This window comes from Alligator mississippiensis, chromosome 1 (genome assembly GCF_030867095.1).
Source record: "Alligator mississippiensis isolate rAllMis1 chromosome 1, rAllMis1, whole genome shotgun sequence".
Lineage (NCBI taxonomy): Eukaryota > Metazoa > Chordata > Crocodylia > Alligatoridae > Alligator > Alligator mississippiensis.
The window spans coordinates 480,387,846-480,528,163 of record NC_081824.1 but is presented as its reverse complement, the minus strand read 5'-3'; the positions used below and the strand labels follow the sequence as shown (position 1 = coordinate 480,528,163).

The window sequence follows — 140,318 nt, the reverse complement described above, 5'->3', positions numbered from 1 at the left end:
GCGGTTGAACAAAGAAAACTTTACTTACACTGTAGGTGGTCGCAGTGCAGGCAGAAAGACTTGCTTGCGTTGCAGTTACAGACAAACACACGTGGAGTTTGCTAGGCTCCACCGAAGACACACACACAGAGTTTGCTAGGCTCCGCAAAACGAACCGGGCAGAGCTCTGGATAATGAAATGAGAGTCCGAAATATGACTCTTGACGAGCACGCAGGGTAGGGATATGTCGGGATCGTTCGGTGACGGGGAGAGATTCTTGGTAGCTGATCAGACCACCAGTCAGTCCGAGATTTATGTAGAAGTCCACGAAGTAATCATGGAATTCTCTCCAGAATTCTCTCGGATTTCTCCCGGAATTCTCGGAATCGGGGTCCCGGGGTCCTCCCGAGACTCTCGGAGATCTCTGGCTTGGGCGGAAACTGCTCAAGCCTCTTATACGGCTAGCAAGCCAATCGCTAGCCGCCACGTGGGAATAATTTAGAAACAGCCAATAGGGGGCACATATTTGCATACGCCTGGCGGGAACTCTTTGCACCGGGGTTTTCTCTCTGCAGCTGAGAATTGCACCGTGCAAAAAAAGCTCCATGTGGCGGGAAATAATTCTGCAGTGCCGAAGCGCACACACAGTCATTGGTTCATGACATCCTCAAGATTGTCCCTACCTCTGGATCATTCCCTTTCACTCAGTGTCAGACCAATCACCACATTTTGGGTCAGGAAGGGATTTTCCCTCAAGATCAGATGGGCAATGACTGGGTGGTGGTGGTGCTTTTCTCAGTAGTGGGGACACAGCCTCTACCTGTTGTCTCTTGAGCATATTTTACCAACCTTTTATAGAAACAGAGCGTTGGATGTCATGGCTGCCCAGTCTTGCCTTGGCAGGTTCGAATGCAATATCTCCTGTTGCATCAGGGGTGACTGTGTGGTTTGACTAAGAGGTTAGATTATGGATTGTACAGGATGGTTTGGATAGGGATGATTCAGCGTCAGGAAGGGGTTGGAATAGATTTTACCTCTGGACATCCCTTCCAGGCCAGCTGCTCTCTCAGTGACCCACTATGACTCTGTGGCTCCACCTCACTCGCTATAAGTTAAACTTCCTGCATCTCCAGTGCACACAGCAGGATTGTGGGGTGGGGGGTGTTCTAGGCCAGGATGTCCCATTTGAATGTGCAGGGCTGCTGCTCTAAGGTTTAACTGGTGCTGAGAGTGAGACTGGTGACCAGTGAGACTACTCAGGTCATCACTCACAAACGTTATTGAGATGTACAACAGCAAAGATTTATTTGTGTTAATAAAGGTAACACTTAGGTAGCGTTGGATTCAAGGGTAGACAGGGCCCGTAGCTCTTTTCCCTTGGGGAAGCTTGCTGATTTGGATCCTCTGATCCTTTTGGTTGAGCTTCAGAGGAGTTCAGAGTTGCAGGACTTAACCACAATTATAGACTTAACACAGAGTTTTCATATTTGGTTATGCTTTGGAGCTACACCAACCCTTTTCCATTTCCTGGTATTCTGTTAGTGCACCGTATCATGGTCTACAGCACATGCTCAGTTTAGGTCTTCAACTGGCTACTAGTATCAAGGATAAGAAAAAGTCCTTTTTTTAGATATGTGGGGAGCTGGAGGAAAAGCAAGGACAACATTGGACCCCTGTAAACTAGATGGGACAACTGATGACTGATGCCCAGGAAAAAGCCAGCCTACTAAATGAGTACTTTGCATCAGTCTTTCACCAGTCCCATGGGACACCTCTGCCCATCACGGGACAGGGAGGCCTGAGTGAGGGAGTGTAACAGGTATCCGTTCTTGGCCAATCTAAACGTGGCCTGCCCACCTGTTCCTGGGGCAACCACCCACCTTCTCTTCTGCCACGCCTTGCTGCTAATTGATTAATTGATGTTAATTAGTAGGAGGCTGCCCTTGTACTGCCCTGCTGCCAAGGGGGCACTATCTGCAGCTCCATTTCCTCCCTTACACTGCAGTCCACACCACGCCAATGGAATGAATGTTGTGTCCCAGCCTTATTATGATCTGGCCCTTTCTTGTCCTCTCTGGGTCTTCCTTTCTTTGATACGCGTCCTCTTCGGTGCTAGGGCTCTCCCCGGCCCTATCTCACTATGTGCCCTCTTCCCTGGGGCCACCCCAACAGAGCTGCCCCCTCTCCGAGGCCTTCTCAGTGATGCTACCCTCTCTGGGGCCTCCTCAGTAATGCTGCCACCTCTCCAGGGCTTTCTCAGTAATGCTGCGCCTTCTCTGGGCTCACCGCGCCCACGCTGGGGATTCTCAGTAATGATGCCCTCTCTCAAGGCTCACCAAGCTTTCATTAGGGCTCCTCAGTAATGCCCCCTCTCCGGGGCCTTCTCAATAATGCTGCCCTTTCTTTGGGCTCACAATGCCCACACTGGGGCTTCTCAATAATGCTGCCCCCTCTCTGGGGCTCACCATGCCTGCAATGGGGCTTCTCAATAATGCTGCCCTCTCTCAGGGATCACCGCACCCGCACTGGGGCTCTCGATAATGCTGCCCCCTCTCTGGGGCTCTTTGTGCATGCACTGGGGCCTCTCAACTGCCCCTCTCTGGGGCTAGGGTCTGTGCACCCCGAACGCTGCGCCCTCACTGGTGCTGGGGTCCCCACACCACTGTAAGTCCCTTATGAGGCCTCCTCCAACCCCTAATAGCCTCACCCAAACCACCGGTTACAAACAACAACACAAACATAAGACACTTGGGTATAACATAAATGGAAGCCACCTGGCCATAACAACAGTCCAGCCTACCAGGGAATACTCATCCCTCAGCAGTGTCAGGCGCTGCTCCTACACTCAGGCTTTTCCTCTCTTTCATGGCAGAGAGCTCCTTCCTCCTTGTCTGCTGGCAGTGAACTGCCTCTGGCCCCAGCCCCTAGGGTTTATAGGGGAGCCAGGCCCTGCCCCTTCTGGTCAGCTGACCTTCTCTGGTTGCCCTGGCAACCCACAGCTGGACTCCTTATTCCCTGCTAGGGCTTCCTCCCTAGCAGTTTTCCCCTCTTTAGGAGCAGGGCACCTCAGTGCTCTGCCACTGGGAGATTCCTTGCCCTCCATCAATGCTGACCTTATGGAGGAACAGCTTGAGAGGCTGGACACCTTCAAGTCAGCCAGCCCTGACAATCTACACCCCAGGGTACTCAAGGAGCTGGCTAGCATTATAGCTCAGCCCCTGGCATGGGTCTTCAAGAACTCCTGGTGCTCTGGTGAAGTGCCCAAAGATTGGAAGAAGGCCAATGTGGTGCCTATCTTCAAGAAAGGGCATTCATATTGTTCAATATTTTCTTTAATGATGTGGACATTGGAATCAGAAGCAGACTGGCCAAATACGCCAATGATACCAAACTTTGGGGTAAAACATCCACATCTGAGGACAGGAGGGAGATCCAGGCTGACCTTGACAGGCTCATGAAACAGGCAGGTGAGAACCTGATGGTGTTTAACACTGAAAAATGCAAGGTTCTCCACCTTGGGAGGAAAAACTTGCAGCATGCTTATAGGCTGTTCTATATATGTATATAGAACATTGGCTACATATATATGGCGGAGGCCCAGGATGTATGTGATGTGTGCAGAGTGATAATGCACATCTACCTGCTTTGAAATGCACTTCACATGAAAGGGACTTGGGAGTTATAATTGACCACAAGATGAACATGAACCTTCAATGTGATGCTGCGGCTAGTACAACAGGCAAAATGATGTTTTGCATCCATAGATGATTCTCAAGCAAATCCCAGGATGTCATTCTCCCCCTGTACTCAGCCTCGGTGAGGCTCAGCTGGAGTACTGCATCCAGTTTTGGGCTCCTCAGTTCAAAAAGGATGTGGAGAAGCTTGAGAGAGTCCAGAAAAGAGCCATGCACATGTTCAGAAGTCAGGAAAACAGACCTTACAATGATAGGCTGAGAGCCATGGGGCTCTTTAGCCTGGAAAAGTGCAGGCTCAGCGGTGATCTGGTGGCCACCGATAAGTTTCTCAGGGGTGTCCACCTGGATCTTGGGGAACGTTTGTTCACCAGAGCGCCCCAAGGAATGACAAGGTGTAACTGTTATAAACTCCTGCAAGACCATTTCAGGCTGGACATAAGGAAGAATTTCTTTACTGTCCGAGGCCCCAAGGTCTGGAATAGCCTGCCATTGGAGGTGGTTCAAGCATCTATTTTGAACACCTTCAAGAGAAATTTGGATGTTTATCTTGCTGGGATCCTACTACCTCAGCTGACTTCCTGCCCTGGGGCAGGGGGCTGGACTTCATGATCTTCCGAGGTCTGTTCCAGCCCTAATGTCTATGAAATCTATGAAATCTATGAAGACAGAGGAGGGGTGTGGGTAGAGGAACAAGGGAAGGTAGTACAGGAAATTACAGTTTTACACAGTATAATATGAAGCAAAACAGACATATAAGAAGGAAATGAAAAGTTTTGTGGGAAAGTTGGAGGTGGAGGTGGAAGAAGGAGATAGAGCCACCCTGGAAAGAGATATCACAGAGCAGGAAATAAAAGAAACCTTACAATGAATGAAGAAAAATAAAACACCAGGGCTGCATGGGATACCAGTCAAATTTTATGGAAAGTTTTGGGCATAGGTGGGGAAAGATTTGGTGGAAGCACTGTATATATGGAAACGGGACTAGTAGGGAAGATTTTGCAGCGGGAGGGGTGGTACTGATTTATAAGAAATGGGGGAGGGAAGCTCTTAAGAACTGGAGACTTATTACACTGTTTGAAAGTTAATTACAAATATTTGCAAAAGTGTTAGCGCACAGGATGGGAGGGGTGTTGTCACAGGTGGGGGGTGGGGGGACCAGACATGTATGGTACCACAGAGAAGAATCATGGAAACACAGCGGGTCTTGAGCAGTGGTCAAATACCAATTGATCGTGACTGACTAGTCTATCCTGGAGCCAGGATCTGGAGTGGTAGGATGCACATGGCTGCACTGAGCCACGCCCCCTAACACCTGGGCCGGTCTGGGTGAATGAGTTTAGAGCCCCAGTGGCTTGTCTGGGAGTCAGGAAGGCGCAGGGTGGGGCCAGCGGGGACAGGGCAGGGGTTGGGCGGAGTGATAGATCCTGGGGTGTCAAAAAGTGATCTCCACCATAAAAAGGTTGGAGACCACTGGTCTTGAGGGATGTACTAAAGTGTGGAGGTGACAGGAGGTGGACGATGGTGGTGGAGAGCAGTGATATGGAGAAAACATATGCTAATATTTCGCACAGTTTGTTTTCATTGCTAGGGAAGATGAGCTTGCCAGGGAAATTTATAGGATGGATAAAGGCATTATACATGGGGTGGAAAGCAAAGTACATGTGATAGGGTGTTTGAGAGAAGGGTTTCTTATTGGGCAGGGGTTAGGCAAGGGTGCCCACTGTTGCCAGGATTTTTTGTCTGTGCAATTGGGCCAGTGGCACAGCACATTTGGAAGAATGAAGCAATTTTAGGGGTGATGGTACCGAGGGGAAGGAACATGAAGTGCTTATTGTATATGAATGATGTCATAGTGGTAGTAAGAAATGAGAGATCACTTGAGTGAGTATTGAGGTTGTGGAAATAAGTTTAACCAGGCCTCTTACTTGACTAAGAGGAGGGACAAAGAGAGAGAAAGAGAAGAGAAAAAGATGCTGATGCTGATGTTATGTGTTTCAAAATGTTCTAAGATAAGGGAAACCTTCATGCCTTGTTTTGTCTGTGTGCAGATGTTACCTTCCTCCTTTCCTCCAAACCAGAAGCTGATAACTGTTCCCAAAACACAGTGTTTTGTTTTGTTTTTCTGAGTAAGTAAACTGCTTACGTGTGACAAACGAATGATCAACTTCTTCCTGTTTCTTTCAAGGGTGCTTTGTCTGAACCCTGCATCTTTTCTCACTGTCTAAAGTATAAATGCACTTGTAAACTTGTAGAGGTCAGAGTTCCTTTGAGAACCCTCCTTGTGATCACTTGTATAGCTTTAAATAAACCTAGATGGCTCGGCCAGTTCTGATACAACCACAACGTGAAGTTTGATTTCTTTCACAAGGAACATTATAGGATATAGGGACACAGCGGGAGCATGGAGTACCAAAGGGAAACGTATGCTTTTGGTGGTGGGGGACTGGGGAGAGTTGAAGACACATGGTTACGGGTGATTCAGGATGGTTGGAAAGTATTGGGGGTTGTGATGGACATGAAAGGAAAAGGGGAAATAGCAAGGGAGAAACTGATGGCACGGGTCAAACAGGTGTTGGGGTTGTGGAGCACTAGGGGCCTTTCTTTCAGGGGGAAGGTTTGTCTTGTAAAGCAGGTTCTGTTGCCTATGATTTCATTTATGGGTGTGGTATACCCACAGTGCTGGCTACAAGCCAGGAAAATACAAAGGGAAGTGTCCCAGGGACACCGGGGCTATGGGGAAAGCCTGGGCCAAAACCAAAGGGGAAGAAATCCCATACTTACCCTTTGCAGGAGCCAGAGGTAAGAAAGGAGCGCACACTGGGAAACCACCCTCGCGATTCTTTAGCCGCGCTCATATGCAGCTGCGGCCGTGTGACATCAGCGGGAGACGCCACCCAGCCGGAATAAAGTTCAGCCCCGGGGGCACAGGCAGGGGGCAGAAGACCCAGAAGCCTGTGGGGAAACCTGAAGTCGTGAGTCTGCACCCATGGGCCTGTCTGCCCAAAGTGATGAGAGTTGCTGCTGCTGCAGAAGCGGCGAGAGCCGCAAATACAGAGGAGCCGACAGAGAAGCCGGGGAAAACGCCAGCAGAGAAGCCGGTGAAAGAACTGGCAGCTGAACCTGCATAAGAAGCCATGCCAGCAGAGAAGCCGGTGAGGAAGCTGGCTGCAGAACCGGCGGGAGAGCTGGCAGCGAAGCCAGTAAAGAAGCCAGCAGAGAAGCCGGTGAGAAAGCCGACAGAGAAGCCAGTAAGGAAGCTGGCAAAGGAACTGGTGAAAGAGTCAGTGAAGGAACCGGCAGAGGAGCCGGGGAGAAAGCCAGTGAGAGAGCCGGCAAAGGAGCTGCCAGAGGTACCGGTGGGGGAACACTGACAAAGGAGCTGCCGGAGGAGCCAGCCAGGGCTACAGGACTTCAGGGGGGCTCTGAGGCACTGGGTAGTCTCAGGGCTCCTTGAGCTAGGGTGCTACTTCCCTCAGGCTTTCTTGCCTGAGGGGCTATACCTCCCTGGCAGGCACAGTGGTGGGGTTTCATTTTTTACCCGAGGTGGCACCATGGGTGTCCAAATAGGATAGGGTCAGCAGGTTTCAAGGGCCTCTTCACCCTCATACCGGAGCCTAGCCTAAGCCGCCAGGTCCCGTTGAGCTGGGTCTACAGGAAGTCCAAGGGAAGGGAAGAGACGAGGAGGGGCCAATAGGAAAGAAGACTGGGAGACCCACAGCAGAAGGTGGCATCTGGCCAGGGTGTAGGGGAGTTCGGAGCCCCGTGAGTGCCCGCCGAAGGTGTGACGACCCTGAAGGCTGCTTCAAAGGGGACCAACACCACTGAAGATCCATTCAAAGTCATGGCAGACAAGTTTAGGGGGTCTTCCAATGTCATCCGAGGCATCCTCTGGGGTCTTCTTCAAGGACCGGGGCCAACCTGGTCAACTGCCCGGGTGAAAGCGGCTCGAGAACGCCTAGTGGAGCAGAGGCGGGCACAGGAAGTTTGCTTATTTTGTGGGGAGGGAAGACAGAGTGGATGGCAGGGAGGGAGTTATATAAAGAGGATCAATTAGGGGGATGGGGATTGCCAGAGATAGAGGTTTTTGGTTTTGTGCATTTTTGGAAATTACTGGTGAGAGACGGAAGGGGTGGGGAAAGTAGCAAGTGTTGGTAAACACTGGGCAGGGAGATTTTTATAACAACTGGGATTATATGGAAATCAGTGGACGGGATTGTGGGCATGGAAAGCAGCATTATGGACTGACAAACTGGGAGGGGGAGGGGTGGGTGGGTTACCAGATGAGAGTAAGGTGCTCAAGGCTGTTAGGGGAAGGGATAAAAAGATGGATAGAGGGGAATTATCTTGAGCAAAGGTGAGATGGGGATGGAAGGGGTTAGTGGGGAAACACTGGAAAGGGAAGCCCAAAGATTTATCATGGAGGGTCGATATTGCTGGTGAGGAAAACTCAGCGTAGATGGGTCTTAATTAGATCAGTGAAATGTCCAAGGGAGTGATGTCAGCAGGAGAAAATAGTGTAGCATGTTTTATGGGAATGCATGTTCACACGTAAGGTATGGGGATGGGTGGGCAGTTTTCTTAGGGTGATGGGATGGGCACAGGATATCAGTTTTGAAGATGTAATGTATGGGTTGGTAGAAGAAGGGGAAAGGGAATGGGAAGTGAAGGTGATGTTAGGGTGTGTTAAAACAGCGATCTGGAAAGTGTGGTGTCTACTTGCTACGGAGGGGTTATGTTTTTCTGTGGAGGACTGTCTGCAACTCGCACGCTCAGAACTACGGTTCGATACAAAGGAAGGGAGCACAGGCACTGGTGCGGGGAAGGCAATGAGTATATGAGCACAAATACATTGGAATCTGTTTTTTTTAACCTGATGGTTTTGGATGAAAGAGACGAAGGTAGAAAAATGGAGGAAGGACGAAGGATAAAAAGGAAATGTAAATGTACTGATGCAAAAGATGAGTATCTAGTATGGAGTGACAAATAAGGAACAGATGAAATATGTTAGGTTTTTGTGAAAGATTTGGAAATCTGGATTGTATTATAGATGGAATCCAATGTGAAAGATGTAATATATTTTGGTTGTACATAGAGTTTCAAAATGCTGTATTTAAGGTGTATATATGTATGACCTATATAGAAAAGGGTAAATAAGAAGTAATGTCATTGCTGGGGGGTGATATCAATTTGATGCATGTTATCAAAAGAAAAATATGTACTCCTAATGCTTATGCAGATGTATGATCTGTGTTTATTTTAAACTTAATAAAAAAAGAAAGAACCCTGCCCAGGGGAGCCCAGGATGCTGGGTTAATGAAGGTTTATACTCTCGCAGGGGTGGAAGGCTGCTACATGCTGGTATTTATGTTATAGCCCAGGGGCTTGTACTTACGTTGTGATTACTGGTGATTTGGAGATGAGGCTATAGGGGAGGTGGAGACCTTGTTAGTGTTCAGGGGGGCACTTGACTGCCTTGAGCACTTAGGGAGGCATAGAGGGGCCAGGGGCCTGGCACCAGCAAGGGCACAGCCACAGAGTGGCTAGGGGCCTGGCATGTAGAAGTCAGGAGCTCAGTGACTAAAAGGGACAAAGGAAGCTAGTGCCTCGAAGCCAGGTCTTATCCGATGTGCCCAGGCTAGTAGGCCTAGCTAAATTAAAGGGGCAAAATCCAAGGATCCCGAGACCCCAAAAGAGGGACAATATACCGATAACACCCGTGAGTCATGTGGTATGGTAAAAGGACAGTTCGGAGCTATGCAATTAGCCCATAAGGCTTTGAGTGCCCTGCTGGGCACAGTTGATTGCAAAGGTCCAGATGGGTCATAGAGTATAGAGACCTAGACAGGGCCCTGGGGCCAGTACAACTGGAGTCAAGCAACAGTCCATGGGCAACCTCCCTTTATATTCATTTATAACCTATCAAGGCATGGCAGGCGAGATAGGGGGAGCACCCTAGGGGCAGAGCAAGGCACAGCCACAGAACCACCAGGCGCCATCATGGCCAACCCTGCGCCCCAACCTGTTACAGACTGAGAGAACTGTAAGTGCAATATCACGGTTACAGATTCACTTGACCACGGGCAGTTACATCACAGTGTGAATGATAAGGATCAGAAGGATTTCACAGCTTCACAGTCCTTTAATGCAGTTATTAAATGACACATGAGATTAGAAGAAGTGATTTATTCAGCTTCCCTATGGCCTTGCTTTTGCCCTGTGGAGCAGGTTCCACCTAAAGTGAGCAAGCCTCTCATTGTGGTGTCATTAAGAGCAGCACGCAATCACACTGGTGCGGCAGCTATCAGTCACACGACCCCACATCCCCTTGGAGCACGGAGATGGAAGCAGAGGAGAGGAGGTGCGTGCCTCGTGAATGCTTTCAGCAAAACTTGCTTTAAGGAGGAAGGGAAGGGTCTGAACACTTAGGAAGCAGCAAACACTTAGAAAGTAGCAAACAGCTTGAGAGCAGCAGCATTGACCTGGAGAATGGATCCTCCAAACAGCGCGGGGCTCATCTGGAGGAGGAAGGTGATGCCTTGGCCCAAAGCTGTGAATCAGAGAGAAGTGTGTCAGGTAGTGGTTGGAAATCATTTCATACTGACAACTGTCCCTGATACTGAGCACACAAATCCTTCCCAGATCCCAAGGGAGGTGTTTGTGCCCTAAAGGGAAGTAGAATCCAGGAGACTCGGACTTGGGTTTGATCAGGGTCACTCACTGCTTTGTGCAGACATTTCACTTGCATTTGTCCTTCCTCAGGCTGCTTGTCCCTGTGTTTGTCCTTCCTCAGGCTGCTTGTCCCTGTGTTTGTCCTTCCTCAGGCTGACCCATTAATAATGTATGTAGAGCTCCCTCTAGCCCTGTGTCCTTTCCCTGACTAACATCAATCTCAAATTTCCCCAGGGAGTAATTTTGGAATAACCTGCCAAAAGGGAGTTTCTTTCTCATTTCTAAGTACAACCCCTACCTCAGTGCGATAAGATGGGGAATGGCAGGGACAGGGAAGGGAATCTAGTCATGGGAACAGGAGATGGGAGATGGGCAGCTAGTCTAGGTCATGGGGACATGCATTTAGGGTGAGATCAAGGCAGAACTGGGCATCTGAGTCTTTAGTGCTTGTGGGGGATAATTCCCTTACAGACTTCTTCACTGAAACCAGAAGCAAGTAGAGGTCCTGCAGACACGGAGGAATTGAGATGCTACAGGGATGAGGGGCACAAGAATCCCTGGATCCCGCCACAGAACCGACACTGAACCCCACTTGTTTTGCTGCGCGTGGCAGGTCTGCCTGGTCAGGGTGGTCTCAGCCTTGTGGAAAAGGGACAGCCATTTTTGTATGAAGAAAAACAAACCCATTCCTACCAGCCTTGTATTCACAGCTCTTTTTCTTCTCATCTGAAAAGGAAGCAGAGGATATCAATGAATAGCAGCGGGTTCAGCCAGGGCTGTCAACATCAGTCTGGTCTCTCTATTATGGGTTGGATCTACTACAGCCCTGAACAGGCCAAGAAGAGCCCCATGGGTGATTTTGTGTCTTGCTCCCATCACCTCATGGTGGGGTCTGAGTGCCAACTGCATCTTCAGGGACCAAAGGCTCCTCAGGCTCCCTAGTTTGGGGCCCCCTCAAGCAGCAGGAGTCTCAGCTTGTCTTTACCCATCCTAGTGACAAGTCCCATATCATAGTCCCCATCAACACCTGACCATGTTCAGCCCAGTACTCACTCCCCAGGTAGGCACAATTAAATTGGCTGCAGGTCTGGTTGGTGCTTCGGAGGACATAGCTGTTGTCCCCAACATCTCCTGGGAACACCTGGAATATCTCATGGATAGGGATTAGCACTTCTTCTTCTTCAAAATAGGAGAATTTCCCAATATCAACTCCAAAACAGGTGTGGATGGTGAAGAAGGTGTCAACACCAAATTCTTCAGCTTTAATTTTGTTGAAAGATGAAGAGGCAAAATATCCAAACCTCATGATATCAGATCCGCTTTGCTGATACCTAACTTCTTCGATTCCCCTGTACACTGGTGTTTTGTACGTCACATTGCAGCTCTTTCTTAGGAGCTGTAAAGCTCTTGTCAGGTAGTAATGAAAGGCTTTGAAATGGAAACTGCTGTTGTAGGTAGCGCGGGAGCTCCCAGACTGCCGTACTGCATCATTCAGTTCTCGATTCAATAAACCACTACAGTAGCCTATAATCGCTCTTCCATATTCTTCCTTAAAGACCTTGGGGAGATCCTTGGCAACAGATTCCTTCACGCTATTCCATTTTTCTTTTGCTTTGTTCCACTCCTCACGCAATGCTTTGTGAACTTTCATCTCAACTTCCATCAGTCTGGGGGCAGCTTCTTCCATTGCCTCAGTACACCCAATATACTGGTCATCAAAGACATCAGGCATCAAGGTCATGTTTGCAACTGGGGGAATAAAACCAAGACAGATTCATGATGTAGTGTTTTTCTCTAGCACTCAGCGGGCCCCGCCAGGGTCACTGCTGCACACCCAGGGCACACGTGTGGGAAAAGGTGGCTCCTGCCCTCAAGGGAGAGCGCAGGTGAAGTATGTGGGACAAGCAAAGGGTGAATGAGAGGAAAGGAAACTATTGTTTGTTACTGGCGTGACCCCGTCTGACCTCAGCACCTGACCGACATTCGGGGGGCTCATAAGGTATTGGCAAATTATGGCCCACGTTCCAGACATGGTCTGCCGAGGGATTTTATCGGGTGCATGGTAGCTTCCTTGGTCTCACCCAGCCCAGGCGCAGGGGAGAGCCTAGGCTGAGATGCGGACAGCCGGTCTCACCACCCCAGGCTGGGCTGCAACCCCGGGGAGTGGACTAGAAGAGGCACAGACTGCAGCAGGTGGGATGGCAGCCCAAGGGCAGGGGGTCGGTGAGGGAACAGCACAGTACTTCACAGAATTAAAGGGAACAACTTTACCTTCTTGACTTTTGGCTACATGTGCTGTCCAGAAACTCAGGCAGAAGAGGATCCCTCGAGTCCACGCCATTTGCACTGCTAATGAGGGGCCGGAGGGAAATCCCGCAGGAGCAATAATGGGCCTGGGCAAAGCAAGCACAAATCCCCTTGCTGTTGCTTCCCTTGACTGGCTCTGTCAGCCCCAGGAACCAGAATGTCCCCTGCAGAAACGTCTCGTTGCTTCGTTGGTGTCTGGGTCGTGACTTGTATCTCACGACTTGAAGAACACCAGCGTGTGGCTGGTGCATGCCAGCTCGTCTGCCCTTTCCCAGCCAAACACTCCCTGCTTCTTCCACCACTGCCCCCTCCACTGGCAGGTCTCTTCCTCCCTGGTCATGCACCTGTTATAACGCATGAATCTTAACACTGAACTGCCCCATGGATAGAGAGCTGGGCTGGAAGGGACCTCCAGGGCTCAGCCAGTCCAACCTCTGCCTGAGGCAGAATCAGCCTTGTCCAAATCAGGCCAAAAAGCCAGAACTTGTGAATCCTCCTAAAAGTACCATCACCCCTGCCAGTCTGGACCCAGCTCCAGCACCAGGGTCAGCAGCAGTGGGTGAGCGACAGGAAGCACAGTGGTCAGTGTGGCTGTTGCTTGCCCTTTGCTGACGGCCCATGTCCCCAGCGAGGCTCTGTAGTCTGGTATTTGGTGGTGGGCCCTGACCCCCCTCCCCTCCGTGGATGGCTGTAACTGCAACCAACAGACAGGGAGGGCCCGCAGCTGCTGGGCCCTACTTGCAAGCCGGCTCCCTGGGGAAAAAGCTGAATCAGGAATGGGGTAAGATCCCAGGTCTGCTGCAAAGTTAGAAATTGGAAAATCCACCTGATTGCAGTCCAGTGCCCATGTTTGGGACCCTGCTGCCTGCCAGTTGCATCGGTGTTGAACAGATATGATGTGGAAGGATTTCTTTCCTGCTCAACCCCTTGCCAAGAAAAAAAATGCAAGAGAAATGTCACAGCCCGTGCTAAACAGTTCAAAGCGCCGCTGGACCAGACTCTTGGTGCCTGAGTTGCCCTGGGGGCTGCTGAGCGGAGGAAGGGCTGCTGCCGGTTGCATACAACACCGAAAACAGGAAACAGCCAGAAGTTTGTAATGATCTTCACTGCTGACTTTCACCGTCAGGACGTCCGGGAAAGGTGAGCAATAAGAGCATGATGACACCATGGGGGGAATAGTAGATACGGTGGAGGGCAGAGCCACAACTGGAGTCCTGTGTCCAGATTTGGGCCCTCCACTACAGAAAGGATGTGGATACATTGGAGAGGGTTCAGAGGAGGGCAAGGAAAATGGTTTGAGGGCTGGGGGACATGCTTTAGTCTGCAGAAGAGAAGATTGAGAGGGGATTGATTGCAGCCTTCACCTCCCTGCAGGAAAGTTGATGGGGAGGAAGTGGAGGGAAATATGAAAGCCGTGGGGACTCCAACACTGACCTTGCAGCTCCCTGCAGCCCTTCCCTCGGGGAGCAGAGATGCCCCTGGCAGCGCTCGTGGGGCTCAGAGGATCTCTGGGGCAAGAGGCACCTGCAGGACGGCTCCTCACTCAGTGCTTCTGCTTGGCCCCTCCGGCTGTATCTGCCCAGCAGGTCTGTCCTGCTCCCAGGTCAGGCTGGGGACTGGACCTGGCTCTTTCCCTGCTGCCAGGTGTTCAGCGTGTGCAGCACCGCACGCCTGTAATGACCCAGCTTTCGACTGTGTCTGGGATGCTGCCTTGCTGAGACGGTGCTGGGCCGGGAGGGGCAGAGGGAGGAACGCTTTGCCCTTCCTGGACGTCCCACTGCCAGCTCACAGTGGCTGTTGCTAAACCACAAAACTTTCCTTAAAACAACTTGACTGACAAAATTGCAGGGCAAGAAATGAGGCAGAGGCTGAGCTGTGGTGAGCACGGTTTCAGCAGGGGCGAGGGATTCCTCCCCCGTCACCTGGATGAGCCTTAACAACTCCTGGTCTCACTGGGGAGCTGCTCCGCCTGTTCAGCCCCCTCCCCACCGTGCCCCCTCCCTCTGCCCTTGGTATTGCCATTGCTTTCTATGGAGACCCCCTGCTCTCTGCCAGTCTGCGTGCAGCATTGTGTGGAGCAGGCCTATGAAAGGTCGTGCCACCCTGAACCCATCACTCTCTAAGATGCCACCTGAGATTGCAGCCCTGGCTTTGCTGCGTCTGTGTGCCATGCAGGCTATGTGAGAGGATGCAGGGGAGCACGTGCCCATCACAATGACCCTGTAGGGAGCTCTGTCGGCAGAGGAGTTTGCTTTGAGATGTGATGACATGAGACTTTTATATTTCCCTCCACTTCCTCCCCATCAACTTTCCTTGCTGCAGCTTGAGCCCATTGCTCCTTGTCCTGTCATCTGCCCCCACTGAGAACAGTCCAGCTCCATCCTCTTTGCAACCCCCTGCAGGGAGTTGAAGGCTGCTATCAAATCCCCCCTCAGTCTTCTCTTCTGCAGGATAAATCAGCCCATTTCCCTCAGCCTCTCCGCACAAGTCCTGTCCCCCAACACTCAAGCCATTTTTGTTGCCCTCCACTGGACTCTCTCCAATGTGTCCACATCCTTTCTGTCATGGGGGCAGGGGGCAAAACTGAACACAGGACTCCAGACATGGCCTCCCCCGTGCTGAATAGAGGGGAAGAATCACATCCCTTGATCTGCTGACAGCGCTCCTCCCAATGCAGCCCAGGATGCCGTTAGCCTTCTTGGCAACGAGGGCACACTGCTGGCTCCTGGTCAGCTTCTTGTCCACATATCATGTGCACCATCACATAGAAATCAGCATCTATTTTTCACAAGTTTAAAAGAAACTAGAAGCGTTACTAATATGCGAGGGGCCTGGGCCTGGATGATTGAAGCAAAAACCTACAGGACTTCATTGGAATGAGTGAAAACCAGTCTGCAGGGCTGTGAAATAGGAGCCCCCTGGCCAGGAGCAGCAAACAGACACAGCATGGCAGAACTGAGGCTAGCTTGAGTGCTGGAGTATCAAAGCCATTCAAAATGGAGAGAGGAGGGTTGATCCCTCTTAGGGGTGGGGACATGTTTTCAGACCAGAGGCAGCTGTTATGTTGGTGACTCTCACCCAGAAAGGAGCTTTGTAGCCTCCAGCTGCTCGATGTGGAAGCAAAGTCGGCCGTAGCACACACCAGCAAACATGTGCTGGCCTGGACACTGTCCTGGGCAATGGCGGTATAGAGTCAAAGGCCAGAGGTTCGCTGCTGCTGGAGAAGATGTCACCTCCTTCCATTGCTTCCAGCATGTGTGTCAGAGGGATGGTGGGGGGATCCAGGGGGTGCACAGGTGCACTTGCTTTTACAGCTGTGGTTTTCTCCTAAAGTGGCGGGCGTTTTATGCCACACATCTTTTTCTTGGCTTGCACCAAGGGTTTTTTCCTGTTGGAGTACGCTTTTTTTCCCCTAGCTTTTTGTTAATGAAGAATAACTCACATGGAGGTGGGAGCTAAAGGTTTTAAGGCACTTTATATTTGCTTTTGCCTATTGCTTAGGGTGGTTATTACGCAGCATTTGGCAGAGCTTACCTTGCTACAGGTAGCTTTACTAACCTGACTACACCTAGGAGGGTGGCAGGTTCAGGTCATGCCTAGGATTAAACTTTTCACTCTCCTGCTCGGGTTTTCTTTACTCATGGACACAGTCTCTGACTTGTGGGCTTTTTGGCCCCCCTCGGGTCAGTTGAGATTGCAGGCTCTTGGCTCTGGCAGCTGTAACAGTGATCTTTTCTGTGCCCCTTTTCTGGACTGCTAGATTACTTGGTCTTTTAGGGTTGTGCAGACTTTTTATTAGATTTTTCTCTTTTTCTCTCCCTACCAACTTTCTAGAATCCTAACATTTTTTTCTGGGTTTCACTTGACTTTTAGGGTTTTTTTTTTCCTTAACAGATCTTAACCATAACTTCTTTGGGGCTACCGTTTTACAATTCATTCTTATCAGTGGCCCCTTCTTGCCTTGCTTTTTGCAAACAAATTTAGTCATCAAATGTTTCTCTCTTACAGCTGTACAACCCAGCAAGCTTTACTTTAGGACTAAGAAAGTTCCCCCGAAAGACCATGGGTGACTAATTACACACTACATACAATCCCTTCAAGAAAACTCTTCCTACCCTAAAAAGAAACTTTTAAACTATGCCTCTGGAAAAAAGCAAAACAAAACATGCCTTTGATAAGCTTACTCCTTTTCCCTGCTCAGAGTAACTCAAATTAGTTCTGGGCCCTGGTCTCTATTTTCACAGCTGTTCACAGTCTTTACCTCTTCTAGGCTCTTCACTGTTCCTGGAGAGGCATGGCGGGTTGGGGGTGGGAACCAAGTCTCTCCTCTCACTTCTAATCACAAATTCTCTGCTACTGCGTGAACAGATGTCTAGTAACATACCTTCTTTCTTTCTGTGCTACTTTGCTTCTTTTTGTGATACACATGAGATTTGAGTCTCTCTCTTCCATGTCTCCAACTGTTTTTGATTTCTCTGAAGCTATACTGCATGTATAACACTTTCTCTTACTATGACCTGCACCACTAACTTACACTTTATAAACTCCACAGCAAACACACACCCGCTTTTGTCTTTTTGCTGCACAGAAAGCTGTAATTATTTTTTCCCAGGCATTTTAGAGTTCAGGAACCCTGTTCATTCACACAGCCTTTCTAGCAGAGAGATGACTCTCTTTGCTTTCCAGCTTCCTATTGTAAACACGACAGGAGGTTCTGACTTAAGTCTAAGCGGACTACAGCACGTACTCATGGCCACTACTCTGCCTGGCCTGGACAAACAAAGTCTCCTGGCCAACGGTAACAAACAACACCTCCTGCACAATACTGACAACTTCAGTTACTTCCTATATAACTTTACTTTACTACAAGCTTCATCTAACCCCTCTAAAACAAATCACTCTGCATCAACACATTCTCTGATTAGTTCGATTACTACTCTCCTGTCTTGGTGCAGTTGCCAAGTGTTGGACTGGATTTGGACCCAGCACCTGTACCTTTGTTCTGGATGGACACAGCCCTCAGACTGACCACAATACCTGCTAGTCAATAATAGGTGAATTTATTGATACAGAGCAAGGACAAAACAGCAACTCTACAGACAATTAAACAATTCTATATCTACTAAGTTCAGGGCTATCATCAGGGTTAAGGTACAGATGGCCAGAGTGCACACTTCACTCTGAGGCGCTCTCTCCTAGATGTTAGCAGCCTGAAGATGAAATTTTGAACACTGCAAGCTAAAGTCTGAAGGGCAGTTGCTTTACTTAAAGTTCCCTTGACCCAACCCCAGGCCGCAATACAAGCCAAGCTAGACAAACTGTCCTGGGGCCCCTGCAGCGGACCCCCATTCCGTTTCACCCAAGTCACAAAAAAACCACTGAGGTCACCCTGACCCCACACACAAAGAAGAAAAGCCTCTGAACCTGCTGCCATGTTCCTGGGGAAAGGTAAAAGATGGGGTACGATAGCTGAGCCAGCCCAAGAGAACCTAGTACATGCGAGGCGACCCAGGCCCAAGACAACCCAGTATGCCGGCTAGGCCTTACCCTGGTAGGATTGGGATGATCAGTCCCCTCCAAATGTGTGTCAAATCCTGCCAACTACATCAAGATGTTAGACCCTGACTCCATGCAGTGTGATTAGGGAAACGACAGTCTAATTACCCAAGGATCCTGTGACTCATTAGCCAGAGCAGAGCAGGGAGCAAACACTAGCACACATTGCTCACAACAGCTTAATTCAGGATAGAGACAGCTTTGGGCGAGCTCCCACACCGACAGAATATGGGGAGCAGCAACGAACAATAGTTTTTTCTACATTTATACACTTTGGTTCATGTTTATTAACATTTATTGTACCCTCGCCCCTCCTATGCTCCACCCATTTCTCCTCCCATGTCAAGCTCCACTTCTGTTTACTGTTTGCTTCATTAGCATGGAATTGCCTATGCATGTTCTTCATTTACATGTCTTCTCACGATGAGCGTATGTCTAAGACCTTGTCTCCTGCTCTTCAGTCAATAGGCAGACTTTGACCAAAACCTGGAAGCTTCTGGAGGCTTCTTCACCAATCACCATTCACCTTGTTGCATATGTTCATTTTGGATTCTGTTACCAATTGTTTTCCACATTCCAGTCTGTTTTTCTGTTTCATGTTGTACCATCTTCCACCTCTTTTGGCCCCTGTATCTTATCTCATTCCTTACTGTAGCTGGTTCACAGCACACAGACTCACACAGATTCTCTTGCAGCTTTTTTTTTCTCAGAAAATGGTTGACATAGTTAAAATGGTTACTTAGCATATGCAAATGGCTGGTTTAGCAATCATTCTGCCTTGTGGTCAGCAGCTTTGCTAGGCCACAGGTCATGCCTTTTATTCAGCTGCAAATCCAGTGCTCGCTAATAAACCAAATTATTGTCACCCTAACAGGATGCTATTGGGTCTTGTCTTTGGGCAGGGTGTCTGTGTGTGTGTGGGTGGGTGTCTGTGTGTGTGGGTGTGGGTGTCTGCGCACACATGTGTGCATACAACAGCTCAAACTCAGAGGCAGAGAGATGCAGATTAAATTAGGGTTAGGCAGCTGGTCAATGAACAGTTCAAATATTGACAACTGACAAATCAATCTCCATATTTTTTACTGATCAAAGATTATAGCAATTTTACAGAAAATCTACATTTTTGTTTTCTTGACAGAAATGTCATGTTATGTTATGATTTTTTTTGAAACATTTCTTAATGGAAAAATGGTACTTTTCTGTGTATCGTGTGGACCTATTGGCAATGTTTTACACTTTTTGGCTGATATCTGACCGGTCAATTGGTTAAACTCTATTTGACTGGTCAAATTCCCAGACCTAGACTGAACACAAACTACACCAGTGTGTTAATGGGACTAGCCGAGAGAGCAGCTTTTGCCTTGGGTGGCCGGTGGTCCGAGCCTGAGGCTGTCTGTGTGTTGGGAAGCCATCAGTGCTTGCGCCATAGCACCCAACCCTGTCACTTGTTTCTTGTGAGAGCCTCCCAGACCCAGCCAGTCTCTGAGGGTGCTTGTACATGATGATGTTACCATGTACATGTGATGAAAATGTCCCTTTGTGTGGCTTAATAGAGTCATACTTTACACATCTATGAGTTTTGGGGTTTTTTTTCATAGATTTCATAGACATTAGGCCTGGTAGGGACCTCCTAAGATCATTGGATCCAGCTTCCCACCCCAAGGGCAGGAAGCCAGCTAGGGTCAAAGGATCCCAGTGAGATAAGCATCCAAATGTTTCATAAAAGTGTCAAGAATAGGTGCTTGCACCCCGCTCTGGGGGGAGTCTGTTCCAGGCCTTGGGGGCTCAGCCACTAAAGAAGTTTTTCCTTATGTCGAGCCTAAAATGGTCTTGCAGGAGTTTGTGACCACTGGACTTTGTTGTCCCCTGAAGCACTCTGGTGAACAGATGTTCTCCCAGATCCTGATGTACACCTCGTATATACTTATAGATTCATAGATTCATAGATGTTAGGGTCGGAAGGGACCTCAATAGATCATCGAGTCCGACCCCCTGCATAAGCAGGAAAGAGTGCTGGGTCTAGATGACCCCAGCTAGATACTCATCTAACCTCTTGAAGACCCCCAGGGTAGGGGAGAGCACCACCTCCCTTGGGAGCCCGTTCCAGACCTTGGCCACTCGAACTGTGAAGAAGTTCTTCCTAATGTCCAATCTAAATCTGCTCTCTGCTAGCTTGTTGCCATTGTTTCTTGTAACCCCTGGGGGTGCCTTGGTGAATAAAACCTCACCAATTCCCTTCTGTGCCCCCGTGATGAACTTATAGGCGGCCACAAGGTCGCCTCTCAACCTTCTCTTGCGGAGGCTGAAAAGATCCAGTTTCTCTAGTCTCTCCTCGTAGGGCTTGGTCTGCAGGCCCTTAACCGTACGAGTTGCCCTTCTCTGGACCCTCTCCAGGTTATCCGCATATAGGTTGCCACCAAGTCACCCCTGAGCCTGTGCTTCCTCAGGTTGTACAGTCCCATAGCTCACAGCCTCTCCTCATAAGGCCTGCTCTCTTGCCTTCTGATCATGTGTGTGGCTCTCTTCTGGACTCTCTCAAGCTTCTCCACATCCTTTTTTAAGTTGTGGAGCCCAGAATTGGACCCCGTACTCCAGCTGCGGCCTCATCAAGGCCAAGTACAGCAGGAGGAGACCATCCTGGGACTTTCTCAAGGTACATTGGTAGATGCAAACCACAGTTTTGTTTGCTTTGCCAGCTGTGGTTTTTTAAATGGTTTTGTATCATCACAAACTAAACCACATCCCAATGTAGTTTACTTTGCAATGTTGCAACTTAGAAGATTGCAGCCTTTAATTTGTCAGTTCACCCCACCAGCCATAGGAGAGGTGGGCACGCTCCACTAAAAAAGGATCAGGCCCCTCACCACTTCTGCCTTCAGCAGGCACCTGCAGCCCCCAGGACACCTGAGGACACCCAGGAAGTGGCTTGCCCCTGGGGCAGTGAGGGGAGGCAGCAGGAGGGCGACTGGGTCTGCTGACAGGTGGAGAAGGCAGTCAGGATGGGGTATGGGGTATGGAAGCCCAGCCGGGGCAGCCCCCAGCCCACTAGCAGCCCATCCATGTGACCCTGGGGGGTCCTGCGGCCATGGAGGGAAAGACTGGTTCCTCCCACATCTCAGGGACTGCTTTGCCTGATGGCAGATCACCCCCCAGTTACAGGATAGACAGGCACGCTTCACCAAATCAAAAAAAGATTGTCCCATTGCCCCTTCTGCCTTCAGCAGGTGCCTGTGGCCACCAGGACAATGGCCTGTATACAGTGACAGAAAATAAAACCCACCATTTGAATTAAAATTCACCATTTCAACTTAGGGGGCATAGAAAGGAATCCTGAAGGACTAAACCCCTGTCCCATGTACAAGCGCCCTAAGGTGCCACTTGCTCCCATCTGCTGCTTGGCTTCAGTACTATCCCATCAGTTACCTGAGTTATAAATTAAAAATTAGAATAGATAGCGGTGCACGTATACAAATTCTAATAGCATAAAAGTCTTGTCTGTGTCTGTCTGTCCTTAGCGCTCCGGGCCAACTGTGTATGTGCAGCCTGAGAGGGCCAGCATCAATTGGCTGCGCAGACCCAGCCTCCTCAGGCAAGGAGGCGGAGGTGGAGGCAGAGGCGGAGGGAGTCTTCAGGGTGTGATACTATATTTACAAGCTCCAAGCTCCTTGTCAAAGCTGACAGGAGAAGAGGGCAGCAGGACCCAGAGGGAGCCTCAGCAGGACTGATCAGCCCAGCCAGCTCACCCCAGGCCTTTTCCGTGCTTCCTGCCCCTGACTTGCTCCAGCACTACATGGCTACCAGCTACATCGCTGGACGGGGGAGCCAGGGGCCGAGCTGGTACGTGTGTGTGTGTGTGTGTGTGTGTGTGTGTGTGTGTAAGTGCACGCATGTGTAACCTTGATTTTAGGAGAAAACTCAAAGTACTTGGACATTGTTGGGTATTAATTTCTCTGAAGCATCTGGCATTGAAGCCAGAAACTCTAAAATGGGCTGCTCGTTCTCTGCGCCTGCTTTCAGTTGCACTTGTTTCTCAAATACCAAGTGTTATCTGCGAAAAATGTGATGAGGAACAAATCATAAAAAAATGATTCTCTATTTTCTTCATTTCCTACTGCAATTTTCTGAGCAGCAGGTTGGAGTCCTGACATGGGAGTCATTCAATAGCTAACTGTCTATTTTCATTGCAATTATTTTCACTTTCCCATGGGATGTCTAAACACCTGACAGCTGGCTGAGCATCCCAGCACCAGCCACGTAAAAAAACACCAGCTAATTCTTAATGTTATGGTAATTTGAGTAAAATATTAATAGACTGTTGAAGCAAAGATCTGGGGAAAAAAGAGTAGCAATAGGGTTGAAAACAGATCTTGTTAAGAAGCATTCTGACTTTTAAAAGGCCATCTAGTTCTTGAGAGCATAACTGTTTGAAAAGAGGACCTTTAATAGGATTTTTTTTAATTAATAAATATTTGATTGCCTTAAATAATAGATAAATACATGTTTTCATTATATACATTTGATCATCTCAGCAATGGAGGGTGTACAGCCATTCTGCAAACATTGTCTGGATGCACGTCTGTGCTTTTTCAATGTTTGGAGAAAAACCGGAACTGACAAACACAGGCTGGGGGCTGAAAACCTGATCCTGCCAATCCTTCCCCAACCCCAGGATCCCCCTGCAGATGCCACCTACCCATTATCCCTTTCGTGAATTGTGCCTACCCTCTCCACCCTCCCACAGATTGTGCCTACCCATCCCCCCACCATCCCCCCATGGATTGCACCTTCCCCCGCACCCTCAAGCAGATTGCACCAGACCCTCATTCCCCCAGGATTGCACCTGCTTCCTTTGCAGACCCCTCCACCCCCACCCCCCTGCAGACACCACCTGCCCCCTGCCCCTCTGCCGATGCCCCTCTATCAAGGGTTACCAGGGGGGAGTAGGGAGCTGTGGGTCAGGAATGAGGAGCACCAGGAGGGCTGGGGGGTGGGAAAGGGGCTGTGGGTCAGGAGTGAGGGGTGATGGCAAGGCTGGGGGAGGTCAGGAGTGAGGGGTGGGCAGAGTGCCATCTCTGAATGGTGAGTGAGTGCTGAATGTTGACTGCTGTGGGCTTGCTGCATGAGCCCGAGTCAGCCCAGGTGCAGAAGGGTATAAAAGGAGACTCCCCAGGTGACCAGGGAGCCTGTGACCAGGGACTGCCAACAGGGGAGCAGTTTGCAGGCAATTGCTTGAGCAAGAGGAGGGAGGAAGGAGGAGGAGAGAAGCCAGGCCAGGCACCAGATCCTGCCCAGGAAAGGTACGTGATCCAGCTGCCTGTACCTTTGGTTTAGCTGCCTGGCTGTTTGTTTGGTGGGGTGTGCGCTGAGAAGCTGGGAGTGAGCGCTGAGTGTGTGCTGAGTGTTGACTGCTGTGGGATTGCTGCCTGGGCCTGAGTCAGCCCAGGTGCAGAAGGCTATAAAAGGAGACTTCCCAGGTGACCAGGGAGCTTGTGACCAGGGAGCCACCGAACAGCGACTGCCAACAGGGGAGCGGTTCCAAGGCCAGTTCGTGGGCAGGAGTACACACCATGTAGGAGTGCGCAAGAGCTTCTGACAGAGACTTCAGGTAAGTGAACAAGGAGGGGTACTACTATAGGGTGGTGACCCTGAGCACAGCCAAGGTCCCTGCCCTGATGCTGCCTCCAACCCGGAGCTCCTGTGGGGCCTCCACCCAGAGAGGCCCCGTGGCTGGGTTGGCAGTGCCATGCCCCCCTGTCTCCCGGGGTTGCCTGGCAGGACCTCTGAGGCCTGGGGGTAGTGCGGGGGTGGGGGGTCCCTTGCCTGCCCCACATGTGCCCAGACTGAGGCCCTGGAGGGGCAGGTGAGGGAACTCCAGGCAGAGGTGAGGCTGTGGGGGATCAGGGCTGCAGAGGATGATTCATGGATACTTCCCTTGTCTGCAGGACCAGACACCTAGCACAGAGACATCACGGGAGAGTCCCAGGACAGCTGAAAGGAAGACGGTCACCTCCAGAGCTAGACAACATGAGGCTGTGACTACTTCCCCAATGCAACCAGGGAACAGATACAAGGTCCTGGCAGCACTGGAGGATCATGCAGCAGAGGAAGCCACATGGGAAGACACATTCACATGAACACCAGGCAGGCTCAGTGACAACCGAGCAGCTGGAGGAAGAGACACTTGGTCATTGTGGTGGGCGACTCCCTCCTGAGAGGCATGGAGGAACCTATCTATCGACCAGATCCCACAGCACGGGAGGTTTGCTGCCCACCCAGAGCCGGGATACTGGACATCACTGTGAGGATTCCCGATCTCATCCAGCCCTCTGATTACTATCCCATGGTCCTCATCCATATGGTTATGAATGATGTGGCCGGGAGTACTCCGGCCACATCATGAGTGACTACAGGGCTCTGGGGGACAGGCTTAGGAAGTTGGGGGCACAGGTAGTCTTCTTATCTATCCTTCCTGTCAGCAGTCACCATCCGCATCAGGAAAGTCAACCTTTGGCTCCAGAGTTGGTGCCATCGTGCCAGTTTCGGTTTCTACAACCATGAACCACACTTCCATGAGAGGCATCCTGGGATGAGATGGTCTTCATCTCTCTTTTAAAGGTAAGATTCTGTTCTCTTACAGCTTGGCTGATCTCCTCCAAAGGGCTTTAAACTAGGTTAATTGAGGGATGGGGAAACAGAGGATAAGGAGAACCTAGGATCAACGAGCCACAAGCAGTGCAGCCAAGGTAAGCACTAAAGGAAGCACTAAGGGGCCTGTTGCAGAGTACTCAGGTGCCCTGCTCCTAAGAAGGGTGAAAACTGCTAGGGAAAGAGCCCTAGCAGGGAGTAATGAGCACAGCTGCTGGTTGCCAGGGCAACTAGAGGAGGTCAGCTGACCAGAAGGGGCAGGGCCGGGCTCCCATATAAAGCCCAGGGGCTGAGGCCAGGCTGGCAGTTCCCTAACAGCAGCCAGGGAGAAAGGAGCTCTCCCTGAGCAAAGCTGAGAGGAGAGGCCTGACCACAGGTACAGCATGAGCCGGGTAAAGGATGGAGCATCCATGGGGTGTTTTGAGGAATGATGTTTTCGCCGGGCAGCTTTAATTTATGTTACAGCCCAGGGGTTTGCATTTTTGTTGCTGTTTTAAATACCGGTGGTTTGGGCGAGGCTATTAGGGGTTGGAGGAGACCTCATAGGGGGCACCCAGCTGTGTGGGGACCCCAGTGCCAGTGAGGGCACAGCATTTGGGGTACAATGACCCCAGTCCTAGTGGGGGCAGCATTTTGAGAAGCCCCAGGAATGGGGGCACCATTTTGAGAAGCCCCAAGAGATGGGGTGGCACTTTGGGAAGCCCCAGGAGAGGGGACAACACATTGGGAAGCCCCAGGAGAGGGGCCGCATGTTGAGAAGCCCCAGGAGAGGGTCACGCAGAGCCCAGAGAGGGAAAAAGGGGGCCAGATTATAACAAGGCCCAGACTGAACAGAGTCAATTCCATTGGCGAGGTGTGGGCTGCAGTGTTTGGGAGGAAACGGAGCCACAGATACCGCCCCCTGGCATCAGGGAAGTAAAAGGGCAGCCTCCTGCTAATTAACATCAATTTAACCAATTAACAGCAAGGCATGGCAGGCGAGAAGGTGGGCAGTTGGCCAAGGAACAAATGTGCAGGCCATGTTTAGATCAGCCCAGAGAGGATACCTGTTACAGGGTCCAATAGACAACAGGACAGGGGGGTACAAAAGACACCCATTGGGGGGCTTAAATGTTTCAACACGAATGCTAGGAGCATGGGAAACAAGCAGGAGGAACTTGTACTCCTGCTTGCAAGCAACAATTTTGGACCTGGTTTGACTAACAGAAATCTGGTGGGACCCTACTTAGAATTGGACAGTGGGCATTGAGGGCTACAGGTTGTACAGACAGGATAGAGAGAGGGGAAAAAGGGAGGGGGTGTTGCTCTCTATGTTAAGCAACTTTATACATCCTCTATAATCAAGATGGGATCAAAGCAGAGCCAGACCGAGGTAGTGTTTGTCAGGGTACAAGGGGGTCAGGGGCAAAAGGGAATGGTAGTGGGGGTCTACTACAGACCACCACACTAGAAGGATGAGCTAGACCTGGAATTGTGCAGACCTGGTGGGGAATCCACAGGTACAAGGTAGCCTAGGGTACAGTGACCATTGATTGATTGAATTCACAATTTGGCAAAGGGTGGGAAAACTAACCAGCAGGGCTGAAGTGCTAGACTTCAGAAAGGCTAACATCAGTGTGTTCAGGAGATTAGTTAGTGAGGCATTAAAGGTCAAGAGCATTGGTGAACTGGGGTCCAGGAAGGGTGGTCGTTCCTCAAGGGAGTGATCCTACAGACACAGAAGGAAACAATCCCGTTGTACATAAAAGGGGGCAAAGGGGCCAAGAAACCCTCTTGGCTGAAAAAAAGGAAATCCAGGAAAGCCTAAGGGCACAGAGAGAGGTATAAAGGCTGTGGAAACAAGGGGTAGCTGCCAAGGAGGAATTTACCTCCCTGGCTCACACTTGCAGTGAATCAGTTAGGAAGGACAAAGCAGAACGAGACCTTAGACTGGGGACAAATATTAAGGACAACAAAAAGTCCTTCAGGTACATAGGGAACAAAAGGAAGGCACATGGTAGCAAAGGACCCTTACAGGACAAACCAGGGCACTGGTGACAGAGAGGGGGGACAAAGCTAAGCTCTTCAATGAGTTCTTTGCATCTGCATTCCTAGATGCAGACCAAGACAAATCTACCAGTTGGATCATAGATACACTCAGGAGGGACACCAGCCCACCGACTGTTAGAGCAGCCTTAGTGAAGGGGCACTTGGAGGGGCTGGATGTGTTCAAATCAGCGGGCCCAGATGAACTTCATCCAAGGGTGCTGAAGGAACTGACTGGTGTCATAGCAGAGCCACTGACACGGCTGTTTGAGCACTCATGGTGCTCTGGTTGGGTCCCAGAGGATTGGAAAAGGGCCAATGTAGTCCCTATTTTCAAGACGGGGAGGAAGAAAGTTCCAGGTAAATACAGACCATTTAATGTCACCTTTATCCTTGGGAAAACCTTTGAAAAAATAGTAAAGGTCCCATTTGTGGGAGTCCAGCAGGAAAAATAAAGCTGAAGGGCAACAAGCAGAGATTCACTGCAGGCATATCCTGCCTGACTAACCTTGTTTCTTTTTATATGGGGCAAAGTTAACACACCAGAGAGTAGGGAACGGATCCAGGCAGATTTGGACAGGTTGGAAAAATGGGCAGAACAAAATAGGGTGCAGTTCAGCAAAGACAAATGGAAAGTGCTGGACCTCAGCAAAAAGAAACACCAACATCCTTAGAGGCTGGGGAACGATCTTCTCAGCAGCACAGCAGCTAAAAGTGATCTTAGAGTCATAGCTGACTCCAAGAACATGAGTCATCAATGTGAGGAAGTGATCAACAAGGCTAACCACATTTTATCATGCATTAGCAGACACATGACAAACAGGCCCAGGGAGGTGATGCTTCCCTCTATGCAGCACTGGTCAGACTGCAGAGTACTGCATCCAGTTTTGGGTGCCGCACTTTAAGAGGGATGTGGAGAAACTTGAGAGGTTTCAGAGGAGGCCACTCATCTGGTCAGAGGCCTGCAGGTAAAGCCCTACAAGGAGAGAGCGAGGGACCTGGATCTCTTCAGCCTTTGAAAATGAGGCTGAGAGGTGATCTTGTGGCTGCCTGTACGTTCATCAGGGGAGGGCAGCAGGGACTAGGAGATGCTGTATTTACTAGGGCACCCCCTGGAGTGACTTGGAACAATGGCCACACATTAATGGAGAGCAGATTCAGGATGGACATTAGAAAGAACTTCTTCACAGGAAGGTTTGCCAGAATCTGGAATGGGTTTCCAATGCTTTCCCCTGCCCTGGGGGTCTTCAAGAGGAGAATGGGCAAACATCTAGCTGGGTCGTGTGACCCCAGCACTCTTTCCTGCCCAGGGCAGGGGGTTGGACTCGATGATCTATTGAGGTCCCTTCCAACCCTAACATCTATGAATGACCCGGTCACTATGTGTGGTGGGCTAGTACGGGGTACTTCAGTGTTAAGCACCCACCTTGCTTTGCCCAACCCAGGCAGCTAGAGCAGCCTTCTGTGATCTGGGAGGAGGATTGGAAGGCCCCCCAAAGCCCCAGGAGGGCTGTGTGGCTCTGCTGACTCCTCCAAGGTGTGAAGGGGGCACCCAATCTGCCTGCTGGATAACAGGGGGATGTTCTACCACCTGGAATGGGCAGCAGCACACATCTTCCTGGTGCTGGGCTTTGGCTGTGCCCAGCCCTGGTCCCAGGTGGCAGCAGCAGCCTCCTCTGATCTAGTAGGTAGATTGGGGGCCTGCACTCCCAGGAGGGCTGCAGGGCTCTGCCAAACTGCTCCCAAGGGTGTGGGTGGGCCCTTCGATCTGCCTGTCAGATAAGAGGAGGCTGCTACTGCCGCCTGGGACTGATGCTGGGCACAGCTCACACCCAGTGCTGGAAAGTTGGGAAAGATGATAAATAAGAAGGGTTAACCCAGAGAAGGAATAACATGGCTAAAACAAACTTTACCCACGGGGGGAAATGCCTATCACCCAGACACTAAAGAGGGGTGGCAGGCCAAATGCAGACACGGTATCGAGTGGACCAAGGCCCGAACCTACAAGAGGAAAACAAGCCCAAGGTGAAGGGCCAAGGAAAAGTATGGTGAAACTGACTCTAGGTGAAATGCCAGAGAAAGTTAAACCAGATCAGAAGAGGAATCCTGTGGAAAAGCCACTCACCACCACAGATGAAAGGAGAACACAACCTCAACAGGAGTTACAGAAACAAGGTGAAGAGTTGGAGGTGTTCATGGGGAGAAAAGGCAGGGGCAGCCTGTTGAAGGCAACCCGGGGTGACATTGCCAAAGCATAACCAAGAAGAGAGGCCCCAGAGAAGGAGCAGATAACCCAGAAGTGGAGAATGAGGACCCCAAATGAGAAAGGACAATATCTCTTGCTGCCAGAAGACAAGTAGTGAGAGATGGGACAAAGACCTGGGAAGAGGCCTCAGATCTACATAAGCAACCTCCCTCGTTCCACTAAGTGGTGGACGGTTAGAAGACTGTTTGAAGATGAGGTGGGGAGAGTGACTTATGTGAAAGTGTATACGGGATTTGGAGAAAGACCTATTGGCCATGCTGAAGTTGAGTTTGTGAACCAAGACTATGCCCAAGAAGCCCTGAAAACTCAATGGAAACTGAGGGGAAAATGCCTGGAAATGAAGGGAAGTCTAGGGAAGTGGCAACCCCATGAAACCCATGAGAAGTGAAGGCGCTAGTGTGCAAGACCATTTGTTATAACCAGAAGAGAGGGCAGAGGAAGCTCACAATGCCAGATGAAGGGGTTTGGTGGATCCAGGTGGAAGAGGATTCCCTGAACACCAGACCTAAGACAAGAAGTAACAAGATGGAAGAAACCTTGACTGAACCTGGGCAAGGCTTAAATAGGCATTATACTGAGGCTGGTGAATATGGGCGGGGACTATCTGTGGCGGGGTAGCTCCTAGTGAATAGCATGTGGTGCCTCCTTGGGGAAAAAGTGAGCAGGAGGCACCTTAAAACCTCCCCTCCCATGACTTGTGGGTTATCATTGAAGCCAAGAGAAGCCTGGGAGCAAGGAACTATGGATGGAAAGAGTGAAGACCCACTCGGTGATTTAGGGCCTTAAAGGAGTAGGTGTGCAGCGGGGCACTAAGATGTCCCTGCTCCTTAAGGCTGAAGAAGCCTGGCCAGGGAGCTCCAGGCTAGGTAGAGCTCCCCAACTGTAGGTTGCCAGGGTAACAGCCTAAGGGAGCAATGGGCCACACCTGCTGACATCACCTGACCAGCAGGAGGCAGGGTTCTGGCATACAGAAGCCCAGGCTGTAGCTAGCAGACATATACTCTCTCTGGCAACGGGCAGGGAAGGAGCTCCTGCCTGCTGAAGCTACTTGAGACCTGGTGCTGCCTGCCTAGCTCCCCTTGCTACTGCCTGCTCTGCGATCTAGGTGCTACCGATCTACAGGGACTCTCCCAGGTACCTAGAAAAGGGGCATGCTACTCTGACTACAGGTTTGTCCCCTTAAAGAGGCATAGCATTGCTAGTATTTTAGTTATATCCTGGGGGGTTGTGTTTGTGTTGTTTCGCCAGAAGGATTCGGATGAACCTAGAAGGGGAAGTTTGGAGGCCTAATTAGTGCATGGAGAGAGAGGATATAAGAGCTGGTAGAGGCCAGTGTCAGGTGCAGGGAGCCCAGAGCACCAGAGGAATGCAGCCAGTGGGGTGCAGTGAGCCCAGAGCTCCAGAAGAAGACAGCTAAGGGGGAGCAGAACCAGGTGCCCAGGAGAGAGGCACTGAGGCAGGCATCCAAAAAGAAGATGCAAAAAGCCAGTCACCAGAGAACCCAGAGTTGCATGTTGCAGAGAGATGGGAGGCACAGGCTTCATTTCCAGGGATGTATAGAGTCGACGACAATAGTAACAGTTGCAAGGCACGGGACATGTGTAGGGTAGGTTGGAGTGTGTATGTACCACCCAGTCTCCGCGTAATAAACAACTTAATTATTTACTAACAAGGTGTGGCAGGCAAGATAGAGGGTGGACTGCCCAAGACAGGTGAGTAGGCCAATGTAGAGGTTAACCTCAGGACGGCTCCCTGTCACACCTGAGTGAGGTCCAGGAAGGGGGTTGGCCAGTTGCGAGGCACCCAGAGGTAGGCAGTCGGAGCATGGATGGTGGCTGGGCGCAGTGAGGCGGGAGCTCAACACAGGAGCATCCCCTACTGGCCTACCACACATGGTGGCACGGTGACTCATAGATTCATAGATGTTAGGGTTGGAAGGGACCTCAATAGATCATCGAGTCCGACCCCCTGCCCTGGGCAGGAAAGAGTGCTGGGGTCACACGACCCCAGCTACATGCTTGTCCAGTCTCCTCTTGAAGACCCCCAGGGCAGGGGAAAGCACCACCTCCCTTGGAAACCCATTCCAGATTCTGGCAACCCTTCCTGTGAAGAAGTTCTTCCTAATGTCCAATCTGAATCTGCTCTCCGTTAATGTGTGGCCATTGTTCCGAGTTACTCCAGGGGGTGCCCTAGAAAATAGAGCATCTCCTAGTCCCCACTGCCCTCCCTTGATGAATGTACAGGCAGCTATGAGATCACCTCTCAGCCTCGTTTTGCAAAGGCTGAAGAGATCCAGGTCCCTCAGTCTCTCCTTGTAGGGCTTTACCTGCAGGCCTCTGACCAGATGAGTGGCCTCCTCTGAACCCTCCCAAGATTCTCCACATCAGTCTTGAACTGTGGCACCCAAAACTGGATGCAGTACTCCAACTGGGGTCTGACCAGTGCTGCATAGAGGGGAAGCATCACCTCTCTGGACCCGTTTGTCACGTGCCTGCTAATGAAAGATAAAGTGCAGTTAGCTGTACAGATCATTTAATCATACTGATGACTCAAGTTCATCTGGAGGCAACTACGTCTCCAAGATCCTTTTCCACTCCTGTGTGGTGGGATTCAACAACCTGCTTTCTTGAAGCCATCATTTGGGGAAGGGAATAGAGTCACTGAAAACCCTCAGATGTCCATGGAACTATCCCCATTTGATTTAATATTTGGACATAAGCCAAGAGGCTTGCTGCAAGAAGTGAGGGAGGAATGGGAAACTACAGGAGGGAGGAAGTCAGAACTCAGTGACATAGGCAGGAGATGGGAGGCTCAGGCAAGCCAGGCAGTTAGCTCAGGAGAACTTGGCAGAGGCTCAGCAAAGGCAAAAACAAGCATACGAAAAATGAGCACGTCAGGGAATTCCACGTAGGGGACAAAGTTCTTGTGGTACTCCCTATGACCCCAGATGCATTGTTAACAAGATGGCAGGGGCCATTTGAGATTATAAAAGAGGCCAGCCCTATAGATTAGGAGGTGTAGCAACAAGTACATTGAAGAGAGGGACAGATATACCACGTTAACCTGTTGAAGGCCTGGCAAGAACCAGAGGGTTGGATGCTTAGTTTGGAGGACGCTCCTGAGGAGTTACAGCCTAAAGCAGACCATCAGGCAAGAGGGGAAAAAGCAGGGAAAGTAGAGCAGGGGCCAGAACTGACTGAGGATCAACAAACACAACTACAAGCTCTCATAGAAGGATTTAGTGATGTATTCAAGGAAAAACCTGGGAAGGCCAAGGATGTGAGACATGAGATGAACACCCTAAAGGGAACCATGGAACAAGAAAGGTGGAGGACCATTCTTCACCATTTACAAACTAATGTACACCAGGAGATACAGAAGTTGATGACCTAAGGGGTCATAATACCATTTCATAGCCCTTGGTGAAGCCCAATGGTAGTAATGCCTAACTCCTTGAGAATTTGCATAGACTTCCAAAGGGTGAATAAAATTGCAAGGTTTGATGCATTTCCCATGCCACATGTGGAGGAACTCCTAGAAAAGATAGGACAAGCCTGATACATATCCATGACCAATCTGCAAAAGGTATTGGCAGATACCCATGGCAGAGAGAGACCAGCCAAAAACTGCCTTTGGCACACTGTGGGGGTTGTTTGCATTTACATGGATGCCTTCTGGCCTGCATGGGGCAACTGCAACCTTCCAACGCATCATGGAGCATGTCCTCACACCTCACATGATGTACACACCTGCTTACATTGACAATATTGTTACCTACTCACAGTCATGGTTGCAATACCTGCACCATTTAAAAGCTTTACTGCGAGAAGTCCACCAGGTAGGGATGATCACGAACTCCAAAGATTGTTCATTGGCGACACGGGAAGCCAATTACTTGGGGTTTTTAGTTGGACAAGGGGTCATGTAGCCTTTGTTGAGCAAGGTAGCCACAATAGAAAATGACCTACCCCCTGAGACCAAGAAATACATGAGATCATTTCTAGGTCTGGCCAATTACTATAGAAGATTTATTCCACACCTTGCCAATAAAAGGGAAGGACCATGGATCCATACAGTGGACACCCCGAATAGAAGTGGCTTTCAGGGACATCAAAAGAGCTCTGTGCACTGACGTGGTAGTCTTAACACGATATTTTTCCAAAATGTTTGTCCTGAAGATAGATGCCAGAGACAGCCATAGGAGCTGTGTTCTACTAAGAACAGGAGGGCACAGAGTGACCAATAACTTTGCCAGCAAAAAGCTAAACACAGCTGAGAAAAGGTACTCCACCGTTGAAAAGGAGTGAGTCCCAGGGGAGCCGGGGTTACAGGAGGACCCCAGGCCAAAACGAAAGAAAGCCCCCACTTACCTCCTGCAGGGGCTGAAAGGCGTGGGGAAACACGTGCGGCAAAACTGCCCACGCAGTTCGTCAGCCGCGTCCATATCCAGCTGGGGCCAGGTGACGTCAGCAGGAGACGCCACCTGGCAGAGACAAAAGGCTGCCCTGAGGGCGCAGGAGAGGAACGGGGAAATGGAGGCTCTGCAGGGAAGCCCAGGACCTGAGGGGCACAACCACAGCATCCATCCGGCTGAGAAGGTGGAGGCAGAGACAGCACCGACAGGGAAGCTGGCAGCAGAACCGGCACCAGCGCCAGAGCCGGCAGCAGGGCCGGTGAAGGCTCCAGCAGGCAAGCTGGCAGCAGAGCCAGCGAAGACAACGACAGAGGCGCCATCGGGAGAGCCGGCGAAGGCACCAGCAGAGAGGTTGGCAGGGAAGTCGACTGGCTAGCCAGCTGGCGAGCTGATAGGGAAAGAAGCAGAAAAGCTATTGTAGGGAGGAGCCCCGAGTGGGACCAGTCGCTAGGTTCAGGGGATCTCCGGGCCCGCTGGTTCCCACTTTGCTCCAGCAGTCACAGTGATGGGGAGTGCACAGCTATCACGGTATGGGTAAGATAGGGAGCTGGGTTTAGGGATAGACAAGGCTAGGGCAGAGGGCCTCAATGCCTATGCATTTGGGCTGAGACCCCGGGCCACTGGCTGCTCATGGCCGGATAGCCAAGAGAGACCGGGGTAGAGCCTGATCAGAACCAGGGGCGCTTGAGGGCCAGAAGATCCATGTTCAAAGCTGGTGAATGGGCAGGGTGTAGGGAAGATTGGAGCCCCGTGAGTGCCCCCCACGCGGCGTGACAGCCCTGAAGACTACCTCAAGGGGGAACCCCTCCACTGAGGTTACATTCAAAGTTGTGGCAGGCGAGATAAGGGGAACCCCGAACACCAGCCGGGGTAGCCTTTGGGGTCCCACCCCAGGCCTGGGACAAAAAAGATCAGTAGTTCAGGCCAGGGCTGCAAGAGAGCGCCTAATAGAATAGAGGCGGGCACAGAGTGTTTGGTGATAAAATGGGTGGTCAATGACTTCTGCTATTATTTGATCGGGAGAGAGTTTAAGTTAGTAAACTGATCATGCTCCCCTGCAGTGGTAAAATAAGAACGATAATGCATGAATGACACAATGGGCTTTGTCCTTACAGCCCTTTCAATTCTCTGTTAGTTACAGGCCTGGAGTAACCAACAAGGTTGCAGACTTCTTGTCCAGACGTAAAAAAGCACATGTGACAATAGCAGGTCCACCAAGGACAGAACTGTCAATCAAGGTCATTGAGGACCAAGACAAAGACCCTCCTCTGCCACAAGGCAACCTAAGTAGGGGGATGTGTGGCAGGGGCACCACCATGAATAGAAACTTACCAGAGGAAGGGGAGCCTGGAGGGGCATGGAGCTGGTGGGATGCTGGGGGAGAGCTAGGGCCGGGACCGGCATGGACCTGCTTTATGGCAGTGTGCTGACCCCAATTTGCCTGCTGGACCCCTGAAGGGGGAATAAAACCCCCACCATACCATGATCTGGGAGGACCAGAAGTGAGTCCTCCACAAGACCAAGAGCAGCCTGAAGCTGGATGCAGCCCCACCAAAGGCATATGGTAGGAGCTCCAAGAGCAGGTATGCTAGGATAATATAAACCCAACAGGACTCAGGTACTTACCTGGGACAGAGCACTGGATCCCAGATACAGCCAGCAGGGAATGGGACAAAGATGAACCCAAGGAGAGAGAGGGAGAAGGAACCTGGGGCCGCTGCGGACCAGAACTAGAGAGAGAAAGGAGTGTACCAGGGAGCAAGGTAACCCAGGACGGGTAAAAGTACAGGCCAGTTAACATAAGGCCCAAACCAGGATGGTGCACTGTCTGAACTGGACTTTTCAAACCTAAAAAAAGCAAACAAAAAAATCCCTTTATCGTGATGAGTGGACTCTGTCTTAGTCGTGGTCTGGAATTAACATCTGTGGTTGGTGTAAGGTGGGGTGTAGGGGAGGCGGAGCCCTGAAATGGGAAGCCAGACGGAAATATTGAAGGAGAGCACCAGGGGAGGCAGGACTTAAAATCATCCTTTCAATAATAAAAGTATACCAACAAGACATGGCCGGAGAGAACACCTAGGGACATCCAGGATATCTGACAGGACAACAAGCTGTCCACAAGAAAGGAGATGGCAATGCCCAAAAAACCAGTGAGAACAAAATGCGCTAGCGAGTGACATGGGAGGTTACACCGAAGAGGCCAGGCTCAAGTGCGCACATGATCTCTCAGTACTCAGGATGCAATCAAATGCTGGAGGCATGGGCACTCAGCCAGCAGGGAGTAGGGAGCTGCAGGTTGGGAGTGAGGAGCACTAGTAGGGCTGGGGGGGGGGGCGGGAAAGGGCTGTGGGTTGGGAATGAGGGGCACCAGCAGGGCTGGGGGGGCAGGGGGAAGGGTATACACCGCTTCCTCCCCACAAGGTGTCTGCTTTATTGCAATCGCAAATATGGTAACCCTATCCCATCCCTCCCATGAATCACACCATTTTCCCCACTATCCCTCCCACCCCTTGTGCCTGCCCACCATCCTTCAAATGGACTGCACCTAACCCAACACCCCCCCACAAATGCCACCCCCATCCCTCCAGCTCAGTAACCCTGCCCCCTCATCCCCCATGGATAGTGCTTGTGCCCCATTTCTTCCCCATTCCTCCCGTGCTTGCTCCCATTCCCCATGAATTGTGTTCCCTCCTGTCCCTTCTGCTCCCCATTCCAACTTGACCCCATCCCACCCATTCCTGCACCCCAGACCCCCCACTGATTCCCCATCCCCTCCAGCCTGTGAATGTCCTATAAGTCAGTTCCTTGTCCTTTTCCAGCTGCCCCTCTTGCCTTTTCTGAACAGGCTAAATAGGCCCCTCTTGTTCTTTTGCAGGCCTGGGCCTGGGCGGATAATTGGCCACCGCCTTTCTCTTACGATGAAGTCCAATCTTCCTTGGCTGTTCATTCCATAATATACATTCGCCCCATCTGGGAAGACTAATGCTGCAGAAAGAGAAAAGAAAAGAAGGGTTGATTGATGTGCTGTGGATAGCAGCACTGGAAGCAAGCACAGGACATTGGTGAGCATTCAGAGGTACATTCTGGCTGGGCACGTGCCACTTTGAAGTCTAAATAATGTTCTTTAACATGGTGTTACTAGTTATGACATCTCCTTTGCCACCAGCAGAAGTATGAGAAGACATTGTTGTACCATCCAAAGTCATGCTTCTGGAAGTCTGATATCACCAAATGTAGCTGTGCACTAAATGAAACCGTGTTTTGGATCTGAGATCATTGATCAAAGACAGTAGCATGATTTATACACACAGGGGTGTAAATTGAGGTTGAAAGGCAATCACTTGACTTGCTTCTTTAATGCATCCTTTCCATGTGTGGTTTCAGACAGCTTGCATGTGTTGGGTTCTTTATTCAACAAATAGGTCAAGACAATTTTTTTTTACAGTCAGCTGAGACAACCCCTTTACCTCCCCATGCACCAAGAGCAAGGGCTGAACCTTGCCTTTTGGCAGCAGAGGAGATTGCTGCTCCCTGAGCGCACAGATACCTGTCTGGTAGCAATGGGAGACAGCTGTTTTCCAAAAAGGTGTGTGTATGGGGAAGAGGAAGAGAGGGGATTGGGTTGCTGGGTCCCAGAGGTGAGCAGAAGGAAGCCTGCTCAGCCTGGATTTCTCCCCTCCCTTTGTATCCTCTCTCACTTCAGTGGCTCTGAAAGAGGGCTGGTAAATCCAGGGCAGGGCCTGATACAGCTGCTGATTTGATGGTGATGATAGTTTGACTTGGCAATGGTCAGGGATTGATGGTAGACTCTCCTCCTGCCACTCAAGATACCCAGCAGGCTTAGGGCTTGCCAAACAGTGCAAGTACAATGCATACAATCAAGTAGCCCTCTGTGAAGGTGAAGCTATTCTGTGAGTAATGCTCGGTATTTATACAGTGCTTTCCCCAGTAGGGCTTTGACCATAAATATGGCTTTGGGCATGACAATAGTACTAACAAATAGTAAAATTTAGCATGGGCATGAACAAACTCAAACAACTGGTGGCCAGGATCCCACAGAAAGCAAATTTAAAGGAAAAAGGGATCGGGGAAAAAGGGATGTACCTTCGCATGAATACTAAGGACACGAGGATATGCCATCCCTGTGTAAGGAAAGTGAAGAATCACATCAATGGACTGGCTTGGCTAAACAGCAAATGCTTCAGTGACTTGAGACTTAACAAGGACTCTCTCAAAATGTAGAAATGTAGGTACAATACTCCAGGTGACAAAAAAGGAAAAATCCAGACAGGCCAAGGCACTGCAATACAGCTAGTACGAGACACAAGAAGTATTCTGTAAAGTTAGATGTAAAAGACCAAAGAAGCGTACGTCCATTACTGATTGGGGAAAGGGAACTAAAGTTGCACAATACGGAGAAGGCAAAGTGTTTAATGACTTCTTATCTCAGTCTGCATTAAATGTGTCCTAGAGGTCTGAAGGAACTGAGCGTACGCTTAGGAAATCTGCAGATGATGCCAAGCTAGCCAGGGCAGCAGATGATCTGGAAGATAGGTTGAGGATTCTCAATGACCTTGACCAACTGGAAAAATGGTCTTAAATTAATGAAATAATAGTATAGAGCACAAGCTAGATATGTGTCATCACTGTAATATTGTTACAAAAGCAGTAAAAGAACAAGAACGTATGGGGCTGTATTAATAGGCATGTTGTATGCAAAGTAGGGGAAGGCATTTTTCAGTGATATTCAGCATTGGTGAGGCCTTAGCTGGAGAACTGTAGCCAACTTGGGCATCGTGCTACATGAGAAACAGTCAAATTGGAAAGAGTCCAAGGAAGCGCAACAATAATGAGGAAAGGTCTAAGATTTTCCTAGATAGGGAAAGTTGGAAGAACTGGATTCTTTTATCTGGAGAAAATAGAGCGGGTGTTATAAGTCTTCAAAAAGCGTTGTTACTTATCAAGAGAATGAACAGTTTTCTGCGATTATAGCGGTAGAGTAATGGGCTTAAATTCCGACACGAGAAATTTAAGATGGATATTAGGGAAAACTTCCTAACTCTCAGGTGGTGAAGTCATAAACCAGATTATTGAGTAAGTTTGTGGAGCCTTTGTCATCGGTAAGGACAAGTAGTTTTTCAAGTGCCTATCAGACACCCATTTGTCTGTGAGGTTTTAGATAGAGATGATCCTGCCTTGAGCAGGAGATTTGGACTAATAACCTCCTGAGGTACCTTCCAGCCCTATTTTTCTATCAGTTGATGTTTGTTTGGAAAATCCAGGCCTAAATTAAACCTTGACTCATCTCTTCTTGGGTCACTTTGACTAGACACAAGGATTGTTTCTCATGGCAAGTTGCACTGCACCATCGTCAGCACCGAGCACGCTGCCAAGGCTGAGCCCCTAATAAGTTACTTCGGGGAGAAAAATGACCTGGAAAGCAACCAGGGAGCTATGTGTGCAAAACAGTATAGTGGCAGGATGAGCATGTTAAGCATTTTCCTCAATAAATGGCTTCCCGGTCTAGGTGTCCCAAGAATCGTTGCCGTGGTCTTGGCTAACTTCAGTATCACAACTCCAAATAAATCCTTCCTGTGCAGTCATGCAATGTCTCCTGGGTCTTGCCCCGTGCTGGGAGAGGGGGAGGGGGAAGGGGAAGGATGGTGTGCCAGGCATGCTGTCAGAAAGCAGTGAAAACATGCTTGTCAGAGATGTGCTGTGCAGAAAGAGAGATCAATCCTAGGGACTGATTCGGAGCTTTCCTAGTGCAGTGATTTCCTGAGAAAGGTTGCAGCTGAGGATACGAATGCACAACACAGACCCCTTATTTCTATATTCCTTCTGCATCGCTTCACATCAGGTCCATTTACAAATTACAACAAGCTGTTTTAAAGGGCGGGCTTGGACACTAGCAGGGATTTGAAAAGCTTGTCTGGGCTCTTTCTGCCTCTTCCATCCATCCCCAAGACCTCCTGTGTCTTAAAAGGAAGACCCACAAAGGATGGAGGACTGGAACCACCACCAAGGAGGAATACTCTGCTCTGGTCCAGACCTGCAGAGAGCAAACCAGGAAAGCCAAGGCTGCGATGAATCTCCAGCTAGCTACAAATATCAAGGACAATAAAAAGTCCTTTTTTAGATACGTGAGGAACTGGAGGAAAAGCAGGGGCAATACTGGACCCCTGCTAAACCAGATGGGACAACTGACAACCAATGCCCAGGAAAAAGAGAACTTGCTAAATGGGTGCTTTGCATCAGTTTTTCACCAGTCCCATGGGACGCCCCTGCCCACTGTGGGACAGGGAGGCCCGGGGGTGGGAGAACCCTTGCCCTCCATCAAAGCTGATCTCATGAAGGAACACCTTGACAGGCTGGAACCCTTCAAGTCAGCCGGGCCTGACGGGTTACACCCCAGGGTACTCAAGGAGCTGGCAAGCATCAGAGCTCAGCACCTGGCACGGGTCTTTGAGAGCTCTTGGCGCTCTGGTGAAGTGCCCGAAGATTGGAAGAGGACCAATGTCATGCCTATTTTCAAGAAGGATGGAAAGTGGATCTGGAAAACTACAGGCCCATCAGCCTGACCTCTATCCTGCGAAAGGTCTTGAAAAAGATTATCAAATAGGCCATCCTTAACAGACTAGCTGAAGGCAATGTCCTGAAGGATACCCCGCATGGGTTTGTTGCGGGTAGGTCTTGCTTGACCAATCTCATTTCCTTTTATGACCGGGTGACCTATCACCAGGACAAGGGGGAAGAGATCGATGTTGTATATTTTGCTTTAAAAAAGCCTTCGATCTGGTATCCCATGATCACCTCTTGGCAAAACTGGTTAACTGCAGCCTCGACCTCACCACAATCCTCTGGCTGGGGAATTGGCTCCGTGGTAGGACCCAGAGGGTGGTGGTCAATGGGAGCCGATCGTCTTGGTGCGCAGTCACCAGTGGGGTCCCTCAAGGCTCTGTCCTAGGGCCTATACCATTTAACATCTTCATCAGTATTGTGGACACTGGTGTCAGAAGCAGATTGGCCAAGTTTGCCGATGACAAGAAAATGGGGAAAAGCATCCACATCTGAGGACAGGGGGGCAATCCAGGCTGACCTTGATAGGCTCATGAAATGGGTGGACGAGAACCTGATGGTGTTCAACACCGAGAAATGCAAAGTTCTCCACCTTGAGAGGAAAAACCTGCAGCATGCTTATAGGCTGGGCAGTGCTACGCTGGTTAGCACTACAGAAGAAAGGGACTTGGGGGTCATGATTGACCAGAAAATGAACACAAGCCTTCAATGTGATGCTGTGGCTGGTAAAGTGAGCAAAACGCTGGCTTGCATCCATAGATTCTTCTCAAGCAAATCTCGGGACGTCATTCTCCCCTTGTACTCAGCCTTGGTGAGGCCGCAGCTGGAGTACTGCATCCTGTTTTGGGCTCCAAAATTCAAAAAGGATGTGGAGAAGCTTGGGAGGGTGCAGAGGGGAGCCATGCACATGATCAGAGGTCAGGAAAACAATCTTTATGATGAGATGCTGAGAGCTATGGGACTCTTCAGCCTGGAAGAGCACAGGCTCAGGGGTGATCTGGTGGCCACCTATAAGTTTATCAGGGGTGCCCATCAGGATCTGGGGGAATGTCTGTTCACCAGAGCGCCCCAAGGGATGACAAGATCAAACAGGCACAAACGCTGCCATGACTGATTCAGGTTGGACATAAGAAAGAACTTCTTTATTGTCCGAGCCCCCAAGTTTTGGAATAGACTGCCACCGGAGGTGGGTCAAGCACCCACTTTGAACACCATTTGGATGCTTATCTTGCTCGGATCCTATGATCCCTGCTGACTTCCTGCCCATGGGGCAGGGGGCTGGACTCGATGATCCTCCGGGGTCCCTTCCAGCCCAAATGTCTAGGAAATCTATGAATAAAGATTCTCTATGCTGCCCTTAGCTGCCAGTTTGTGGAAGATAGAGAAGAGATTGCAATATGCTTTTTTGCACTAATATGGGCGTTCCAGGGGCTTCTAGAAGTTCACTTTCACTCAGCAGATAAAAAGGGCAGGACTCACAGACAGCCTGTGGTTGACTCGAATGGGACTATTCACAAACATGTGTTAGGTGTGTGAGTAGGACCTTGCTGAATCAGAGCATAAGAAAAAAGGTATAAAAACTGCATTGCCTCCTTCCTAGAAAAGTACTCTTAATATTAGACTGTGAGGTAGACATTATCCAGCCCTCCCCTTGAAGTGGCCTCCACTGCACCTTGCATTTAATATTTCTGGCAGGGAGTGGAGAAACAACAGTGGGAGAGTTTCTGGCTCATTAGGAGCAAGAGCCCAAGCTCGACCCGAGGGCCCCTTCCCATCCAGGCCAGCACCCATCGCACTCAGGCACAGACTCTCTAGCTTGCTTCCCGCATGGCCCCACATGTCTCCTTTGTGTAGCTACCCAGTGGACCAGCTTCAAGTCACTAGAGAGAGGGGTCTGGATACTGCCTACCCTGTGGTCTGGTAGTGACAGCATTTTGCAAGGAAGCAGGAGATGCAGATGCAAAACCCCTCTGGGGCAGGAAGACGGGGCTAGACACAAGGTCTCCCACTCCCCGGATGAGCAGCCTTCCCATTAGCTTAAACAATGAAGTATGGGAGGGCCCTCTTTCTCCTTCCACCTCTCCAATGAGTTTTTGCCTGGCCTAAGTTTCATGATTTATAGTACAGCCTAATGGGTGTACCTGACCCATTCACGGCTCCAAACATGCCCAGCTGGAGCACGACCCTACCCAAAACTGCAGGGATGTGGCTGTGGCCACGCTGTTCAGGCACACAAGGTGAAGTGGGATATAGCCCTGTGCACGGGCAAGAAAGAAGTCATGCCCATTTCTAACATCTAGTAGACTTTGGTCTTCTCCAGGAAGTTGTTGAAGTCAAGGATGTAAGAACTCAAAAGGGGATCAAACATCTCAGGACCAAAATTGGCTTCAGCCAACACTTAATTAACTGGATGAGAGAGAAGCTGTACTGTGCTGCACCAGAATTAATACTGCTACTCTGAGTTTACACAAGTCATCACAAAGTCCTGGTGCAGAGGTCTTAGATCTTTTAAGCAGGATGGATTTCAGGGTATGGATCTCGACTGCGTCTTCCCTGTGGCTTTCTGGGCACCAGTCAGTGTACAGGTGATGCTCCCAGTTATTTCTTTTTCCTTTGGTCCTACCTTCATACAGCTGTACACATGTCAGCAGTGGTTCTCTCATTGCAAGTCTTCCCCAGCTGCACCCATGTCATCCCAAAGGGGAGTAGAGGTGTGCTGAATCATATCAGGTAGCCAAGAGGGAGCTCTACTCACCCTGGCTTTGAGATGAAAACAACCCACTATTTCAAAAATGGATTCATATTCATGTTCTTCTGCAAACATGAGGAGGATATTTTAACCAGCAAAAAGTTTTGCTTTCTTACCTTTGGTCTCTGAGATGAGCTGCACGAGTTGGTAGTTGCCCGATTCCTTTGGGTCCAAGTTGTGCTCGGCCATGACTCTCTCGATTATATCATCTGTCCTGTCTTGGCAAGTCACCTGGAAAAGGGATTTTGCAATGAATGATTTGCTTCTTTGTGTATTGAAGTCCATTTTCACTTTACCTTTGGATCTGGGTGAAAACTTTCAGAGTACTGAGTACGAGGGTGGTCCTATGCCATCAAGGCTGTTCTTGCCTAAATCTGCCTTGTGCCAGTGAGTTGGCACAAGCAGCAGCTGCATCACCACGCATCTGGCCCAGGGTTGGCATCTGACCGGTTTTGCTTTCACTGGAAAGGGTCGGCACAGGCCACCTCCATCTGGGGAGTGTATGCAAGAGAAGAGGTATTGCATAGAGAAGTGGAGGGGGTCACCTTTCATGTTCACTTCAAATGGTTGTTAGACTTCTCTGGGATGGGTTGTGACTGGTTTCTAGCAGGCTTTCCATGTGAGGAGATTTTTCAGAAGTCATTTGTTTTTCAAGAGTTCAGCCTTTGAAATCTATTTCAAACTTTTTCTTTCATTTCATGCAAAATGTTGAAGCATCAAAAGCATCAAGTTCTGAACCCATAATACAAGATTTTTTTTTGTTATTATTCAAATGGCTCCATAAATAAATGCTTGGGTTTAGGACAAGGATTATAATCCTATCCAGATAGCATAATGGTGGAGGATAGCAGAGACAGAGAAGTTAGACAGAGAGATCAGATGAAAGAGAAGAGAGCAAGTGATCATGATATGGTAGACTTGGTTATTCTGAGACAGGGAAAGCATGAGGTCAGCACTAGTAAGACCCTGGATTTCAAAGTAGGGATTTAAATTGACTCAAGGACATAGTAGGCATGATGCCATGGAAGGACGGGTAAAGGATAACGTGACCCAGGAGGGCTGGCAGCTTCTAAAGGGCAAAGTCTTGAAAACTCAACAAGAAACTATGCTGAGATAAGGGAAGAGTGGCAAGAGACCAAGAGAAGTGCATAAGGAGCTTCTCGGTGCCTCAGATCAAAAGAAAACCATACACACAATGCAAGGACAGGCAGGCCACCAAAGAAGCATCCCAAGAAATGGCAAGAACGGAGAGGGGCAAAATCAGGAAAGCAAAGGGCATGAATGAGCTACAGCTGGGAACTGAAGTCAAGGACAACAAGGAGAGGTTCAGTTCATGGCGGGCAGGAAACGACAACCAAGGAAGCTGTGGGTTCACTGCTAGATAGCCAGGGTGAGCTCTTCACAGAAGATGCTGGGAGGCAGAGCTACTAAACAACTGCTTTGCCTCAGTCTTCACCCAAACAGAATAAGCTGCAAGCAGACAGCGATTCAGAACTGTTCAGACAAGGAAGGCGAGAATCTGAGGGTTGAGATAACAACATGACTGGCAGACAGCTTGTGTTCAGCTTGAATGAATTCAGGTCAGTAGAGGATGGAGTTCATCCCAGAGTAATGAAGGCACTGGCCGAGGGGATCTTAGTAGATATTATTGCCCAAGATCTCCAAGTCATGGGAGACAGGCAAGGTAGCAGAGGACTGGAAAAGGGCCAGTATAGTGCCCTTCTTTAAAAAAGGAAAGAAATGAGACTCTCAGAAATGATAGACCAACTAGTCTAACTTCAATACTTGGGAAGTTGCTGGAGCATCCTCTATAGAAATCCATTTGCACGCATCTGGAAGAGGAAAGGCTGATCACAAGCTGCCAGCATGCATTTGCTAAGAACAAATTGTGCCAAGCAAATTGAATCTCCTTTGCCGAAGTGGGTGTGTCAACACGAGGCATTTACTGGGGAGCTGCCTAATGAGCTCTGCAGCAGTCTTTAAGTTTGCATGTGCGGCCCTATTTGGTTACAGTCAACTAATGAACTATGCTGAAGGTTAGTACTTGTAAATCCGAGTGCTGTACTACAGCAGACTTATTTAATGCACACCAATGCAGCCAGCAGCCAGCCCTTCCGCAGCATGCTGAGCTGGGCTGGAGCAGCCCCGGGCTTGGAGGCTGACCCCCAGGCCAGATCTTCTGCCAGCCCAGGCCTGCCCCGACCTGGCGCAACATGCTGTGGTCCCAGGCACACATGTAAACACAGCACCCAAGAGCAACAAGGCTGCAACCAATCCCCCCTGAGCCTTCTCTTTTCCAGACTGAAGAGTCCCAAGTCCCTCAGCCTCTCCTCATGTGGCCTGCTCTCCAGGCCTTGGATCAAAGGAGTGGCTCTCCTCTGGACTCTCTCAAGGTTTTCCACATTCCTCCTCAAATGTGGGGCCCAAAACTGCATGCAGGACTCCAGCTGTGGTGTCACCAAGGCCGAGTAAAGTGAGGGGCCGATGTCCCTGGTTTTGCGTTAGAGGCACTGGGAGATGCACACCAGAGTTTGGTTTGCTTTGCCAGCTACAGCATCCTAAGAGTCAAGGGCATGATGTGTCCCCGAATACTTTACATCTCTGTCTTGGTGTAAATCAGAGCAGCAAAGAAATTACCTAGAAATTGTCATCCGGAGTGAAAACACGTCCAGTAATAGATCTACACAGCTCTTCCACATCACTTACCAGGATAGTTTTGCATACGCTGCTTTTGCTGTTCTCCATTCTGCTCCGGATGAGGCAGGTGTCTGTGGTTTGCTGGTCACAAGATGTACATGGAGTGGATGTCACGGGGCACTTATTGATCTTCGGATCAGAGGTTGAGGAAGGAGGTGTTGAAGGTGTGTCCATGGAAGGTACAGATGGAAAAGATGATGAGGTAAAGAAAGAGATATAAATTAAAGGAAAAAGTCAGAAACGTGACATTGATACCACAGAGTCACAGACAGAGTGATTGAGAAGCAGGACTGGAAGGACCCTCCAGAGGCCCTCTAATCCAACCCCTGCCTGGGGCACATTCATCTCTATCCAAACCATCCCATGCAGATATCATCTCAACTCTACATAAAAATACTCTCCTCCCTGACACCCTCACCTGCCACAGGTCAAGCAGGGGAACCACAGCAGCCAATGTCCTGCATCTATAAACCTCCAGAGGTCCTAGGCAGAGGGCCATGCCCTGGCTACAGAGGAAGGCAAAACCCCCACAAGTCCATGCCAATCTGACCATGGGGCAAAATCCCTTCCTGGCCTCAAATATGGTGATCGGTCTGACCCTGAGTGGAGGGACAAGACCCTCTAGTCAGGGACCTCCAGCTTTGCTCCCAGGAGGAGCACTGGCACACCCCGGTCGAAGCACCAACCTTGGCTACAGCCAGCACCCAATGCCTTGGGCAATGCTGAAAAAAACCTTGATATGTATACCCGAAAAAGGAAGGAGTGATGGGGGCAACCAAAATTTCAATTCACTTAAACAGGTGAATGCTCTTATTTGGACTTAAAAGTGCTACTTTCTGTTTAGTTTTAGTTCTCTGCAAACAGATGTAAGCTGAATGCGACAGGCCACTCCTAAACTCAACTAAGTGTCCACAAAGGGCTCTGCAGCTATTTAACTGAAGTGGGTCAATTAAACTGGGATAAGTTTATAATATGTTGACAAGGCCTCTGATGATTTTTCCTTTCTCTGATCCTCCTTTGCTTGACTTCTTCTCTACATGTTTTCTTCTTTTTCTTTCTGTACTGATTGATGCCCCCTGGAGCATGCTCTGTGGGCAGCTGTTGTCTGACATTCGCTGCTCTGGTGTGGCACTGTGATGGACTATGGGTTTTATTACAGTTTGTCTGATTTAAATGTGCTCATGTTGTTATAAGGTGTGTCTTCATGTGCCCAGTTACTGTGCATTAACCTCAATTACTGCATAGTATGGGCACGTGTCTACACATGCGTGCCCGGACAGCACAGTAAATATGGTGCATTGTAGCAACGTGGGTGTAAATTTGATACTTGCATGAGCGTAGGAAGAGGAATCAGCCAGCACCACCCACAGCTGATGCCCTGGGCCCAGCTGGCAGATGCATGGATGCCCTGGGGCCTGGGCAGGGGGGCCAGCAGGACCAGCACCATGGTCAGCACCAGTGCGGGCTGCTGGGCACCAGGGACAGAGGCAGGAGCAGGGGCGACTTGGGGAAGCAGGGTTGCCAGAGAGGAAGCTGCTGTGCGTTGGCCCTGTGTTGAGCACATGACTTATGGGAAGGGGAGGCATTGGACAGGGCTGTGGGGGTGGGGATGAGCCCTTAGGATGGCCACCACATGCTGGCTGCTGCCTCTGGCCTCAGAATGGCTGCCAGGTGCTCCCAATCAGTTGGCTGGACTTACTGCACAGTAAATTTAAGCCAGCTTAAATGCACTTGTAGATGTGTCCATAATGCTATGTGTTTATATATACAGCTAGTACATGGGGAAAGAATGAGCTAAAGAGACAGTGAAGCCAAGCCTATAAATCAAAGAAATACCACAGGCAGGCAAAGACCAACAGGCTACAACCAACAACCCTGCAAATAAATACCGTGGACTTCTAGCATCCTGCCCCTAGACAAGCATGAGTAGGGGTAGGGTCAGGTGAACAAGTGAGTGTCTGCTTGTGAAGAGGTGGGGGAGCCCTGATGACAGGCATTGGGCAGGCAGCTGTGGAGCTCAAAGGGAACAGCTGGGTAACTTCAGGGTACTGAGGGCTGTGCAGATTGGATTGGAGACAGAAGGATTGCTTAATGTTTTGGACATATAGCCCTGCAGCCCAGCATCATTGCCTAGTATGTAGTGTAGAGTTACCTGGGGAAACATCAGAAGTAAAACTGCTGTTTAAGTTACACTGATGTAGGTGTTGTGTGTTCACTTCTATGCCAGGCTAGCTGTTTTCTCAATGAAACAGGCTAGTACCAACTTCCCCACCTGTGACAACATAGTGTAACAGGCCTGTGCAAAGTGGCCAGTATTTGCTTCGGATTTGGATTTGGCCGATTCGGAGGGACAACGATTCAATTCAGAGGCCTGAATCACTGTCCAAATTCGATTCAGCTGAACTGATCTGAAGATCTGGCGCTGCTTCGGAGATTTGGCCATAGACTAAACAGGCAGCAGTAGTCACCATGCCAGACACAACTGCCTGCAGCTGGTAAGTCTGTTGTGGTGGGTGGAGGTAGGAGGGAAGGCGCATGCGGTTGCAGATAAACACCCCCACAGCAAGGGAGGGATTGAGGCTGGGGCTCGGACAGGCTATCCATCTGGGGTGGGGGGGCACAGGACTTGGGCAGGGGAGTGTGGGATGTGGGCGCAGCAGCGCTGGGAGTGGGGGATATGCCCTGTTGCCACTTGTCCAGCCAGGGCATGTGGGGAGGCATAATGCAGGTGTGCCTGGCTCTGGGCAAAAGGGGGCAAGGGGAAGCAGGGCACAGACCCCATTCCTAGCATAGCCGCAGCTGCATCCCATGGCCTCCTGCCCCGACTGGGTAAGTGGAAGCAGGGCATAACCTGCCACTTGTCCAGCTAGGGAAGGGGGCACAGGATATGGGCACTGCTGCCTCTTGCCCAGCCAGGGCAGGGGTGGCACAAGATGTGGGCGTGGCAGAGCTGGGAGTGAGGGCTATGCCATTGTGCCGCTTGCCCCCTTCCACCTGGAGCGAGCCACGCCTGCATCAGGCTAACAGGTGCTGCCTGTTTAGTCTATGGCCAAATCTCCATATTCAGAGGCTTCTGAGTCAATTCAGACCTTTTAATTGGTCTCCCAATTTGATTCAGATTAAGAGATTCCATTGCCGAATCGGGACGAATGTCCTCCAAATCAAATCGGCTACCTAAGCTTCACACAGCCCTGGTAATAGTTCCTCCTGGGACTATTACCCAGGAGGTACCCTGGGAGAGGGGGTCATCTGTCTGCTCTGAATATCAGTGAAACTTAGATCAGTGTAAGAGACAGGTGTAAATTAAACCAGTATTATCCTGTCATGGGCCCAGCCTCTAAGCGCACGTCCAGACCAGCCTGCACGTGCCTCTTGCAGCATGCCTCTCAAAGCAGCTTGAGACACAGCAAGAGGCATGCTGGGAAGAAAAGTCATTCCCTGCACTGCATATTTGCAGCTCAGGCTAAATATTTGATACCTGGATAACCAGGTATAAAAAAAAAAAAACATGACGGGGGGAGCGGAAGTGGGGGAGGCCATGGTCCAGGACCATTCCTGGAGGCAACCGGAGGCTCAGGTCCTCCACAGAGAGTCTCTGATAGCCGGGCAGAGTGTCTCTATGCCTGCTCCTTGTCCCGATGCTGCAGCACCCTGCCTGCTGCCAGCAAACAGCGATGCAGGCTGCAGTGAGCTGGACCCAGGCTCCATTCCACGTAAGTAGAGGGTGGGGGATGGAGAGTTTGGGGCATGATCAGGGGGCAGCTTAGGAGGGGTGGGTCCCCCTGGCACCCTCACAGGGCCTATATGCCCCTCCACAGAGCCCCAGGCCCCCCCCACACAGCCCACAGCTCACCGACAGAAGGCATCAGGGTGCTAGGGGTCTCCTGGCACAGCCCTTCCACGCGGTACAGGGCAGTGCAGAGCCAGTACGTCTTGGCTCTGGCTGCCTGGCACCCAGCACTGCCTCTACCACATCATGTGGGCCCAGCCCAGTTTGGTGTAACACTGCACTTTTGGGCAGCTCCAGGCCATTCAGGCTGTCATCTGGGGCCCAGTGCTGCTCACAGGGACCATGTGTTGCCCAGGCCTGGGTCCTGCATGTACAAAACTGGCCTGACCTGATGGTGCGTGGGGCCTGTGAATGCAGGACCTGGCCCAGCATGACAGGCAGTCCCTGTGCGTGGGCCCAGGTGATGTGACAGAGGCAGCGCTGCGTGCCAGGTGGCCGGTGCCAAGTTGCGCTGCCCTGTGAACCTTATCAGAATGCAAGGCTTGCACTGTTACTGGTCAGTCCAAGGACAGTTGAAGTAAAGAGAATCTGAATGGCTGTAAGTTATCAGCATAGCCCCTAAGTTAGAAATTGGCTGGCACACCCAGAAATCATTTAGAAGGAGGATGTAGCTCTGTAAAAGTACTATTTAAGATTAGCTGCTGGCATGGATTCAGTGGGCCCGCGGATCTTGAGAATCCCAAAGACTGAATACCGGGTTCCTTCCCGGTACCCTCAGACAGCGCTGATTGGGGATGCCTGACTCCGCTGAGCTTTGCAGAAGAGAAACTTGTCATACATCAGGCATCAGAGGGGACTGCTGATAAGTTGCCGATTTGAATTATTATTGTCTGTCTGTTGTTTTGTTATTTGTGCGTAGTGGTGTTTTTGTTAAGTCAATAAATCTTTCTTACCTTTCTACCCTTGCCTACACTCTCAGCCCCGAACCCTCCGCAGGCGGCTGGGACACTGGGCAAGGTTATTTTGCCCCAAGTGGCACAACTTGCCCCTCAACAAAGGGCATGCACAGACACGTGCTGAGGCAGAAATCTCCAGCTCAAATCTGTGCTGCTCCTATTTGAGCTGCTGCAAGCACATAGGCCTGCATGTGTGGAAGTGCCCTAAGAGTGCAGAGAGAAGTGGAGCTCCCAGCTGTAACAGAATGTTTTTGGCAAAATGTTCTGAGTTACACCGTTACCCCAGACCAAACAGAAGTTCACTCTTGGTTCCAGGGGGTGGGAATCTAGCTGTCACTGGGAGCCTGCAAGCCGGTTCCCACAGCAAGGGCCAGGATCTGTGCCAGTGTTCGCTGTTTCAGAATGGGAGGGGGGAAAGGCAGCGGAGGGAGCTTGTACTTGGGGCTCCGCAGCTGGTGATGAAGGGTGGAGTGGGTGAACTGGAGCCCCGCCACCTTGGGGAGCCTGCAATACACTGGCCCCAGCCTGTAGAGCGGGGCTGAAAACCCCCCAGACTCATCTGCTTCTGCTCCTTTTGCCCCCTCCCATTCTGAAAACACTGACTGGCTGGGAGCCCCCGCAGATACAAGTTACAAAAGACACTATGTTTTGAAACATCTTTATATGACACCACATGCCAGGAGGGGTCTAATTTTCACCCCGTGGGCCATTTTTAAACTGTTTGCAGCCGTGCACTTGTGTTTGGTCACAGCTATAAACCACTTTCTGGGGGACAGGAGTCAACAATGGATGTGGAAATTCAATTTTTGCTTATAATACAGATCTCAGCAATTCCTCGTACCTTTTTCATACTGAATACTTTCAACAAAGCATTTTAGACCATACCTTTTCGTGAGGCAGGTTCTTGGGCAGGTCTCCAGGCTTGTCCCTGGGTAGGTCCCTGGGCTGGTCTCCAGGCTGATCCCCAGGCACATCCCCAAGCTGGTCTCCGGATAGGTCTCTCGGCTGGTCCTTGGGTGAGTCTCTGGGCTGGTCTCTGAGCTGATCCCCAGACACGTGCCCAGGCTCATCTCCAAGCTCATCTCCTGATGGATCTCTGGGCTGGTCTCTGGGCTGATCCCTTGGCATGTCCCCAACCTTGTCTCCGGGCTGATCTCCAGATGGGTCTCCGGGCTGGTCCCTGGGTGGGTCTCTGGGTTGGTCTCCGGGCTGATCCCCAGGCATGTTCCCAAGCTCATCTCCGGGCTGATCTCCAGATGGGTCTCCGGGCTTGTCCCTGGATGGATCTCCGGGCTGGTCTCTGGGATGATCCCTGGGCATGTCCCCAAGCTCATCTCCGGGCTGATCTCCAGATGGGTCCCCGGGCTCGTCCCTGGGTGGATCTCCAGGCTGGTCTCCAGGCTGATCCCTGGGCATGTCCCCAAGCTCATCTCCGGGCTGATCTCTAGATGGGTCTCCAGGCTGGTCTCCAGTTGGGTCTCCCAGGTGGTCCCTGAGTGAGTCTCCGGGCTGGTCCCCAGGCAGTTCTCCGGGGTTGTCTAGATACATCATTTTATTTGGAGTTAAATGAGGTGAGTGAAAGTGGCTGTACCAGCCTTAGTTATGTGTAGCTATTTTATGAAAATAAGCCACAGGAATGGCATTTTATAACGGCTGTTTACAAAAATCATCTCTCTGTCCTCCTCTTCTGATTCGAGTCCCCCACCTGGAATCTCTCCTCTCTCTCTCTTTATCTTAACTCAGTAAAATCAGACCCACATCCTGTTCTACAAGAAGGTAACCTCTTCATTTCTGCTGGCATTTCCCCTATAATCTAACTCCATCCACACTTCTCTTTTCCTTCAAATGCTTCTTTAAAACCCACTCCTCTAAAACGCCTGTTCCCTTTTCAACATCACTGATTCCTGCTCCCAAACTGCTGGACTTGGCGTGCCTCACTTTTATTTCTCAAGCTATTCTTTAGGCACTGACAGAAGCGATGTTTTGTCTCAGGATCAGCCACTGAAAGTACTCTCCAACCAAGCACTGAGAGAAGGGCATGGCTGCAAAGCACTTCAAAACGTGCCTGACTGCCTGACAAATGACCCCTCATCACATGGAGGTTCAGACTAAGGTGCTGCAAAGCAGAGCGCCTTCATTAACTTCTGTTAGTACACGCCAGGAGCAGGACTGTGCTGACACAGCCCAGCCTTGTTCCCAGTGCTGTCTATAGGATGCGAGTGGGGAAGGGAGGGCAGGGAGCTGTGTCTGGGGTTGGCCCAGCCTGGTTTACATTGCCAGGTCACAGACCTGAGGAAACAAGAGTGAGCTGTGGAGATACACAAATGCTTTGTACAGTGTCAACGGGACACAGGGTCCTTAACCCCCTTACAAACTGTCCAGCGGCAAATAACCTTCTGGTTATGCTTCTCTGAACTCATGCAATGTGTGAGCTAGGACTGATGTCTAGCTTTGGCACAGAAGTGAAAGGAAATGATATATGAAATCAGGGAACCAAAAGAAAACCTGTATTTCACCCCATAAACCTGTGATTCAACACTGCAAATTTGTATTTCTACCCACTCCTGACCTACTCTCCCAGGAGAGATTCAACAGGGACAGCACTAAACAAACCAAAAGTCTACAGGGCCTGGTCCTGTCATGGAAATGATAGCAGAATTAGGCCCTGGTAATATAACTTTTGGTGATATTTACCACCCAAAATGCAGTTCTTTAATGAGGTTTGGGAAATTAGGCAGTGATAGCTTGGGAAAAAATATAACTTACTCTCATTTTCTACTTCTTCCCTCTGAAACCGCTGCAGGAGGTGCTCTGCATCTTTTAATAGCTTGGAGCCAGGCATGTTCATTCGCAGGGATGCAAGCAGTTTATTTAATGTTGTGTAGTATGGTGGCTCTCGGAAATCTTCCGGCGTCAGACGAAGCCAGATGGTCAAGAAAAAGGCGACTGGACTGAAAACAAATACATTGACAAAATCCAGTCATATTCAGTCTTTATAACAGTAATACTTGTCATTCAAACCTGTATCAAGAAGACGGATATATTCCTTCTGCTCTGAGCGAGCAAGGAATTGTGATCTGGGCGCCCTTTTTACGTGATCCTGGTCTAATCTCACAGACACACGTTTTACTACTCTTAATTACCGATCCAAACTAGTGAATGAATACTGACTTGTATCCTCAAGATGCAAAATATAGGACAATTATAACTATTTTTTGCTATATCAAAATTCTGCAATTGGATATAGTGTTATGGCAAACAAAGAAGAGGAGACACAGGCAAAACACGAACATCCCGCCCCAAACACAACCTTGACACAACACACAAATCTCCTGGCTTTCCTCACTTTGTACTTTTCTTGTATTCTTTTCTTCTTGCTACATTTGGGCCACTTTTTGCAGTGTTTCTCTGCCAGTGTCGCACACACAAGACATACCTATCTGAGCAGGTAAACTTCAGCTAAGACGTTGCGACAACTTTTGAGGTCTGCCAGTGTCTCCCCTTGCTCTCCCACAGACAGGCAGGAATAATTCCCATTCTCCTGGGCAGATACAATACATAAGACTAAGAATTACAGTCTGGGTCAGAGCAGAGGGCCGGCTATCTCACCACACCGTCTCCACGAGTGGCAAGGAGTTTTAGAGGACAAGTACAAGAGAGAGAGAATAGAGTAATGCATGAGTTATATCATGAGGTTGCTAAGTCACCACGCACGTGCACATCTCTAAGTCCACGACTAACAGCCCCAGATCGACACCGGTATAAAGGACAGTTGCAATCTTTTACTGAACCTGGTTCTCCTACTGGCCTCCACAACATCCGGTGGTGATGGGTTTCACAAATTAATCATGTGGAAAAAGTACTTCCTCTTGGTAGTTTGAAACCTGCTGCCTGAAAAATTAATCATGTGGCCCTAATGTCCGGCATCAGAAGACAGTAAATAGCAGCTCCCCATTTGCTTTTTCCATCCATGATTTCACTGACACCAGATTCTCCTCAGTCACTCTTTTCCAACCTCTGCTCACATGTAGCCACTCCAGATCCATATCATCTGTATTGCCCTTCCCTGCACCTTGTCTTATTGTAGGAGATCCTTGCTGAGATGGGGTGAACAAGAAAGGCTGTCCACTACTAGAAGCAAAACAGGTGCTTTAATATAGGGATGAACCTACCCTGGACAGACAAGGGTTATTATCAGCACATACACATGCGTTCCAGTGGAAGGTGTCATGCAGGCACACACACACATGCTCTATCCCAGCGGTGCCCAACATTTGCATCCCGCAGGTGAGATGGGCATGGCCAGGTCCCTTCCTGGCCAGATCCAGACAACAGGCCAGATCCAGCTGCGCGGGGTTGCACAGCCCACTATGATTTGTATGCCCGGGGCAGGGACAGGGCCTCAAGGAGTGTCCCCAGTCTGGATAGTTTTTAATCCTCCACTGGCTTACTAGTCGACATGATTTCCCCTCTTTTCATTTAAAGCTTCTTCCACTTCCTTTTCTGGCCACAAAGAGTTGTTTTGAGAGCAGCAATACTGCTTGGTAAGACTGGGCGACGGGAGCAACTCAACCAAGTGTGCAAAACTTTCTTCATTTGGGATTACATTACAAGCTCAAAACACAGACCACACAGCTCATAAGGTTTCTTAATTGGACAAAGTGATTTGGGGCCAAATCCTGCCCTCCTTGTGCAAACAACACTCCTATCAAGTCGCACCTGAGCAAGGACTTGACAGTCGACACCCTTTGTGTTGGTTCACTTTCTTCTGAAGAGACCTTGCCCCTGCCTCTGAGCACAGGGCGGCATCCTTCTTCTGACCCCGACTGGACCTTGCGACCCAGCCACCCGGGGTGTGAAGTCTCTGCCCTTTCCCGCAGGGACCTGCCCGGTGACAACCCTTCTGGAGCCAGGGGAGGCTCGAGTGCTTGGGAGCAGCAGGCTCCACAGCAGAGAGGAGCCGTGTGGAGGGGACAGGCAGCACGGGGGAGCTCAGCAACACAAATACCCTGTGCTGAATTGATGCTCCGGGGGCCAGGCCAACAAGCCCCTGTGCTGGAAATTCATGTCCAAGATCTTTTTGTTACAAATTCTGATTTTTCTGCTTTATTTCCATACTGTCTTCTAACAAGGAGCATTTCTTTCTGTAGGAGAGGTCCCAGGGGACTTGCAGGCAACACCCTGGGAGCAGTGTCCTCTGCTTGCAAGACTTCACCATTCAGAGGACAATGTCACACTGACAGCTCATGCGCAGGACTTTTGTGATAATAGTGTTTGACACGTTTGTATATTTAGCAGTTTCCAGAGTCTCTGGTGAAGCCTTAAGCACTGTATGTAGGGGATTAAAACAAGTCCGTGCCAGAGAGGGCAATACACTCAGGAAGTCCCGATTTCCAAGGCCGTTACTTTAGCCACGAATGTACACCCCTTCCCAAGTGAACCCAAAGGGAAGCAGGTTATTCAGCTCTTTATGGAGATCAAACTTACAGATCAGGTCGAGTTTGGACCATCTCAGGTCCAGACTCACCAGCTGCTGCTTCGCAAAGCATGCCATACTCGCACTTCACAGCCCCACCGCCACCCAGGGAAGAAAGGAGTTTGCGATGGTGGGTCTGGTATGTCAGCTATCTTAGAATATATAATCCTAAGTATTCAGCATAATTTTGTAATGTGGTATGAAAACCTGTGGCAGTCTCTGTAACCCCCCCGCCACAATGTCTTAGGAACGGACAATGCTAAAATGATGAAAACTAAACAAACCCATTCATGAAACTTTGTAGAAAGGTTGTTCCTGGGAAGGAAAAATGTGGTGTGAGGGCTTGCAAGCTAGACTCTGCTCTTCTAGCCACTAGTTACTGGTTCTTTACTGGAGATGGCACATGACAGAAAAAGGACGTGGGACTTGCTTTTCCCCAGAACAAATGAAAGAATTTAAGCTACATGAACGCTTGCTTAAATCAAGTCATTGATTGGTAAGTTCGTGGGAGTTAAGGCAATTTAGCAAAAGACTTACTGCCGGAAGCTGTGCTAGTGCTCTTATGGAGAAACACACAGCGATACACTGCCAAGAGCAAAAGGGGATCGGTGGGATCAACAAGTGGAATCCAATATAATCCTTCAAGTATTTTATAGTGCCAATGCACACGCAAACCTCAGACCATGCAGATGTCAATGCAGAGATGTGCTGAGGGAAGGGTCATTACACTCCTGACTCTTAGAAATAAAATACCGGTCCGTATGGAGCTACAGGAAGAAAGAAGACATCTTCTTTCTTCATTTATGTACGTACAGTGCCTGGCACAATCAGGGCTGTGTCTCCCCTAGAGTCTGTAGGCACTTCCAGAGTAGAAAATGAAGTCCATAAGAGACAGGAACATGCATATTTGTGGTTAAAAGAAGCAAGGGGAACAAGCGTGCTTTGTTTGTTCACCCAGAAATGATTGACTCCAAAATAAAAGACTAGATCTGTTCAGTTTTGGGGCAGCACCCCAGTCTCTGTCAACTAATGTAGGCGTGACCAGTTAATTCTTTGCTTATGCAAATAAGTCTGGCTGTGTGTATATATATATACATACATACATATATATATATATAGAGAGAGAGAGAGAGAGACATACACACACTTAAATACAAAGGCTAGGGAAATCCATACATACATATATATACATATATGATATATTTAGATGATTAAGTGTACCACATCCTCTGAATCCTGACTGAGGTTGTGCTGTACAGCAGAAAGCCACACTTACTTCCCGAGGATTGTTCTGAAGTTTGAGAAATCCTGCCTGGCATCTCCTGCTCCGTTCCAGGGATCCACGTTTCCATGCCTAAATATCAAAATAGATATTTTAGACAGCTATTCCAAAAGCAGTCTATGTCAGAACGGTAAGGCAGTTTATGTCAAAACCTTGCCCAGATAATGAAAAATCAAGATTTCTCTATTCAAACTATCTCAGAGAAAAACGATGGAGAATATCATTCTCTTTACTCCCCTTCATAACGTCATCCGTCTAACATTTTATATCCCGTTCATGATGCTGGGGAGGATGGCAATTGGTGCGACTGAATTCAAGCCTAAGAAGTCTTGCCCACCCTGCGCGCTTCAGTCTGCAACGCGACGGGCGATGTGTTCGAGCGCTGCCCATACTAGTACCAAGGCTTTGCCCTTCGGGGGAACATTTCATCTGAGCCTGTCAAAGGACTTTGCAAACAGCAGTTATGTCTCAACGACCTCGCAAGCCAGGTAAAATATTATCTTTGTCCCTATTACACAGATGGAGGAACTGAGAACAAGACAGCGAGTAGCAGAAAGCAAAGTGCAGTGAAATGAAGAGATACCTGAGCAGTGGAGGGGAAGGGGAGCAGGGCACAACAAATCATCACGGGATCCTACGAGTGCCTTCACAGCAGAGCTGCTAAGGATTTCAAGCTGGCTTTGGGGGCAGGACAGTCTAGGACTACAGGCCGAATAAAGAGCACTTCTCTACTAGTCCGAACATCGAGATCAAGTAATACTTCATTGCTAGCTGCACCTAAACTTGGATTCCTTGGAAGTCAAAGTGTTTTCTGTTTGAGATGTGGGATTTGGTGCCCGTGTACATCAGCGCTCCCCAAAAACAGTGCCCAGAGACAAGAGCACCTGGCACATCTCGTCCAGCTCAACCAGGGTATTCCCTGAAAACCAGAGCTGTCGGTCTGCTCTCCCTCCAGGACAGCAGAGCTGGAGGAGTATTGTGGTGCAGGGGGAGGAAGGGACGATGCTTTGTGCCTTTAGGCCTGTGAAATCCCTCTCCTGATCCAGCAGAGCCCGATTCACGGAGCAAAGAGTTATGCAGAGGGACAGTGATAGCCTGGATTGGTAACGCTGCCTTTTTCCAGCAGTGTGTCCAGCTGTTTGGAGGACTGCTCGCCTCCAGCTGTCCTACCTTTCCGCTAAAGACCCAAACAGTGCATTTTACATCCTGGGCTCCTTGTCTCCACAGCTCCTGGCTCTTACCTGCGGAGGAGCACATCTAGGACCATGCCAGGAGAAGCGAAGGCCCTGTATCCTGCGAAAAAGTCTGTCACGTTGAGGAAATCCTCCATAAGAGAGTCGATACATTTTTGCACGGCCTGTGAAACAAAAGATCAAAACCATGACATTACGAGTCGGCAGCGGCCCTGCTCCGAACCAGCGCAAGCCCCACGTCCGCCCGGCGCTGGAGCGGGGAGTCTGTGTCAGAAGTCCCTGTCGGTGGAGGAGATAGGAAACTAAGTCTTGGCCGGGTGGGATCAAACACGTTTTGTGACGGAAGAGTGTCAGTCCCACGAGTCCAGGCATATCCCAGAGGTATCCATATATTTTGTCTCCCTTTGTCCCTCTTCAAGTTTTACATCTAGATACAATATTTCCTCTCACTTTTAGACTTGCCTCTGCACTAGCTGGAGCCTAATCCAAGCCTGGTTAAGTTAATGGGAACAAGCCATCATTATTACTTGAGAGGCAAATACATGTTAATAGTGGGAAATGGTCCCGGGGAGTGATTCAGGTCCTTTTTTGTAAAGACAGCTGGGATGGAAAGCCCTAGACAGATAAAAGATGCAAATATGCATGTTGACAAGGCCAATTGGGTGTTTCCCCCTTTTGCATTTTTAAATACTCCAGTTATAAACAGGAATATTATCAGAGACTATGGGCATTAAGAGTCAGGGAGACTTCCACAAGACGTCTGAGTTCTTCATTCCTGTATTTCCACGTGCACCGAGGTCCCGGGGCGCTGTGCCTGCAGTGTCACGGCCGCGTGCTGAGAAGCTCCTGCTCAGTCCCGTTGTCTACCCAGTGTCAGGATGACCTCCCACCAGCGCTAACAGGCTTTTATGAAGGAAAACACTTGTTTCCCCAGAAATACGTAGATAGTTCACACGAGTCAATGCAAATCTACAGCCCTGAGGATAATGCCCATCCACAGTCCCCAACAATTCATGGTACGTGTGTATCTCGGGCCCCCTCAGCGCATGCAGGAACAGGTGTGATCAGCACTCTTGTGTGTGCAAACACCTCTACGTGAGTCACAAGATACATTCAGAGATTTCAAATAGGAATCTGTGGAGTCAAAAACTTTCTCAGCTGTTGTGGGCTGTGTCCTGTGAAACAGGAGAGGGGGGTTACAGGTTGCCCTTGCTGTATGTGGTAGACGCGTTCCTGAAAGCCTGCACATCACTCCCATTTCCAGAATGGGAACTCACTTCCCAAGGTAGCGCACGGGGATCCATGCCAAGACCTCGACTGCATCGGCACCAGGTAAGCCTGCTGGGGACGAGGTGGCGCTGGGCTCTTCCCGGCAGGTGCTGGGCTGGGCTGCGCTCAAGGCAGGTGGTGCTGATGCTAGGAACGGGGCTAAGGGGGGGCCCTGCAGCCACCCCAGAACTTGTAATGGTCCCCCAACCCCCATCCCAGCACCAGCGCCATCCACCTGGGTACAGCAAAGCCCTCCTGGGAATAGCCTGGCCCCAGGGGCTGGGTGACTGGGACCTCGATCTGACCCACTCCGCTGGTGGTGAGAGAGGGAGTGGGGCGGGGGAGGCATTGCACAGCTGGGGGGGTGCAAGGCCGGGGGGGTGGCTCCTGCTGCTACAGGCTGCGGCCGGGGGCCAGGCTGGGCTCTTCCTGGAGGGGTTGAGTCGTGCAGTGCCTGGGGAGAGTGGCAGTGGTGCTGGGTGGGGTATTGGGGGGGAGGCTATGGTGAATTTTGGGGTGGCTGCAGCCCCCCCCCCAGCCCCAGAGGTTCACTGGGGCCTTGATCTGCCCCCACCCATGGCCCTGTCCCCCTCCTCCACAGACTTACCTGCTGCCAATCACATAAGAGTGAATTTAACTCTCAGATAATGATTTTTGGGTTATAAAACGGGTCATCACATAAGAGCGAATTTGCAGAAACTGAACCCGCATAAATAAAGGGAAACCTGTGTTATTTTTCTGTAGACAAAATGAGTAAAAGCTAAGCGTGCCTTGAATCTAATGCGGACTGTTTTGAATCTCAAAAACCTGAGGACCACTGCTCTGGATCTTGCAAAATTTTCAACATTCAAAAAACCTGAATTTGTGTTGGATGCACAAAACTAAACCTAGGCAGACAAGGTTCCTTGGGTGAATTTGATCTCTTTTATTAGACCAATTAATAATTAGTTGGTCTAATAAAAAGATAAAAGATAAAAGATATCAAATTCACCCAAGGAACCTTGTCTGCCTATGTCCTTAGACCAACACGGCTGCAACCTACACCCCTGCAAAACGAAACCTGTATTTTTCTAAAATACTTCTTATAATTCTGCGACATGAGGAAAACCTGTGTTAACACGTGAGACAGGGTCATCACCGTCCAGCCCTGCTGCTTTCATGTATATAACTCCGGACAACGTGGAAAATTATTTCATGTCAGAAAGAAGGATCTGTGGTAGCCGTGCACCTGACCCTCTACCGCAGGAGGACGTCTGGAGATCACCGCTAGTAGTGGTCTCCAGCAGCAGTCCTCTGCACGGCAGGCACCAAAGAGGTGGTTACTTTTAATCTATGGTGCTGGCTCTGCAACACGATGGCAATGAGTTGTGACAATAGGATCACGCCGTGTTTGACCCAATCTCATAGTTATGGAAATGAATGACAAAAGTCTCTGTTAATAAAGAAAGCATCCTTTGCAACTGCCTCCTCGCTAATTATCAAGCTCACCACTTTGCACTCAAAATGGGGTTTACACCCTCCTCCGTAGGATGTCTCCAAACATGACTGGTTTCTGACCAATGACACAAACAGGACTGTCATGGGGGATGGCCAAATTCTGACGGTTTGTCAAAGTCTTGAACAACTTCCCATCCGGATGGGTAAAGACAGCCACCCCGCTACCAGCTCAACTTGCCAGTTGGTTGCGATCTTTAAAGATTAATTGGCTTTCTTATCGGTTAGGCTACAAATGGGCATTGTTAGTCTGGAAAGGGTTCTTCAAAAGGCAGGTTAAGATCTAGGACTTTTAAATGGAGCAGGTCCCAGGTTGGGCCCTTGGGCTGCAGACAGGGGAACAACTAGTACTTTTTGCACCCGAGGCAGAGAAGGGCAGGTTGGTTGTGCATGGAGGGGGCCAAGTATTGGATGGTCTTACCTGGTCTTGATGGCTGCTGCTCCTGGAGCTGGCTCCCTGTGCCATGCCCGCCTGCTGCTGCTGCTGCCTGCTCGCAGCCTGCCCAGGGCCTGAGGCTGCTCTTGGAGCCGGCTCCTCGTGCCCCTCCTGGCTGCCGGCTTGGGGCCTCCGCTTCCAAGGGCGGCAGCACTTGAGGAAGGGTGGCAAAGGGATACAGCCACATCCTCGTCCCTCCTCCTGATCTGCCCTGTTAATGAGTTCAAAAGCTGCTTAATTCTCAATTACTACTTCTAGGGTTGTAAGGAGCCAAGACGATTAGGTGCTAAGCACATCTCTACCTTTCAAAATAAAACAAAAAGAAATCAGAGAGACACAAAGAAAAAAATAGTTCAACATGCCTTGTGCCATGTCTTTGTACACCTAAAGCGTGTCCCAATGAGCATGCACATGCAGTTTGTGGCACCTCAAACCCATTTCAGGCCCCACAGACCACCCATGGTGCACATGCACCATTTGCCATGCTGCAGATTTACTGTCTGGTGCCAAAATTTGACACTGGGAGACCCTGGTGCCAAAAAAATCAAAGACAAAAATGTGGCACGGTGCACGTGGCAACAGTGTGTGCTGCCAAAAACAGAGCCTGGCTGGGCAGAGCTATGTTCTGGCTGCGGGGCAGGATCCAAGCCGTGGGATTGCTGCCACTGCTGCCCGGGGAGGCCCCAAGTGAAGTTGCTGGGGCCAGAACAGGTGCTGACCCCAGCCTCCCACACCCACCCAAGACAAAATGCCCTGCACCAGCCCCATGTGCAAGGGTGTGCACTGCAGCATAAAGCAAATTTGTGCCATTGCTATTTTTGCTGCATGTGGGCACACACTCCTAATGATTGTGTCCTGCTTTTATATCCATGCATCCTCATTCATTCTGAAAGATTGCAAAATGCTTCCCAAAATATAGACTGGACATGCCACTGACCTTCGGCCACCCACGGCAGATACACAAACTCATAGCACACCTGATAACAGTGGCTTGAGGGAGAAGAGGGAGGGGGAGTGCTATTTTGGCCAAGGGTAGCAGAGTGCCAGAGGAGCTGTAATATCAATGAAAAGCAGACAGATGTTTATTTTTAAGGGACAGCTCAAGCACCGGTACAGCATGATGGGTTTATTGGTGTAAATATATCAGTGCTACAAAGAAGGTGTTAGGGTAACACTATGTGGATTTTCTGGGCTCATCGAATTTGCAGCTGAATCCAAGGCTTTAACCTGCGGCCTAGCAAAGCTGCTGACCACAAGGCAGAATGATATCTAAGCCAGCCATTTGCTGATGCTAAGGAACCATCTTAACTGTGTCAGCCATTTTCTGAGGAAAAAGCAGCAAGTGACTGTGTGAATCTGTGCGCCGTGGACGAGGTGACATTTTAGGGAGGTGGAAGATGGTACAACCTGAGACAGAAAAACAGACTGCAATGTGGAAAACAACACGTCATTGGTAACAGAATCCGAGATGAACGTATGTGAAAAGGTGAATGGTGAAGCTTCCAGGTTTTGCTCAAATCCACCCATTGACCGTGTCACAACCCAAAGCTGTGATTTTTGTTTGTGTGTGTGCTTTGGCACTGCTAAATTATTTTCCCGCCCATTTGCAGCTTTCTTTGCAGGGGGCATTTCTTCTTTGTAGCACAGAAGTGCGCGTTGCAAAGAGTTCCCGCCATCTGTATTATCATTCGAGCCCCATTATTGGCTTGTGCTAAATTATTCACACGTGGCAGCTAGCGATTGGCTTGCTAGCCGTATAAAAAGCTTGAGTGGTTTCCGCCCACGGGGGAGGACTCCACGAACACCAGGAGGGGGAGACTTCACGCTGTGTGAAGATCTCTAAGCGCTGCGGAGCCTAACGGACCCAGCGCATTTCAAGCAGGCAACAGGGGTCTGATCAGCCTCTCGCCTCTCCCCGTCGCCGCTTCCGAAAGGATCCACGGAGCCTAGCAAACTTCGTGTGAGAGTATCCAGAGCTCTGTCCGGGTTCGAGTCCTGCAGGCTTTACCTCTTCCCGTCGCTGACAACCCCCTGCGACGTACCCTCGTGTTTTCTACCTCTTCCCGTCGCTGACAACCCCCTGCGACGTACCCTCGTGCTCTGCGGGTTCAAATTTCATTTTCTTTTCTGTAACCGCAACTCAAGCAAGCTTTCCTGCCTGCACCGCGACCATCTTCGGTGTAAGTAAAATAACCTTAAATTAACCACTAAGCGTCCGTGACTAATTCCAGCGCCGCCTGCTTTCTCCGACCCGCGCGTGCCCGGGCTGCTGGCCACAGCCCGCGCGCACAAAAGGGCCCCGGGTCGCTCCCGGCCCGCACAGACCGAAGAAGTCAAGTCAAAGTCTTAGACATGCGCTCTTAGCAGAACGGCATGTAAATGAAGGAAATGCATAGGCAATTCCATGCTAATGAAGCACACAGTAAGCAGAGGAGGAGCTTGAGATGGGAGGAGAAATGGGTGGAACAGAGGAGAGGCGAGGGTTGAATGAATATTAAGTGTATAAACTAAAGTGTATAAATATGAAAAAAAAATATTGTTCTCCGTGGCTCCTCGGTTTGTCATTTGTTTTGGGGGCTAGTCCGAAGCTGTCTCCACGCTGCATGAAGCTGTTGCTCGCAACGTGTGATGGTGTTTGTGCCCCCCTTGCTCTGACTAATGAGTACCAGGATTCATGAGCCATCGCATCATCACCTCCCTGGTCGCTGGGCGCCGCGTGGCGTCGGGTCTAACAGAAGGGAGCACTGGGCTCCTCACATTTAGATTCACGGAGCACAAACCTGCCAGACCTTGGTAGGCTCGTCCCCGGTCACACCCCCTATTTAGGTGAGAAGCTAGGGGTCTGATATACTGATCCAACCCCCGGTTCTTCCTTTCTCAGGAGCATGTACGGTATAGCAGGATGTCCATCCACCCTTAGTAGCATCATCCACCCTTCACTGTCATTAAATACTAAATTAACTCATACATTTAAATACATTTAAACAAACAGCTTTTCAGGCTCAGTGCAGGTTTCAGTGAGTCTTGAAGGTGATATGTGGGGCCAAAGGGAAGTAGGGAATAAGACACAGGGCATTTGTACTCTAGGACCCTCTGCCAGCTGCCCCAGAGGGGCAATACCAGGAGCAAGCTTGAAGGAAATGGGTAGATGCCATGCTGGGAGGTATTGCTTTGAAAAGCTGGGATTATTAACTTAACTTCATTTCATCGACTTTATTTTGTGTTCTCGGAGCTCAGATATGTTGAACTAAGCTTCCAGAAGGCTAAAGAGTGGTGAAGATTTCTGTGTTTTGCTTTGACATTACAGGCAGGACAAACACTTATTGCATTGCAGGGAAATGAAGATCTAGTAACCGCTGTCCTGCTCATCTTCTCTCACGTGAGCAATGGTCTGAATTACCACGAGTGTGACGTGGATGGGAGGGAAGCAGCCTGTGTGACAGCAAACCGGAGGGGAGGAGTCCCTGGAAAACCCTCTCCTCCAAACTGCTGGAAAATGTGAGAATCCCCCATGATTTATAAATTAGATGTTTGCACCTAGACAGCACCGAGTGGACGATGAATTAGAAATGCCTGCCTCGGAAACACTATTTATGTGTCTTCTATTGCCGTTCTCCAGCAGTATCTCAGGAATGAATACAGTTTCCCTCTTAATGGCATCTCGCCTAACTTTGATAGCTGATAGATAGATGTAATGTATAATACCTAACTCTAAAACCATTAAAAAGAAAGCTGAAGAAATGGACACAGAAGGTGATCACAATGCTGCTTAACATATGCATTACTAAAAGCAAAAGCGAAAAACATGTGTATTATTTTAGTGACTCGCTATGGGCTCCTATACACGTGAAGGGAGCCAGCTCTGACACGCTGGAAATGCAGCACGTTGGAGCAGACTTGATGAATCGAGTCTGCCAGAGCCTGGACATCACCGTGCTCCCGCAGACCGTAGAAAGACGGATACCCAGAGTTAGTCCAACAGTATTAATACCACAGGAGTCATGTCAGCATCTTCTAAAGAATGAGATTCAGAGTTAGTACGGTGGTCCGGTGTTTTACAAAGGAGAATTGTGTAAAGAGAAATGGGGAAGATCCTGAAGTTAAAATGAAGTAAATGTATATCCTTACTTTAAATTCAAAAGCATGCCATAGTGGAGATATGGACCGTGAGCACCCTGGCACACAGCCATACCTCTTAACAACAGAAAAAGGAAGCAGTAAGGCAAGAAGAAACGTGTTATGATATTAAATAGCAAGTTTTAAGAGATTTCGTATCAAATAGTTTAGAAAATGGAAATTGAAATGCAAAAGAAGCCCAGAGCCTGAAGTCCAGCGTGAAAAGGGGAAACCAGGACGTTATGTGAGGAGCAAACTGTTCATCGATTCATGGACTGTCAGGGCTGCAAGGACCGTGTCGATCCTCGGGTCCAGCCCCTGCACCAGGCAGGACAAGACACCGGGGTCAAGCCACCGCGGCGAGGTGACCATCCCGTCTCCTCCTGAAGATTTCCAGGGTGGGGACTGCACCGCCACTGCAGGGAGTTTATTCCAGCCTGGACACCCAAGTGAACGCACAGAAATAAATACTTAAAATAGATGAAAGCAGGAAGCTTGTAGGAGAAAGAGTGCATTTCCTTACCACACGTTGTGAAGATCTGCTCACCACGGCATTCCTCAATTAACACCTGAATCTCTCAAATTAGGCAAGACAAACAGAGTATACGAGAATGAGAATTGGCATCGCGACTTGATTTACCTTTCTCCATCTCCAAAGCATCCCATGTTTGCGATCCGGGAAAAAAAGACTATCCAGTCTTGTGTCGCTGTACGAAAGAAATAAGGAAGAGCAAGATAAACCACAACCAGTAATTCCCAGTTACTCTGTGCTCATATTGTGTCTTGCTTACTCAGAAATGCCTCATTTGACTTGAAATCACTGCACCGATCAGGAGGAACGGGGGCGCTGGCAGCGCTGGGGCTGCAGGTCGGGCGTGAGGGGCAGCGTCACGGCCGGGGGGCAGGTCCTGCAGTCTGGGGTGAGGGGCACTGGCAGGCTGGGGTCAGTGGGTGGGGAGTGAGGGGAGCAGCAGGGCTGGCGGGGGCTGTGGCTTGGCAGTGGGGCAACAGCACGGGCAGGGACAGGGCACTGGCATCTCACTGCCCCCCCCGGTCATATTCCCCGTCCCCCTCTGCCACGTGACAGGTGTCCTGTTTCTTGGACCTGGAAATATGGAAACCCTAGAGCAACATGCGCATCCTCACTGCCTGCTCCGCTGCGCCCCCTCTCCGTGCCTGCCCAGCCCCACGTCCTAGCTCCCAGCACAGCCCCGCTCTCCTCCCCAGGGCAGGCAAGCACACCGCACACTGCAGTCCTTGGCTTGCACTGCAGCGGCCTGAAGTCACGTTTAGGAAAGAAATGAAAGCATAAAAGTGACAATACCCCCAGGCACAAGTCCTCCACCCCTAGGACTCCCCACGTGTGGGTGCAAACACCCCCTGGTTTGCTCACTGCAGCACGCTCAGCGGGTGCCCACACTTACCCTTGCGGTCAGGGCCACAGCACGGGCGCAGTTGTGAGCTGACCCCCAACCAGCGACGGTTTGGGAGCAGTTCAACTGCCGTGTGTGTCTGCACGAGCCCCACGGCGATGAGCCGGTTCTAGAAGGGGCCATTGTGATGCGTGTCACGTGCTCCGGGTCTCCCCGCGTGCACGTCTCGGCCGTGTCCGGCCACACCGCTGCATCAGCCACCGGGCGTGAGACCAGGGACTGGCGTGCAAGGACTTCAGCCAGGACTGGCCCCTGCCAGGGTTTCCCTCCAGGACACTGTGACAGCGGGTGAGGACAGGGACTCCAACAACAGCTCCTACCTCACACCATTTACTGTCCGTGCACAGAGAACAGACGGCCCAGGTCTGTGTCACACGTGTGCCCTGCGGTGACTGTCACCTCTGTGTCTGTAGCCGGGGGGGTCCCGCTGGCTCCCAGCTCTGAGCTGGGGGAAATACATTAGATTTACTCGACACCTACTTTCACCACTTTCATGGGCAACTTCCCTCAGTTTCCCTTCAAGCCCTTTCCCTTTCTGGAGGGCGAACTGTTTAAACCGATCCGTGTCCTCGACCTCCCTCTTCTGCCTTTGCTCAAACAGCCCTTGCACCAGAGCGGTGGCTGAAGAGGCTCTTTCCATGGATATCGTGTGGTCACTGTGTCTCGAGGTCATGCTCCTCATCCACCACCCTGATTTTACCTTTCCTGCCTGAGTCTTTAACAATAATGATGGTATCTCTTTCACTGGAGATGACAGCACTGGAAGATGGACGTATCTTGGTTGAACGATTGTGCTCTAAGATTAGTCCTCCAGAGCTCAATGTCTTCAAATACCTGAGAGGCGGCCATGGAGAGGATGGGGATGTGTCCTGTTTTCTTCAGCCACAGAAACAGACTCAGAGTCAATCAAGAATTGCAGCAGGGGATATTTAGGTTTGATATTAGACCTTTCCCACTATATGAGGGTGATTTCTTTTTGAGCACTGAAACGGGCTCCCCGGAGAGTTGTGCAATCCCCATGCTTGCCAATGCGTGAGAGCAGGGTCGATGCTTGGCTGGAGGATTTGTAGGGGTGATCCTGCCTTGAGCAGGGGTGACTCCACGGCCTCCCGACGTCTCTTCCAGCCCCGTGTTGTGTGATTCGATGAACTCTCGGTGTGCTACTAAAGGGACAGAAGCAGCGATATAAGAAGATTGTATACAATCCCTTTTGTCACATAAGAGCAAAACAGAGGATCCATTTTTTGTACAGGCTCCATAGCCTTGTATGGAAAAGGGGGGTCAAGTGGCAGGACAAAAGTAGTTTTTTGAGCTTGGTGAGGTCAGTTCATCTCAAACATTTAAAAAAAAAATGACTATAAAGCAGTACCTGTGTGCTAAACACCTTGGATATCGGTAGAGTGTGTTCTCGTGAGAATACATGAACTCTCCAAGGTTTGAAGGCTGATAAAATGGTATACTTTAAGCACTAATCATAATGTATAGCTCCTTTTGGGCTGAAATTTGTCGTTTTGTATATTTGCCAGGTTCTTTGCCTTTTTTTTAAGTGCCAGGTACAATGAAATGTCTGGCAAAAAATGCCTCTATCAGGTAGGTTTGAATGCCACGTGCAGTGCAGACTTGCAGCTCCAAGAGGTGGACGGGATCTTTCCTTTTGAAACGTCCAAGCAAACATGAGCACCCGTGCGCTTCCCCTCCTTGTCAGGAACCAGATTTTTTAGTGACATGTTTAACTTGCACATTTAGAGATAGTGCTAGCACATTGCTCGCCAAGAATGACGGGCTCTGGGTTGAGATCTATTCCTACCGCCCGCGGATTAATGTGTACTGGGCCCTGGGCTACAGCGGGGTGAGGGGGCCTTCCCCTCCTGGTGCTGGCAGGGGAGACTGGGGGCACCCTGCCGGGCTGGCGGTGGGGGGCACATGTCCCCCTCTTCTCCCTGCTACCTACCTCCCCATCCCCCATTATGGCTAAATACACACACACACACACACACACAGGCACAAGCATGCACAGAGACAGGCGCACACTCTACTCACCACAGGGGCGAAGTGTAGCGGGTGCACACAGGAGCACAGGCAGCCCCTGATTGTGGCGGTGCAGCCCCTACAAAAAGGCACCACGGGCACTGCCGGTGGCAACTGCGTGTGGTCGCCAATCCCTGGCCAGCGCTCGTCCCCCGCTCTGCCGGCAGCGCCAGCGACGCCTGCGGGAGCTCCCGCTTACCACCGCCACTCTCCTGCCTACACCGCTGCGCTCTTGCCACCGCCGTGCACACGTGTCCTTCATGACTCACCATCTCTCTGCACATGGGCACTCAGACACAAACATATTCTCCCTGCCATGAACACAGATGCACACATGCATGTGTGTGCACGCACGCACAGACACATGCACCCAGACACAGAGCTTGCTGTGCACCCTACTCACTCTGCACGTGGATATATAAACACGCTTCCCATGCCATGAACTCAGATGTATGCATGCACGCACATATGGACCAACACACACAGTCATGCAGACGGGCGCGCACTCTACAAACTCACTCTCTGAACATGGACACACAGACACATATACTCTCTCACTGCCATGAACACCGACACATGCACAGACAGGCACGTGCACATGCAGAGAGATGCACAAGCACAAACAGTCACGTGCACACACATGCACAAAGACATGCATGCAAGCACACACACACACTACACACACACACACAGGCACATACACATATGCACAGAGACACATGCACACACATCCACACATGCAGGCACATGCACACAGACACATGTATGCACGAAAGCACACAGACATGCATGCACACACATGCACACACACGGGCATGTGCACTTGCACATGCAAGCACACACAGACACATGCACGCACACGCACACGCAGGCCCACGCGGACAGACAGACAGACAGACAGCCGCACGCACTGCTGGCTCGGGGCAGAGCCCGGCCGGTGCCGGGAGCCGCGGGCGGGGCGGGGCGGGACTTGCACACCGCAGAGGGGAGGGGAGGGGAGGGGAGCCGGGCCCGGCTCGGCCGCGCGGAGGCGGAGGCACAGGGCAGGGGCGGGGGGAGCTGCAACCCCGCCCCGCCGCGGGGTGCCGAGCTGGAGGCGGAGGGCTGCGGGATTTGCCGGCCGGACACTGCGGGGGAGCGGGCAGGCTGCACCCTTCCCTCCCCTGGCTCCAAGCCCTGCTCCCGCCTGCAAACGCCCCTGGCTTTGCTGCTGCTGTAGCCATGCTGTGCCGGTCCTGCGCTTCCTCTCGCGCCGTGCCCCGCAGCCCTCCCGGCACCGCGTGCTGCACAGAGAGAGAGCAAGTCCTCAGTACCGGCGGGATGGGCTTGTCACCTGCCCTGCAGGACACGTGCGTGAGGCTTGCACAAGAAGACGCTGCCCCCGCTCTCCACCCCGCGCTGGTTAAAGGAGAGACGAAGCCCTGCTCTGTGCTCAGGCCCAGCAAACCCACTGCACCTCTGCTTTGATTTGATGCGATGAATACAGGCCAGGGGACGGCACGTCGCTCGTGTGTCTGGTTCTCTGCAAAGATGTCAGACATTGCAAACGTCCAACAGTATTTCTGCACAGACCAATAGGGGTTTCGGCTAACCACACCTTTGTGGCAAATGTCACGGCCGCTTCCTTGAACCGGGACGGTGATGATGAGGGTCCGGTTTAATTTAGTTTCCAGCCGTCAGGCAGACTTTCCCTGTGCCTGAAAAAGGGCGTTTGTGCCAGAAAGCTGGCAAAGAACAATTTCTCCAACTATTTCTTTGGTCTAATAGAAGATATCACATCTGCCCAAGGAACCAGGCCTGCCCATGGCCTCCGACCAACACGGCTACAACCAACACCCCTTTCTAGCTGTGGTGCTCAGGAGAAAAGCTGCCGGAGAGGAGAGGAGAGGAGTCAGAGCAACCCCGCGTGGCCATGACTCCGTCCGCGTGTCAGCCGTGGGGCAGATGAGGGCTGTTGGGTTGCAGATGGAGATGAGGATCGAGTAGATCCTTCTGTTCGGAGCAATCTGGATTTATGCTAGCAGCTAAATCGTTTGCTGTCACGTTGGCTGCGCCGGTTGTTACTGCCGAACTTCCCTGGTGCCGACACCTTACAGAGCCGAACCACAGGAAGGGCTTTCTAGCAACGAGGGGGATTAAACACGGACACAGAGAGGTTGTGAAGTCTGTCTGGGGAGGGGTCGATGCGGAGGTCAGACAGACATTTGTCTGGCATGGTGCACACTGGCCTGGGCCTGCAGGAGTTGGACTAACTGACCTCCCGAGTCCCTTTTACCCTCTTTTTTCTACAACTCTGTGAATAGCTCCAAGTTCATAGCTGCCCTGTGCATACATTGGTGTGTTGACTGAAACCTAACGAGGACGGCTCATATCAACGTGGTTAACTGGTGGATCCTGGATCTTACTAGCAGACATGTCAAACCAGGCAGCTTCTCCCACAGTCCCGAGTTGTCTTTTCCAGGCATCCCAGGTGTTTCACTCCAGCGCTCTCCCAGGCATGTCTGCAATGCAGCTGTGTCCTCCGTGCAGAAGTTGGCAGCTATTTCTAAATCACTCATTATGGGGCACTGTACAATGACCTTTTATCTGTCAAATTAAATGGATGCTGTATAATTCATTGCCATATTTAATTCAGGAATCCCTTTCAGCATTTTTTTAAATTTATCCTAACTGAGTATGAACTCTGAAGCATCTTACCCCTTCTTCAATCCATGGAAGAAATGCCAGCCGTCTGCTGCAAACATTGACCATGCAGCACACAGAGGAACAACTGCAAAACACACTTTTTTGTTGCCATGTTCACATTTGAAGCCATTCTTGGCAGCTTTGCTCCAGACCCTGGATTTGGCCATGTCAGGATTCACGGATAGAGCCTCTGTGTTCAAAGACGATGCCTTCCCCGCTCTGCGCACCGAATGGGGAAGTCTGCCCACCTTTTATGTTTTTTTTTATCATTTCATATGTGTTTTCTGAAGTACAGGTGATGACTTTAGTCCGTGTTGACTCTTCTACAGGGTCTGTGCCAGGGAAAGACCTAATCGTGGACCATTAGAGAAAGAAAAGATCTGCTCGTTGTAGGTCTCGTCCGATCTCAATGCAGTCTTGCTCCACGTAAGAGTGCAACACCTGTAAACTGTTATATTCTCATGTAAGGACTTTTTCCCAGTGGCTTTTCTCCTGAGCACCACGGCTAGAAAAAAAGACAATAATCCCACGCTGTGCCCTCCCAGGAGTCGTGCTGCGCTCTGCTCACATCGCACAGGTTTCCCTTTGAATGCAGCGTGCTTCCTGGAGCTCCTCGGGGAAGGCAGTATTGCATCTGCATGTTGTCTAACTCATTTGTGACAGCAAAGTACAGAGAAACAAGGTACAGTAATGTGCTGTTCATGTCAGTATTTTGTGTAGCACACGGGAAATGTTGGGGGAAGCCTTTCAAAGAGTGGTGTTCAAATGAGCCTGTCCTTTGTAGAGCACGCTCCCTTTAATGCTGCTCTTCCTTTCTTTATTTCTAACCCCGTGCTCCTTTTAATTCATCTACTCCCCTTCTCTTTCATCGCACTCATTCTCATTCTCATTACAGAACAAGCAAGAGCAACAAATCCAGTTTTAAAGTATTGGCATGTCACGTATGAGCAATAGTACACACATCCTCCTCCTCCCCCCCTCCACGTCTGCCTCGTCTTTTTTGGTGGGAAGCTCCTGGGGGCTTTCCCCTGCGTCCAGACAGCCCCGAGGTTCAGGGCCTCGTGCTGAGCGGTGTCTTCAGGCTGCTGGAAACCGTGTCCATGAGAAGCAGACCTGTGTGGCTGTCCCTCAAGTTGTTTAGCTTTTATACTGAACATTTACCTGCATTTTACCAGTCTTCCAAATATTACTCGAATTCCATTGATTTATTTTTTCCAGATTTAGGATGTGGGCAATGAATGATGCCAGGAAGGGAGCTTACATTGTCTCTGTGGAGAATAAAAATGAACGTTTCTAAGGGAAAGTCAGTCCCCAGCTCCGTAGTTTGGTATAGAAAAAGCAGAGCTCGAATGGCATTCTCCGTAGCGTGTTAGGTTAAATCTCAGTATAGTAACTGAGAGCACAGGATTAATTACTTTTGTTTTAATTTTAAATTAGATGATGGCATTGCTACTGTCCCTCCTGGCATGGCTAGTGATGCTGGTGGAGAACGGCGCGCGGTGTCTCTGCTGTCAGCCGTTGGAAAGCGGGGGCTGCTGGTTGTAGCAGGGAGAGCAGACAGGGATAAGGTCTCGTGTTGGTGGAAATGAGCCCTAATGCTCGAAATGCCTTGGAGTACGGGGACCAATTTCAAGATAAACACAGCCACGGAGCAGTAGCTCTCTTCAGACATGACAGTAAGGTTTAGCTTCTCTCCACTGGCTAACATTGTTAGTGGGGTTTTGTTAACTCTCTACTAACGATTGATTTTAAATGGACGTGCCAACGATGGGCTTAGGGAAGGGAGAGCTGTTGTCCTCCCAACGCCTGGTCCAGCGCTTGCTGCGTTACATTAGCTCGTTTGTGGCACAGCGGTCTCTTAGGAAAGCGGTGGCCCAATGCAGATGCACAGGCTTTAGTCTTTACACCGACAAACTCACTTCTCGTCTCCCCCAAGTACTCTGGTGTCAGTATTGTCTGTGATACAAATGCAGTGTGTGTATCGGCAGTTCATACAAACAGCTTGTTTGTCTTTGCTGCAATCCCTTGCCCTTGATCAACGGCTGGTCTGTCTTTCTCTAAATGTCTGTAGGATCTGAGACAAAAACCAAACCCCCCCTGAAGTGATTAGAAACCTGGATGAGGGATTTGGAAGAGAGATACGGAAAGGCTCCTCATCGATTCATTCTGTATTTCCGAAGCAATGTAAAACCTCCTTGTCTGGGAAGGTCTTGAGCACACAACGCTCGGCTGCCGTGTCGCACAGTGGGTTGTTTTACGTTCCCCGTTGAAGTCGTGTTGCTCTCTTGTCTCTCACTTTTCTCCTCTCTTCTCCCGTGTGCCGAGTTGTCCTGTTCTTGTACGGGAGCTCCCTGCGCCTCTGGTGGGACGGGGGCATATCAATCCCATGCATAAATACGTATTTAGAGGCTCCAAATTGCTGTGTAGAGCTGGGAACATGCTGAGCTCGGACCTCTCCCAAGGACAGACCCTTGGCTGGCTTCAATTCACTGCAGGGCAGCAATGACAACGTCTCTCAGCTGAGGCTCTGCCCCTTCAGAGTAAAGCATTGTCTTTCGTTTCCTGATGTTGTCTGGAGGGAAAATGCTTGAAAACTTTTTTTCAGATTGGGCAGATGCCCAGGGCTTCTTTGGGAAGGCTTACACTGCAGTATAAGGTAAGCCATTGAAGGAACTGCTCCTTGTTGCATAAAAACACAACCAAGTGAACAAATGTGTGAGGACAAGTCTCTCGTTGCACTCTTGGTGCTGGTTAACACGTAACAAGTGATGATGTTTCTCAGAGTTCACTGCCGCCTCCTTCCTGAATCTGGCAAATATGGAATAAAAACAGCAGTATAAAATAGAAAGTGCTTTGCTGTGTAGGCCTGTGCAGACTTGTTGCTACAAGTGCTGGAGCATTTTGGTGCACCTGTCTATATAGTATAGCACCAATAACCGTGGGGTAGGGGAGGCTGGGGCAGCAACTGTGCTGGCCCCAGCAGTGTTTCCTGGGGCCCCGGGGGCCTCTGGGAGCTGCAGCCTCAGCGATCCCGCAGCAGGGAGCCTGGCCATAAGCTGGAGAATAGATCGGACCAGCCAGGCTCCAGTTTTTGGGGCATGCACTGCCGCGGTATGCACCACCCAACTTTTTTTGGTGTGGGTTTTTTGACCCTGGGAGATCTCAGGGTCAACCCCCTCCTCCCCACAAAGCTGCAAATTAGTAGTGTAGGAGGCATCTGCGTGTGTGTGGTGTGCAGCGCCACAGACTGTGCACCCCTAAGGGCTTGTCTTTGCAGCAGTCTATCGTATTGTGCTCCCGGCCTTCTTCCAGTCTTCAGGAACCTCTCCCAAGGGGCAGGAGCTCTCCAACACCCTCGCCATTGCTCATGCTGCGATGTCAGCTAACTCTTTCACCACTCTTGGGTGCATTCCCGCCGGGCCCGCTGACTTGTGGATGTCCAGCCTCTCCCGCTGTTCCCTCGCAAGATCTGCACCAATTACATCTTTGTCTCTGGCCCAGCACAGTGGAGACGTTGGGCTGTAAAGGGGCTTTGATACCAGTTTGATCTGGAGCAGTGCTTCCCATCCAGGCGCTGTCGGCTCCTTAGCACTGGTAGGTGTGCAAACACCTCTACACTATTCACAAAACCAACCCAAAGCTTTGAAATAGGAATCCAGCATCAAAACCATTTTTGACCCATTGTGGCCTTTCTGAGATCTTTGCATCAGAAGAACTGCTCTATTATTTTTCTGTAGCAAAACAAGTGAAAATATAGAGCAGGCGCTTTCTGAGGGTGCCTTGAGTCGAATGACTAAAGGAAAGGGAGAACTAGTGATGTGGTCTGAGAGAGGCAGATAGCTGTGTTAGTGTGAAGTCAGACACAAGGCGGGATAGAGATGCACTTTATAGACTTAGGAGGGATCAACCCCTGGGCCATGGGCCAGATTTTGCCTGCAGAGCAAAGTCACCCACCCCACAGGTCCAGTGATTTCGTGATGTGTGACATTTTGACCTTGTTAGGACCCCCGGCAGCAGGAGAGTGAAATAGGAGACTGGACCATGTGGCCTGGGCACCAAGCAAAAAATGGTAGCGGCTGCACTGCCAGGAGCAGCGCTAGGGATGCTGTTCTCCCCTCCCTGCTGCTCCCCACCCCCAGGCACCCTGTACCCCGGGCACTCGGGCACAATGTGACGTGTGCTGGGCCTGGGACACTTGTGTCATCCGACCCACGTGAGGCCCGTGGTGTGTGGCCCTGGACTCGCACACCAGAAAGCTTGAGCACCACCAGACTCACTGAATCCCAGGTGCATCAGCTTTCAGGAGCAAGTGTTCACTCATCAGAGGGTGAGCAATGATGTGCAGAGAGCAGGTGTGCAATGCAGACGTGTTTATTTTAAATAAAAAAGGGAATGGAGGGAGGGCAGGGGAAAGGGGGAAAGTGCTGAGAGAGGTGAACAAAGTAACCAAGGAAAACCCCCCGAGGGACTGCAGGGATCTGGAAGTGAAGGATGAGAGTTTGGAGCCGGTCCCTCCCAGCGGGGTGCTGTACGTGGGGGGATTGGGAGACGAGCCCTGGGCCAGGGCAGCAGCAGGGTCCAGGCTGGAGCAGCTCCTGTGATGGAGACCCCAGCCCTGCCCCCACCCCGGGGGCACCGAGGGGTGGCAGTCGGGGCGCGGGGAGGGGACAGTCTGTGCCCCCCGCGGGTCATGGCAGGGACAGGGCTTCCCTCAGGGCTGGGCTGGGACCGGGCACAGGGTCAGGGGAGCCGCGTTGGTGCCCCCAGCATTGAGACCAGGACTGAAGTAAGGGCGCAGGGTCCCGGAGAAGGTGTCAGTGAAAGTGAAGAGATGGGACCTGTCGGTCACGTTGTAAAATGAGACCTCACCCCCCTCGTAGTCCAGGAAAACCCCCACCCGCCTGGGCCACAAGTGCACGGGGAGGGGGGTCATGGGGGCGGTGAGGGCCTTGTATCCCCCGTCCCACAGCCGCACAACGCAGTATCCATCGCCAGGCGAGTATGTGACCCACCCCTTCCTGCGCACAGACTCCCTGCACACGCCCAGGGTCCAGCGCGTCTTGTCTCCCACCTCCACCTCCCAGTAGCGCCTCCCGCCCGTGATCCCCTCCGAGCCCAGGACACAGGGACAAGGGTCAAATCTCTCGGGGGTGTCGGGCAGATCCTGTCGGGTGTCTCCGTGTCTCACACATTTCCGATCCTCAGACAGGACGAGGTTGGGATGAGCCGTCCCTGGGTCCAGAGTCACGTCCACTGGGGAGAGAGTCACGGGTCAGGGCCGGGGCAGGCGGTCCCCGCGATCACGGGGAATTCGCTGCGTCCCAGCACTCGCGGGTCGGTCCCTGCTGGGAAATCACCATCGCCCCGCGGGGAAATGGGGGAACAGGAAATGGGGGGACAGGAAAGCGGGACGTCCCCACCGGCCCCTTCATCCCCGGGGCATTCCCGGCCTGGGCGCTGGAGCCACGAGCGGGGAGGGACATAGGGTGGGGGCAGGGCAGGCCCCAGGAGGGGGAGGGGCATGCGATGATGTCATCCCAGCAGGGCCCTGCCCTGCTCCTCCCCCACACCCAGCAGGGCTGCTCTGCCCTGTGGGCACAGGACTGCAGCCAGGGCACCCCACAGCCAGCGCCGCCCCAGAGCCCAGCCCAGGGCAGGGCCGTGCATGGGGCTGGGCGCGCGGGGTGGGGAGGGGAGGGAAGGGCAGGGGGAGCACTGACAGGGGCACTAAGCACCGCAGAACAGGGCCCATTGCTGGTGAGTCTGGGGCAGTCGAGCGGGGAGGGGGCATTTCCCCACTGACTGCCCCAAACCTCTGGGCTCAGCTGCACAAGAGACATGTCCCAGCCCCCCCGCCGTGTGTCTGCTCTGGGGGTCTCCACCGGAGGAACTGCACTGGGACAAGGACACCCCGTGTACACAGGACCTGGGACACTGCTGGGACCGGGGCCGTCTGCCCCCGAGCACTGCACAATCCCAGTCCCGTGGGCCCAGGTGCCGCACTGGCCAGCCTCCATTGTGCCAGAAGCTGCACATCCCGATGCAGTTTCCAAACACATCGCAGTGACCCAGGAGCAGAAATCCCAATGGCTCCCAACAGGACCTGGGCTCCGGGGCCACTTGGGGCCTGGGGAAATGCAGCCCTGGGAAACCACAGGAGACTCGTGCAGCACTTGTGCAAGGGCAGGCTGGGGAAGATGAGCAGTCTGGGATGGGGTCTGTTCAGAGCACCAGTGTGAATGCACCTTCCCCCTGCTCTGTCCCCTGTTGTGAGCTGCACAACTCCCCTACAGCCATGCCCAGGCCCCCCAGCATATACAGAGCTGGCAGGGACTGGCTCACAGCCCCAGGCAGCGTGTGTGCTCTCCAGCCCCTCACCCCGCAGCCCCTGCTCACTCTCAACAACCAATCAGGATCAGGGCAGGCTGGGGGATCCCTGCAGTGTGAGAGATCTCGCACCCTGATCTGGGTGCAGACTGGCCCAGTGCGGGCCCTCCCCATGGTCAGTCTGGTCCAGGCTCATGTGACCCACAAGGGGATGGGGACAGGCTGGGCTTGTGCATGCAAGGCAGCCCTCGGGAGGGCAAGGTCCAATAGGCACAAGCTAGTTGAGAAAACCTTAGGATAGACATAAGAAAAAACTTTTTTTCTGTATAGGTAACTACAATCTGGAGCACACTCCCAGCAGAAGTCGTGTAGTGGCCATCCCAGGAGGTGTTCAAGCGAAGGCTGGACAAGCACATCTTGGAGCTCATTTGAGCCCAATTGTGTCCTGCCCATGACAGGGGAGTGGACTTGGTGATCTTATTGGTCCCTTCCTGTCCTTCTTTCTATGACTGTGACTGTGTGCGTGTAAGGGGTGGGACATGCTGGGTTTCATTGCAGAGCCTCTTCCATTCATGAAGGGCAGCCCAGCTGAGCTCAGCTGCACCTGGGGCCAGTCCCAGCTCCCCTCTAAGCAGCGCCTGCTCTAGGGTCTGGACAGCTCCAGCCTGACCTCCCCTCCCCAGTGTCCCCCAGGGGCTGTGATCTGTGCACACCTGCTCCTACCGCACAGTGCCCCCAGAGCTTGGCCCAGGCCCCAAGGACTGCCTCCACTGTCCCCTGTCCTCACTCTTGGTAAACATTCATCCAGGGGCAGGTCCAGGCAGGGTGTCCCCGCAGGGCTGGAGATCTTACACCCCACTCTGGATGCAGACTGGCCAAGGCCAGGCTCTCCCCACACTCACCCTGACTCCAGGCTTATCTTACACACATGGGGAAGGTGACAGCTCTGGGCAAGATAAGTGAGACACCCCCAATTTCCCTGCCAAGCCTTCCCCATTCAGGAAAGCCTCAGGGCTGATCCACACCACAGACTGACCATCAAAGCCCCTTTAAGAACGGATGCATTGACTCTCCCAAACCCAGTCCCAGGTGAAACCAGCTCTGGGCTGCAGCTCTGTGTGGGCAGGACTGCACTGGCTGCTGCTTTGCACCATCACGGGCAGGAAACAGCTGCAGAGACCAGGCTGGGACCTGCCAGTTGGGTCCGTGTTTGTTGCTGCCTGGAGGGGGCTGGGGGCTGCGGGCGCCTGTCTGCACTCCCAGGGCAAGGCCAGGCCTGGCTGAAGCTGACGTCTGGGCCACCTGCCCTTCCTGCTGCCTCAGGGAAGGGAACAGTCTGCCCCTCTGTGGAGCCAGAGCTGACATGGCAGACATTGGGACTGACACTCTGAAGGCATTATAAGAAATACCTGAGGCAGGAGAGAAGGTTCCCTAGGATCTGAATTCAAAGGAAGTGTCAGGGCAGGCACTGAGCTGCATCCAGGGCAGGGAGTGTGTGCAGGGGAGAAAGCCCCAGGGTGCGGGGAGTAGCAAGCAACAGGCAGGGAGAGATGGGCTGGCCATGGGGCTGGAAGATGAAGCCCGGAGCATCATGCTGTAGGGGCCAAACATAGCTGGAAAGGAGCTTTCAATGGAAAGCAGGGAACAGATTCTTGCTGCCTCATCCGCCTGCACTCGGGGCCTGTGCACAGCCCTGGGAATGGGCAGGATGGCACCAAGGGCATCCCTGTGGTGGTGCTCAGCTCCCTTGGGTACTGCAGGCTGCACCACACTGCAGAGCCCAGGGACTGCAGGCTGTTGGACACTGTGGGACCTTCCCCATTGCATGCAGAGGCCCAGATTTCCCTTCAGCCCTTGCCCTTGAGTTGACAGACATGGGATCCTAGAGATTAACTCAGAGATTTAACCAGGACATTGTGTGGCAGCAGCTGGGCCTGGGGTATATGGAAGAGGATAATGTCAAAGCACCGCCACTTTGCTGTCCAGCCCTGATCCTGGCATTACCTCCTCTCTCCCACATCAGGAACAGGGATCCACCTGTTTGACCATTCCCTGTTTCCAACTTCCCCTGTCCCCACTGGAGTGACCCAGCCGTGCCCTACATGGAAATTACAACTGGACTTTTCCCCTTGCCCATCCAGAGACCCTCGGACATGGGCTGAGGAGACCGCTGCAAGACTGCAGAGACTCTCTGCCAAAATGACAGTCATATCCCCCGTGCTGCGTGTGCTACATCCCCCAGTGCACTCAGCACGGCTCTTGCTGCTGCCAATGACCTGACATGCACTGCGGTGTACCTCTGAATTTCCTTAGCATTTCCATCATCCCTGGGACGCTGCACGGGGTCTTCAGTTCTGTGGAAACAGCTTTTGCTTCCTCAAGCTTCACATCCTTGCTCCTAAGATGAACATATCCCCCAGCATCGCTCAGCCCAGCTCTTCCACATGGATATTCCTGCCGCAGCCCGAGCAGAAATCTACTGGGAGGGGGAAGGGGAAGATACACACCTGTCCAAGGTCCTTTTCACATCCTAGAAAGGGAAAGATGAGGGTAATAGTGAATATTTCCTTGCTGGGCAAAACCATCTGTACCAACATTTATTGAGTTTATGACTTGTCTGTTCTATGTGCATCCATTTCTTCACTGTCTGAAAATCCCTAAGTCTGGCTCTGCCTGGTGCACTAGGATGCTGCCAAGGGGTGATGAACCATTTCTTTGCTGTCACCTCTGTCTCAGCATTACATTGCTCTGAACATTTGCATGGCTACCTCCAGATGTGCTTCCCTATCCATTTTGGCTGCTGACAGAAAAGATTAAAGAAACCAAAAAAACCCTGTGCTTTACTGGAAGAGGCAGCACGTTAGTTCGTCCTTGCTCCACAGCATCTGTATAGATCATACACTTCAGCAAGGCTTTCTGGTGCTTTAATATAAATGACCAGGTTACAAAACACCTGGACACAGGAGGAGGGGTGGATGTCGTATACTTAGACTTCAGGAAGGCCTTCGATACAGTATCCCACCCCATACTGGTGAACAAGTTAAGAGGCTGTGACTTGGATGACTTCACAGTCCGGTGGGTGGCGAATTGGCTGGAGGGTCGCACCCAGAGAGTCATGGTGGATGGGTCGGCTTCGACCTGGAAGGGTGTGGGCAGTGGGGTCCCGCAGGGCTTGGTCCTTGGACCGATACTCTTTAATGTCTTCATCAGGGACTTGGACGAGGGAGTGAAGTGTACTCTATCCAAGTTTGCAGATGACACAAAGCTATGGGGAGAAGTGGACACGCCGGAGGGCAGGGAACAGCTGCAGGCAGACCCGGACAGGTTGGACAAGTGGGCAGAAAACAACAGGATGCAGTTCAACAAGGAGAAATGCAAAGTGCTGCACCTAGGGAGGAAAAATGTCCAGCACACCTACAGCCTAGGGAATGACCTGCTGGGTGGCACGGAAGCGGAAAGGGATCTCGGAGTCCTAGTGGACTCCAAGATGAACATGAGCCGGCAGTGTGACGAAGCCATCAGAAAAGCCAATGGCACTTTATCGTGCATCAGCAGATGCATGATGAACAGATCCAAGGAGGTGATACTTCCCCACTATCGGGCGCTGGTCAGACCGCAGTTGGAGTCCTGCGTGCAATTCTGGGCGCCGCACTTCAAGAAGGATGCGGATAACCTGGAGAGGGTGCAGAGAAGGGCAACTCGTATGGTCAAGGGCCTGCAGACCAAGCCCTACGAGGAGAGACTAGAGAAACTGGACCTTTTCAGCCTCCGCAAGAGAAGGTTGAGAGGCGACCTTGTGGCTGCCTATAAGTTCATCACGGGGGCACAGAAGGCAATTGGTGAGTATTTATTCACCAAGGCGCCCCCGGGGGTTACAAGAAATAATGGCCACAAGCTAGCAGAGAGCAGATTTAGATTGGACATTAGGAAGAACTTCTTCACAGTTCGAGTGGCTAACGTCTGGAACGGGCTCCCAAGGGAGGTGGTGCTCTCCCCTACCCTGGGGGTCTTCAAGAGGAGGTTAGATGAGCATCTAGCTGGGGTCATCTAGACCCAGCGCTCTTTTCTGCCTAGGCAGGGGGTCGGACTCGATGATCTCTTGAGGTCCCTTCCGACCCTAACATCTATGAATCTATGAATCTATGAAAGCGGATTCAATCAAATATTAGAGATAAGCTCCAGAAAAGCCCCACTGAAGCGCCCAATCTACACAGACATTGGGCAAGGCAGGTCCAACTAATGTGATACCTCTTCTGGGGATGCGCTGGGTTCAGTGCGTGGACACACTGAACTTACAGTACAGCCCTTTTTTATGTTCATGTCTGTAAGAAGTCTTAATGACTAATAACTTGGCACGTCTCTCAAATGAGAATTTCCTCCCAATACAACCTGGTAGACCTCTAGGATGATGGAAACTCTTGTCTGAGTCTTGGCTCGGTTTCCCCCAGTTCTGGGGTCCAGGCCGAGGGCTGCTTTGTGCCAGACGGCAGCAGCATTGAGGGGCCGGATCAGCAGCACACGCTCACCTTCAGCAGCTCAGCAGGTGTCTGCCGGCTCTTCTCCTCTATCTCCGAGATCAGCGTGCGCAGAGAGGAGCTTTGCTGGGAGAGTTGGGCTACGTTCGCCTCCAGGCTCTGCAGAGTCTCGCTCTCCTCCTCCTCCAGTCTCTGCAGAAGCCGCTGCTCCTCCTCGCTCACAAAGCGACGCAGCTTCTCGCACTCAGACTTGATTTGTTCTCTCTGTTGCTTTACCTTGTTCTTCCAGAACAAGCACCAAAAACAAGTGTGAGCTGCGATCTCCACTTTCAACTTTGCATTGGCAGAGGGAAGGCATGAAGTCAGTGTGTGCAGCCCCTTGTCACTAGCTATACTCTCACCAGATATATAATACACACATAAATATAATGTTGCAATATCTAGAGAAAGCATCACACAATACTTTCACCCCATAGCAAAAGGGCTGATGGCCAAAGCAGAGATTTAGGATCTGGGGATTCTGCAAAGGCCCTGGGGCTTGGAGCAAAACGCAGTGGGCCACGGGTTATCTCTGGCCAATCTGTTGATGTTGGTGCTTTTGTGCCAGGCCTGGGGCTGTCCCTGGGTCGAGGATGCAGGAGGTGCTCCATGCAAAGAACTTCAAGCCTGTGTTGGCCAAGGGAGATGGATGGGAAGGACCCCAAGGCAGCCCCCTTCACCAACAGGAACTCTCTACATAGGAGACAGGCTCCTCTGCCAGTGGCTTGCTCCCTTCCAGGGTGGGGAAAGTGGAAGATTCTTAAATGACAGCCCAAGAACCAGGAAAAGCACAGAACATAACAAGACACACGTGAGGAAGGGGCTGCAGGGATGAAGAACGAGCCCACACCAGTCCCACAAACCATTACCTCTGCCCTTGTGAGAGCTGCCCCAGGCTGGGAGGCTTGAAGCCCCTGTCCATGGGCCCAGGGCAGGGGAACAAGCACTGCCTCCCCCTTGGCCCTGGGATGGGGAACAGCAAACTCCAGAGCCCCTTTCCCTTCATGCGGGGGCACCGCGGGTGAAAGAGCACAGGGCTCCCGATGCCCGCAGGGCAGGGTAATGCAGAGTGCCCAGCCTGCCCTGCCCCAGGGCACCGCAGGAAGGGCTCTGCACCAGTCCTCCTCTGGCTCAGTGATGCCCATCGTGCTATGACGCTTTTCGACTTTAGAGAACTGCTAGAAGAGTCTCACAGAAACCGAAACACTGCTGTGATGGAAATCCTGCTGTGGTGCCCAGAGCCCTGGGACAGCTGGGAAAGACAGAGACATGGGCTTCAGGGTGTGCAGAAACTGCAGCAGCTCTGGGAGCAAACATGGCTCCAGCTTGCAGAGTGTGGCCCATTTTATGGGAGGTAAAGTATGTCATCCAGGCCAGGAGCAGTGGCTCTGTACTCCCCTGGAAGAGTGGCAAGGAAGGGGTTAAGCTGCCAGCACCTCAGCCCAGTGTGGTCCCAGCTCTCCCCCAGACCGCAGCATCCCCCTGATGTCTAGGAAGAGCTCCCTCCATGGCACACCGCCCCTGAGGGGGCAGATCTTACAGCTGCCCCCACCCCTCACTGCCAGCTCTGCATGGGGATGAGCTCTTGAGGACACAAACTGGCACCTGCCTTCCACGCCGCGGTGCTGTCCTTCTCCTTGGACTCCATCGCCAGGGCCCTCTCCATCGCCTTCCTCAGAGGATCCAGGACTCCCTGGAGCTTCACCTGGCAGGAGAACCATCAGGTCCTTATTCCTGACCCTGACACACGCTGGGACAAGGGGGGCTTCATACGGGATCAGTAAATGTGCAAGGAAAGCAAGCAGCAGAAGCAGCCGTGTGTGGAGCTCGGGGGCCCGGGACCAAAAACCCAGCAGAGTCACTGGCCAGGACCGTGCCCAGGGCAGCGCCCATCCCCGCTCCTCTCGAACCCTCTTTGCAGGCTCTGGCTCAGGGGCTCTGGCACCGGGTACAAGACGCAGCTGAAACTCTGCTGTGAGGGAGAAGTCACCTCCGTGCTGCTCTGCAGACACACGTAACGAGCAGGCAAAAACCTTCTGTTATTTAGCAGCAAAAAAAAATGGTGCAACATTGCCGTCCAGCACCAGCAAATTCCAGCTGCTGCCCCTCGACAGAAGTGCATTTCCCAGAATGCCCTGCACCCACGTGCCCTGCTCCCCCACTCATCCTGATTCTGCTGCATCAAACGGGCTTGGCCACAAAGCTCATTCAGAAACGTCCCCGAGGTGTCTGACCCTGGGGGTTCGTGCCCGTCCCTGGGATGCACAGCTTCTCACTTAGCTTGGGCCAGTTTGGGAAACAGGCTTGGTTACCGCTGGGGCAGGAGGGGTGGGTGGCTGGAAGGGGGCAGGTCTGCAGCACACAGGCTTTGCCCTGGACCAAGGCCCTGTTGCATTTCCTACACCTGGTCCATCTCCACATCCCCTCTGGTCTCCTCCAGACACTTGTTCCACACCAGGGCCCGGCCCCTGTGACAGAGCCAGCTCCCATCCCTGTGCCAGGCAAGAAATATTGGCAAGGCAGGGTCCAAGGGCAGACCTACTTGGACAAGCCCACTGGGGCTGTGTGGCCAATGGATCATGCAGAAAAAGGGTGCATGTGCTGTCGGGGACAAAGGAGCAGGTTCCCTGTTGCACACAGCCATGTCTGGAGGGAGCCAGCTCTTAATGGTCCCTGAAAGCTCCAGTGGGCTCAAAAACATGGACCCAGCACACATGACCCCTGGCAAGGGGAACGCATGGCTGGTTTTGGAAATGCTGTGCACTGCACGGGGAGACGCAGAGCTGGGACTCCCAGTCCAGCACCAGAGTCCAGTGTGGTTCCCGGGAGGACGGGAAAGCTCAGGACCAGACCAGTGAGTGAGACCAGGCTGCAGAAGGGGAACTTGATGGTGGGAAGAAAGGTAATGGACTTTGAGTGCATGGTGCCAGACTGTTTCTAAAATGATGGAAGAATCCTATGAGATTGGCACTTCATGCACAAAACTAGAGAAAAAAAAGGACAATTATTGTAATTAGTATGAAGGATGAAGACTTATACACTCAGGAATAACTAACTGATCTTTGGTGAACCAAGGGAGACTGGTAAATTCAGTGATGATGAAGTGCTTAGCCATGGATAGGGTGGGACTGTGGAATTCATGGATAATTCATTCATTTGGGGGGGGGGGGGGGATGAAGGGAGGCTGGTGACTAATCATGAATTAACCTCCTGTGGATTAAGTGAAGCGGGGGGAATCAGTGACAGCCAGTTGATCTTCTGCTGTACGAATGGGGGAGTGTTTAATTCACTGATAAGTAATTGTGATGCCGTGCACCATGAGAGACAGTGACTTGTGGCTTGGGGCAGCAGAGCGAGTGGCAATTGCTAACTGAGTGGTTCATGATCCCAGGGGTAAGGCTACACATTTGTCCACCAGGTTGGGAGTAGAAAGGAGCAGGATGTAAAGGTGGAAAGAGGCTTGGGAAGAGGACCGTCCTCATCCAGGCGGATCTTAGCCCTCCTCTTATCATCTGACCTCTCTTCAATTTTCTTAACAACAAGGCACGGGAGGTGATATCTAAGAGAACTGGAGGTGGAGACCCAGACAAAATAGATGGCAGCTGACGCATGCTCCTACCAGAGGATGCTTTGTCACCCCCTTACCCCCACAGTCCTTCACTTGCTTTGACCTGCAGCATCCCACACAAGCACCCCCTGTGCTGGCTCTTCTTGGGCTGAAATGCAGCATTTGAGACACCTGGGACTTCTCAGTTAATTCAAACTGTGAGTGCTTGCTTATAGTCTAGGGGACTGTAGTCCAGAGGAGTTATTTCTGGTAAAGGGTGAGAACAGCATTCCTAACTCTGGAGTAATGTGGATTTGGAGGCTCTGGCATCCATGCTTTATGATTAACCAAAACCTTTCCAGCAGGAGAATCCCGGCGCATGAAGACTGATTCCTTAAACCTCGGCAGTCCTGCAGTCATTTAGCATGAATCTGGGCCCACTGGCAACACCTCCCAACTTAGTGTCAACCACAGAGTTTATGAGCCCAGTTCAAGTCCAGCAACAAGGTCACAGACAGGATTGATGAACAGAATTAGTCCCCTGCCCTGCACACCCCAGGGCCCTCCCGGCGCCTCCTGCTCCAGCCACATCGTTCCCATCTTCACAGATAGTGCTGCCATCTCCCTCTGAGACAGCTTCTTAGCTGCCACACAGCGCAGCGATGACCCCTGTCCCCTCCAGTTTGGCCAGATATACCCCAATGAAACACTTCATTTAATCTAGAAAATTACCATACTTTTTTACATACAGCACAGCCTTTCCTCTCAAAAAAAGGCTGCTGGAAATTGTAGTGTGCATTACAAGTGAGAAATGTGGCAAGAAGAGTTTCTGCTGAGCAAAATTGCAAGTCATATCTGCACTGGAGCAGAAGAGGGAGCAGTTTCTGTTTCCAGATTGCTGCTCCTCTGTTACTTGTGTAGTAGCTTTTAAAAACTGGACCCACCTGCGCAGAAGGGGAAGGGCTGCCTGGCAGAGAGGCAGAGGTTGTCCCCGAGGGGACACTTTGGGCTCTGAAGGCAAGTGAAGCTGTTTGGGAGCAGCCCTGTTGGAGGTGGGAGGGGTGATGTAACCCCAGCACAGTTTGCAAGACAGCCCTTAGCAAAAGCCCGGGAAGGGCCCTGAGCGGGGATTGGCTGCGAGGCTTGGATAAAAGGGGGAGCAGTTCTCCCGCGGGGCGGGGCACAAGAGAGAGAGGGGGTGAGGGACAGGCTGGAGACCTGATGCAGTCTCAGCGCAGTGGTCCCTCGGAGAGCCCCTGGGAGAGCCCTGCAGGAGCAGAGGGGAGAAGCTGCGCGGCAGGAGCAGGAGCGGGCAGGGACTGCTGGTTTGGGGAACCCAAGCCTGGAGAGACCTGACTGCAGCGGTGTGGAGAGACTGTGTAAATAAATTCTTGAGGGTTTATTAGACAGTATATCCATGTGCTTATTTAATGATTATTTGTTATGATGTAAATAATTAAATCTTGTAAATAGTTTGAGAACTGTCTGCAAGGGTGCTTGATTGTAAGGGGAGGCTCTCTGCTCGGGGGCACTGCAGCAGCTTCCCAGGGGGGCTGGGCAGGGCTACTGGCTACCGGGTACCCCAGGATCCCATTATTCAGGTGAGGGCGTATGTAGTGTCGTGCCCAGGGTTACACTTGCTACAGGAAACTATCTTTTATCTTTATTCTGCCATTCAGAAACAAGTTGTATGTCATATTCTGAGCTGCATTGTATGGAGAAAATAATATCAGACCTCTGTGTTGCCCTGTTCAGTGTGTTATGGGGGCTGAGCTGGGTTAAAAGGCCAGGGGTTGCCCTAAAATGGGAAGCCACACCCTGGCCCAGGGATCCCAGGGGCTGGGACACACTGCAGGATAGGGCCAAGGGGCCCAGAGACTTGACACAAAGAGGGCTGAGGCCAAGGAAGTTGGGGGCTCAGCACAGGACGTGCCCCGAGGGCAGCTGTGACACCCTATAGAAGCCACCTTGCACCAGCCCTGGTAGCTGACTTTGCTAGGCTTGCTAAGGTGGGATTAGCTTTTTTATTTTCCTCCTGTAGGAAGGAAGCACCCTTAAATCCCACGATGGGTTAAGCAGCCCCAGGGTCTGCGTACCCTGGGTGGCACAGAGCCCTAACAAAGACCCGTGTCCAGGTGGTAGCAGCAGTTTCCCCAGGCTTGTGACTGGGCTCCAGGAAGCAGGTTGGCTGGACTTAGGTGCTGCAGAGGAGACACTCAGAGTGTGGTTTTTGGTCAGGTGCAGTGAGGTGGACGGGTCAGCACAGGAGCAACCCATACTGGTCTGCCACAGTTAATTAATTTTATCTCTTGGGCCAAATCAGTTCTGAATTCTGTCAGCCACGCAGAGCTCAATTATTCCTGTCTGTGCTGCACTACCACCGGCAAGTGCCCTCCCTTGCCGACACTTCAGCTTGGGGCTTCAGATGCTGCCAGATACATGGCAGGCATCCTATGTGCAAGCCACAAGCCCAGAGGCCTTGGAGTTCAGATGCCCACTAATTTCACTTCGCCAAAAGGCCAAAGGAGCAAGCGAAAGGGAAGAACAAGAGCTGCACCCCAGCAATGTGCATTTTTTAGTGAAGATCCTAGCATTGGGAGGCATTTGCAGACTCTCTCAGGGATCAGCTTGCCTGCAGTGCAAGCGATAGACATTCAACTCAACTACACTAAGTCATGCCAGTGTGTTTTGCTTTATTTTAAAAGAAATGTTTCGTGTTCGAAGCCAAAACAAGTCCAAATCTATGAGTCAGTCCAGAACCATAAGTCTCTCTACATCTGGCAAACATCCTCCAACCCCACCAGGGACTTCAGATATTTCCAAAGTCTTTCAGCAGGCATCCTTTGTGCAGGCCCAAGCCTGGGGACTTGGGGTCCAGCTGCTCCTAAGTTTCACCTGCCCTTGGGCATGTGGTGGCAGAAGCAAACAAGAGAAAAGCGTCCCATTTCCATAAAGTAGGCTTTAAGCCCCAACACCTCAACAGGTACTAAACCAGGCCAGGAGAACAGTTATTTCCAGGAACGCTTAAGGAAAACTGCATTCTTGGACCCAAATACACAGTGTTGCTCCGCCCAGGTAAGTGTGCATCTGTGCAATGGGCTCTCTCAGGTCAGTGGTGTCACCTACCTGATAATTGCTGGCAGCCTCCTGGATGGGGAGCACTGTGTGACCCCGGTGAGCCTGGGACTCCCTGCAGATCACACAGATGGCTTCCCCATCCTCCTCACAGAAGAGCTTGAGTATCTCCTCATGCTCCACACACTGATTCTCCATCTGCTCCTTTCCTGGTTTCAGACTCTGCTCTTTAATCTTCTCCACCAGGTTTTTGAGCTGAGTGTTGAGCCGGAAGCTCCCGATCTGGAACTGTGCTCTGCAGCTGGGACAGGGGACGGCGTCGCCTGAGCCACGGACAGTGTCCTCACAGTATCGGGTGATGCAGGCTCGGCAGAAGTTGTGCCCACACCCTATGGTCACCGGCTCCTGCAGGAGCTCCAGGCAGATGGAGCAGGTGGCCTCTTCATCCATGTCCTGTCCTGGAGGTCTGAGGCTGCACGGCCCCATCTTCTGCTGATTGTTCTTCCTGCTCTGTGCAGGCTGGGCTCATCCTGGGTGGCGCCTTCCTGAGCGCAGCAGCTGATTTCCTCTAAGTCAGCTTCTAAGAACAGAGAGGAGGGGCCACGGGGGCAAAGGGAAAGTAAATGGAAGAATTAAACTGAGTAGAGAGAAAGGAGGGATGAGGACAGGGGAGCAATAGCAGCAGGGAGGAGAAAGTGTGGGAAGACAGGTTGTTCACAGACAGGGGAGCAGAGATGAGAAACCACCCCCAACTACTTAGGAAACACTGCACCCAATCCGTGCGCTCTGCAGCATGCCTTCACCATGGTGCAGGATATTTTACATTTCAATTCATTTGAATTTCCCATGCTGCAACCAGTGACTCAAAACATGACATCCCAGTTGTTGCTTCAGTTCTCCCTCAAGTCCCACCTGTGCCAGGCCACCCACGTGCCATTCTGCCCAGAGAGGATGACAGCTTTGGGGGCAACACTTAGGACCAACAAGGACAGAAGATGATCACAGGTTCTCAGCAGGCCTGTGACAGAGGGAGCTACTGAAACCCCACACAGTCCCTTAGAGCCATCGTGACACTAACGGGGTCCATCAGCCTTCCCAGGCATTACGGAGAGCTGGGTCCAGCACCCAGACCAGGGAAGTGAGCCCAGATCTCAAGCCATTGGGCAGGAACCAGCCTATCACAGGGCTGTCCCCTTCATTTCTCCCCTGTCAAGCCCTGCATAGCTGTTCTCAAGGACCTCTGTTCTGGGCAGGTGGGGAAGTGTTTGGAGATGGGGTGTGGGGAGAGGGCAGAAGCAGGTAAAGGACCAGGGGGAATCCCTCAAACCCTTCCCTCCTTCTCAGGGCACCTGCTGCCTCTGAGTGTGTGGTGGGTTTGTGATCCCTGAGCTTCGTGTATGACCCAGTGCCTGGCTTGTCCAGCTGCAGAAAGCTGCACTCTGACTAGTGCAAGGGTCGGCAATGTTTTTGGGCAGAGCACCAGAAACATCCACAACCTCAGCTTGTAAGATATTGGGTTGCCAGGGACAGATGAAAGGGGAGCCATGATGGGCCCAGTCCTTGTTGGGGCAGTACAGACCTAGCCATTTCCCCACCATCAGCCTTGAGGCACACGTGCCAAGCAGAATGCCGTAAAGTGCCGCACTCTGGCACCCGTGCTGGGATTGCTACCCCCTGATCCACCTTGTAGGGGCCATCCGCTAGCCCCACTTCCACAGAGCTGGGGTGCACCTGGGGTGATAACAAATGCCTTCAGGTCAGGGACATTACAGCTGACAGAGGTCCCCTAAGGTGAGGACAGTTATGCAGGGGTTGACAGGGGAGAAATGAAGGGGACAGCCCTGTGACAGGCCGGTTCCTGCCCAAAGGCTTGAGATTCTGGGACTTCAGGGGTGAGAATAAGAGCAACAACTGGGACATTCATGTTTTGAGTCACTGGTTGCAGCATGGGAAATTCAAATGAATCAAAATTTTAAAAGTCCTGCACCATGGTGAAAGCACGCTGCAGAGCACACCGATTGGGTGCAGTGTTTCCTATTTAGTTTGGGGTGGTTTCTCATCTCTGCTCCCCTGTCTGTGAACAACCTGTCTCCCCACCCTTTCTCCTCCCTGCTGCTATTGCTCCCCTGTCCTCATCCCTCCTTTCTCTCTACTCAGTTTAATTCTTCCATTTACTTTCCCTTTGCCCCTGTGGCCCCTCCTCTCTGTTGTTAGAAGCTGGTTTACAGGAAATCAGCTGCTGTGCTCAGGAAAGCACAACCCAGCATCCGCCCAGCCTGAATGGAACAGGAAAAACAATCAGCAGAAGACAGGCCGTGCAGCCTCAGACCTCCAGGACAGGACATGGATGAAGAGGCCATCTGCTGGACCTCCTGCAGGAGCCGGTGACCATAGGGTGTGGACACAACTTCTGCCGAGCCTGCATCACCTGATACTGTGAGGACGCTGTCCATGGCTCAGGCGATGCCGTCCCCTGTCCCAGCTGCAGAGCAGAGTTCCAGATCGGGAGCTTCCGGCTCAACACTCAGCTCAGAAACCTGGTGGAGAAGATTAAAGAGCAGAGTCTGAAACCAGGAAAGGAGAAGATGGAGAATCAGTGTGTGGAGCACGAGATACTCAAGCTCTTCTGTGAGGAGCATGGGGAAGCCATCTGTGTGATCTGCACGCAGTCCCGGGCTCACCGGGGTCACACAGTAATCCCCATCCAGGAGGCTGCCAACAATTACCAGGTAGGTGACACCACTGACCTGAGAGACCCCACTGCACAGACACACACTTCCCTGGCAGGAGCAACACCATGTATTTGGGTCCAAGAATGCAGTTTTCCTTAAGCATTCCTGGGGATAACTGTTCTCCTGGCCTGGTTTAGTACCTGTCGAGGTGTTGGGGCTTAAAGCCCACTTTATGGAAATGGGAGGCTCCTCTCTTGCTTGCTTCTGCCACCATATGACTGAGGGCAGGCAAAACTTGGGAGCATCCGAATCCTAACCACCCAGGCTTGGGCTTGCACAAAGGATGCCTGCCAAAAGACTTTGGAAATATCTGAAGTCCCTAGTGGGGCTGAAGGATGTTTACCAGTTGTAGGGAGACTTATGGTTCTGGACTGACTCATAGATTTAGACTTGATTTGGCTCATTTGGCTTCAAACACAAAACATTTCTTTAAAAAAAAATGAAACAAAACACACTGGCATGACTTCTTATAGTTGAGTTGAAGGTCTATTGCTTGCACTGCAGGCAAGCTGACTCCTCAGAGAATCTGCAAATGCCTCCCAATGCAAGGATCTTCACTAAAAAATGCACATTGATGGGGTGCGGCTCTTGTTCTTCCCTTTCGCTTGCTCCTTTGGCCTTTTGGCGAAGTGAAATTAGTGGGCATCTGAACTCCAAGGCCTCTGGGCTTGTGGCTTGCACAGAGGATGCCTGCCATGTATCTGGCAGTATCTGAAGTCCCAAGCTGAATTGTCGGCAAGGGAGGGCACTTGCCGGTGGTAGTGCAGCACAGACAGGAATGATTGAGCTTTGCTTAGTTGACAGAATTCAGAACTGATTTGGCCCAAGAGATAAAATTAGTTAACTGTGGCAGGCCATAGGTTCATAGATTCATAGATTGTGGAGTCGGAAGGGACCACAAAGGATCATCATGTCCTACCCCCTGCCCCTGGCAGGAAAGAGGACCAAGGTCAGATGGTCCCATCCAGGTGACTAGCTAGCCTCCTCTTGAAGACCTCCAAGCTATGTGATAGCACCACCTCTCTTGGAAACCCATTCCAGATCATGGCCACCCTTACTGTGAAAAATTTCTTCCTAATATCTAACCTAAATCCACTCTCAAGTCGTTTACTCCCATTATTCCTAGTCACTCCCTGGGGCGCCCTAGCAAACAGCACTTCCCCTATTCCCCGTTGACCTCCCCTAATAAATTTACAGGTGGTCACAAAGTCTCCCCTCAGCCATCTCTTGTGAAGGCTGAAGAGATTCAGCTTTCTCAACCTGCCCCCGCAGGGTCTATCAGGAAGGCCACTAATCATGCATGTGGCCCTCCTCTGGACCCTCTCCAGATTCCCCGCATCCCTCTTGAAGTGTGGTGCCCAAAACTGAACACAGTACTCCAACTGCGGTCTGACCAGTGTTGCATAGAGGGGGAGCATCACCTCCCTTGATCTATTAGTCATGCACCTGCTCATGCACGACAAGGTGCGATTGGCCTTGTTGACGGCCTCGTTACACTGCCGGCTCATTTTCATCTTGGAGTCAATTATGACTCCAAGATCCGTCTCTGCCTCCGAGCTGCTGAGAAGGACACTCCCCAACCTAAAGGTGTGCTGGGGGTTCCTCCTTCCCAGGTGGAGTACCTTACATTTATCTTTATTAAATTGCATCCTATTTCTCTCTGCCCATTGATCCAACATGTCCAGGTCAGCCTGAATCTGCTCCCTGCCCTCCGGTGTACTAACTTTGTCCCATAACTTGGAATCATCAGCGAACTTGGAGAGCGTGCTCTCCACGCTCTCGTCCAAATTGCTGATGAAGATATTAAATAATATCAGTCCAAGGACTGAACCTGCAGGACCCCACTGCCCACCTCCCTCCAGGCCAAGAAGGAACCATCCAGCACCACTCTCTGGGTGCGGTCCCTAAGCCAGTTGGGCACCCCCCCGACTGTGTAGGCATCCACTCCACAGTCTGCTAGCTTCCCAATGAGGAGAGGGTGCAAGACTGTGTCGAAGGGCTTCCTAAAGTCCAGGAAGATGACATCAACCTCGGCTTCTGCATCCAGGCATTGCGTGACCTGGTCAGAGAAGGCTACAAGGTTGGTCAGGCAGGATCTACCTGTGACAAACCCATGCTGGTTTCCCCTCAGCATCATTTCCCCTGCTGGGCCTGCACAAATGTGCTCTTTGATTATTTTCTCTAGCATTTTCCCAGGATTAGAGGTAAGACTGACTGGTCTAAAGTTACCTGACTCATCCCTTCTCCCTTTCTTGAAAATGGGCACCACATTGTTCCTTCTCCAGTCCTCAGACACCTGGCCAGAGCACCATGAGTGCTCGAACAGCTGTGCCAGCAGCTCGGCTATGACACTGGCCAATTCTTTCAGCAGCCGTGGATGTAGGTCATCCGAGGCTGCTGACTTGTACCCATCCAGCTCCTCCAGGAGCTCCTCGACTATTTCAGAACTAGCCGTAGGTGGACTGATGCCCTGTGGACATCCGTCAATGATCGAGGTGGGGGAATTGGCTCGGTCGGTACTTAGAAATACCGAAGCGAATAACTCATTGGAGAGCTCTGCTTTTTTCCCCGCTTCAACCACCAACTGTCCTGATTTGTCCTGCAGGGGCCCTATGTTGCTCTGAGCTTTCCTTTCGCCCGCTATATACCCGAAGAAGGACTTTTTATTGTCCTTGATTGTTGAAGCCAGCCTGAGCTCAAGCCCCGCCTCGGCTTGTCTAACTGACTTCCTGCAATAGCGCGCCAGGGAGATATATTCCTCCTTGGTGGCTGCTCCCTGCTTCCACTGCCTATACATCTCTTTCTTTGCCCCCAGACTCTCCTGGAGTTCCCTGTTCAGCCAAGGGGGCTTTTTTGCCCCCTTACCTCCCTTCCTACGTAATGCGATAGACTCCTTTTGAGCCCCAAGGATCACTCCCTTGAGATACCTCCAACCCTCCTGGACCCCCATTTGCTCTATGCTCTTCAGTTGTATCCCCTCATTAACTAGCCTTCTAAGCTTGCCAAAGTTGGCCTTTCTGAAGTCCAGCAGCTTAGCCCCACTAGTTACTTTACCCACCCTTCGCTGGATAGTGAACTCGACCAAGTGATGGTCACTATCTGCCAGGCTACCATGAACTCGCATGTTCCCCACGAGATCATCCCCTGTTGCTAAGACCAGGTCAAGCAAGGTGCTACCCCTGGGGGGTCTAGACACCACCTGGGTTAGGTGGAGGTCGTGCACGTAGTGTAACAACCTCCATGAGCCGCTTGTTTTGGCTGTCTGCTCCTCCCAGCAGATATCTGGGTAGTTTAGATCTCCCATGACCACCGCCTCCCTTGCCTGTGTGGCGTCTACTAGCTGTCCAGAGAATACATCATCTAACTCTTGATCCTGATGAGGGGGCCTGTAGTAGACCCCTTTTCCCCTGGCCCCTCCTGACCCACAATGCCTTGGTGTTCCCTTCCTCCACCCCCGCATTAATGGTGGAAGACGTATACTGCTCCTTAACATAGAGTGCTACCCCCCACCTTTTTTTCCGCACTCTGTCACGCCTATACAATCTATACCCCTCAATGCCCACCGCCCAGTCATGTCTAGAATCCCACCATGTCTCGGTTAGTCCGATTAGGTCATACTGGGTGCTAGCAAGCAAGAGTGCGAGCTCTTCCTGCTTGTTCCCCATACTCTTGGCATTTGTATAAAGACATTTTAGTCCCCCAAAGGGGGCTCTCATTGCCCCTGTGCCTTGATGGTGTGCATTCCCTTTATTACTTACCTGGTGTGGTCTGGTGCCTTGTTTATGGCTTACTGACCCCTTAATACTTACCTGGTGTAATCTGGCATCTTGTTTGTGGTTTACCAACCCTGGGCTCTCTTCGACCACCGGTTTCCCGACCCCCGTCAAGCCTAGTTTAAAGCTCTTCGGAGGAGATCAGCCAACCTGCGGGCGAACAGATACTTACCTCTGGGAGAGAGATGAAGATCATCATCTCCCAGGAAGCCTCCTCCCTGGAAGTGCTCATCATGGTTGTAGAATCTGAAGCTCTCCTGAAGACACCAACTCTGGAGCCGCCGGTTGACTTTCTTGATGAAGGCACCCTGGCATCTCCCGTTGCTGCCAACTGGAAGGATGGAAGAGAATACAACCTGTGCTCCAGTCTTCTTGAGGCTGTCTCCCAGTTCATGGAAGTCCTTCATGATGTGGTCAGGGCTGGTCCTCGCTGCATTGTTGGTTCCCACAGGGACAAGGACCATGGCGTAGTAGTCAGAGGGCTTGATGAGAGCAGGAATCGCCTCAGTGATGTCCCTGATCTTAGGTCCAGACATGCAGGAGACTTCTCTCACCATAAGATCTGGTCGACAGATTGGCCTCTCCATGCCTCTCAGGATTGAGTCACCCACCACAATCACAATTAGTGGGGGAATACCTCTGGGGCAAAAAGCCACCTTTGTTTCCCTCCCAAAAACTCAGCTCATTGACAATTTTAATTAGGATGGGCCCAGCAGAGAGACACATCCTTACCCTCTCTTTTTAGGTAACCTGAGCTGGATACATTCCTGAGGGAGGGAGGAAACCTGCTCCCTCTGCCTATGTGACTAGTATCGCATACCTGGATGAGGGGCTTCCCTCCTGGTGGTCTAGAGTCTGCCCGGCAACTAGTGATGTATTTCAAATTGGTTGGCTGACAGTCAACAGGTGCTGGCCTCCATTGGCCCAGGTAAATGAGGTCTCAAGGGCTATATAAGTTAAGGACTCCCCAGGAGGAGTGGGCAGCAGCCATGAGAGATGCTCAAAAACAAAGAAGAGCTGTACCATCTGAAACTTGCCCTATCTCTCAGAACTCAGGATCAAGAAACTGCCTGCCTCCAGAGGAAATCTCCAGCAGCCTCTAGATGACACTTGTGAGTAAGCTACCTGAGATCCAACTAGATATATAGCTTGCAGTAACTCAGATGTGAGATCAAAGGCTACCCAGCCACAGGAGTTTGCTCTATGGGATTTCTCTGATATTGCCCTACCCTGTACCCTATTCTAACCCTGCCCTCTGTAACCAATGAAGTTCTCCTTTGTAACTGGTGTAGGAGACTTATTGAGGGGTGGGTCTAGATTATGCTTTGGGGTCCCCTTGGTTTGGCTGACTAAGGGAGACCACTACTTGTGCTTCTGACTGAGGGAGGCACCCCAAGTTCTTGAAGTGAATCAAGTCCCCTTGAGGGCTACTAGGCCTGTGTTTTCCAGAGTGTGCAGAGCCCAAATCGAGTCCAGAGCCCTGGGTGGTGGCAGTTGAACCTCTAGGCTAGCGGGTGTGCTCCAGGAAGGGGGTCGGCCAGATGTGAGGCACCCCAGGGAGGCACTCGGAGCCTGGAAGGTGGTTGGGCACGTTCAGGTGGGTGGCTCAACACAGGAGCACCCCCTACTGGCCCACCACAACCTCTTCCTCACTTAGTGGCCCCAGACTCACCAGCAATGGGCCCTGTTTTCCGGTGCTCAGTTCCTTTGTTGATGCTCCCCCCTGCCTTTCCTGTGTCCACAGGGCTGGGGCATGGGGGTCCCCTCTGGGGCACAGCAGCCCACCCTGGGGTGGCAGGAGAGCACTGAACTGCTGTCGGCAGCAAACCCAGTGACCCCGGCCCAGAGCACAGAGACCCCCGGGCCCTGCACCCCCCTGCAACCCCTTCCCCCGGGCAGGCTGCTCTGCTGGGCCCCTCTGCTCCCTGCTGTCTCCCAGACCTCCCCCCTCCCTGCAGCCTCCCTGCCTGCCCCCTCGCCCCCTTCCCAACAGCACCGGCAACTCCAGCTCAGGGGGGAGGTGCTGCCCCTCTTGCCCCCTGTGCCTGGGGTGGGGGAGGGGAGGGGCAGGGACCTGCTAGTGTGACATCATCTCATGCCCCACCTACCTGCCTTGCCCCACCTCCACCTCCATGTCCCTCTCCCATCTCATGGCTCCAGCGTCCAGGCCAGGAATACCCCGAGGATGAAGGGGTGGTGCTGACGTCCCGCTTTCCTGTTCCCCCATTTCCTGTTCCCACCATTTCCCTGTGGGGCGATGGTGATTTCCCAGCAGGGACCGACTCACAAGTCCTGGGATGCAGCAATTTCCCCGTGATCACGGGGACCGCCTGCCCCGGCCCTGACCCGTGACTCTTTCCCCTGTGGACGTGACTCTGGACCCAGGCACGGCTCATCCCAACCTCGTCCTGTCTGAGGATCAGAAATGTGTAAGACTTAAAGACACCTGACTGGATATGCCCGACTCCCCCGAGAGATTTGACCCTTGTGTCTGTGTCCTGGGCTCGGAGGGGATCACGGGCGGGAGGTGCTACTGGAAGGTGGAGGTGGGAGACAAGACGCACTGGGCCCTGGGCGTGTGCAGGGAGTCTGTGTGCAGGAAGGGGGGGGGGGGGAGCCACACTGACAACTGGCCATGGATACTGGGCCGTGTGGCTGCGGGATGGAGGATACAAGGCCCTCACCTCCCCACCCAGGACCCTCCTCCCCGTGTGAATGCGGCCCAGGCGGGTGGGTTTTTTTCTGGACTACGAGGGGGGCGAGGTCTCATTTTACAACGTGACCGACAGGTCCCATCTCTTCACTTTCACTGACACCTTCTCCGGGACCCTGCGCCCTTTCTTCTGTCCTGGTGTCAATGCTGGGGGCACCAACGCGGCTCCCCTGACCCTGTGCCCGGTCAAAGCCCAGCCCTGAGGGAATCCCTGTCCCTGTCATGACCTGCGGGGAGCACAGACTGTCCACTCCCCGTGCCCCGACTGCCACCCCCTCGGTGTCCCTGGGGTGGGGACAGGGCTGGGGTCTCCATCACAGGAGCTGCTCCAGCCTGGACCCTGCTGCAGCCCTGGCCCAGGGCTCGTCTCCCAATCCCCACATGCACAGCACCCAGCTGGGAGGGACCAGCTCCAAACTTTCATTCTTCACTAACATCATTGCAGTCCCTCAGGGGTTTTCATAGCATCATAGAATCATAGAAGTCGAGTCGGAAGAGACCTTGTAGATCTTCTAGTCCGACCCCCTGCCTGGGCAGGAGGGAAACTGGGCTCAAATGACCCCAGCCGTGTAGGCATCGAGCCGCTTCTTAAAGACCTCCAGAGTAGGAGCCAGCACCACTTCCCTTGGAAGTCGGTTCCAGATCCTAGCCTCCCTGACTGTGAAGTAATTCCTACGGATGTCTAATCTGAACTTACTCTCCAACAACTTGTGGCCGTTATTCCTTGTTATCCCGGGGGGCGCTAGGGGAAACAAGGTCTCTCCCAAAGCCTTCTGGTCCCCCCTAGTGAGTTTATAGATGGTCACTAGGTCCCCCCTCAGCCTTCTCTTGTGAAGGCTGAACAGGTTCAAGTCCCATAGCTTCTCATTGTAGGGTCTGCCCTGCTGTCTCCAGATCATGCTTGGTTACTTTGTTCACCTCTCTCAGCACTGCCCGCCTTTCCCCTCCTCTTCCTCCATTCCCTTTCATATTTAAAATAAATACCTCTGCATTGCACACCTGCTCTCTGCACATCATTTCCTACAGTCTGATGAGGTGAGCACTTGCTCCTGAAAGCTGATGCATTTGGGATTCAGTGAGTCTGATGGAGCTCAGGCTTTCTGGTGTGCAAGTCCAGGGCCATGCACCATGGGCCTCATGTGGGTCAGACGGCACAAGTGTCCCAGGCCCAGCACGTCACATTGTGCCTGAGTGCCCGGGGTACAGGGTGCCTGGGGGTGGGGAGCAGCAGGGAGGGGAGAACAGCATCCGTAGCAGTGCTCCTGGCAGTGCAGCTGCTGGTATTTTTTCACCTCCTACCCCTGTGGTTGGTGCCCAGAGCATGTGCCCCAGTCTCCTCTTCACTCTGCTACTGCCAGGGACTCTCAACAAGTCTAAAATTTCACCCATCACTGAGTCACTGGACCTGTGGGGATGGGTGACTGGGCTCTGCAGGCAAGATCTGGCCCATGGGCCAGGAGTTCAGCCGTCCAGAGTCTATAAGGTGCATCTCTATCCTGAATCCTGTCTGACTTCAGACATCTGATGTCTGACTTTAGTAGCTCCCTACTGAGCCAGAAGACAAGGCCAAGCCAGAGGCCCCAGAAGCCCTGCATAGAGGAGCCCTGTTCCAGAGGACAGCAATGACCCTGAAGCCCACTGCAAGTGAGACAGCAGCTTGGCACAGAAAATGAGGACCACCCTCCAGGCCTGGAAGCCATGAGTTGCAGAGAAAAGAGGATTCCCACAGGAGAGGGGGAGCCCCCCCGGTTAGTTAAGGGCTCCTGAAAGTGGTGTTCCCACTGGGAGGGCCCCCCTAAAGTTACCAACTTGCTTGTAGGGCTTGGCACAAGCCCAGGGATATTGGGGTTTCCCCTTGGGATTAAGTTTATGTTTGAGGCTCTTGCACCGTAAGTGGTGTGATGTCATGCCTAGTATTTTGTGAACTCTCATGTTTGTAAATTAGTAGATGAGTAGTGTCCTAGGGCTCTGCTGGGACCCCTGCTGCTATTACTTCACCTGTTGTTTATTTGTATTTATTTGTGGCTCATTTATTGTTGAGGTTTTATAGCATTTGCCCAGAGGGTATTGTTTATTTTGTTTGTTTACACACACACACACACACACTGTACATATGTTTGTATCCATGTTCCTTTCTCTTGTGATGTTAGTGTAAATAAATGTGTATGTAGTTCAGTCCCCCTGCCTGTCCTGGCCTGGTTCTGTAGGGTTGGAGGGAAATCGAGCAGTCTGCAGTTCCCCCACAGCACACCTGGCAGTGAACAATCCCTTTAAACCAGAGAATGGGATTATATACCTAAATTACCTAGGCTACACTTTTAAACCCTTAAGGAACATACTCCCTGTAGAATGAAGTTACACCCTGGACCATTGTTAAAACTGCATTGAAATTGTAATTGTAAAGTGATACAATCTCTTGAGTGAATGTGAGTGAATACTGATCATCAGTAGACAGTAGTCTAGCCAAAGAAAATCCATTTTAAGCTAATCAAGCTAAAGAACATATTCCTGGAACTTGAGCACTCACCCTATGGACTATTCCTGTCACCCATGACAATACAGCCATTAAGTTAATAAGTCAGGGGTGGATTCCCTACATTTCAGGTACCAGCAGGCACAGACCCCTGTGACTAACAGCTGTCAGGTACTACTCAAGACCCTTGTGGGACAGCAACCTCTGGAATGGGGAGCCAGGATGATGCTGGGGGATCACACGAGTCTGCCAGAAAGGGATAAAAGGCAGTGAAGCGTGACCCTCAGTGGCACCCTCTCATCCAGCACCCGACCCACCGAGACAGAAGGACAAACAGGTGACCCCCTTCTGGAGAAGAGATTGCCTTGAAGGAAGCTGACCATCAACAGCAGACTCCCGGGCCTTGAAGTGGTAGATACACTGACACCAGTGCTCACAATCGCTACAGCAGCCACTACGCACTATACTACATCATGGTTTCATAGTGCTTAGGGTCAGAAGGGACCTAAACAGATCATCAGGTCTAACCTGATCATCTTAGATTTTAGTAACTAAATCCTTGGATGATGGTGTCACCATGAACGTAGTCTTTCTAGACTTTAAGAAGACCTTTGACACTGTCTTTCACCCCATTCTCATCAATAAATTAAGTGACTGTGGCATTGATGCCTGCACAGTTGGATGGGTAAAAAATTGGCTGATGGGGCACACCCAGAGAGCAGTGGTGGACAGGTTGTACTCAACCTGGTCAGATGTGAGCAGCGGGGTACCCCAGGGCTCGGTCTTCGGGCCTGCACTCTTTAACATCTAGATCAGCGACTTGGATGAGGGGGTGGAAAGCACGCTGTCCAGGTTTGCTGATGACACTAAGATGTGGGGCAAGGTGGACACACTTGAAGGGAGAGAGAGGCTGCAACTAGATGTAGACAGACTACAAAAGTGGGCAGATGAGAATGGGATGGGGTTCAACGTAGACTAATGCAGGGTGCTGCACCTGGGGAGAAGGAATCCACAGCACACATACAGGCTGGGGAGTTCCCTTCTTGAAAGCACAGCGGCAGAAAGGGATCTTGGAGTCATTATTGACTTCAAGATGAACATGAGCTGCCAATACCAGACCGCAGCCAGCAAGGCCAGTCACACCTTGTCATGCATCCAAAGGTGCATCGTATTGCATCCAGTACTGGGTGCCACACTTCAAAAGGGATGTGGCCAGCCTGGAGAGGGTTCAGAGGAGGCCACCCGCTTGGTGAGAGGGCAGCAGGACGGGCCCTACGAGGAGAGACTGAGGGACCTGAACCTGTTCAGCTTCAGCAAGAGGAGGCTGAGGGGGGACCTGGTGGCTGCCTAGAAGCTCATCAGGGGGGATCAACAGCAAACAGGCAGAGCCCTTTTCTCCCCAGCACCGCCTGGGGTGACGAGGAACAATGGTCATAAGCTGATGGAGAATAAGTTTAGGTTACAGATCAGAAGGCAATATTTTACAGTTAGGGTGGCCAAAATCTGGAACCAACTTTCCAGGGAAGTGGTCCTCACCCCTACCTTGGGCAATTTCAAGAGGAGGTTGGACGATCACCTGTCTGGAGTCTTGTGAACCCAGCATTCATTCTCGCCTGTGGCAGGAGGTCAGGCTAGATGATCTGTTCAGGTCCCTCCTGACCCTAGTTACTATGAAACTATGAAACTATGGGGAGGAGAGCCAAGGCCTGGCCTTGATACGACCATTTCTATCTGCAGGGATCAGGCGTGGCAGGAAGGTGAGGGCCATGGCTGTCCCAAAGGTGAGGGTCAGTGCCCACTGCCCACTGGGAGATCATTCCCTTGGCATGAGTCGCCATCACATCTCGCCAGCTCCGCCCGAGCCGGCAGTCACACCTGGCACCCAGCACTCCCCTGCTGGCCAAGAAGAGGCCGTACAAGACGGTGGACGTCCAGCTGTCTGAGCGCAGGGTGAATACGTCCTTCAGCAGGTTGAAGTTGGTTCCACGCTTGGGACCTGAGCAAATCAGCTGCATCTTCAGGGAGGTCGACCAGCGCTTCTGTAGCATCTTCAGCCTGCCCAGGCCCCGCTTTCATGCAAACAAGACAACACACACTTGTTACGCCTCAGCTCTGTATTCTTGGGCAACCCTGGCACAGGATGCAGTCTGTCTGACTCACAAAGGACTCCCCCCCCCCCTCCCCTCCTCTACCTAAACGAAACTGATTAAGATGCAGTGAGAGACGCACCTAAAACTCTCCAGATAAGGGTGACAAGAGTGAACAACTGCCCTCGGTCTCATTTGCATCCGAGATGGAACCAGATGACCATTCATTTACATGAGAGATGGAGAACAGAAAGCCTGAAGCAGAGACTGCAGTGAATTCTGGGACCAGAGAAGCAGGAGAGCGCTGCATGATGGGGAATCTGTGCTTCCAATGTTAATCAACCCATGTTCACACACACCCAGCTCAGCATTTATCAGACCAGTTCTAATCTGGATTTGCTAAGGACTTCCCCCCACCCCCCAACACATACACAGAGCTCTAAGTTTAATAGGCATCTCGGGCCGTACATTCCCCGGTCCCACTATGGGAGGCCTATTTAAACTTGATTGACTAAAACTCGGTTGCCGGGGTAGGGACTGCTGAGGCAAGAGACCGAGTCCGAGGGGGTATGGGCAACATTTGAACAATGGTTAAGGGTTCATCACAGCATCCAGCCTGCTGGAGCCCTAATCCCAGGTGTTGTCGTATCTTTCCCGAGACGACTGGTGGAAGTCCTCTCCACAAAAGGTTATGAGCACCCCAATAATTGCTTTAAGTCTGTTAAAAGACTATAGTAAGATCTGGAAAAGTGATGCTAAGCTGAGGCTTGTGCACAACAAGTAAAAATCCAAAATCCTGATGCTGCAAGCTATCTATTGTTCCTGAAGAAACCATGAGATATCCCATCAGGATATCTGCCATCCATAGGAATCTCAAGCTGGCTCCCAAGTATTTGGGTTACTCCCTAATCTTAAGTGTTTCCTGATTATCAATCAGTTTCCTGAGATGGTCCAAACCAGATAACCCCTTGTCAATAGAAAAGACAATGATTTACACTACTGAGGGTGCTTCCAAGCAGCTGAACTGAGGGTATAAAAATCTGTAAGTGTGTGTGCTTAAAAAAAAAGAAAGAGAAAGAAAAAGAAGGAGAAAGAAAGAAGAAGAAGAAAACTCCTGTGCTGACACCATCCCCTGTCGTTCTTGGGACGCTGGAAGAACAGATCGTCTCTCTCTTCAAGGATTGTGCTACGGACTGTGCCTGTCAGCTTTGCAGCCTGGGTACCGTGGACTCGGTGAGATTCCCAGCGTTCTCTCTTCTTTCTAGGCATAAACTTCTGAACCTGAACTGTATCAGTTAAGCTTCAGCTAAGTTTCCCCAAATACTTAGTGAAACCAGGGTAGTATTGTCATTGTTTGTGCTTGTTTTTCTTTTGCATGGCTATTACTACTAGTACCATTATATATTTCATATGCTTAGCAATAAATAACTTTTACAGTCAGACTAGTAGTAACTGGGTATATTTTTCCTTCTCTGCTTCTTTTTCCTCCTGTGTTCTGCAGCAACGCTTCTTTTACCTATGCTAAAGATCCCTGTGAAGCCTAAATTATTGTGGGGTTTGCTCATCAAGAGGCCAAAGATTGGGACGTGCTGAGTTTGAAACACATAAGGGGATCAGCGTGTACAGGCTGATTGACCCAGTTTGACTCAGACGTGCCCTTATGAATTGAATGCTGGCCCATGAGGGTGTCAGCTGGACACCCAGCCAGATTCAGAGGGATTCTGTTCACCCGTGTGCTTGTGTTTGACTGCATTTTATTGTTGCTCTTATGAACTGATTCTTGGCATATGAGGGTGTCAGCCTGTCCATGCTGATCAGCCCGGCCAGGTCAGGCGTGTCACGTTAATGTGTGTGTGTTTGTGTGTATGACTGATTTGGTGACTGGAGGAACCCAGTCCCATTGAGATTGAGTCCTGCAAGATAGCTCCACTGGGGGTGAGGGCTTGCAGAAGGGAGAGATACAGCTCCGTATAGTAACACAAGCAGCACATTGACAGAATCACCAAGACCCTAGAAACTATCCCTAATAAATGAGCACACCCCAAAGTAATGGGCAAATTTGGTAACACACTGTGCCCAAGGGCAGGGGAGATGGGGGCAAGAGATCCCAGCCATGGGCAGCTCTCAGCACATGTGAGCTTTGCTCTCGCCAGCGCTGGCTGCTCCACTTGAGGCTCGGCCAGTGGGTGCATCAGATCCAAGCCACCCTGCGTTTGGGGAGGCAGCCCCAGGGCTAGAGCAATACTGTGGTGGCGCAAGGTGCCCCCTCCCTGGCCAGCTCGGACAACGGGGTGAAGGCTGAAGCTGGCAGCACGTAACCACCAGACGGAGCAACACGTGGCAGATGTGCTCCCGAGCCCCACAGCCAGCGCTGCAGTGCATGGGCGACAGCCACCGCTTCCTCACCACCAAACTGCTTCCTCCCCACGCTTCCCCACCACCAAACTGCTGGCCCTGTGGGAGCCCCTGGGCTGCACCACCCTGCTTGTTGGGCCAGGTCTCTAACCCCGCCAGTCTTCAGGACATGTAGGGCCTCATCAAGGCTGTCCTGAGTTCAGATTCAATTACAATCAGTTTTTGCATATTGATTGATATAACCCCCTCAGGTTTTATGCATCCACCACCCTGACAAGACACAAAGGTCCTGGCACCCCACTGCTGGTAACATCACACTGTGCCCGGACGTCAGTGCTAATGTCTGGTCTCAATTGGGGTAGTCACATTTTACTGCCCCTGCCCCCCAATGTTCTCCCCTTCATGCAGCCTCCCCGAGGCCCATAGGGGCTGTCTCCACCCAGCCAGGGCCCAGGGCTGTACCTAGCAGTCTGGCCACGTGCAGCATCTTACCCTGGTAGAAGTCGTGCTCTCTGGACATCTCCATGAAGAAGTAGATCGTGTCATCTTCTCCGCTTTGCTGTTCCTCAGGAAGGGGGAGCCCAAAAAGTCGGGGTGTGAGCACAACGAGGGAAAGGGTCATGGCCCTGGGCACTGGTGCTGAACATGCCTGACTTGGCCCAAGCCACGTGGCTGCAGCAGTAATGACCATGGGGCCAGCACCCAGGAGCCAAGACGCAGATCCCTGACCTGCTACACTGCTGTCAGCAAGGAGCGGAGTGGACCTCAGCACCACCCCTGCTGCCTGCCTCAGCACCCAACCCCAGCCTGGCAGCCCCCGCCTCCCTGCCCATGTCCCAAGTCCCTTCAGTAGCACAGGTGGCCGACCCAAGAGTATGTGCCGTTTGGCCAGGTCACCGAGGTCTCTGTCCAGATGCACTCCTCTGAGGTCCCTGTCACTTGAGAGATGATGGGCTCCGTCCCCAGGAAGCGTTGATGGTAGCAGCGCACAGGACACCATTTGGGGGGCACAGGTCAGGTGGGGGAAGTCGCAGGGAGGGGGCATGGCCGGACACACCCAGGAGGGACACAAGCCATGCTGTTGGAACGCAAAGCTGGTACAGAAGGGCAGAGCCACGCTCCACACCCGGCTCACACAGCCCAGGCCCCGGCTGTGGGTGGAGGGGACCAGAAGCAGCCGCTCAGCAAGGCAAGGGTGTGCCGTGTCCCATCTCAAGCCCTGCCCTGGCATGGCTCACTCCCTGCTGCTGCCCAACCTGCTCCCTGCCTACGTCCCAGGCCTGGCCCCCAGCTCGGACACCCCACCCCATGGCGGCTGCCACACGCTGCATGGGCTCGAAGGGGCACTTGCCCCAGTCGCTGTCCTGCTGCTCCATGCGACTGAAACTGGTCCTGTTCTGCGGGGAAGGCAGAGGAGTCTCAGCCCCTGGTCCCCCGTCTCCTGCCCCTGTCCTCCCCCAGCAGCAGCAGGGTGGCATTTGGCTCTGCCCTCGCCTTCCTGTCACCAGGACCCGGGGGATTTTCTCCTCTGCTCTTTCCTTCCTGTTGCCAGGGGTCTTCCTCATCTGCTGCCCCTGCAGTGCCCTCCAGCCCAGGGTGTGGGGTGGGGGCACTGGAGGGAGGCTTGGGTCACTCATGATGAAGACGCGCTGGGGGTCGAAGGTGTACGTGCCACACACAAAGAGGTGGCTCTCGCTGGAGAAGTCCAGGATGCGGATGTAGTTGTGACACTTGGTCATGGAGAGGGCGGGCAGCCGTGACGTGGAACATGGGAATGCCACGGGGCACTCAGCGTCGAGGGGCACGGAAGTGTGGGTGCGCCAGCCCATTCTGTGACGGCGGGAATGGGGCGGGGGCCTTGCTGCCCGGCAGCACAGGGTTCCCCACGGAGACTAGCAACACCCCAGTACTTATTCCCTGCCACAGGACAGCATGGCCAAGCACACACGTGTGTCAGTGCACATGCATGTTCCAGCCCACAGGGGGCAGCAGGGACCACGGTCCAAACTCCCGTGTCCCAGGTCTGAGCTGCAGCTTCAGACACCTGGTTTCCAATCCCTGGTCTCTGCTCAGATGTGATTATTGCTGTATAAGCTCGAGCACAGGCTGTTTTATCATTTTTGGAGAGAAAAAAGTCCATTTACTGCCTGCCTTCTACGAATGAGTTAGAGGGAGCTGATGCTGAAGGATGTGTTTAGCCTGTGGGGCTCAGTCCGAGAGCTAGGAAGGAGCACACGATGCTTCTCACGATGAGAGAGGCCTTCCCCAGACAGGGTGGGATGCTCTCCTGGGGCCTGGAGACAGCACAATGTCAGTAATTCCTGCCATGAATTAACAAGAGTCATCTGGAAACTAGTCAAGGGCCCACCCCCCACTCCTATTGCCGCTGGGCAGGAGTGGGGTTGTTTAAGGCTGTGCATGTTGGTTCAGATGCAATTATTTTGCTCCTTCCTATGGACATCCTCCAACTTCTGTGCATCCACTTGTAGTGGTTCGCTCTGATTAAAAAAATCCCCAATTTTTGGATTAAAAAAAGTAACCCAAAATCCACATTTTTCTGGGATCAAAATGAAATACCACTAATATATTCATTGTGGTGTTTCATTTGGATTTGTTATCAGAGAAAGCCAGGATCCCTGCTCATTACCCATCCTTGCACACATGGATGAGATGCTCTCCCCTGCCAGCCCCTTGTTGGTGGGATTGCCCCCCCAGTCACTTGGAGCCCCTCGGAGCCGGCCCGCTGGAGTGCCGTGTCCAGTTCTGGCTCCGCCTTCCAGAAGGACGCGGATAAGCTCGAGAGCGTCAAAGAAGGGCCACCCGCATGGCCAAGCGCATGGAGGACAGACCCCATGAGGATAGACTCAGGGAGCTGGGTCTGTTCAGTTTAGGAAAGAGAAGGCTGAGAGGTGAATGGATGGCCACCAACAAATGCATCAGGCAAGTGTTACATCTCAGCTCTGTGTTCTTGGGCAACCCTGGCACAGGATGCAGTCTGTCTGACTCACAAGGACTCACCCCCCCCCCCCCCTCCCCTCCTCTACCTAAACAAAACTGATTAAGATGCAGTGAGAGACACACCTAAAACTCTCCAGATAAGGGTGATAAGAGTGAACAACTGCCCTCGGTCTCATTTGCATCCGAGATGGAACCAGATGACCATTCATTTACATGAGAGATGGAGAACAGAAAGCCTGAAGCAGAGACTGCAGTGAATTCTGGGACCAGAGAAGCAGGAGAGCGCTGCATGATGGGGAATCTGTGCTTCCAATGTTAATCAACCCATGTCACACACACCCACCTCAGCATTTATCTGACCAGTTCTAATCTGGATTTGCTAAGGACTTTCCCCCCCCAGACACACACACACAGCTCTAAGTTTAATAGGCATCTCGGGCCGTACATTCCCCGGTCCCACTATGGGAGGCCTATTTAAACTTGATTGACTAAAACTCGGTTGCCGGGTTAGGGAATGCTGAGGCAAGAGACCGAGTCCGAGGGGGTATGGGCAACATTTGAACAATGGTTAAGGGTTCATCACAGCATCCAGCCTGCTGGAGCCCTAATCCCAGGTGTTGTCATATCTTTCCCGAGACGACTGGTGGGAGTCCTCTCCACAAAAGGTTATGAGCACCCCAATAATTGTTTTAAGTCTGTTAAAAGACTATAGTAAGATCTGGAAAAGTGATGCTAAGCTGAGGCTTGTGCACAGCAAGTAAAAATCCAAAATCCTGATGCTGCAAGCTATCTATTGTTCCTGAAGAAACCATGAGATATCCCATCAGGATATCTGCCATCCATAGGAATCTCAAGCTGGCTCCCAAGTATTTGGGTTACTCCTTAATCTTTAGTGTTTCCTGATTAACAATCAGTTTCCTGAGATGGTCCAAACCAGATAACCCCTTGTCAATAAAAAAAGACAATGATTTACACTACTGAGGGTGCTTCGAAGCAGCTGAACTGAGGGTATAAAAATCTGTAAGTGTGTGTGCTGAAAAGAAGAAGAAAAAGAAGGAGAAGGAGAAAAGGAGAAGGAGGGGAAAAGGAAAGAAGAAAACTCCTGTGCTGACACCATCCCCTGTCATTCTTGGGACTCTGGAAGAGCAGATCGTCTCTCTCTCTCTTCAAGGATTGTGCTACGGACTGTGCCTGAACTGTATCAGTTAAGCTTGAGCTAAGTTTCCCCAAATACTTAGTGAAACCAGGGTAGTATTGTCATTGTTTGTGTTTGTTTTTCTTTTGCATGGCTATTACTACTAGTACTATTATATATTTCATATGCTTAGCAATAAATAACTTTTATAGGCAAACTGGTAGTAATTGGGTATATTTTTCCTTCTCTGCTTCTCTTTCCTCCTGTGCTCTGCAGCAACGCTTCTTTTACCTATGCTAAAGATCCCTGTGAAGCCCAAATTATTGTGGGGTCTGTTCATCAGGAGGCCAAAGATTGGGACATGCTGAGTTTGAAACACATAAGGGGATCAGCTTGTACAGGCTGATTGACCCAGTTTGACTCAGACATGCCCTTATGAACTGAATGCTGGCCCATGAGGGTGTCAGCTGGACACCCAGCCGGATTCAGAGGGATTCTGTTCACCTGTGTGCTTGTGTCTGACTGCATTTTATTGTTGCTCTGATGAACTGATTCTTGGCATATGAGGGTGTCAGCCTGTCCATGCTGATCAGCCCGGCCAGGTCAGGCGTGTCACGTTAACTTGTGTGTGTGTTTGTGTGTGTATGACTGATTTGGTGACTGGAGGAACCCAGTCCCATTGAGATTGAGTCCTGCAAGATAGCTCCACTGGGGGTGAGGGCTTGCGGAAGGGAGAAATACAGCTCCGTATAGTAACACAAGCAGCACATTGACAGAATCAACAAGACCCTAGAAACTATCCCTAATAAATGAGCACACCCCAAAGTAATGGGCAAATTTGGTAACACCTCACCCAGACAAACCTTCAACCTGCATCAGTTTCTTTCCTTAAAACTGCCCGAATCATTTCCAGAACAAGCAAGTTGGCAGGCTACAGCCTTGCATGGATCACGGTAGCTGTTGGAGAAGAACTGGCTTCGTGCCCATCCCTCAAAACATGTCTTTCAAAATGCTTTTTTTCTGTAATAAAAGCAGAAAGTAATTTAAAAGAAACAACAAATTCGAATTCCCCACCAGATCTTTTTTCCATCTGCCATTAGCAAAAGGTAAAGTGAAGGTGCGAAGATACCCACACTTCCCTTTTGAGAAAGAGAGAGAGAGAGACTTTTCTTCTATTCCATTCTAGATAACCGTAAAAGTTGTTCAAGAAAGTGACTCCTCCCCCCTTTTCCCAATTTCTTATATTTCTCCCCAGAGGGAGGACAACTTAAAAAAAAAAAAATCTCTTTTTTGCTAAGAACTATGCTTTTAATTGCAACAACACAAAAATCTACCAAGTTTTTTATTTAATTGCTCACAAAACCACTTGAAGAGACTGACATCTTCCAACAAAGCTTTTTAGCTGAAGAGTCACCATCTAGCCCACAGCTCCTCAGTTTCTGCTGGTCCAAGACAGAAGTCAGGACGGAGTCACCATGGTAGAGATAACTGGTTATATAGAATACATTTGCCATTTGTTATCAGGTTTCCAAATGAAGCTGCCCTGTTCATTTTGGTATTTTTACTCAATAGAAAGGAAGGAAGGAACAGGGCATGCTCTTTTTAAAGAGGTAGCATATTAACTATGAAGATCAAGATGTACACAAGTCGGGCTGGAGTTATGCTTAGGGTTCTGCTAACAACATTAATAAGCAGTCACCAAGTCTGCTGACATGCATGTTGACACCAGCACCCCTTAAAGAATAACAAATTGATTATGTTGAGTTAAGGGACAGTTTTCCTGTACCTCAAAGCCTTCAGTTTCTTCCAAGATCACGTGGAGTAGACGTATGTATTCAGTGGCTGCTTTGAGTGTATCAACTTTACTAGGCTTCCGGTCTTTAGGTATCAATGGCACAATCATCTTCAGCTTTGAAAAACCACTGTTCAAGTCTCTGATCTGCCAGACACACACAGACATGAAAGATGAGATTATATAACCTTCAGTCCATCAGCTGCAGCACACCACCAAGTGGTGAAAGAGGCACCTTTTAATACAGCTCATTTTCAAATGGGCAGAAAAAAAAGTTACAGGTGGATGCACAGCACATTAATACAAGATACTGGTCACCTAAATGGCACTTTAAGGTAAATGGCTTACAGTGATTAATAGCAGCTGTAATGGCCACCTCACAACCAAACAATTAAGGACTTAAAGCCTCTTTCACGTCTTCTTCCAAGGTGCTTATGACCATCTGTTATACATGCACTCAAGTCTGTAATAGGCTTATAACATCCACTAGTCCTTTGTAAATCTAACTGGAATAGGAAGTGCACCTGAATACCTTGGGACTGCATTTCTTCCCACCCCTTCTGATCCAGGGGCAAGGTGGAAGGGTTGTATGAGCTGGTGCTTATAAACATGGGGACATCTTCATCAAGTAAATGAGAACACGGAGGATAGGAGGGCTAATTGCAAATGCTCAGAGACAAGAAATATGCATTAGGAATAAGAAGCACATGGCCAAGCCCTGGTCTGATCTCCACAGCTCACACTGTAAAAGCTTTAAACCTGCTGAATACTTAGGTCATGATCCTGTGGATATTTTCACTCCAGTAACTTGACCTGTCTGAATCATGTCTCTGAATCACAGGTGCTCAACTGCAGGATACAAGCCCAACACAGGGCCAAGAACTCAGGCCTGTTTGACTGCATTATTAATAATTAGTTATGCCACAGTATTAGGAAGACATTGCTTACAATGTACACCACAGCGGTGTTTATTTTGCCATGGAAACAGCCAGACATGTAGAAGTATTTCAGTGTTGTCCCCATCTCTCAGCCTGCCATTATTTTACCCTCTCCTGCAAAGTGCATCGTGCATTTAACTTCAACAAGCTTTGGTCTCTCACCTTAGTTTTCAAGTCTTCCGCTGCCCAGCTACTGTTGCTGTGAATGTTGAATTCCCTAATTTTTCTGGTTTATAGCAAAGCGATTGTATCTTGTGTTGTGAGCTGTGTACTTTGCACTAAAACTGCAGCGTTATTCTAAACTGCAATGAGACATGAGAGTCAAAAAGAACTCCTTCTCTCCCTCTTGCAAAGACAGCAAGTGAGGTCGAGGTCTGGCTACTACCCAGCACCTGGCCACTGCTGTGGTTGGATAGGTTATCTAGAACACAAGATTATTCATTCCTAGTTTACTGATAAGAGTTGCTTTCCCCCAGGTTATTCATGAACTCTGAGAACCCTCTCAGGAGAACTGGCACAGGACACTATTACTCATGATGAGCACTCTTCTGTACCTGCCGCAGATGCAGAGCTCTTGTTTGCAGAGAGAGCATTTCCATAACTCAAACCTACACTACAAATCCAAGTTGGGTGCCGGTGGAAAGACAAAGGGCAGCCCTGATGGGGGAAAAAAATCATTCCCAGAGGCGAGACCAATGAACCCCCCCACATCTTACGCCAGTGCTTCTCAACTTCTTTAGCCTCAAGACACTCATCCTGAGCCTCGAGGTACGCCTCCTTGCACTCAGCCAATTCCAGCTCTTTTTTTTTCTGACTTTGGAAAAAATAAGCAGGAGCAATCTGCCCGCTGCAAAGAGTTCAAAAAGCCCCAGCAAATCAGAAAGGGTGTTAAGACCACGGATACAAAACCGCTGGGTTTCTCTTGTGAATGGTGCGTGCAAAGCGGGGCTCCCTGCAAAGATCTCAAGGCAGCCCGGTTGAGACCCCTCTTCAAAGCACAAAGTCATTTCTTCTAGGGCTGGAGGCCTTATGCCAGCGTGACCCAGCCTCGCCACGGCACTCAGGCCCACGCGTCACCTTACAAACTAGCGGCCATCACTGAGGACAGTTTGGGTGTCCTCTACTGATATGAAACCAGACACTTTTATGCCTAAAGGTTTCATATGAAGAGCGGACAGAGGAGCAGAAAACCAGGGTGTCCTGTATGACAGCCTCCCTTAGCACCTTGCCAAGCCAGGGCTACCCCCTGGCCCTATGCAGCCCGCTGAGAAGCGAGCCGTGTACAGACGTGCCCATGTATGCGCCCTGCTCTGGGGAGGTGCAGGCGGGCAGGAGAGCAGAGCAGAGCCGGGGCCCTCGGCCCTCCCTTACCCGCTCTCTCTCCTTGGCATTGGCCGCCTGCCGCCTCTCCAGCACCTCCTCCAGCCTCTCGGTGCACAGGTAGCGGCCCGAGGGCTGCCTCCTCATCCTGCTGATGGCGGCTGCCGAGGGCAGGGGGCCGTAGCGCTCCTGCAGCACGTCGCCCAGCACCTCCGGGGCCGGGACCGGGGCTAGCGGCGGGGGCGCCCGCTCCTTCTCCTTCTCCATGCGGGCGGGCGGGCGGGCGGGAAGGGCCGGGCTCCGCCGCACCGGGCCCGGCTGCTGCACAGGTGCGGGGCGAGGGGCCGGAGCCCACGTGCCCGCAGCTGCGGCGCGGGAAGGACCGGCGGGGCAGCAAGGACGGGGCGGAGTGGAGGACGTGCGGGGAGATGGGTGCGGGCCGGGGGCAGGCTCGTTCAGTGCGGACAGGAGCGGGCTGGAAGGGGAGTTCATAGCGCCCCCCCCCCCCGCAGGGCACCCCGTGCCTGCTCCTCGAGCGGACAAACTGGCAGGGACAGAGCCCTGGCAGAGCCAATCGAGCGCAGCTGCGGGTTGCCGGGGCAACTACGGGGGCCACTGGCCAGCAGGGGGCGGGGCCTGGCCCTTATAAAGCCCAGGGCTGAGGCCAGGCTGGCAGTTCTCTGCCGCAGCCGGGGAGGCAGGAGCTCCCTCAGCCGGGGTGTGGGGAGGAGCCCGCCGGGCGAGTACAGCTCGTGATAGCCCTGAGAGGATTGGGCACTATGGTTTAGCCAGGGGCTTTATGTTTGCCTTATAGCCAGGAGGCTCTAGTTTACGTTTGGCTCTGTTATTCCGCCCCGAGGCTTGGGTGAGGCTGTAGGGGTTGGAGGAGGCCTCAACTATAGGGACCCCAGAGAGCGTGGGGTGCCCTAGCGCCAAGAGGGCGCATGATCTGCATAGCGCCAGGGAAGGCGCAGCTCGCACGCCAGCGCGCGAGTAACTGGCGGCGAGGAGCGCGGCCCGTGGGTCGCGGGCGCAACCCGTAGGTTGCGGACGGGGACCGAGACCCCGGATGGTGTGCGGGGGAACATAGACCCCGGCCCCAGGGAAGGGGCGGTGTTATTGCGTAGCCCAGTGTGGGCGCGGCGAGCCCCAGAGAGGGGGGAGCGCCATACTGAGGAGCCCTGGAGAGGGGCCGTTACTGAGGAGCCCTGGAGAGGGGCCGTTACTGAGGAGCCCTGGAGAGGGGCCATAGCGAGGAGCCCGAGACGGGCATAGCGAGCCTGGCCGCAGGCTAGTGCGGCAACACCCCTCAGACCGAGGCAGGGCGCTGCGCTTGCCCCGAGGAGACGGGGAGTAGCAGCGCGGTGAGCCGGGGTCAGAGAGGGTACCCGTGCGGTTGGCCGGAAGGGCCAGGGCCCGCTAGGGAGTCCCTGAGCGGGACCGCACCACCAGGAGAGTCCCAGTGAGAGGCTGGGTGTGAGAGAGAGCGAGCCCAGAGTGGGCTACACTTTAGAGGAAGCGGGCGTACAACCGAACAACGTCCGTTACATCTGCGAGGCTTGGGGCGTGGTGTTAGGGGCTGGTAGGAGCCACGCATAGCCCATGAGGCTAGGGTGTCCGGGGAACACCTACCATATCGGGAGACCCCCAGGGGGTCCGGAAGAACCGTGGGGACAGAGGTCCCGAGTAGCCGTGCCCAGGGAAGACACAAGGCAGCCTCCCTATCATATAAACATCAAAGACGTGGCGGGCGAGAATTGGAGGGTGTCTTGGGCCGGCCTGACACGGAGCGAGGGACCTCAAGGAGCTCACGGCCCTCCGCGAGGACCCCGCCGTGACACGCCCCCCCCCCCCCCCCCCGCAGGGGGTCACAAGAGGAGAGCGCTCCGGTTGTCCTCCAGTGATGCAAGACCCAACACCCTCGTGTTCTCTGTGAGAGGACCTAAAGGCGTGGGGTTTCGTGTGGAGTAGCAGGAAGCCGGGATGCCCTCTATGACAGCCACCCTAGGCATCTTTCTGAGCCAGGGCTGCACCTTGGTTATCTCCAGCCCACTGAGAAATGAGCCCCATACAGAAGCGCCCCTGCAGGAGCCCCTTGAAGCTCCGTGCTCTGGGGAGATAAAGGCCGGTAGGAAAATCTGCCTGCTGGGAACCTTGCCCTTGGATGCAGAAGGGCGAGGAGGAGAGAGAAGAGGACCCCGGGTGTCCCCTGGTATCTCCCATCCTTTCCCGGCACCTCGCCTCCTGTGGCAGGGATGGCCCCCTCCCTTACACTGTCTCTCTCCTTGGTGGCTGGGCCCAATGCCATTATGCCCTCTATTTGAAGAGGAAAAATAGAGGACATAAAGGCATCGGGTTTCATATCAGTAGAGGACAGAGGAACAGAAACCCAGAATGTCCTCTATGATGGCCACCGTAGTGGTGACAGGTAACAAGGAGCCATGGTCTCAAGCTGCAGCAAGGGAAGTTGAGGTTAGATATTGGGAATCATTTTCTCACTCGGAGGGTGGTGAAGCACTGGACCAGGTTACCCATGGAGGTGGTGGGAGCTCCATCCTTAGAGGTTTTTAAGATCCAGCTAGACAAAGCCTTGGCTGGGAAGATCAAGTTGAGGCTGGTCCTGTTTTGCACAGGGGGTTGAATTAGATGTGACCTCCAGAGGTCCCTGCCAACCTTCATGTTCTATGAAATCCTAGAAAAGCAGGTCTGGAAGGATCCTCTTCTAAGCCAACCCTCTGCTTAACACCCCTTTATTCCGATACCTTGTGGGGCTAGATGCATTGCAGGCTTAGAGTGCTTAGGCACTCTCAGACTACAGATACTGTATTGCTTTGTCTTGCCATAAACCGTATGATCCCAGGACAAATCAATACGTTGCAGTCACTCACACACTCGTAGCTGTTGTCCTGGGATAAATCCTAGAAAGGTTCATGGGGTAAGAAGTACTGACAGTTTTACTCAGGACACCACAAAGTATATCTGAAGGGTTATCCCAGGATTGCATCATTGAATCGATGGCCAGAAAGCAGCAGTGAATTTGGGCTCTCGCTACACCTGGATCAGAAGAGCAATGGGTGTACAGGCCACGAGGAACGTTTAAGAGCCCAAGATGGAAATTCATGGCTGTCCCTTGTATGTTCAGTGTCATTCAGGTATGTTGAGACGTGCAAGAATATGTCCATGTTTGTGATGTATGACTGTGAAAGTAGCATTGCAGGCATGGTCGGATTTTTTTTTTTTCTCCCCTGGAGAGCTCATTAAGCCAGAGGTAAATGGGAATCATTTAATAAAGGAGAGAAGCCAGGCTCTCAACTGATGAGATGCAGAGTGCTTCATGGGGTGACACCAGGTCACACAGGAAATCACAGCCTGTTTTGGATTACTAGAATTAGAGCCATATGAAATAAATGGTGCTTGAAAGCATTCACAGGCGGGAAAGATTTTGAAGCAGAACTCTGGGAGATAACGATCCTTCTGGTGCAGCTCCACAGTCTCAAATGCTCTGGGAAGATTGACACACTTCAAGTGTGAGTCTACATGCATTTCATTGATTGGTATCTAATGTACTGTTGTTGCTCGGGTAGAAGAACCCATTATAATCACGCATGCTCACCCACAGACTGTAGCTTGTTCATTCCTGCAGTGAGGCCATGTACCTTGTGATTCAATGGGAGCAGGTCTGAGCTGGGAACAGTCACTGTTGGAACCAAATCTAAACTTAAATCCAGGAAATGAAATGCCAAGTCTCTGTGTGCTCTAAATATCGTCATGTATTGATCATTCAGGTTCTCCCCATATTATTTAATGATTACATTCAGAATGACATGGTAAAGCACCGGACAGGTAGACACAGCTCTGCTTGTTCTGCCACTGCATTTTGACAAGTCATGTCTAAGCTCTGTGCCTCAGTTTCCCCATTTATAAAGTTGGAGTCACACCTTTGCTGGGAAATGGCAAGGCATATGTGTTTGTAGAGTCTCAGGTGGGAAATGCAATAGAAGAGTGCAATATAGTCATAGTTGCAGGGGTTTAGGTTGTAGCAACACATCCCAGAGACGAGCCTATGAGCTCCATTTCATCAACCTGCTGGATACTAGAGATCAGGGACTAAACACAGACATTGGATTTTTGATACATTACAATCTGCCTGGCCACTGCCTCCCCAGCCCAGCCCAGCCCCGGGCTTCTTCACTTTTCATTCCCTCCAGGAAGAGCACGCAGCAACTGCTGCAGCGTCCTTAGCCTGACGAAGGGGTTCTGAACCCGAAAGCTTGCTTAATAACTATTCTCCAATCAGTTCGGTTGGTCTAATAAAAGATATCAAATTCACCCAAGGAACCTTGTCTGCCTATATCCTTAGACCAACACGGCTACAACCTAAACCCCTGCAACATGGAAGATATCGAATTCAGCCGTCTGAACTGGAAACTGTACAACATGAAAAAGAAAGAAGCCGGACTCAACAGCGACATATATTTTCTAAGCCTTTGCAAGAAACACAACTTCGTTCCCCGAGGACTAAACATCTACAATCCCCTGACTACTACACACAACTCCAAATATGCTGCACAGCTATGCAGAAGAACTTCAGAGAAAATTAGAAATCATCTACTTCACCTACTCTACTCCAAAAGAGACCAACTCAGGAAGGAAATCGTCATACACTACAACAACTTAAAAGATAGAAATCCATGCATGTTCCCTGACAATATACAGCAGATACAAAGAGACTACGAAAAACTTTCTACAGCATTCATCCTACAGAAAAAGAAGAAATGGGACAAATTACTCCAAGAACAAGCTCCCCAGCCACAAAACAACCATCAGAGGAACAACACCAACACCTTCCAACCTTCCAACCTCAGACTTGATGAAACTGCAAGCAGCAACCAACCCACAAATATTATCAATCTCTCCACACACACGCTTACCAAAACTGAAAAATCTGTCCTTTCTAAAGGCCTGAATTTCTGTCCAGAAAAATACCCCAATAAAATACTTCAATGTGGAGAACTAGAAGAATTCTTCCGATGCCGGTGCCTCAAAGAATATTTCCAGGACCACACTGAACCCACTCCCAACGACAACTCATCCTCTGACAACATTCAAGAAAAGATCAATGCCAAAAAACCCCAAAAAACCTCAGATTGGACACCTCGCAGTGGACGAAACCCTAACCTTGACCGCTTCATTGACTACTTCAGGGAAAGAGTGAACAATGAAATAATCAGCAACACACGCCACCACAACAACCCCTCTCTACCAGAGAAAAAGGCCATAGAAGCTCTAAGATCTAACCACCAAATAGTAATAAAACCAGCAGATAAAGGAGGAGCCATAGTCATCCTAAACCGTGAGGATTACATAAAGGAAGCCAACAGACAGCTCTCTGACACCACCTACTACAAAGAACTACAAGAAGATCCTACTCCCCTCTTCACCAAAAAACTCAACAATACCATCAAATCATTTCCACCGAGATTACAAGAAAAACTACAGACCTTGATCCCCCCGCTACCTAACCCAGGGACTTCTTACATGCTCCCTAAAATCCACAAACAAGGGAACCCTGGCAGACCTATCATATCCAACCATGGGACCCTAACTGAAGAAATATCCCAGGATCTTACAGCTGCACCTCCAGGAATGTAGTATACCTCATCCAATGCATCAAATGCCCTGATGGAAGATATGTAGTGTCATGACCCAAAGGTCTGATTTTGTGTGTGTGCTTTGGCACTAAGAATTATCCCCGCGGGTTTGCAACTTCGTTGCACGGAGGAGTTCTGCTGCGCAGAGAACCCGCGTGCAGGGAAGTGTTCCCGCGACTTTGCAGCGATCTTTGCAGGGTGCGTTTCCTTTGCAACGCAGAAATGCACGGTGCAAAGGTTTCCCGCTCGTCGTATGCAAATTTGTGCCCCGCAATTGGCTAGTGCTAAATTATTCACACGTGGCGGCTAGCGATTGGCCTGCTAGCCGTATAAGAGGCTTGAGCAGTTTCTGCCCAAGCCGAAGAGGACTCCGCATCCATCTCGTGGGGACTCTGGGTGTGCGCGGCAGGGTAATAGAAACCCTGTGTGTCGCTCAGAGGAGTTTGGCAGCCTGATCCACCGCCCACCTCTTCCCGTCTTCGAACGGAGCCTACTATAGGACGTAACGACGAGTTTAACGCGCGCTTGTCCTGGACATCCGGAGTTTGTCTGCGTGGAGCCTAGCAAGCTCCACGTAATTGTTCGTGTTCTGTCTGCGTGGAGCCTTGCAACCTCCACATGTGTTCGTGTTTTTCGTTGTAACCGCAACTCAAGCAAGTTCTCAGCCTACGCCACGACATCTTGGTGCAAGTAAAATAATCTTAAAATCAACCGTTACGTGTCTGTACCTAATTCTAGCTCGGCGCCTGCCCTCTCCGACCCGGGCTGCTGGCCACAGCCCGCGTGAAGAGCGACGAAAGCGACCCGGGGTCAGACCCGGCGCGCACATGTAGGAGAGACCAGACAACAACTGCGCACCAGCATGAACGCACACTGGGAATCCATCCAAGACAGAAACACCCAAGTACCGGTGGGGGCACATTTCTCACGGGAGGGCCTCTCTCTCTCCAATCTCTCAGTCCTGATCCTCAAGGGAAATTTACACAACACTTCCCAGAGATGAGCCTATGAGCTCCATTTCATCAACCTGCCGGATACTAGAGATCAGGGACTAAACATAGACATTGGATTTTTGACACATTACAATCTGCCTGGCCACTGCCTCCCCAGCCCAGCCCAGCCCCTGGCTTCTTCACTTTTCATCCCATGCAGGAAGAGCACACACCGACTGCTGCAGCGTCCTTAGCCTGATGACGGGTTTTTGAACCCGAAAGCCTGCTTAATAACTATTCTCCAACCATTTGGGTTGGTCTAATAAAAGATATCAAATTCACCCAAGGAACCTTGTCTGCCTATCTATACATTGTACATATGTTTGTATCCATGTTCCTTTCCCTTGTGATAAGTTAGTGTAAATAGGTGTGTATAGTTCAGTCCCCTGCCTGTCCTGGCCTGGTTCTGTAGGGACGGAGGGAAACTGTGCGCTCTGCAGTTCCCACCCCACAGCACACCTGCCAGCTAACAATCCCGTTCAATTGGACAAGGGGAGCATATACCCAAGTTACCTGGGCTACAGTGTAACAATGCACCTCACCCTCTGCACCCCTCTTTTCAAACTTGTAGGTCTGCCCATGCTGGTTGGTGGGAGCTGGTGCCCCTGGCTCAGGGGGCTGGGCTGCTTCCCCCACCTCTCTCCAGCCTGCTCCCTGCCTGGCTGCAGGGCAGAGGGGATGCCACTCGGTGTGGGGACATTAGAGCAGCTCTGCCATCCCTCAACCAGCCCCATACACGGACCTCTCTTCTGGACAGGTGGGGAGGTGTTTGGAGATGGGGTCAGGGGAGGGCAGAAGCAGGAAAAGGACCAGGGGGAAGCCCCAAACCCTTTGTTCCTTTTCTGGGCACCTGCTGCCTCCAAGTGTGTGGTGGGTTTGAGATCCCTGAGCTTGGTGTGCTACCCAGTGGCTGGCTTGTCAGGCTGCAGAAAGCTGCTCTCTATCTAGCTCAGGGGTCCACAATGTTTTTGGAAAGAGCACCAGAATCATTCACAGTCTCAGCTTGTAAGACATTGGGGTGCCAGGGACAGATGTCAGGGGAGCCATGATGGGCCCAGCCCTTGTGGCAGTCTAGACACAGCCCTTTCCTTGCTGTCTGCCCCGAGGCACACGTGCCAAGCAAAATGCCTTCATGTGCCACACTGGCTGATTGTTAATCCCGATCCAGCTTGTAGGGGCTGTCTGCTAGCCCACATTTCACAGAGCTGGGGTGCACCCGAGGTGATAACAAATCCCTTCAGGTCCAGGGCATCACAGCTGGCAGAGGTCCCATAAGGTAAGGACAGTTGTGCAGGGCTTGACAGGGGAGAAATGAAGGGAACAGCCCTCTGAAAGGCTGGTTCCTGCCCAACGGCTTGAGGTCTGGGCTCACTTCCCCTGTCTGGGTGCTGGATCCAGCTCTCTGTAATGCCTGGGAAGGCCGATGGATCTCATTAGTGTCAAGATAGGTCTAAGGGACTGTGTGGGGTTTCAGTACATAGGCAGCAAGAAGGCAGCACAGGGTAACTTAGGGCCACTACAGGATGGTGTAGGGAAACTCCTAACAGACAGGATGGATAAAGCAAAACTTTTAAATGACTTCTTTGCATCTGTGTTCCTGGACATGGATACAGACATGCTTCCCAATAAGACTTCATTCTGGTGTGAGAGAAATACCACTCCACCTATGGTTAGCACTGACCTAGTGAAGGGGCACTTGGAGGGGTTGGATGTATTTATGATGGCGGGCCCCGATAATCTTCACCCAAGGGTACTAAAGGAATTGGCCAGTATTATAGCAAAACCACTAGCACAACTGTTTGAGAACTCGTGGCATTCAGGACAGGTCCCAGAAGACTGGAAATGGGCCAATGTTGTCCCTATTTTCAAGAAGGGGAGGAAGGAGGACATGGGAAATTATAGGCCAGTTAGCTTCACCTCTATTCTTCCAAGACCTTCATATTTGTGGGGGGCCAGCAGGTAGTACAATACTAAGGGGCTCCTGACCTGGGCCTCTGGCCCCATAGCCCTGGCAGCTGGGTGCCCCCTCCAGCAGGGCTGGGGGAGCAGGGGCTGTGGGTGGGGGTGAGGGGCACCAGGAAGGCTGTGGGGGCTGTGGTGGGGGAGTGAGGGGCATGAGCAGCACCCAGGGATGGTCAGTGGGGAGTAATGGGCACCAGCAGGGTCGGGGGAGGGACTTGGGGGGTGGGCATTTAATCAAAGAATTTGTGATTTCTTATCAGAGAATTTGTGATTTTTTTTACCAGGGAAAACCAGATTGCTGGCCATAACCATGAAAGGAGCACAAAGCCAAAGCAAAATAGATGCTGATCAGTCTCAGAAGGAGAACCAGAATTAGGGCAAGGCCAGTGAGGACCCATGAAAGCCTGCTGCTGTTTGGGACATGGGAAGAGGAAATGGCACCCCCACAATCAATGTTAAGGGGAAACCAGCATGGGTTTATAGCAGACCGATCCTGCCTGACTAACCTGGTCTCTTTTTATGACTAGGTCACAAAGTGCTTAGATGCAGGGGTGGAGATAGATGTTATCTACTTGGACTTAAAAAGGCTTTTGACGCAGTGTCACACCCAGTTCTCACAAGCAAACTGTGTAGGTGTGATGTGGATTTTTTCACAGTAAGGTGTGTAAATAACTGGCTTATGGGACACAGCCAGAGAGTAGTGGTGGATGGGGAGGTTTCTCCCTGGAGAAATGTAGGAAGTGGTGTTCCCCAGGGCTCTGTCCTTGGACCAGTGCTGTTCAATACCTTTATCAGTGATTTGGATGAGGGGGTGAAAACACTTTGTCCAAATTTGCAGATGACACCAAATTGTACCCCATGTATAGTAAACACATTGGAGGGCAGGGAGTGAATCCAGGCGGATCTGGATAGACTGGGGAAGTGGGCAGATCAGTATAGGATGCATTTTAAGAAGGATAAGTGCAAGGTGCTGCACCTGGGGAGAAATAATCTCCAAGACACCTATAGACTGGGACGAACCACGGCAGTGGAAAGGGATCTCGGAGCCTCAGTCGATGCAAAAATGAACAAGCAAAGCTGAATGAATAAGTAAGGCATTCAATACTTCCCCTCTGTGTGGCATTGGTTAGGCCACAGTTGGAGTACTGTGTCCACAAGGTTCAGGGAAGGGCTACCCGTATGGTTGAGGGCCTGCAGGTAAGCCCCTTTGAAGACAGACTGAGGAACCTGAATCTCTTCAGCCTCTGAAAGAGAAGGCTGAGAGGTGATCTTGTGGCTGTCTACAAACTCATCGTAGGGGTGGGGGGCTGGGGGTGGCTCAGCAGGGAACAGGGAATACTCTGTTTACTACGGGGCCCCTTGGGGTTACTAGAAATAATGGCCACAAACTAAAGGAGAGTAGATGTAGATTGGATGTCAGGAAGACATTCTTTACAGTGAGGGTTACCAAAATATGGAATGGGCTCCCAAGGGGGGTGGTGCTCTCCCCTGCCTTGGGGGTGTTCATGAAAACATTAGACAGGCACCTAGCTGAGGTTGTTTAACCCCAGCGCTCTTTCCTGCCTAGAGCAGGGGGTCGCACTGGATGATCTGCAAGGTCCCTTCTGGCCCTAGAAATCTATGACATCTATGAGATGTTCAAGAAAAAACAAAGTAGCTCCGTCAGGCCTGATGAGAACCTGTGATCATCTGTCCTTGTTGTCATAAGCATTGCCTCCAAAGCTGTCATCCTCTCTGAGCAGAATGGCATGCAGATGATGTGCCAAAGGTGGGACTTAAGGGGTGGGAATTAGAGCAACAACAGGGACATTCATGTTTTGAATCTCTGGTTGCAGCATGGGAAATTAAAATGGATTGACATTTAAAAAATCCTGCACCATGGTGAAGGCACGCTGCAGAGCGCACTGATAGAGTGTACCGTTTCCTACGTGTTTGAGAGTCAGGGGTGGTTTCTCAGCTCTGCCCAACTGCCTGTCAACAACCTGCCTCCCCACCCTCTCTCCTCCCTGCTTCTGTTGTTCCCTTGTCCTCATCCCTCCTTTCTCTCCATTCATTTTAATCCTCCTATTTACTTTCCCTTTGCCCCCGTGACCCCTCCTCTCTGTTCTTAGAAGCTGACTTGCAGGAAATCTGCTGCTGCGCTCAGGAAACCACCACCCAGGATGAGCCCAGCCTGCACAGAGCAGGAAGAACAATCAGCAGAAGCTGGGGCCGTGCAGCCTCAGACCTCCAGGACAGGACATGGCTGAAGAGGCCGTCTGCTCCATCTGCCTGGAGCTCCTGCAGGAGCCGGTGACCATAGGGTGTGGGCACAACTTCTGCCAAGCCTGCATCACCCGATACTGTGAGGACACTGTCCGTGGCTCAGGCAACGCCGTCCCCTGTCCCAGCTGCGGAGCAGAGTTCCAGATTGGGAGCTTCCGGCTCAACACGCAGCTCAAAAACCTGGTGGAGAAGATTAAAGAGCAGAGTCTGAAACCAGGAAAGGAGCAGATGGAGAATCAGTGTGTGGAGCATGAGGAGATACTCAAACTCTTCTGTGAGGAGCATGGGGAAGCCATCTGTATGATCTGCAGGGAGTCCCAGGCTCACCGGGGTCATACAGTGCTCCCCATCCAGGAGGTGGCCAACAATTACCAGGTAGGTGACACCACTGACCTGAGTGAGCCCATTGCACAGACCCACACTTACCTGGCAGAAGAGATACCATGATAGGTTTCAGCCCAGGTGGTTGTACCTGCTGGGCAAGTGCAGTCCTTTTCTCCTCAGCTGTGAATGACTTAGTGTAGCTGAGCTGAAGGTCTTTCGCTTGCATTGCAGGCAAGCTGACTTCTGAGAGAGTCTGCAAATGCCTCCCAATGCAAGGATCTTGGTGACAAAGCTTATGTTCATGGGGTAGAGCTCTTGGGCCTCCCTTTCGCTTGCTCCTTTGGCTTTTTGGTGAAGTGAAATTAGTGGGCATCCGACCTCCAAGGCCTCTGGCCTTGTGGTTTGCACAGAGGATGCCTGCCATGGATTTGGCAGTACCTGAAGCCCCAAGCTGAAGTGTCTGCAAGGAGGGTACTTGCTGGTGGTAGCTCCACATGGCCATGAATGATTAAGCTCTGCTTAGTTGATAGGATTCAGAACTGATTTGGCCCAAGAGATAAAATTAAAAACAAAAATGTTTAGTGCAAGGTGTGGAGAAATCACACCCCTCCCCGTACCCACCCTCTGTAAATTACTCAGTAAACTGGGGGAGAGACCTCTTCTTGTCACTGAACCAAGCTCTGGGCACCCAGAATTCCCTGGGTGTCGATGTGAGGAACTTACCAGAAATCTAGCGAGGAACGTGGATTGAAGTGCTCTAGTCGCGTATCAAGAGGCTAACCAGCCTAGAGTGATTTGCTCAAGGTGGGTTTTCTTTCTATATGCTGCTGTTTGAATCCCTTTCTCACCTATCCCTCTTTAATAAATAAATCTACCTGTATTAGCCTGCCGTGCTGTGTGTGCTAACAGCCATGTTAGATCACTTTGCGAGGGTTGCTAAGGTGGGCTTGGCTGTTTTACTTTCCTCCTGTAGGAAGGAAGCACCCCCAAATCCCATGGTGGGTTAAGCAACCCGAAGGTCTGCAGGGTCTGTGTACCCAGGGCAGCACAGAGCCCTACCAAAGACCCGAGTCCAGGCGGTGGCAGTGGTTACCCCAGGCTTGCGACTGAGCTCCAGGAAGGGGGTTGGATGCACGTAGGCACCCCAAGGGAGACACTCAGAGTGTGGTTTTTGATCAGGCCAGTGAGGTGGGTGGGTCAGTGCAGGAACATCCAAAACTGGCCCATGGCGCAAGGTGTCTGTTGGGGGTAGATGATTTCAAGCTTTGGTAGCTAAGTGGGCACAATCCGTAGTGTAGGTGCAGACACACCCTGCTCAGGGGGCTTTGTGCAGGTGACGGGCACAGGGACTCCATTTACCCCATGGCACTAGCCATTTCAGTGGTGAACACTCGTGTGGAGGTGTAACAGGACGTGCCCGAGGGCAGCTGTGACACCCTGCAGTGGCCACCTTAGTCCTGCCCTGCTCTTGCTCCAGCCTCTCCTGGTCTCACCTGCAGCTTCACTTGCTGCACCATGGTGCTAAAGGCAATGAGCGGAGGCTACCCTCAGGGGCTGGGGAGCTTTGGCTGCTCTCTTTCTATATCTGGTTCTTCTCTTGGGCTCACCCTAGCCCACCTGACTTGGGTCTGGGCCCCACTGCCCACCATCCCTGGGCTTTGAGACTCCAACCCCACTAGCCCTAATCACCTCAAGGGCTAAATTCATGGCCTCTGCCTTCCCCTACAGCCACACCTGTGCCTCATGGGTGTTATTTTTTCTATGTTCTTTATCTCAGTAGGGGCCTCTGCCCTTTGGCCTTTACCCACCTTTATTCTGGCCACACGCCTCCAGTTCTTGCCCAAGTTCCTTGGTCTCAGCCCTCTCTGTATCAAGACTCTGGGTTCCTTGGCCCTATAACTGGGCTCATTCCCCTGAGTCCTTGGCTCTGCGGGGCTCTTGTTTCCTGCCTCTAGAGAGTGTCCCTCAGGCACCGCTGTGGCCTCCTTTCTGCCTCTGACAGCGACACCTCACCCCCCAGTACTGTGCCAGCTGCAGATCCCTGCCAGGTCCCAGCCACCTCCTACCCCTAGGGTCCTGCCTCTCCTGCAGCTCCTCAGCTACGTGGCTGCTTCGGGCCCGCTCTCTTATATCTCCGACCTGCAGCAGTCCCACCTGCAGAGCTAGCCAGGACCAAATGGGCCTTGGTGGCCCAGGAGCCAGGCTTGTCATGGGCTGGGGCTCTGGCCTCTCTGGTCACACAGCTCAGCCCTCAGCCTCTTCTCACCGGCTGCACCCCAGCCCCTGAGCCACAGCCACTGCCTGCTCCCTGCTGCCCCCTCCTCCCTCCTGGGTGCCCCTGGGTGCATGTTGTTCTGCAGCTGGCCTTTTCCCTGCCGCCTACCTCGGTGCAGCCCTCCGGTGCTGCCTCCCGACCTCTTAAGTAGCAGGGATTAGAGGTCCCTGCTGCAGGAGGCATCGCTGCTTCCTTCTCAGCCGTGGTGCTGCTTTACTGTACGCTGGAACCGGCACCGGAGTACGGTGTTTGTGCTTGGGAAGTCCTTCGTTAAACCAGCTGTTCTGCTGTTTCTATCTTTCCCCCACAACCGGGGTTTCCAAACCAGATTGTGTCAGACTAATCTGAGATGCACCTCTGATAACATAACACACTGAACAGGGCAATGCAGAAGGCTGATAGTATTTTCTCCATACAATACAAGTCGGACTATGAGACACAACTTAGTTTTAAAAGGCAGAATAAAGATAAAAGATCTTTTTATTTTTTAAGTAACAGAGGAGCAGCAGCCTGGGAGCAGAAACTGCTCCCTCTTCTGCTCCAGTGCAGATTTGACTTTCACTTTTGCTCAGAAGAAACTCTTCTTACCACATTTCTCAGGTATAACGCACTCTACAGTTTCCAGCAGCTGGTTTTGTAGGGAAAGGCTGTGTTGTATGTGAAAAAGTATGATAATTTTCTAGGTTTATGTGAAGTTTTTCATACTGTCTCATGAGGTATAACTGGCCAAACTAGAGGGGACAGGGATCATTGCTGTGCTGTGCGGTAGCTCAGGAGCTATCTCGGAGGCAGACGGCAGCACGTTCTGTTCAGATGAGGATGGTGTGGCTGGAGCAGGAGGTGCGAGGAGGGCCCTGGGGTGTGCAGGGCAGGGGACTAATCCTGTTCAACAATCCTGTCTGTGACCTTGTTACTGGACTTGAACTGGGCTCATAAAGTCTGTGGTTGACACTAAGTTGGGAGGTGTTGCCAATGGGTCCAGATTCACACTGAATGGACCCATTGTAGGACTGCTGCAGTTTAAGGAATCTATTTCCATTCCCTGGGATTTTCCTGCTGGAAAGTTTTTGGTTGACCATAAAGTACGGATGGTGCAGCTTCCGAATCCACATTACTGCAGAGCTACGAATGCTTTTCTCACCCTTTCCCAGAAAAAAAATCTCCTCTGGACTATAGCCCCCTAGACTATATGCCAGCACTCGCTGTCGCTGTTTGAATTAAGTGACCATTTCAGCCTAAGACGAGCCAGCACAGGGGGTGCTTGTGTGGGATGCTGCAGGTAAAAGCAAGTGAAGGACTGTGGGGGTAAGGGGGTTACAAAGCATCCTCTGTGTTACCAAATTTGCCCATTACTTTGGGGTGTGCTCATTTATTAGGGATAGTTTCTAGGGTCTTGGTGATTCTGTCAATGTGCTGCTTGTGTTACTATACGGAGCTGTATCTCTCCCTTCTGCAAGCCCTTACCCCCAGTGGAGCTATCTTGCAGGACTCAATCTCAATGAGACTAGGTTCCTCCAGTCACCAAATCAGTCATACACACAAACACACACACATTAACGTGACACGCCTGACCTGGCCGGGCTGATCAGCATGGACAGGCTGACACCCTCATGCCAAGGATCAGTTCATAAGAGCAACAATAAAATGCAGTCAGACACAAGCACACGGGTGAACAGAATCCCTCTGAATCTGGCTGGGTGTCCAGCTGACACCCTCGTGGGCCAGCATTCAGTTCATAAGGGCACGTCTGAGTCAAACTGGGTCAATCAGCCTGTACAAGCTGATCCCCTTATGTGTTTCAAACTCAGCACATCCCAATCTTTGGCCTCTTGATGAGCAGACCCCACAATAATTTGGGCTTCACAGGGATCTTTAGCATAGGTAAAAGAAGCGTTGCTGCAGAGCACGGGAGGAAAGAGAAGCAGAGAAGGAAAAATATACCCAATTACTACCAGTTTGCCTATAAAAGTTATTTATTGCTAAGCATATGAAATATATAATAGTACTAGTAGTAATAGCCATGCAAAAGAAAAACAAACACAAACAATGACAATACTACCCTGGTTTCACTAAGTATTTGGGGAAACTTAGCTCAAGCTTACCTGATACAGTTCAGGTTCAGAAGTTTATGCCTAGAAAGAAGAGAGAACGCTGGGAATCTCACCGAGTCCACGGTACCCAGGCTGCAAAGCTGACAGGCACAGTCCTTGAAAAGAGAGATGATCTCTTCTTCCAGCGTCCCAAGAACGACAGGGGATGGTGTCAGCACAGGAGTTTTCTTCTTCTTTCCTTTTCTCCCTCTTTCCTCCTGCTGCTTCTTTTTTTCTTTCTTTTTCAGCGTGCACACTTACAGATTTTTATACCCTCAGTTCAGCTGCTTCGAAGCACCCTCAGTAGTGTAAATCATTGTCTTTTCTATTGACAAGGGGTTATCTGGTTTGGACCATCTCAGGAAACTGATTGATAATCAGGAAACACTTAAGATTAGGGAGTAACCCAAATACTTGGGAGCCAGCTTGAGATTCCTATGGATGGCAGATATCCTGATGGGATATCTCATGGTTTCTTCAGGAACAATAGATAGCTTACAGCATCAGGATTTTGGATTTTTACTTGTTGTGCACAAGCCTCAGCTTAGCATGACTTTTCCAGATCTTACTATAGTCTTTTAACAGACTTAAAGCAATTATTGGGGTGCTCATAACCTTTTGTGGAGAGGACTCCCACCAGTCGTCTCGGGAAAGATATGACAACACCTGGGATTAGGGCTCCAGCAGGCTGGATGCTGTGATGAACCCTTAACCATTGTTCAAATGTTGCCCATACCCCCTCGGACTCGGTCTCTTGCCTCAGCGTTCCCTAACCCGGCAACCGAGTTTTAGTCAATCAAGTTTAAATAGGCCTCCCATAGTGGGACCGGGGAATGTACGGCCCGAGATGCCTATTAAACTTAGAGCTCTGTGTATGTGTTGGGGGGTGGGGGGGAGTCCTTAGCAAATCCAGATTAGAACTGGTCTGATAAATGCTGAACTGGGTGTGTGTGAACATGGGTTGATTAACATTGGAAGCACAGATTCCCCATCATGCAGCGCTCTCCTGCTTCTCTGGTCCCAGAATTCACTGCAGTCTCTGCTTCAGGCTTTCTGTTTTCCATCTCTCATGTAAATGAATGGTCATCTGGTTCCATCTCGGATGCAAATGAGACCGAGGGCAGTTGTTCACTCTTGTCACCCTTATCTGGAGAGTTTTAGGTGCGTCTCTCACTGCATCTTAATCAGTTTTGTTTAGGTAGAGGAGGGGAGGGAGGGGGGTGAGTCCTTGTGAGTCAGACAGACTGCATCCTGTGCCAGGGTTGCCCAAGAATACAGAGCTGAGATATAACATCTGGTAGGAGCATGCGGTAGCTACCACCTCTCTTGTCCAGGTCTCTGCCTCCTGTTCCCTTACATCTCACCTCCCATGCCTTGTTGTTAAGAAAACTGAAGAGAGGTCAGATGATAAGAGAATGAAAAGAGGAGGGCTAAGATCCGCCTGGACATGGACCTTCCTCTTCACAGGGCTCTTTCTACCCCTGCATCCTGTTCCTTTCTACTCCCAGCCTGGTGACCAAATGTGTAGCCTTACCCCTGGGATGCTGAACCGCTCAGTCAGCAATTGCCACTCGCTCTGCTGCCCCAAACCGGAAGTCAGTGTCCCATGGTGCACGGCATCGCAATTACTTATCAGTGAATTCAACACTCCCCCATTCGTACAACAGAAGATCAAGTGGCTGTCACTGAATCCCCCCGCTTCACTTAATCCAAAGGAGGTTAATTCATGATTAGTCAACAGCCTCTCTTGATTCCCCCCAAAAATGAATGAATTATCCATGAATTCCACAGTCCCACCCAATCCGTGGCTGAGCACTTCATCATCAATGAATTCACCAGTCTCGCTTGGTTCACCAAAGATCAGTTAGTTATTTCTGAATGTATACGTCTTCATCCTTCATACTAATTACATTAATTGTCCTGCTTTTTTCATCTAATTTTGTGCATGAAGTGCCAATCTCATAGGGCCCTTCCATCATTTTAGAAACAGTCCGGCATCATTCATTCGAAGTCCGTGACCTTTCTTCCCACCATCAAGTTCCCCTTCTCCAGCCTGGTCTCACTCACTGGCCTGGTCATGAGCTTTCCCGTACTCCCAGGAACCACACTGGACTCTGGTGCTGGACTGGGAGTCCCAGCTCTGCGTCTCCACGTGCAGTGCACAGCATTTCCAAACCAGCCATGCGTTCCTCTTGCCAGGGGTCGTGTGTGCCGGGTCCTTGTTTTTGAGCCCACTGGAGCTCTCGGGTTCATTAAGAGCTGGCTGCCTCAACGTGTGACTGTGTTTTATAGTTTTATAGTTGATTGGGTCTGAAGGGACCTAAACAGATAATCAAATCTGCCCCCTTGCCGTGGGCAGTAAAGACTGCTGGGATCAAACAACCCCAGCTAAGTGATTATCTGGCCTCCTTTTGAAGACTCCCAAGGTAGGAGCGAGCACCACTTTCCATGAAGTTGGTTCCAGATCCTGGCTGCCCTGACTGTGACGTAGTGCCTCCTGATGTCTAGCCTGAACCTACTCTCAATCAACTTGCGGCCATTATGCCTAGTTACTCCCAGTAGTGCTTGGGGGAACAGGGCCTCTCCCGTTCCCCACAGATTGCCCTTGGTCAGTTTGTAGACAGCCACCAGATCCCCTCACAGCCTTCTCTTGTGGAGGCTGAACAGGTTCAGGTCATGTCACTCAACTTGTAGGGCTTGCCCTGCTGCCTTCTGATCATGCGGGTGGCCCTCCTCTAGACCCTCTCTCCATGCTGTCCACATCCCTCCTGAAGAGCGGTGCCCAGACCTGGAAGCAGTACTCCAACTGCGGTCTGACCAGTGTCACATAGAGAGGGAGGATCACCTCCTTGGACCTGTTCGTGATGCCTCTGTGGATGTGTGACAAGGTACTGTTAGCCTTATTGACCACATCCTCACAGTGGTGGCCCATGTCCATCTTGGAATCAATGATGACTCCAAGATCCTTTTCTACCTCTGCACTGGTGAGAAGGGAGCTCCCCAGCCTGTCGGTGTGTTGCTGCTGGTTCTTCCTGCCCAAGTGCAGGGTACTTGTCAGTACTGAATCCCATCCTGTTCTCATCCGCCCACCCCTGTAACCTGTCCAGATCTACTTGTAGCCTGTCCCTCCCTTCTAGCATGTCCACCTCTCCCCACATCTTAGTGTCATTCATGAATTTGAACAGGGTGCTTTTCACCCCCTTGTCCAAGGCACTGATAAAGATGGTGAACAGCGCAGATCCGAGGACTGAGCCCTGGTGGACTCCACTGCCCACATCCCTCCAAGTTGCAAATGACCCGTCCACCACCACTGTCTGGGTGCGGCCCTCCGGCCAATTTGTGACCTACCTGTGTGTGTAGGCATCAGTGCCAAGGTCAGCTAGTTTTTTTGTTTTTTTTTTTATACTTGAATGGAGTGAGAGACAGTGTCCAAGGCCTTCCTAAAGTCCAGAAAGACTACATCCACCACAACACCTGCATCCAAGGATTTTGTGAACTGATCATAATGTAACCCTGGGCATGACACTACATGTGCCCTCACCTGAATGATGGGATCCTGGGGTACCCGGTAGCCAGTAGCCCTGCCCAGCCCCCCTGGGAAGCTGCTGCAGTGCCCCCAAGCAGAGAGCCTCCCCTTACAATCAAGCACCCTTGCAGACAGTTCTCAAACTATTTACAAGATTGAAATATTTACAACGTAACAAATAATCATTAAATAACCATATGGATATAGCAACTAATAAACCCTCAAGAACTTATTTACACCGTCTCTCACTTGCACACGGTGTACTGGGGATCCCATGTGCACTGCCCCTGGCGGGGTATCTCAGGGAGCAGGACTGTCTGTGTCCCTGCACGTGGTCTGTGGATGCTCCCTCGCACTAGTGTCCATCGCCGTGCTCCTGGGGTCTCCGGGCAGCAAGCAGCGGCTCCTCTGCAGTTCCTGCAGGACAGCCCTCCCCTGCCTTCGACCCCCTTCCCTGGTTCTGCTGGGAGCAGTGTCTGGGCTGCAGGCTGTAGCAACCCTCCTGCCCCACACAGCCTCACAGCCCTGCAACTGCAGCCCCTCCCTGGGCTTGGCCTGCCCCGGGGGCCCCTCGCCCCTCAGGGAAACTAGGGCAGACTCCGGCAGCCCCCCTACCCCACCCCTGGCTCTGCTGTGCTCCCCCAGCCACACCGCTGCAGTCAGGTCTCTCCAGGCTTGGGTTCCCCACACCAGCAGTCCCTGCCTGCTCCTGCTCCTGCTCCTGCCGCGCAGCTTCTCCCCTCTGCTCCTGCAGGCCTCTCCCAGGGGCTCTCCGAGGGACCACTGCGCTGAGACTCTGCATCCGGTCTCCAGCCTGTCCCTCACCCCCTCTCTCTCTTGTTCCCCCCGCGGGAAAACTGCTCCCCCTTTTATCCAAGCCTCGCAGCCAATCCCCGCTCAGGGCCCTTCCCCGGCTTTTGCTAACAGCTCTCTTTCAAAACTGCCGGGGTTACATCACCCCTCCCACTTCCAGCAGGGCTGCTCCCAAACAGCTTCGCTTGCCCTCAGAGCCTGCAGTGTCCCCTCGGGGACAACCTCTGCCTCTCTGCCAGGCAGCCCTTCCTCTTCTGCGCAGGTGGGTCCAGTTTTTAACGGCTGCTACAATAAAAAGCCAACCAGGTTGGTCTGACAGGACCTGCCCCTAATGAACCCCTAAGCATGTTGGTTGCCCCTAAGCGTAACCTCCCCTGCTACCCCTCACACTTGTGCTCCTGGATAACTCTCAAACAGCTTCCCCAACTGAGGTAAGACCAATGGGCCAATAATTACCTGGGTCTTCCCTCCTCCCTTTTTTGGAAACGGGGACCACATTGACCTTTTTACAGTCCTCCAGCACCTGGCCAGAGCACCACGAGTGCTCATAAAGCCGTGCCTGGGGCCCTGCAATGACCCCTGCCAATTCCCTCAGCACCCTGGGGTGGGGAGTGTCTGGGCCTGCTGACTTGAGCACGTCCAGCCCTCCAGAAATTCCCTAAATCAGTCCTCCCACAGCCCAGGCCTGGAGATGCCTCTCCTGGGTCTGTCCAGGATCCCGGGTGGCGGGAGTTAGAGGCCCTGCTGAGAACAATGGAGGCAAAGAGTTTGTTAAACACGTCAGCTTTTTCATCTGGTGCAACCATCAGATTGCCAAGTGTGTCCTGCAGGGCCCCACATTACCTGGTGCCTTATTTTTACTTCCTACGCATTTAAAAAAAGGACCTCTTGTTATCTTCTCCTGAATGTGGGGTCAGTCCCAAGTGTGTGCACGGAAAAAGGTCATCATGCAGGGATGGGCATGAACCCCCAGGGTCAGACACCTCGGGGACGTTTCTGAATGAACTTTTTGGTCCAGCCTGTTTGATGCAGCAGCATCAGGATGAGTGGGGGAGCAGGGCACGTGGGTGCAGGGCATTCTGGGAAATGCACTTCTGTCGAGGGGCAGCAGCTGGAATTTGCTGGTGCTGGAGGGAGATGTTGAGCCATTTTTTTGCTGCTAAATAACAGAAGGTTTTTGCCTGCTTATTGAGTGTGTCTGCAGAGCAGCACGGAGGTGACTTCTCCCTCACAGCAGAATTTCAGCTGCGTCTTGTACCCGGTGGCAGAGCCCCTGAGCCAGAGGCTGCAAAGAGGGTTCGAGAGGAGCGGTGATGGGCGCTGCCCTGGGCACGGTCCTGGCCAGTGACTCTGCTGGGTTTTTGGTCCCGGGGCCCCAGAGCCCCACACACGGCTGCTTCTGCTGCTTGCTTTCCTTGCACATTTACTGATCCCGTATGAAGCCCTCCTTGTCCCAGCGTGTGTCAGGGTCAGGAATAAGGGTCCGATGGTTCTTCTGCCAGGTGAAGCTCCAGGGAGTCCTGGATCCTCTGAGGAAGGCGATGGAGAGGGCCCTGGCGATGGAGTCCAAGGAGAAGGACAGCACCGCGGCGTGGAAGGCAGGTGCTAGTCTGTGTCCTCAAGAGCTCATCCCCATGCAGAGCTGGCAGTGCGGGGTGGGGGCGGCTGTAAGATCTGCCCCCTCAGCGGCGGTGTGCCATGGAGGGAGCTCTTCCTAGACATCAGGGGGATGCTGCGGTCTGGGGGAGAGCTGGGACCACACTGGGCTGAGGTGCTGGCAGCTTAGCCCCTTCCTTGCCACTCTTCCAGGGGAGTACAGAGCCACTGCTCCTGGCCTGGATGACATACTTTACCTCCCATAAAATGGGCCACACTCTGCAAGCTGGAGCCATTTTTGCTCCCAGAGCTGCTGCAGTTTCTGCACACCCTAAAACCCATGTCTCTGTCTTTCCCAGCTGTCCCAGGGCTCTGGGCACCGCAGCAGGATTTCCATCACAGCAGTGTTTTGGTTTCTGTGAGACTCTTCTAGCAGTTCTCTAAAGTCTAAAAGCCTCATAGCATGATGGGCATCACTGAGCCAGAAGAGGACTGGTGCAGAGCCCTTCCTGCGGTGCCCTGGGGCAGGGCAGGCTGGGCACTCTGCATTACCCTGCCCTGCGGGGAACGGGAGCCCTGTGCTCTTTCACCCGCGGTGCCCCCGCATGAAGGGAAAGGGGCTCTGGAGTTTGCTGTTCCCCATCCCAGGGCCAAGGGGGAGGCGGTTCTTGTTGCCCTGCCCTGGGCCCATGGACAGGGACTTCAAGGCTCCCAGCCTGGGGCAGCTCTCACAGGGGCAGAGGTAATGGTTTGTGGGACTGGTGCGGGCTCATTCTTCATCCCTGCAGTCCCTTCCTCACGTGTCTCTTGTTATGTCCTGTGCTTTTCCTGGTTCTTGGGCTGTCATTTAAGGATCTTCCACTTTCCCCACCCTGGAAGGGAGCAAGCCACTGGCAGAGGAGCCTGTGTCCTATGTAGAGAGTTCCTGTTGGTGAAGGGGGCTCTCTTGGGGTCCTTCCCATCCATCTCCCTTGGCCAACACAGGCTTGAAGTTCTTTGCATGGAGCACCTCCTGCATCCTCGGTCCAGGGACAGCCCCAGGCCTGGCACAAAAGCACTCACATCAACGGATCAGCTGGAGATGATCCGTGACCCACTGGGTTTTGCTCCAAGCCCCAGGGCTTTTGCAGAAGCCCCAGATCCTAAATCTCTGCTTTGGATATCAGCCCTTTTGCTATGGGGTAAAAGTATTGAGTGATCCTTTCTCTAGATAGTGCATCACTATATCTAATGTGTGCATTATATATCTGGTGACAGTATAGCTAATGACAAAGGGCTGCACACACTGAATTCATGCCTTCCCTCTGTGAATGCAAAGTTGAAAGTGGAGATCGCAGCTCACACTTGTTTTTGGTGCTTGTTCTGGAAGAACAAGGTAAAGCAACAGAGAGAGGGAATCAAGTCTGAGTGCGAGAAGCTGCGTCACTTTGTGAGCGAGGAGGAGCAGCGGCTTCTGCAGAGACTGGAGGAGGAGGAGAGGGAGACTCTGCGGAGCCTGGAGGCGAACGTAGCCCAACTCTCCCGGCAAAGCTCCTCTCTGCGCACGCTGATCTCGGAGATAGAGGAGAAGAGCCGGCAGACACCTGCTGAGCTGCTGCAGGTGAGCGTGTGCTGTTGATCCGGCCCCTCAATGCTGCTGCCTTCTGGCACAAAGCAGCCCCCAGCCTGGACCCCAGAACTGGGGGAAACTGAGCCAAGACTCAGGTGAGAGTTTCCATCATCCTAGAGGTGTACCAGTTTGTACTGGGAGGAAATCCTGATTTGGGAGAAGCCCGAAGTTATTGAACATGAAGGCTGCCTACAAAAATGAAAAAAAGGGATTTACTTTAAGCTCAGAACGCCCCTCCGCCAATCCCAGCACATGTCCAGAAGAGGTATCATGTGATTTGGACCTGGCTTGCCCAGTATCTGTATACACTGGGCACTTCAGGAGGGTTTTTTTGGAGCTTTTATCTAGAAGCTGATTGAATCAACTTTAGATTGAAGCACCAAAAATCCCCACTGAACTGTGTGATCTAGCGAGGTGCTGTGGAGCCGGGTCCAATATACATGCTGTCTCTTCCAGTAAAGCAGAGTTTAGTTTGTTTTTCATGTCTCCCAATATCCAAACTGGACAAGACAGGGCATCTGGAGGTAGCCGAGCAAATATTCTGAGCAAAGTAATAGTGAGACAGAGGTGATAGCTGAGAGATTGTTCATGGCCCCTTGGCTGCAGCCAAGTGCACCAGGCAGAGGCAGACCAAGAGAATATTCACTATTGCCCTCCTTTTTCCCTTTCCAGGATGTGAGAAGGACCTTGGACAGGTGCTGAATCTTCCCCTTCCCCCTCCCAGTACATTGCTGCTTGGGCTGTGGCAGGAACACCTCCCTGGAAGAGCTGGGCTGAGCGATGATCGGGATATGTTCCTCTTAGGAGCAAGGATGTGAAGCTTCAGGAAGCAAAAGCTGTTTCCACAGAACTGAAGACCCCGTGCAGCATCCCAGGGATGGTGGAAATGCTGAGGAAATTCAGAGGTACATCGCAGCACATGCCAGGGTCATTGGCAAGAGCCGTGCAGAGTGCACTGGGGGATGTGGCACACACAGCACAGGGGATGTGGCTGCCGTGTTGGCAGTCTCCTCGGCCCATGTCTGAGGGCCTCTGGATCGGCAGGGGAAAAAGTCCCGTTGTAATTTCCATGCAGGGCACGGCTGGGTCATTCCAGTGGGGGAAGTGACATAGGAAACAGGGACATGGTTAAAGAGGGACATGGTTAAATACGTACGACATGGTTAAAGGGGGCGTGGTTAAATACGTGGGACATGGTTAAATACGTGGGACATGGTTAAAGGGGGCATGGTTAAATACGTGGGACATGGTTAAAGGGGGACATGGTTAAATACAGGGACATGGTTAAATACGTGGGACATGGTTAAAGGGGGACATGGTTAAATACAGGGACATGGTTAAAGGGGGACATGGTTAAAGGGGGACATGGTTAAATACGTGGATCCCTGTTCCTGCTGTGGGAGAGAGGAGTTAATGCCAGTACCAGGTGCTGCCACGCAATGTCTTAGTTAAATCCCTGGGTTAATCTCAACTCAAGGTCAAGGGCTGAAGGGAAATCTGGGCCTCTGCATGCAATGGGGAAGGTCCACAGCATACAACAGTCTGCAGTCCCTGGGCCTTGCAGTGTGGTGCAGCCTGCAGTGCCCAAGGGAGCTGAGCACCACCACCGGGATGCCCTGGGTGCCATCCTGCCCATTCCCAGAGCTGTGCACAGGCCCCGAGTGCAGTGAGATGAAGCAGGGAGAGGCTTTTACCTGCTCTCCATTTCCAGCTCCTTTCCAGCTATGTTTGGCCCCTACAGCAGGATCCTCCAGGCTTCCTCTTCCAGCCCCATGGCCAGCCCATCTCTCCCTGCCTGCTGCTTGCTACTCCCAGCAATTTGGGGTTTTCTGCCCTTCCACACACTCCCTGCCCTGGATGCAGCTCAGTCCCTGCCCTGCCACTTCCCTGAATTCAGATCCTAGGGAAACGTCTCTCCTGCCTCAGTCATCTCTTACTCAGGCTTTCAGTCCTGATGACTGCCACGTCAGCTGTGGCTCCAAAGAGGGGAAGGATGGTCCCTTCCCTGAGGCAATGGGGAGGGCAGGTGGCCCAGAGGTCAGCCGCAGCCAGGCATTGGCTTGCCCTGACAGTGTAGACAGGCATCCGCAGCCCCCATCCCCCTCCAGGCACCAACGAACACGGACCCAACTGGCAGGTCCCAGCCTGGTCTCTGCAGCTGTTTCCTGCCCGTGATGGTGCAAAGCAGCAGCCAGCGCAGTCCTGCCCACACAGAGCTGCAGCCCAGCACCTGGTTCCACCCGGGACTGGGTTTGGGAGAGTCAATGCATCTGTTCTTAAAGGGGCTTTCATGCCCCAGCTCAGTCCATGGTGTAGAGAGGGCCTGAGGCTTTCCTGAATGATGTGGGCTTGACAGGGACATCTGGCGTGTCTCACTTACCTTGCCCAGAGCTGTCACCTTCTCCATGTGTGTAAGACAAGCCTGGAGTCAGGCTGAGTGTGTGCAGGGCCTGTCCTGGGCCAGTCTGCATCCAGAGCGGGGTGTGAGATCTCCAGCCCCGCGGGGACCCCCCAGCCCTGCCTGGACCTGCCCCTGGATGAATGATTACTGAGAGTAAGGACAGGGGACAGTGGAGGCACACCTTGTGGCTCTGGGCCAAGCTCTGGGGGCACTGTGTGGTAGGGGCAGGTGTGCACAGATCACAGCCCCCAGGGACCTTGGGGAGGGCAGGTCAGGCTGGAGCTGTCCAGACCCATGGAGCAAGTGCTGCTTAGAGGTGAGCTGGGACTTGCCCCAGGTGCAGCTGAGCTGTCCCTCACCTGAGTAGGGCTCAGTTATTGGGGAAGTCCCCCCTCACTCCTAAGTGGCCCCAGACTCAGCAATGGGCCCTGTTCTGCGGTGCTTAGTGCCCCTGTCAGTGCTCCCCCTGCCCTTCCCTCCCCTCCCCACCCCGTGCGCCCAGCCCCATGCACGGCCCTGCCCTGGGCTGGGCTCTGGGGAGGCGCTGGCTGTGGGGTGCCCTGGCTGCAGTCCTGTGCCCACAGGGCTGGGGCATGGGGGTCCCCGCTGGGGCAGAGCAGCCCAGCCTGGGGTGGCAGGGGCAGCACCCACCTGCTGTCCGCAGCACACCGAGTGACCCCGGCCCAGAGCACAGAGACTCCTGGGCCCTGCCCCCTGCCCCCCTGCCCCCCCTTCCCCCGGGCAGGCTGCTCTGCTGGGCCCCTCTGCTCCCTGCTGTCTCCCAGCCCGGCCTCCTCCCTGCAGCCTCCCTGCCGCCCCCCTCGCCCCCTTCCCAACAGCGCCCGCGACACCAGCTCAGGAGTTTGGAGCCCACTCCTCTTGCCCCCCCCCCCAGCAAAGCAGCCCCGCTAGGTGTGGGGGAAGGGCAGGGCAGGGACCTACTGGGATGACATCATCGCAGCCCCTCCTATTCTAGGGGCCTGTCCTGCCCCCACCTCATGCTCCTCTCGCCCCTCGTGGCTCCTGCACCCAGGCTGGGAATGCTCTGGGGATGAAGGGGCTGGTGGGGACGTCCCGCTTTCCTGTACTCCCCATTTCCTTTTCCCCCATTTCCTGTTCCCCGCATTTCCTGTTTCCCCCATTTCCCCGCGGGGCGACGGTGGTTTCCCAGCAGGGACCAACCCGCGAGTGCTGGGACGCAGCGAATTCCCCGTGATCGCGGGGACCGCCTGCGCCGGCCCTGACCCGTGACTCTCTCCCCAGTGGACGTGACTCTGGACCCAGGGACGGCTCATCCCAACCTCGTCCTGTCTAAGGATCGGAAACGTGTGAGACTTGGAGACAAACAACAGGCTCTACCTGACACCCTGGAGAGATTTGATACTTGTCCCTGTG

General features: G+C 51.7%; 7 protein-coding genes across 7 annotated transcripts in view; 2 read left to right on the top strand and 5 right to left on the bottom strand.

The window, feature by feature from the left end:
• Positions 1 to 10,115: 10,115 nt before the first annotated feature.
• Positions 10,116 to 12,085, bottom strand: LOC102571675 (ecto-ADP-ribosyltransferase 5). Its single transcript, XM_006274599.4, has 3 exons — positions 11,398 to 12,085; positions 11,038 to 11,070; positions 10,116 to 10,222 (listed from the first exon to the last, which is right to left on the bottom strand). The coding sequence occupies exons 1-3, from the start codon at positions 12,083 to 12,085 to the stop codon at positions 10,116 to 10,118; spliced, it is 828 nt and encodes a 275-aa protein (XP_006274661.3).
• A 24,250-nt stretch (positions 12,086 to 36,335) lies between these two features.
• On the bottom strand, positions 36,336 to 51,756 carry LOC132250328 (ral guanine nucleotide dissociation stimulator-like 1). Its single transcript, XM_059726939.1, has 4 exons — positions 51,154 to 51,756; positions 45,592 to 45,711; positions 43,002 to 43,116; positions 36,336 to 36,542 (listed from the first exon to the last, which is right to left on the bottom strand). Exons 1-4 carry the CDS (start codon positions 51,682 to 51,684, stop codon positions 36,355 to 36,357), a joined length of 954 nt encoding a protein of 317 aa, XP_059582922.1. The 5' UTR covers positions 51,685 to 51,756; the 3' UTR covers positions 36,336 to 36,354.
• A 793-nt stretch (positions 51,757 to 52,549) lies between these two features.
• On the bottom strand, positions 52,550 to 58,724 carry LOC132249530 (ral guanine nucleotide dissociation stimulator-like 1). Its single transcript, XM_059724874.1, has 4 exons — positions 58,268 to 58,724; positions 57,021 to 57,098; positions 53,035 to 53,219; positions 52,550 to 52,557 (listed from the first exon to the last, which is right to left on the bottom strand). Exons 1-4 carry the CDS (start codon positions 58,354 to 58,356, stop codon positions 52,550 to 52,552), a joined length of 360 nt encoding a protein of 119 aa, XP_059580857.1. The 5' UTR covers positions 58,357 to 58,724.
• A 17,311-nt stretch (positions 58,725 to 76,035) lies between these two features.
• On the bottom strand, positions 76,036 to 89,695 carry LOC132249529 (E3 ubiquitin-protein ligase TRIM39-like). The gene is made up of 5 exons (XM_059724868.1): positions 89,195 to 89,695; positions 84,081 to 84,226; positions 83,916 to 83,919; positions 82,534 to 82,764; positions 76,036 to 76,952 (listed from the first exon to the last, which is right to left on the bottom strand). Exons 1-5 carry the CDS (start codon positions 89,627 to 89,629, stop codon positions 76,392 to 76,394), a joined length of 1,377 nt encoding a protein of 458 aa, XP_059580851.1. The 5' UTR covers positions 89,630 to 89,695; the 3' UTR covers positions 76,036 to 76,391.
• Positions 89,696 to 110,671: 20,976 nt separating this feature from the next.
• LOC132248856 (factor in the germline alpha-like) lies at positions 110,672 to 113,962 on the bottom strand. Its single transcript, XM_059723321.1, has 2 exons — positions 113,471 to 113,962; positions 110,672 to 111,308 (listed from the first exon to the last, which is right to left on the bottom strand). The coding sequence occupies exons 1-2, from the start codon at positions 113,909 to 113,911 to the stop codon at positions 111,105 to 111,107; spliced, it is 645 nt and encodes a 214-aa protein (XP_059579304.1). The 5' UTR covers positions 113,912 to 113,962; the 3' UTR covers positions 110,672 to 111,104.
• Positions 113,963 to 123,845: 9,883 nt separating this feature from the next.
• Positions 123,846 to 124,744, top strand: LOC132248859 (E3 ubiquitin-protein ligase TRIM52-like). The gene has a single exon (XM_059723325.1). The coding sequence runs from the start codon at positions 124,266 to 124,268 to the stop codon at positions 124,734 to 124,736; it is 471 nt and encodes a 156-aa protein (XP_059579308.1). The 5' UTR covers positions 123,846 to 124,265; the 3' UTR covers positions 124,737 to 124,744.
• Positions 124,745 to 136,144: 11,400 nt separating this feature from the next.
• Positions 136,145 to 140,318, top strand: part of LOC132249527 (E3 ubiquitin-protein ligase TRIM11-like) — a gene marked incomplete at its 5' end in the record, with an annotated part of 5,610 nt that continues 1,436 nt past the window's right edge. Inside the window, 4 exons of the mRNA XM_059724859.1 lie at positions 136,145 to 136,513; positions 137,195 to 137,217; positions 137,327 to 137,427; positions 140,187 to 140,318. The exon at positions 140,187 to 140,318 is cut by the window's right edge and continues 1,436 nt beyond it. Of these exons, the coding sequence (XP_059580842.1) occupies positions 136,145 to 136,513; positions 137,195 to 137,217; positions 137,327 to 137,427; positions 140,187 to 140,318 (625 nt within the window). The remainder of the gene's footprint in view (positions 136,514 to 137,194; positions 137,218 to 137,326; positions 137,428 to 140,186) is intronic.

Bases quoted from the DNA above. Each gene is read 5' to 3' on its own strand.
- LOC102571675 (XM_006274599.4), bottom strand. From the start codon at position 12,085: ATGACCTTGATGCCTGATGTCTTTGATGACCAGTATATTGGGTGTACT. The intron at 11,071-11,397 runs GTGAGTACTGGG...CTTCCTTTTCAG, and splicing joins TAATTGTGCCTACCTGGGGA to ATGAGAAGAAAAAGAGCTGT. The intron at 10,223-11,037 runs GTAGGAATGGGT...TCTGATTCACAG, and splicing joins GAGCTGTGAATACAAGGCTG to CTTTGGGCCAAGGCATCACC.
- LOC132250328 (XM_059726939.1), bottom strand. From the start codon at position 51,684: ATGCCCAGGGATCAGCCTGGAGACCAGCCTGGAGATCCACCCAGGGAC. The intron at 43,117-45,591 runs GTAAGTGATGTG...TCCCTTTTCCAG, and splicing joins GCGTATGCAAAACTATCCTG to GTGACTTGCCAAGACAGGAC. The intron at 36,543-43,001 runs GTAAGAAAGCAA...CTCTTTCTGCAG, and splicing joins GCTCATCTCAGAGACCAAAG to CATTAGTCTTCCCAGATGGG.
- LOC132249530 (XM_059724874.1), bottom strand. From the start codon at position 58,356: ATGGAGGATTTCCTCAACGTGACAGACTTTTTCGCAGGATACAGGGCC. The intron at 57,099-58,267 runs GTAAGAGCCAGG...TTTGATATTTAG, and splicing joins CTAGATGTGCTCCTCCGCAG to GCATGGAAACGTGGATCCCT. The intron at 53,220-57,020 runs GTAAGTGTGGCT...ATTTGTTTTCAG, and splicing joins TTCAGAACAATCCTCGGGAA to TCCAGTCGCCTTTTTCTTGA.
- LOC132249529 (XM_059724868.1), bottom strand. From the start codon at position 89,629: ATGGGGCCGTGCAGCCTCAGACCTCCAGGACAGGACATGGATGAAGAG. The intron at 84,227-89,194 runs GTAGGTGACACC...TTCTCCTGCCAG, and splicing joins AGGCTGCCAGCAATTATCAG to GTGAAGCTCCAGGGAGTCCT. The intron at 76,953-82,533 runs GTGAGCGTGTGC...CCCCGGCCCTGA, and splicing joins CACCTGCTGAGCTGCTGAAG to CCCGTGACTCTCTCCCCAGT.
- LOC132248856 (XM_059723321.1), bottom strand. From the start codon at position 113,911: ATGAACTCCCCTTCCAGCCCGCTCCTGTCCGCACTGAACGAGCCTGCC. The intron at 111,309-113,470 runs GTAAGGGAGGGC...TGTGTCTGGCAG, and splicing joins ATGCCAAGGAGAGAGAGCGG to ATCAGAGACTTGAACAGTGG.
- LOC132248859 (XM_059723325.1), top strand. From the start codon at position 124,266: ATGGCTGAAGAGGCCGTCTGCTCCATCTGCCTGGAGCTCCTGCAGGAG.